General features: G+C 39.4%; 1 protein-coding gene across 15 annotated transcripts; it reads left to right on the forward strand.

The window, feature by feature from the left end:
* The first annotated feature begins 720 nt into the window (after positions 1-720).
* On the forward strand, positions 721-120,569 carry LOC116970921 (transducin-like enhancer protein 4). 15 transcript variants are annotated; one of them, XM_033017602.1, is made up of 22 exons: positions 721-1,252; positions 1,513-1,610; positions 2,949-3,012; positions 3,160-3,204; positions 47,807-47,869; positions 57,185-57,224; positions 62,391-62,416; positions 64,813-64,848; positions 75,889-76,072; positions 78,156-78,172; positions 90,126-90,245; positions 91,449-91,502; positions 98,140-98,292; positions 98,851-98,983; positions 99,312-99,496; positions 99,774-99,847; positions 100,595-100,844; positions 110,455-110,702; positions 111,017-111,164; positions 111,675-111,825; positions 117,508-117,584; positions 119,610-120,569. In XM_033017602.1, the coding sequence occupies exons 1-22, from the start codon at positions 1,229-1,231 to the stop codon at positions 119,715-119,717; spliced, it is 2,298 nt and encodes a 765-aa protein (XP_032873493.1). In that variant the 5' UTR covers positions 721-1,228; the 3' UTR covers positions 119,718-120,569. The 15 variants fall into 15 exon arrangements, with proteins under 15 accessions (XP_032873493.1, XP_032873494.1, XP_032873486.1 ...); XM_033017603.1 differs by having other exon boundaries at positions 75,892-76,072; XM_033017595.1 differs by lacking the exons at positions 57,185-57,224; positions 62,391-62,416 and adding an exon at positions 49,154-49,258.
* Positions 120,570-144,179: the final 23,610 nt, after the last annotated feature.

Here is a 144,179-nt window from a genome sequence, read left to right on the forward strand (position 1 = left end):
ACCCGACCCCCACCCTCAACTCTTTGCTCAGAGGTCGGCGTTTATAGAGTCGTACGGGTCCCCGATCTTTTTTTAAATACACTGTAATGACAGATTGCTGGAGTATTTTGCAAAGAGACATCCGACCCTAATTAGCCGACATTGCACACAGCGCTTGGGTGGAGTGGAGGGCAGGAGGAAAAACATTCTCGTTTCACCAAACGCCGGCAAGAGACCCACGTTACTTTGATTGACAAGTGAACAAATGTTTCTTCTCCCTTTATTCCCAACTTTTCACTTGCGTCGGGGAGTGGGAGGGTGGGAGGGAGAGAGGGATGAAACCGCCCAGACAGACACCCAGCGAACGGCTGCGAACCTTGCGCTGGCGGGCGGGAGGCAGCGCCGCACCTTCCACCCTCGCTCATTGGTCGCTCCTCCAGCCCCGCGTCAACGCCCCACGTGGGGGCAGCGGCCACGCTCGCTCGCCATTGGCGGAGTGGACAATGGGGGCCGTCACCCAGCCGAGACCCCTCCTCCGCCCCGCGGCGATTGGTGGACGGGTCGCGACTGGAGCTGCAGCCCCCTGATTGGTTGGACGCCGATGCTAATTACCATTGTCAATGGCATTGTGGGAGTTGTAGTCCGGGTGACAGGTTGCTCTGAGCGGCTTGGCGCCAAACTAATTGGAATGGACTACAACATCCGAAGTGCCGCTCGCTTATTGCCCTCCCACCGATTGGGGCTGGGGAATAGGCGAAGTATCGCATCCCTCCACCTCTAGTATCCCTCGCTGGTGAAGTTGACCGGGCTGTGAATATGTAAGAATGTTAATGACACCGTGCTTCTAAATTTGGTAAACACAAGTCATTACTTTCGCATGTTATCGGATGAAGGGCAGGGGGAAAAGCTGCCGCCTCCGCACTCCTGATTGCAAGGTTGGCCGCGCTGCTCTCGCTCTCTTTAATGCTGGAGTAGTGATGGTGTAAGGTCGCAGCGAGCTGCTGCCCGCCGGAGCGGAGCCCAGCCCAGCCCAGCCCAGGCGCATCTCGGATCGGCGGGCTGGCACTTCTGCAACCCTCAGCCGAATGCTCCACTTTGTTTAATCGTTCGCATCGCGGAAGGTCGGAGCTTGCTACTTTCGACCGGATCTCGTACAACTTGGCGACTTTTGAATTAAGCAACTTGAATGAGACAACTCTGCTGAAAAATTAAGACGTCTTTCGGGGAAAGATAACAGAATCTTAGCGCGATGTATCCTCAAGCCAGACACCCAGTAAGTTTTTGTGTTGTGTGTATGTTTATTTATATTTTTGCTTCCACCCGAAACACCAGGCATGGGCAGTGGCATGCGGGGTCTAGCTTTTTCCACAACATTCACTTAATTATAATCTTTCAATTAATATTTGCAGATGTGCAAAGTACAATGTTTGCGTTTGCTTTCTCATGATTATTAATAAATGGAGATCTCCTGAGATTGAAGGTCGATTGCCAGTTTGACTCGGTACTGATGTTCCTTCGTGTTTATCTTTGCAGACGCCTCACCAGCCCGCACAGCCCTTTAAATTCACCATCTCCGAATCGTGCGATCGTATCAAAGAAGAATTTCAGTTTTTGCAGGCGCAATATCACAGGTAGGGAGATTGGCCATCTATATACACATATGCAAATCTAACAACGTTAATGAGCCTGAAAGTACAGGGGAAAATCTGAATGATTGTTTAATTATAAATCTCCGACTGGCTGCTTAGCTGGCTGCATGGGCTCGGTTATGCTCCGTACTATTCACGCTTCTTGTGCTGTCGGCTTTCTTTTCCCGGTCATCTCCCCTTTTTCTGGTTGTCTGCTGTAAAACGATCTCTCCGATACTCCTCCAGTTTGATTGAAGATGGTGTCCGAGTGCAAATCGCACTCTTTGTACTAGTGTCGGCGATGTAGGACAGACGGGCTTTTGCATCGGTTATCGATGTAATGGCGCCGTGGAAGGCATTTTTTAAAATAGTTGTTAATGTTGCTGAATCCTGTGTTTCATTTCTTGAAAGATGCATATTCGAACTGGTCGAAGAGTGATTTATCTCATTTGGGCAAATGCATGCATTCCCTGATTAGTAATAGTACTGTAACGCTCAGCGCCTTAGTGTTTCGATGTTATTTTCGATCTTGGTTTTCCGCGGTTGCTCTTTGGCTCGCTTTCACATTTCTGCTTCATGTGAAGTGATGATGAGTGAGTAATGTCCTCCCCATTAGGTTCTGCTCATTCGCCTAACACGCCGAGGCTTTGGTGTCAAACAGTCGCATCTTTCATTATCGTAAATCCCCCAAATCTGGATTAAAATTGCACTGGTATGTCCGGTTTGGCAGATCACCATCTGCGATGATTTTTCTATAATACTGAAGCGCTTAATATCGCCTGCACAGATATGTGTAGTGGACATATTTGCTTTTCGATCTTTTTTTGAGACACTGATTGTTGTCTCTCTTGGATATTTGAAGAGTACGATCCTATTGCTTATTTTCAGATAAAATAAACTTTTTAATCTAAATACGTTGGCGTTACTAATCTTGGACAGCACTAAACCTCTTAAGAATCATGCATATTTCCCCTGGATTTGCATCAAGCAGTTTTAATTACTAAGTAATGGTTTCGTTTTCTTATAATTAATGCAGCATATTATTGAAAGAAATAATGTTGGCTATTTGACATGTTCGCATGTGTCAGCGTTGGTATTCTACTTATTAAAATCAATCTTTGAATGCAAACTGTCATGTTTTGGCATGTACGGAGTTGGCATCATAAATCATTTCCAGAAGAGTAAAATGCACTACAGCACTAATTAAGTGCACCCTGCCTTCGTAAGGCAACCTTTCTAATGATCAGGGTAAGATCATTTATACAGAGAAACTATTGCCTGCAGCACAGTCTATAAAATACCCATGTTGTATCATTGAACAATCTTTCTTTCCATAAACAGTTTGAAATTGGAATGTGAAAAACTAGCCAGTGAAAAGACTGAAATGCAACGCCACTATGTAATGGTAAGTTTTAAAAACATCTTGGACTGTTTTGTGTTATCATGGTTGTTAATGTATCATTTTGTTCCATATTTATCAGTTTTTCTTATTGTGTGTGAGTGATACATTATGGATTAACCAGTACTATATTTGATTTCTTTATCTTCACAGTATTATGAAATGTCTTATGGTCTGAATATAGAAATGCACAAACAGGTATGTTTCTTACATTTTTAATGCCTATTTGTTATTTGGAATTATGTTAATATGTTCCTGAAATGGATTTTAATAAGTTTCATCATAACCTTTTGAACAATGAGAATTGAAAGATCTATGCTGACAGTGGCATAACTTTTAACAGGATTATTGAGCTCCTTAAAGATGATGCTGACGAGACAGAGCCAACTGTGTAACAGTGGATAAAACAAAATTCAGTTAGTTGAGTGGTCCTTTCAATGACAGTTTATTCTATATTGTGAGTTAGAAATAGCTGTTTGGGATTACTTTACACACTTCGCAATTCCAATATTAAAAAGTATCAACAAAGTAACATTTGCCTTCCTACCCATTGTTTAAATGCAAATTACTGCAGTGGAAATTATAGTATGTCAAGTTATTACAACTTTCCAGAAATACCTTTTCTGACACCATTGAGGATGTTTTCACTTTCAAGTGTTGTTATAGCAAAGAAACTTAAAGCTAAAACACCATGCCTTTTTTTTGTAACTTTGTTCCTAGTGGGGCTCACTTGATCTTCTATGATTTCCTAAATATCTCATTGATCATTTGCCCGTTTTACTTGCTGAATCTTTCTATCCTGTGGAAAAACAATGACAGTGCACTGATATATTTTACTTGTCAGCATGATTGATAATTTTACTCTGAGCCATAATACCAGGCATGTAAATCAAATAGAGTCTCCACTGTTATGCTTAGTAACTTAATTAAAGGTACTTTTGTACCACAATGAGAAATTCTGCTTGCGGATTGCAGATTTTGCCACTTGTTAAATGCTTATCACATTTCCCCATCATCTATGGGAGAGACGTTGCGGATTATTATTTAATGTTCCAAGCACAGTGCAGGTATGTTTTTTGTTATTATATTATTTAAAATGCAATTGGAAAACACTTTTTTTAATAACTGGAGTAATCCTAATAGGTGACATTACTTGTGTGATGTGTGAAGAATTTAGCAGAATCCTTTTTCCAGAACTGTTGCTTTTCCTGATGCATTTAGTGAGATTACATCTTGCACATGTATTACACACTTGATGGCCAAGGAATGTCTTAAGCACTTTATAGTCAATTAAGAACTTTTCCACAGTTTTAACTACAGTAATTTCAGAAAAATAAACACTTGTGGTTGCAGTAGTTCTATTTCTTTAAACTGTGAATTTTTAAATAATTGCACAGGCAAAACTGTTGAATTTTACGCAAATGAAGTAAATGTGAAATGTATTGTAGCATATTAATTTTATATTTAATTCATAGTATGTACAGTGAATTTTCAACCCAATAAGGTACATTTTTTATATTTGCTAAAATTATATAAAATACTGAACCTGAAGTGGAAAATATTAATCAACAAGGAAGTGGAATTTAATAGCTTTTCAGAATTAGTTGTCGACTAGAAAAGTCATTGTTACAATAACACCCCCTCTACTGGTCCCTTGACACCACTTGGATATGGTCTAATCAGGAATATTGTTTTTTTTAGTATGAATTTGCACAGCAAATGAGCCTTGATCGGGCACAGTAATGAGGATCAAATTGGTGATTCTTAGGTACCGGTCATTAGTTCAGATATATTTGGAAAAAAAACACCTTATGTGTTTGGGTGAAATCGAGCAGTTTGCTGCTTGTGAAATCCAGTGTGATGGGCTTTGATAAGCTCACCTCGTGTTCTCCGGGGTGCAATTTATGAAATGATAGCATCAAATGTGAATACCTAACGGTGTAGATGAATACCTAACGGTGCATTCAAAAAAATAAAATAACTAAAAAATTGCAATGGATTGTGAAGAATTTGTAAATTAAAAAAATTAACATTTTTAATTAAACACAGCATATCAATTTTCAGTTTAAATATATGTTTGAAACCACTTTTGTTGTTATAATAGAGTCCGAATTAGTACATATCGACTTTAGTTGTAATTATCAATCAATTTGAGAGAAAGCCGTGAAGTAAAATGGTGAAGGCATACATTTCAGTATCTGGTTGGCGAATGATTTGTAAAGTTGTGTGCTTTTAAAGATTGGAATATGCTGTTTAGCTGAAAAGTTATAATATTTAGGCGAAAGAATTGTGATTAACAAATATTTTAATTTTTGCATTAAACTCAAATTAAAATGAATAGTTCAGAAAGATGTTCAGTGTCTGCATTTGCTGCATAAGGGAATTAATTCCCCTTTTTTTCCATTATAGTATAGTGCAGCACAAGAAGAGGCCCTTCAGCCCACTATGTCTGTGCTGAACATGATACCAAGTTAAACTAATCTTGTCTGCCTGCATGTGATCCATATTCCTTCATTCCATTTCTATCCACGTGCCTATCTAAAAGCCTCATAAACATCACAATTGTATCTGCGCCACGACCTCCCCTGGCAGTGCATTCTAGGCACTCGTCAGTCTCTGTGTAAAATAAAACCTTTCCCCGCACATCTCCATTAAGCACCCAGAGGAAGACTTACCAGGATTTCAGGCTTTTAATTGCTAAAAATACGTTTTATACATGAGAATATTTTTCAGAAGTAGTAGAATCCGAAGGAACTGTAACAGAATCCTTTTAGTTATGCAGTTACAACATTGTTGAACACATCTATTTCCCTCAACACCATTTCTGGAGATTTTGCCAATGATCTGGATAACAATAATTTGGAAAATCCTAAACCAACACTTAATAGAACAGTTGAATGAGGATGATGTCACTGAGTTCATTTAGTACCATCCACTTAAATGATTTGGTGTGGGTTATGTGAACTAATTGACATGTAACAATAGTTGTGGCTTGACAGCAAGGAATATTTAGTATTTTAAAGCAGTTTGGTTTTAACTTGATATTTGGTTTCTCTGATTCTCAGTGTTCATGTAATTGTATCCAACACAGATATAAATTAAATATTTGATGCATCCAGAACTGTCCCTTTATTTATTAGGTTGCATTTCACTTCCTTATCGTACAATCGTCACTGATTTTTAAATTCTTTTTGTATAAATTAATTTTAGAAATGCATTTTTTGAGATTCCTGTTTCAATAATTTTTGAGTTTCTCTGATTTAGCACACTCAAAAAAATCCCGCTTTTTATATAATTTTATTTTTGTGTCCTGATGCAAACAAAAACATGTATGCCACCTATATCTTATGCTAACATGAATGTTATACACACTTATTTTATTTTATTCAAAATTATCTGGTTTCTGGATATTTTTTTATTGACGTCACTAGTACTAGTAAAAGTACACCAGTTTAAGTGTATTGCGATTATGCCCAGTTCCTGAAAACGGTCTAGGAATGAATTCACTCATTAGATTGTCTTGGTTAGTGCTTTAAGGAGTGATTTAAGAATCCGAGAGGTACATGGTAGTTGGTAACTCTGATATTTCAAATATTCAAATTATTATTTCCATCCATCCATCTTCTAAAAGTTAAAATCTACTTCGCTGCTTTTGAATTTGTTTGCAGATAATGGATACAATGGAATTTTGATTGAATTCTAATATTTAATATAATGGATAGGATGTGTAGGAAGGAACTGCAGATGCTGGTTTAAACCGAAGATAGATAAAAAATGCGGCAGTAACAGCAGGAAAGCAGCATCTCTGGAGAGAAGGAATGGGTGATGTTTCAGGTCGAGACCCTTCTATATAATGGCGCATTACACCTGTGGGAAAGGATACTTTTTAAAATCTATTTTATTATTCTTTCTACACCACTTTCAATAAAAACTATTGAAGTGAGATATTATAAGAACCTGCTGTTGGAGGGTTTACAAGGGTATGCTCTTTAGCAAATAATATGAGAATGTTGGTGCTCTAAACATTTAAGATGATTTTTACCCATACATTGCAACTCCTGGATGTAAATACAAAACATTTATTTTGTCTTTAAGGGTATTAAATGCATTGTACTATTTAAACGATTTCCACCAATGGCATCATTATGTTCAGATAAATTGATCGAAGGTATATTCTCAGCTTGTGGGGATACTTCTTCTTATCGAGTCCGCACACAAGATTAGAGGTTGTTCAGCCAGAGCTGAACACACTTCTCGGCATCTGCATACAATGGTGTCTATCTTGCGCTTCTTGTGCGTGGTGGTGGAAAGATTGGTGGAGACAGGGCTGCGACGTGAACGCTCTTTCCTTGACCCCTGTTGGGGTACTATACCGATTAAATTAATATTGAGGTAGTTATCCACTTTGAAGTATGTTAATTGATCAAATATTTGTTAATCTACAAAGCATAGCTCACCATTCAAGATGATGCATCATAAATAAAATAGTGATCATTTTGTTGTGATCATTCAAATAAATGGAGCTCTTATAATTAATTGTATTTAAAGTAAGAGAATTGTACTGCACTTTTTTGCTTTTAATGATCTAATTAAAATATTGTTTACTCTCTTCTAATTTAAAAAGGCCTACTGCAACTTGTTAAAGGAGTTCTGGAAATGTTGTTGCTATCATCATGAATTTAAAATTGATTGTAATTTCTTAGTAATGATGTATAACTTGTAGGCCAAAATCTGCCGCTACAGAATGTCCTATGCACAAAGAAAGCTATGAGCTATGTTAACTTTTGTATAACCAAGATTTTTATAATTACCTTTTTCCTATTTTATAATTATGTGATTAATGAGCTGTATTAACTTTATGGTCTCAGAATTAATATTAGGGTATTAGCTCTTGAGCTGAAAGCTCTAAATGAAATTTGTTCAAGGAACTATTTCACTGAAACTAGCTGCTGGTTTCATGGTAATTTTCTCCAATTGTGTTTGTACAGCAGGAGTTCAAATATGATTGCTTACCGAAACTTCTAGAATTCCTAATCCATTGATTCATTTTAATGATGTTCATTTTAATGTTGTTTTGTATTTTGTCCTTTAATTTATTTGATATTGTTATGTTTGACAAGGTATGTAGAATAAAACTGAAAATGAATATAATGTAATATGGGGATTTATATAACATCATCAGGAGCAAGAGTGCTGAATAAGTGCTTTGTAACAGTTACTTGAGCCACAATATTAAATTTCTATCTTGCAATTACTCTTTTCGTGCATCCAGATTTATGTCAAAAATGTTGATCGCTAGCAAATGTAACTGCTGATGCAATTGTATGCTTTGTTGATAATTATTTTAAGGACTCACAATAAATGTTGAGGTTTTTTAATATATGCTTCATTTATTGCAAGTATCTACATACAAAGTATTATTTTGAAAAATTGATATGTAGAGACACACAGGAAACATGCTGCATCAATGCAATCAGCTGCTTCCCTTTTTGGAATATTTTATTTTTTCACTTCATGTCAACAAGAAGCTTTCTAGGCAGAATAAGGCTCGTGTAAAAATGTGCTATAACTATGTGATTGTTGTTCAAAGCAATTAAATACAAATATAAGGGCTTGGCCCAGTGATTGAATTTCACAATCATAACAGCAGCAGTCGATTAGAAATTATGATAAATAGGATTAGAAGCCTTTTAGAAAAGCACAGAGAGTGCAAAGAGGAGAGCAGCATAGATTTGCATTATATCCGATACCCTCCAGTACCAAGTGGATTGTCAATACAGCTTGTTTAGCATTTTCTAAGGGCAATAGGATTATTGATTTCTAGCTTACAAGCAATGGCTCTATTTTTGCTACGGAGAAGTATTGCAGGTTGTTAAGAAGAAATTGACTTGAAGAGGTTTGACTGCTGTCCACCATGAAGCAAATCAAGCAAAACTGCTGAAGCATGGTGCAGCAGCAAGACGGGGCCCACAGCAATTTGTTGCTATTAATTTACCATGGACGACAGCAAATCAATTGGCATCTACTTCATCTGTTCGAGAATATGCTGTCCAAAACAGATAAAAGGCCTTGTGTGGCAATAGGAATAGACTATTTGCTAGATAGAGGATGACGCTAATGTGTAAGTAAGTAAATTTAAGGGTTCAGAGCACATATAACGGAGTAACTTTTTAATGGAATATATCTTTAAAACAGTCAATAAGGAATTTGTTATGCATGAAGAAACAAGTGAATTCTGTATTATCTTTGATTAATTTCTTATGGTATTAGATGAAAATTTAGATGGGTATTGAAATTGGCATCGGGTCACAATTGGTATAGATAATAATTAGTTTTAGATTGACTTGTTAAACATTTAATTGTTTTTTTGTGAAATTGTCCAAGCACATACCATTTTAAATGGTAATATTTGCTTTGTGTATTTTTTAATAGGCAAATCATTTATTGGATTCCAATTAAGTAGGGAAAAATCCAGCCCTAAAATTGGCCCATTGAATTGACAGGAATACAACCTAGAGGTTCTTTCAGGTCCTTTGCACTTTTCTATTCTGTTTGCTAATGGCTGTAATGAATGTTGAAGCCTTTTCTGTAGTCAAATAGAACCTCGCTGATTTAAAGCACTCGGCTGTGCCTAATACCTTAATCGACTCTCAATCCCTATTCCTGCATGTTCGCTGATAGAACGATTACATTGTCCATTGCTATTGCTATAGAATATTAGAGTTTTATGTGCAATAAGATTCTTACAGAGCTTGTTTCCAAAGATGGGATGGTAGGCTTCTTAAAGGTAGCAAAAATCATAGAATGGTACAAAATACGAGACCATTCAGCGCATTGCTTCAATGCAAGTCTTAGTTAAATCTACTAATTTGTCCTCCTTGCCCATTCCATTTTCCTCTTAAGTGTTTGCCCAATTGCATTTCTGTAATTACTAAATCTGCTTCAATTTTTAGGCACTTTCTTACAGATTATAAAACTCAAATACATTTTTCTCAAAGATCCTTAAGGGTCTCGACCCAAAACGTCACTAATTTCTTCTCTCCAGAGATGCTGCCTGTCCCGCATTTTGTGTCTACCGTCGATTTAAAATATTTTTTGTCCTCTATTGCATCTAATTAATTTGCTAATTATTTAAAAATGAACATCTGGGATATGTTATTCATGTAATTTTTCAAATCTTCTATCTGACAATTAGATAATGGCATACCGAGATTCTTCTTGATTCTTGGTGTGACACATTTCTTTCTTCCTTGAGCCATTGTAGGATATATTGGTAGGCTGTTTTATTATGAGGTGAGCTTTTGCATTACAAATTAATGACATTGTTGTGTATTCTCTTCAAGTGTCCTTGATACAGATAATGACAACTGTTTGTTTAAGCGCTTTGGGATGTCCCGAGATCTTGAACGGAATATAAATCCAATTCTTTTCTACTGGATACAGATTGGGTTGGGGGCTATTTTCACAAGACGACCCTTGGAACTTCATATCCGTAAAATAACTCTCCTCAAAAAAGACTAATTTGATTGAACACAATCATGAATAAAATATCGAGCCATTTTTTGGTACAAAAAGTGTATTCCTATGCACTGATTACAAGTATGACTGCAAATTTGATTTAGTTTGTATTAGCCTTTGGAGTTTAGTTTAGTTTAGAGATATGGCGTGGAAACAGGCTCTTTGGCTTACTGAGTCCATGCCGACCAGCGATTCCCCGTACACTAATGCTATGTCTTTGGAATGTGGGAGGAAAACGGAATCCCCTGGGAAAACCCACGTCGTCACGGGGAGAACATACAAACCCTGTACTGATAGCATCTGTAATCTGGATCGAACCCGGCTCTCTGGCGCTGTAAGACTGCAACTTTATCAGTGCACCACCATGCTACCCGTTTCTTGTCCCTAAAATAACTATATACACTTGCTATATAAAACGTGGCAATTATAAAACAAGCTATTTGCTGCTATTGAAAGACTTGAGATTATTGTCATGTAAGAAGTTCAGAATCCCACTCCCTTTAATGATTTATTTTAATGTTTCCCCCCCCTTGTCAAAATGTGCAATGTGCAATGAAACCTGTAATTTAAAGGTTGAAACATAAGCATTCTGAAACTAGGTTGCAGGGCACTTGGAGGGTGGGATGGTGGGCTGTGTAGGAGTGGTGATAGCAAGGGAAAATGCAGGAGATAGAATAGGGCTGAATTAGATTGTTAGATCTCTTGGTTACACACAGTACACAATTATATGATTAAAGCGCCGGTGCATTTGATATCCATAATGGTTTTAATTTTTGAATTGCAAATGTATTGCCTGATTTAATGTAACACTATCAATGCCAACTGACATTTATTGGTGTGATTTCTCCTCTTGTCCTTTTATAAAGTTTGTGAGCAGAGTGCATAGGATGTTGTTATTAAGTGCTTTCCATTGTTAAAGTGGGTGTGGAGAAGATAATGAAGTTGTTATGTTTAGTGGGGAGGTATGAAGGCCCAGTCTTATATTTGAGCGGACATTATACTGTAATAGAAGGAAATGAGTTGCACTTGAAAGGCATTAATAAGAAGTTAATTGTGATTTGATCTCCATGATAAATGTGAAAAGAACTAATGTTTAAATGTGCCTTTTACATTGTACCACTGAAGCCATTCCAACTCATGGATCTAATGTTGCTGGGGGTTGCAACAAGAAACGCATTTGAGATTTTTTAAGGATAATATTTGGTAACATCTGTTGATATTTTCCACCTGGGTCATTCTAGTACCCCTGTACTACATTTAATAAATCCAGTAAATTTCTGTTTTGTGTTATCTCACTGTGTGAGGTCTGATTAACTGGCAGTAACAGTAATGGATAGTACAAAAGAAAATTCAGACTCTATGCTTCCAATATAACCCTTATTTCCAGTTGTATAAAACAAAATAAAACTTTTATTGTTATTTTTTATTTTCCATTATCTGTGAATTCTAATTTTTATGTTTACTAAAGATTTGAAAATGCCTAAATTATTTATGCTTCTGTGAATCTATCAAAAGTAAGTTTTTCTGCAGAGAAATTGGCTGAAAAGTGGGCCAGGGAGGTGAATATTGGGGCAGAACTAAACAGATTTCTCCTTCAACAGTAAAGTCTGTAGTGGAATATCATGCCCATATTTTTCAACACTTCTATGGTGTTTGAGTTTAAAATTTGTGAATTGTTGGCATTGTTTCAATGGTTGATACAACTGTTCAATTGTAATTTATGGGCTCTTGTTGCCTTGGACCAATATTAAGGAGTAGTGTCAGCTAATTTAAAGAATCCTACGAACCACATCCTGACAGTGTCACTTTTATTTTTATAATGAAATAGTTGAGATATGGAAAATCTATTTAGAAGTAATCTGGATGCTACCTATACAATTATCAGTGATTCTTGAAGCTCATATCACCTCCTGTAAATTCCCTGAGGCAGTGTCAACAGTTTGAGGGACCATGGCCAGAAATGCCTAATAGGGAACATATACTTTGGTCAGTAATGTCTGATTTTGTAAACTGCACTTCAATATGCCTGCTCCTGAAATGCGACAAAAAACAACAATGCTAAACAGATCAGCTACATTTTGCTGACATTATTTTGCTACATAGTTACAAATCAGTGCAAATAAGTGTGCAAACTGATTTTCTCCTTCCATTTGTTTCTGTTTATTTTTAAATGTCCTGTATTTAGTATCTCCTCAACGTACGATGGGGTTTACGTTCCGATAAACCCATCGTAAATCGAAAATATTGTAGGTCGAAAAAGTATTTAATATACCTAACCTACCAAACATTCTCTCTCCTGCTGTGCTGTGTCTGTTTTTTTTATTGGGAAGCAGCATGATCTTGATGTTGGGCACTTCTGCTAACATTTCGTTTTGCAATATGTTTTTGAGGTGCTTTTCTATGCACACTGTATTCCTTTTCATCAGAACATCGTAGTGATCAAGTGGGCACAGCATTCTTGTCACTTTGAGAGCGCTACTCCAGCAGCAGCGAGAGAAGTTTACTTCTCATTTTCAGAGAAACATGTTAATGCGTCTTTGTTGACCCAGAGGCGAACTTCAGAGCCTGCAATGCCTCAGTTGCTACAGTGCATTGGGGTCGATTTAATTATGGAAAATATTATGGCAGTGACGCAACGAGTCAGGCTGCTAAAGAACCCAACATGAAGGGCTCTTTCCAGGTTTACTCCATCTCGTTCGCCTCCACCTCATAAAAATGGCTGGTGGCGCTCATTGCACCACTAGTTTCGGTCACTCCTGGTGAGAGATTGGAACCGAGAGAAAGAGGAAGAAAGAACGGGTTCCAAGCTACTCTGGCATGGTTGAGAACCAGAAGCCGGAATATCCCGGTTTTTAAGGGGTTGGACAGGCTAGATGCAGGAAGATTGCTCCCGATGTTGGGGAAGTCCAGGACAAGGGGTCACAGCTTAAGGATAAGGGGGAAATCCTTTAAAACCGAGATGAGAAGAACTTTTTTCACACAGAGAGTGGTGAATCTCTGGAACTCTCTGCCACAGAGGGTAGTCAGGGCCAGTTCATTGGCTATATTTAAGAGGGAGTTAGATGTGGCCCTTGTGGCTAAGGGGATCAGAGAGTATGGAGAGAAGGCAGGTACGGGATACTGAGTTGGATGATCAGCCATGATCATATTGAATGGCGGTGCAGGCTCGAAGGGCCGAATGGCCTACTCCTGCACCTAATTTCTATGTTTCTATGTTTCTATCTCGCCTGCCTCGCTATCGGTTGTTTACACTTGTGATCGAGTGTCTGACTGGGATCTGCGGCTCGCTGCCGTTGCCTTGCATCACGAGAGAGTATCATGCCGCATATCGCTAGCCCGGGAAAAGATCAAGATTCAAAATTCGAAGTACGGTTTCTACTGAATGTGTATTGCTTTTGCACCATCGTAAAGTCGAAATATCGTAAGTCGAAGCATCGAAAGTCGAGGAGCATCTGTATTCAGTTGACACTGGTTTTTGAATATCCTTAGCTTCTTAATATCAAAGGTAAATTTAACATTAAGATTTGTTGGTTCAACATTTTAACAGTTCCTAAAGTTTTTGACATTTACTCCACAAATCTGCATGTTCCGTTTTTTTTAAATGGCAGTTAGTAAGAGATTTATGTTGCCTGGGAACAGGGTGGGCTATCCGACAGGAGTTATTTTATAAATGTGAGACTCATTAATCATTGGTTCTGCAAGTCTGAGTGCTAATGACAGTTGTTTGCATGAGTGAGAACAATCTCACTTTATTAGCAGTGCAATATATTAATTACTTACTTTTGCAAAGTGTAAATTTAAAAATGCTGCCATCCAAGGCTTGTAAAATAATCAAGCATAATCACATAACTTGGGAAAATAAAGTGTGATACGTGTCAATCATTGCTGTATGGTAAGTATATGAAAAACACTTTATAAACCTCTATTTTAAAGTCTTGCTAGGACCAACAGGTATGTCAGGACCAGCACTCTTTCATTGCCATTGTTGTGTCTGGTAGGAGAGAAAGCCTTATTAAAGTATATTGAAAATTTGATTACTTTTCAAAGAATATGATAATCATGTTCAGAGATACAGCGCGGAAACAGGCTCTTTGGCCCATCGGGTCCGCGCTGACCAGTGATCCCCGCACATTAACAATATCCTACACTCACTGGGGATAATTTTACATTTTCTACCAAGCCAATTAATCTACAAACCTATACGTCTTTGGAGTGTGGGAGGAAACCGAATATCTCAGAGAAAACCCACGCAGGCCACGGGGAGAATGTACAAACTCCGTACAGACAGCACCCGGAGTTGGGATCGAACCCAGGTCTCCGGCGCTGCATTCGCTGTAAGGCTATTACTCTGCCACTGCACCACCGTGACCGCCCGCAAAAACCCACAAATGTTCAAAATCAGGATAAATACCTAACTGGGCTGAAAATACACGTCAGGCAACATCTATGAAGAGAAAAATTGAAAATTTTTTTTTTCTAGGTTGCCCACATACCAGAACTGAACAATTTTTGTTTAAACTTAGAGTGATTACCTAAATTGTTGAATTCAGTCTTTTGTGGTCAGTGAGGAAAAATCCACTCGGCCTGGTGAGTCCTTAAGAAATTTGTACATATCCTTGCTCACTCTGCCAAGACGATATTCTCCAGTCTCTTTTCATAAGGCAAAATTGTTGCCACTCGAACCAGTCTTGTGATTTTTCTTGTTCCATTTCCTCTATTACAGCTGAAAACAGTACAGAAAACACAGAGTGCAGTTTCAGCATGGTGTTCAGTTTGCATTATTCCAAGTCATGTCAAATTGAGTTCATGGCCATATGGACAAGTATGTTGAGGTACATGTGCAATGAAAATCTTGCTTGCAAGAGCATCACAGGTGCACAGACTGAAACAAATAAAAAGCAAATAAAAGTGCATAAATGACACTCTATATTTCTAAAAGACTACAGGAAAAAAAGACAATAGTGAAGACAATATTAGAAAATAAATGATATTTTCTAATATCAATATAGACATTCCATGGTCGTGCAAGAGTGGGCAGTGGTATTCCATCAATTAGATTTACGCAGGTTGGTTCAAGAACCTGATCATTGTGGGAAAGTAGTTGTTCCTGAACCTAGTGGTCTAGTACTTTCGGCTTTTATACCTCCTGACTGAGGTTTAGCAGTGAGAAGAGGGCACTGGTGGGGATCCTTGATGATAGATGCCTCCACCATAAGGCAGCGCATGGTGTAAATGCTTTTGATATGCTCGGTCCATGATGGACGGCTGAGTCCAACACTTCGCAGCCTCTTGTATTCTTGTGCATTAGAATTGCCATAGCAGGCCATGATCCTACCAATCATGATACTTTCTACAGTGCATTGGTAGAAGTTTGTTAAACTATTCAGTGCAATGCAGAATCTCTTTATACTTTTAAGAAAGTTGAGGCACTGGCTGCCTTCTTGTTAATACATCTACAGTAAGTGCTGTGCCCAGAACGGGTCATCTGAGATGTTAAGCTGAGATGCCCAGGAATTTGAACATATTGACCCACAAATGAAAACTTACACATGGTCTCTTGAATCCCCCTGTCTGAAGTTATTGATTATTCTTTGGTCTATTGACTTAGAATGAGTGGTTGTTGTGGCACTACTCAACCAGGAATTCTATCGATTTCCAGTACACTGACTCATTGACAGCTGTGATTCGACCAACTACAGTAATTTTAACAGTGAATTTATAGATGCTATTGGATCTGTGCTTAGCCACACAATGACGGATGTAAAGAGAGTAAAGCAATGGACTAAGATTATTCACACCTGGATTTACTTTCATAATTCCATGTTGATTCTGTTCAATTGATTGCTTTCAATGTGTGGAATTAACCCCATTCTTCTTCTTTACTTACCAAAGGTTATGGAGGTTAAGGGAGAAATCTAAGATGGAACTGTTACTTTGAAGAAAATTATTGATTAAGGCCGTCTTGGAGGCATGCCTGTGGCAATTGTTCAGAAAAGTTGAAGGTTAAAAAAAACAAAAACGTTTTTGACTGACATAAACTGGTGATTCTTTTCAAAAAGGGGTGTAAGTGTGAAACTAGGTTCAATTTAGTAGCTTCTAGGTGTGTTCATGTTCATCTCTTGCTGCTGAACTGTCTTGCCATCACAGTTATTAGGGATGAAGGTAGGGTTTGAGGTAATTGCATGGGACAACACATTCGCCTGGGGTAACATATAACATTACTCAATGCCACAGCTCCTTGCACTGTTGAATATTTCACTTTTTTGAATATGAAAATTCTGCCATGGATTTGATTTATTACAAAAGAATTATGTTCTTTTTGTTGCTTGAACATTGGCTTTGAGCTAGGAATACTAACATTAACAATTTCAAGTATAGGTCAAAGGAAAGTTTTTAATATAATGCTTGTTAACATACAGAATACTTTCCCAGCCTAAACACGCGAGTAAACAGAAGTAACAGTTTGCAATTATTTGTCTTCATCTAAAATTAGCTAGATTCATTTTATTTTTCTTGGAAAAAGCCAAAATGTAAGAGTAGTGTAAACTGCAGACTAACTTTTTTTTAAATTTGTATAGATAATGTAATCTTAATCTTGTTTGATGTTGAACCAGTTAGACACAACTAAGATCAAAAGAAGTGCATGGAGTCTCTTGGTTTACGGATGATCTGAATTGCCGAAATCCGATGATGCAAATTCTCCCATAGAGTGTAAAGCATTTTTAAGCTAGTATTAAGATTAATAAAATGTTTCATATTCATTAATAGTTAGATACAGTATATATTTCATTTGTTTATAATTATGTGCAGCAATGGGGTGATTTATTCATGAGATAATAGAATTATCACAAGCCTGTCGGATGAAGTCGGTTACTATTTAAAAAATGATATTTGTGACTCCAAAATCAGTTTATGGACACTTCTCAGGATTGGAATTCCTGCACATTGTAGATGCAGGAGGAGGCCATTCGGCCCCTTGTGTCTATTCCATCAATCAAAAAGATCATGACTGATCTTTTACCTCCGTTGCCCATCCATCTTTCTAATTTCCAAGCCTTTTCACTACTATTCGTGATTACATCCTGCATCAAGAATGTTTATTGAAGTGTTATAATGCAGATCAATATCTATCATTTAACCAATAGTTTGGAGGGTTTCTTGGGGCAACTGGAAGCTGAACGGAATCAAGTGCAATTGTGGGAAAAGGTAAATGTGCTTAGCACACTGCTCTCGTGCCATTAGACAAAGCGGTACTTAATGGCCTGTCCCAAGAGCATGCGACTCCATGCGGCAAGCGCGACCTAACGTGGTCGCTTGAGCCGTACGGCCTTGCAGAGCCGGTCCCACTTCGATCGCCGGAGCCGTATGGAGTTGTGCGGAGCTGGTCCCGACATCGCGCGGGGCTCCGAAAAACTGACCGTGTTCAGAAATTCCGCGCGGCAACGGCCTGCCGGCCCGCAGCCGCCTCGACGGCGTACGCACTGCCTCGACGGGCGTGCGCAGCGTCTCGACACTGTACGCAGAATCTTGACGCCGTACATCACGCGCAAACTTCCCGTGTACTTCGTTCGAACTTCACGTCACTCACTCGACCTCCGCGCGGCCCCCGCTTCCGGTTTGGTCGCGCTCGCCGCATGCAGTCTCATGCTGGTGGGACCGGCCCTGTACGGGGATCACTCTACCTCCGCGTGGCCCCCGCTTCCGGTTTGGTCGCGCTTGCCGCATGCAGGTCGCATGCTCGTGGGACAGGCCCTTTACTCTGCTTCTATTTGTTCCCATTACCATGACACCTGTCAAGCTTTAGGGAACCTTACACAATACAATACACAGTACAATTTATTTGTCACTTGAACCTCATAGAGGCTCAAATGAAATGTTGTTTCTGCAGTCATACACACATGAAAAAAAAGACCCAAGACACAACACAATTTACACAGACATCCATCACAGCGCATCTCCTCCTCGCTGTGATGGAAGGCAAAAAAACTTATCTCTCCCCTGCACTCCCCATTCCTCTCCCGATGTCAGAGTCAAAGCCCCCGGCGGGCGATGGCAATTGTCCCGCGGCCATTAAAGCCACGCCGGGCGATGCAAGGCCATGCTCTGGGTCTTGTTGTTGGAGCCCCGGCGGGCTCTAGCAAAGTCCCGCAGCCGTTGAAGCCGCGCCGGGCGGTGATGTAAGACTCCTGCTCCAGGTCATCCTCGACCCTGCGACTCGGGTGGGTGAAGTCGCCGTTGCAGAAGCCTCGAAAAGCGGTCTCCCACCAGGGACCCGTGGGCTCCCGATATTACTGTCTGCCAGACCTGCGGTAAGCCTCCGAATCTCCGGGGGTCGGATCACAGCAGCGCGCCACCACCGCTCCTAACGCTCCGGACTCGGCCAGCTACATGATGGTGAGTAGCTCCGCAGCTCCGTGACTGGAGCCCCAGGAGGCCGCCCCACGTTGCAGCCCCAACGACAACGGAGACCCGACAGGGAAAAGGTCGGGTTCTCCATGCAGGGGAAAGATTTTAAAAGTTTCCCCCCCCACACACACACACACACACACACACACACACACACACACACACACACACACACACACACACACACACACACACACACAAACCCCATCAAAAAAATAATAAAAACTACATTAAAACGGGACAAAAAATAACAAAAAGACAAACGGACTGCAGAGGCCGCTGCGACATGAGTCGCACCGCCCACCGGATCGGGGAACCTTTAGGGAACCACCCTCCAATCAAGGATCTGGAATGTTTACTTGTTTCATGGCCTGGTGGGAAATACTCCCCATTTGACTTAAGATCAAGTCTATCAATCGAGCTGTTCCATGGGTGGGATTCCTTTTTCTTTTGAAAAGGGAAAATTGCACGATGAGTTAAAAATCATGTTGGAACCATTTGGTTGCTATTATTGGTGTCTGTGAGATTTTGTTATGAGAAAATTGCCACATTTCTGTGCAGCGCTATGAATATTCAAAATAAGTAGTAATTTATTGACAGATATCCTTGGGTCATTGAAGATGTAATATAAATGCTCCACTGTGTTCTGGCTTGGTCTTTTTCTAGGGCTGTTTGCCAATTGTATGTAGATACATGTGAGATGTTCAATCCATTCATTTCAAGGATAAGAATTTCATTGCTTGCACCGTCCAGCTAATTAAGTATTTTGAAGTACAGCCAGTAAAGGTAGCAGCAAATGTATGGAGAGTGGAATATCAAACAGATGTGAATGACTGGCTCGGGAAATATTGACCAGAATACCAGGAGAGTATTTTTCAAATAATGGCATGACATCTTTTATCTTAATTTAAGCAGGCTGTAGAATCAGTTTACCTTCTGAAAGATGGTTTCGACAGTAATGTAGCATCTCCTCAAAATTACTTAGAAGTGTTAACCTTGTCTTTTTTTGTGAATGTAGCACTTAATGGCATGGATTCTACTGCTGAGCTGAACGTTCTTCTTAACCAAAATGAACTAAATCGCTTTGTTATTTTTTTCATCTATATACATAACTAAAACTCTGATCTTGTGCTCTTCTGGTTTGCGCGGTCTTTCTATTTGCGCAAAAACGGTATGCGATAGTGCTACGATTTTTCACCAGCTTACTCACCGTTCTCCTGTGCTGCGAGTGCACTGTTTCATTCCAGTTTGTCTATTGTAAACGTTAGCGAGGTTTAAAGATCTTAAAAACCGTGCGTGCGCAGATCGATCTCCTCTCCTGCCAGTCAGCGCCGCGTGGATTGGTCTTTTCTCCTGTCACTCCGCGAGATGGTCCACCCCTTCCTGCGCCATCGCGTCTTTACTGGAGCTGAGGGAGGCCGGCGGAGATCTCCAACCGGACACAATTTTCGGAGAGACCGGAAGAGGCGCGGCGCGGGAGATGTCGCCAAACGGAAAGCGGAGAATCTGATCCCGGTGGAGGAGAACGTTCAGTGCCCAGCGCCCACTGTGAGTCCCCATCGTACTGCCAGCTCCAGACCCTTCCCCTCTGGTCCCTCTCACTGGCTCCTGCCCCCCTCCCCCGTGATACCCCTGTCTTTTCTTTGAGTTCTCTCCCCCCCGCCCACACCCCCGCAACCCCTCCCCCACACACACCCCTCCCCCCCCCCCCCACCCACACACACCTCCTCTCTCCCCCCCCCCCCCCCCCCATCTCCGGCCCCACAATGCTCGCTGCCCCCCTCCCTTTGCCCCCCCAAACATAACCCGCCTGCATAGCCGCCCTCCCCTCCCACCCTTCCCTCTCCTCCCACACATGAAGAGGAGGGGGAGGGAGTGCTGGGGGATGAAGGGAAATGAGTCGCGCCTGCGCAGTTAGGGGCTATGGGTGAGTGGTGGAATATTGCGTTGGGGAACTGTTGAGTGGTGAAATATTGCGTTGGGGAATGGGTTGCGTTGGGGGACCAGGCCTCCTGTGTGACAGGGACCCAACGGGTCCCACTTAATCTAGTATTGCCTAAAGCTGGCATTAAAATTCTTTTTGGATAAATAAATCAGTTGACAGCCGTGACAGTATCCTTGCTGTTTACAGTTCTTGCACATCTAATGACAGTTGTGTGAATTAATGTGTCAGAGCAGTGGACCATTCCATTTTCAATATCGTTAAAGTTCTTGTTTTTATTTTCCTGGTTTAACATTAAGAATATTATGATCTTATGTTCTCAGCAAAGATTTGTATAAAGCTACTCGTTTGTTTGCATACACTTACCAAATTGCCCAAGACATGACCTATTATATTCCATACCAGGACATCCGAAATGTCCTAATTCTTTAGGGAACGGGGTTGCCATCTCCCATTCTAGATGAGGCCCTCACTCTTGTCTCCTCGGTGCTCCGCCTTTGCTCCCCCCTCCCCCTAGTCGCAACAGAGACGTAGTCCCCATAGTCCTTATCTTTCACCCCATCAACCATCGCATACAACACATAAACCTCCGAAAGTTCCGCCACCTCCAATGGGATCCCACCACTCGCCACATTTTCCCATCTCCACCCCTTTCCGCCTTCCGCAGAGACCTTTCCCCCCGCAACTCCTTGATTAACTCATGCCTTCCCCTACATACGCAGAGGATGCAATGCCTGTCCCCATACCTCCCCCTTCGAATCTGTCTAGGGATCCCGACAGTCCTTTCAGGTTAGGTAGAGGTTCACTTGGACCTCCTCCAACCTCACCTACTGTATCCGTTGTTCCAGATGTGGACTCGTACATTAGCGAGAACAAGCATAGACTGGGTGTTTAAGAAAGAACTGCAGATGCTGGAAAAATCGAAGGTAGACAAAAATGCTGGAGAAACTCAGCAGGTGAGGCAGCATCTATGGAGAGAAGGAATGATGCTGGAAAAATTGAAGGTCGACAAAAATGCTGGAGAAATTCAGCGGGTGAGGCATATTCCTTCTCTCCATAGATTCTGCCTCACCCGCTGAGTTTCTCCAGCATTTCTGTCTAGCATAGACTGGTTGATCGTTTCGCTGACCACCTTAGCTTAGTCCACCTGAACCTTCCTGATCTCTCGGTTGCTAAACACTTTAACTCTCCTTCCCATTCCCACACAGACCTTCCTGTCCTTGGTCTTCTCCACTGTCAGTGAGGCTAAACACAAATTGGAGGAGCAGCATCCCATATTTTGCATGGGCAGCTTACAGCCCAATGGCATGAATATTGATTTCTCTAACTTCAGGTAGCCCCTGCATTCTGTCTCTCTCTATACCTTTCCCTTCCAAGTCACACTAGCTTGTCATTTTCACCTAACAAACAGCTAACAATGGCCTGTTTCCTTTATCATCGTTATTCTTTTGCATATCTTTCATTCATTGCTCTTTATCTCTCTACACATCATCGCCTATATCTCGTGTTTCCTTTATTCCATACCAGTCTGAAGAAGGGTCTCGACCTGAACCATCACCCATTCCTTCTCTCCAGAGATGCTGCCTGCCCTGCTGAGTTATTTTACTTCATAAATTAACAGGTGTATTGAATATTACATTTATGAAGCAGCCGCTTGTATGAGAGTTTGGACTCCTAAATATAGAATATATTGTCTAGATGGAGCAGTGTGTTCATTCGTTGCTATGTGTGCATACACTTTATTGTATTTTCATAAAGTATTAGCAATATATCTTTTAATAAAAATTATACTATAGTGATTTTCTTTTCCAGTTTCTCAGCAAACTGAACGACTGAAGAACAGATATGTTGATGTGCGATTTTGTTTGGTTTAGAGAATATTATAAACTTTTGATGTGTTCTTAACTAGCAATTTTAATCTGTTGAAGCATTTGGAGGAGATGTGTCTTTAATCTAAGTAAAACATGTTTGTTGCAACTTCAGAATTCCATGACAGATCTGGTTTAATTTGCCAATTTAAAAAGGTTAATTTTTAAAGTATTGCTTAGAAACTGGTTTTACAATGAAGAAGCATCCACAATAGTAATTTGTTTTGGGAGGTTTCAAGTGCCTTTATTGCATTTATTAACATTTCTTTCTTAAGCTTTCTTGTTTACCCCATCCCCACCTGCTCTTGCCCACCCCTATCCAAAACCCACCCAAGACATTTACAAAATGACTGCTTTTCAAATGACCCAAGCTATCAATGAATGTAGTTGTTGTTCGGAGATGTGTGACCCACGTGACCTATAAATCTGATTGAAAGTTACAGCTTGGGCAACATGGTTGGATTCACTGATGAATGGAAGATTAAGGGCTGTGATTAACCATGTGATTTACAGGCTTGGAATCTGTTGCCAAAGCAACATTCATCAGATGCAGTCAGAATTTCAAGTGACCAAATGAAATTCAGGTAGTGCACCACTTTCTTTTGCTTTTCTATTTCTCCTATGTGGCCTACACTTCAAAGTATAGAATAAATCTTTGATGAATCTGCTTTCCACCCTAAAGCTGTCTGTTACTCATCAGATACCTAGTTGCAGTTCAGTGAACAGAAGAAAAGGTTTTAATAAAAACCATGCCAAAGGCTGTAATGCATCATTTTAGGCTTCTAATTACATTTCAATGACAAATATCAATGGTGACAATAGCAATAATCTATATCCTTTAATAGCAGGTTGGAAAGGATTTGGGATTCTTGCCATTATATTAGTCAGTCTCAAAAGGAGATTATTAGGAGTATGTATTGGTAGTATTATTGTCTGATAACCCAGGCTCTGTGAAAGGATCTGTAAATAAATGATGCCTCACTATCTGTCTTTCCCAGAGGACAAAGGAGGGCACCTTACACTGTGACCATAGAACTGTTGGTGTTGCTGTGGTAACCCTCTCTTTTAAATTGGGAATGTTGCTGAATTTTCTTAACCTTCTAGTTTTTATATTCAGAGAAGCAATGCTGCTGTGGAGGTTAAATTTCTGTCTTGCACAATTAAAATTGCGTGATAGTGATTTGAGGTAGTATCATGATGACAGAGCAGCACCTCTCCCACTGCATGTTTTTCACTCCCTCATCTGTTTCTTGAAGGTGGTCTTGGAATGTGGTTCTGTGAACAGGCAATCCATTGAAAACTGGTGCAAATGCAAATGAGACTTCAAACCTTCTGATTTATTGATGTGTGAAATATTACCGTTAAAAGGTGGGTGGTTCAGGGCATGTGTGAAATAAAATGTTTAAAAGTTCAGCCCAGATACCAGTCTGCTCACTTAAAGGGACAGTCATTGAACATGTTTATAGAATCTCCCCATGTTAATATTTTTATTTCATCACATTCTTATTTTTTTTCTGACACTGAATCTCAGCAGGTGAAGGGTGGATGGGATCCAAGATGAGGATTGGGATGAGTACGACAGAGGTTGTCATGAGAAAATTGCACAATCAGGAAGCCATTCTTTGTACAGAGGGCTTGATCTGCTGGAATATTGACTTCCTGGGGATTTAGATATCGTTTCAGTTACTGACATATATTTTCAGCCTTGGAGAAATCTATTGCCTGCTGGATCTGATGGGCTGGCTTGAGGTGGAAAATGAATGTCACTGGTGATTTGTTTTCCAAAGCCCTGGCAGAGATGCAAGTAAGATATTGGAGTCAACCACTCAGACAAGTGTCAGATATCTTATTTGCAAGGGTCAACAATTGCTACAACTTTGGCAGCAAAGAGGCCTGTGAGAATGTGTGCATGCTGTGTTTTCAGCTGTTGATGATGTTGCCGATTAATGAGATCAATTTCACTCATGACGGATATCTCCAAATGACACAGGAATGATATAAATGTAATTTGGAATCCCTCATCTTTAAAGTGTAGTAAGCAACTGCAGATGCTGGTTTAAATCGAAGGTAGACACAAAATGCTGGAGTAACTCAGTGGGACAAGCAGCATCTCTGGAGAGGTGAAACTGGTGACGTTTTGGGTCGAGATCCTTCAGTCTGAGGCATTACTTTGTTTCTGGTTTGCTATTTAGTCAAATGTTCAAAAGTATTAAGAATTACAGTGTAGGAAGGAACTGCAGATGCTGGTTTACACCGGAGATGCATACAAAAAGCTGGAGTAACTCAGTGGGTCAGGCAGCATTTCTGGAGAAAAGGAATAGGTGACGGTTTTGGGTCGAGATCTTTTATTCAGACTGAGAGTCGGGAAAGGTAAGCAAGAGATATTAAAGGTATATAGAACAAATGCATGAAAGAAATGCAAAAAGCAATGATGATCAAAGAAAGAGGGAGCCCACAATGGTCCATTGTTTGCTGCGGGGTAGGTGATAATGAGTTTAGTTTAGAGATACAGCGTGGAAACATGCCCTTCGGTCCACCGAGTCCGCGCCGACCAGCGATCCCCGCACATTAACACTATCCGGGGGTGGAAGATTGCAACCTTCACGTGGTCCGCCCTGTTTCGACAAATGCAATCAACCCGGCGTGCACAATCAAATAAGATCAAATAGAACAAGTTGTCCGACAACTTTAGGCTGTGCACGCTATACGCAAGAAGAAGAAGAAGAACACTATCCAACACCCACTAGGGACAATTATTACATTTACCAAGCCAATTAACCTACAAACCCATACGTCTTTGGAGTGTGGGAGGAAACCGAAGATCTCTGAGAAATTCCACGCAGATCATGGGGAGAACGTACAAACACCGTACAGACAGCACCCGTAGTCTGGATCGCACCATGTTCTCCGGCGCTGCATTCGCTGTAAGGCAGCAACTCTACCGCTGCGCCACCGTGACCGCCCACTTATACAGACAGTAAAACTCAACAGGATGGCAGTAAAACTAGTATGAAGACTATAGTGGGGGTTGGATGGAGAGAGAGAGGGGATGCAAGGGTTACTTGAAGTTGGAGAAATCAATATTTTTACTGCTGGGTTGTAAGTAAAAATGAAATTGTTGTTTGTTGCATAGACAAATCGTTTGCTGCCACAAAGTATACTAGGCTACCTGAAAAACCTTGGGTCATCTTACTGTAGGTTGTTTAAGATAGTGATGGTGTACTGGGGAGTATCAATCCATTTGATATAATGTTTTTAATATCTTCAGGACAAGTGCATTTTAAATGGAAAAATAAAAGTTCTTTCAGTTTCAAGAGTTGTCTATCATTTATTAGAATGGAAGCCAATATATTTTCTTTTTTCAAAAAATAAAGTCACTTGAAAGATCTGAACTATAAATGTGTGTCAAGATGCTGTGAAAATAGAAGTAGCGAAGTAGCATTGTGGGATTGAAATTAGTAACCATATATAAATATATCCATCTTCATGGGTCAGATTGATCTTGTGGTTCCACCTGCAGCTGTATTAATGCAATGTCCAGACCATTGTGCTAAACTGTACTTTTTCTCCACTTGTCAAGAGCAATTACTGTACAGATAGAAACTGGCAGAGTAAAATGTGACTCATTTTTGTAAAATGTAAACTTCTGCCAAGGAATTTGAAAATCATTTATTTCAAATGTGCTGGAGGCAAGAGGAAGAGAGAGCTTAAAAAGCATTGACCTGGATCATTTACTTGGGTGTAAGATTTGGGATTGGCCATTTGCAGGGTCGGTAGCTCTTAACCCTTGGGTGTGTTGCAATTGTCTATGGCTTACAACCCTTCCCAACTTCCTTTCCTGCTGGATTTACTGAGGTCTAGCAAACGGTCTGAAAATAATACTCATATGATGAGCGTTTGGAGGCTCTGGGCCTCTACTCGCTGGAGTTTAGAAGGATGAGAGGTACTTTATTGAAACTTACCAAATAGTGAAAGGCTTGGATTGAGTGGATTTGGAGAGAATATTTCCACTTGTGGGACAGTCTAGGACCAGAGATCAAACTTTCAGAATAAAAGGATGTTCCTTTAGGAAGATTAGGAGGAATTTATTTAGTCAGAGGGTGGTGAATCTGTGGAATTCATTGCCACAGAAAGCTGTGGATGCCAAGTCTGATATTTTTAAGGCAGAGATAGATTCTTGATTAGTACGGGTGTCAAGGGGTATGGGGAGAAGGCAGGAGAATGGGGTTGAGAGGGGGAGATAGATCAGCCATGATTCAATGGTGGACTAGATTTCAGATTCAGATTCAGATTATTTAATGACCACACAGTCAAGCTGGTGGAATTCATGTTCAGTACAGGATGTTACACAATACGCTGATTCCCGTCAAACATAACATAAAACACAACAACATACAGTATACAGTACATGCACGAGGTGGCTATGTGATGTTGTCATAGAGTGTTCAGAGTTCGAATTGCATGTGGGTAGAAACTGTCTTTAAATCGTGATGTTTTGGCGGGCAGTGAGCTGTAGCGCCTTCCTGATGGCAGCAGGTGGAAGATGTGGTGAGCTGGGTGGGAGGGATCAGAAATGATTTTCTTCACCCTTGACACGGACCGTTTGAGATTGAGTGATTCTATTGATGGGAGGGAAGTGCTGATGATTTTGGATGCTTTGTTGACAATGCGCTGTAGTTTATTACGGGAGTGAGTGTCTAAACTGCTGTACCAAACTGTTATTGATGAAGTGAGCATGCTTTGGATGATGGCTGTGTAAAATCGGATTAGGAGATGTTTCCTCACTCTAAACTTCTTGAGCTGACGGAGAAAGAAAAGTCTTTGTGTTCAAAAAGGAACTGCAGATGCTGGAATATCGAAGGTACACAAAATTGCTGGGGAAACTCAGCGGGTGCAGCAGCATCTATGGAGCGAAGGAAATAGGCGACATTTCGGGCCGAAACCCTTCTTCAGTCTTTGGTTGGCTTTTTTATAAATGTGATCTGAATTGATTTTCCATTTGAGGTTATTGCTTATGTGAGTGCCAAGAAATTTGAATGAGTCAGTGGTGGATATGGGTTCGCCTGAGATGAGTAGGGGGGTCTTGGGTTGTGCCTTACGTCTGAGATCAATGATAAGTTCATGTGTTTTTGATGTGTTGAGTAGGAGGTTATTATCTGTGCACCAAGTGACTGCTTTGTGTGTTTGAGTGCGGTATTCTGTTTCGTTGTTGTTAGAGATGAGACCTATGATGGTTGTATGAGACCTATGATGGTCTGCGTATTTATATATTTTAACTGAACTATACTGGGATGTGAGTTGATTTGTGTAGAGTGAGAATAACCAGGGTGACAAGACGCAGCCCTGAGGGGCTCCTGTACTGAGGTGCAGAGGGTGAGATATGGTGTTATGTATCTTCACCCTCTGTTGTCTGTTCCAAAGGAAGCTATAGATCCAATGACAGATGCAGGGGTCAATGTTCATGTCCATTAATTTATGGAAGCGTTTGACCGGGTTGATGGAGTTGAATGCCGAACTGAAGTCCACGAACAGGATGCGGGCGTAAGTGTTGGCAGTTTCCAGGTGTTGCAGAGTGTGATAGATGGCCAGGTTGACTGTCTTCTACTGACCTGTTGGCTCTATATGTGGGCCAAATGGTATAATTCTGCTCCTATCACTTAGGAACATTATAATGGAGCCACATAGCCTCTTATTTGACAAGCCTTTACCTGAGAATGGATTGGTTATCTACATTTGTAAAAAATAAAACAGACATGGGCCTAATGAGGTTGGGGTCTAACCACAACATTGTTAAGCTTGCATTTTCACCCTGCACTTCCCTGCTTAGATCTTTGGGGTGGAAACTGAACCACATTGCACCCACCCAATGGAAGTAAAAATCACACCATGACAAGGTTAGGAACATTCAGTGTCCCTTCCCCCACCTCTAACGGTGAAGAAAATGCTTGACCTGAAGCATCTCTGCATAACTAAGGCAGAGATAGATTCTTAGTTATGCAGAGATGCTACCAAGGTAAGTGTATGCCCTCTGTTTTAATCCAGGCCACATGTCAGTTTTAGGACTTGATGAAATGTGTGTTTCCTGAGCAGAGCAGGAGTTTTGCTTGCTGCACATAAATCTTCCTGGAATACAAATGGCAAACATAAAAAAAATGAGTATATTTGCATTTTGGTTTTCATTCATCCTGAGGAAGGAAGCACAAAAGTTTACTTCCATACGAGCACTTTTGACAGGTATAAGCAGAATTTAGTTTTGCCTGTTGTCCTTCACTAACGTCACTTGCCTCCATTTGCAGAGATTCTTTCTTCCTCCAAAGCCGCCATTCTTGTTGCTGGTTTGAAAAATATTATTAGTTTTGATACGTATGACACTTTTGTTCTTGTTAATGGCCGACTAGATTTGATGGGCAGAATCTGGGTGGCGCCGTCAGCCATGGCAGCCTCGCCAACAGTCTGTCTGGCTTTTCATCATTTTTGTTATTTTCACTGTGTTTTAAAAGTTTGTGTTAATGTTCTCTGGTTTGTTTTATGTGGACGGTGGGGGAGGGGGTTGGGGAAAACTTTTTTCTCAATCTCTTACCTTGCCGGAGATACGATTGTTTTCCGGATCGTATCTCCGGTTGCTCTGCGGCCTAACATCATGGAGCTGGCAGCCTTGCTTGAGACTGACTTTGAGCCCCACCATGGGGCCATGGACTTACCATCGGAGCCTGCGATCCCTTGCCTGGAATTGACGCTCCAACCGCAGCCTGCAGATTTCTCCATCGAGCAGCTCACTGTCGGGTCGAGACCGATGTCGGGAAGCTCCAAAGTTGCAGAAGGTTCGACTCGCCCTGACCCGGGGGCCGATCGCCTGGCGCGAGGAGCTGAGATTCCCCCGATGCAGGAGCTTGATCGCCCCGACGCGAGGGCCCGCCGCCGATTACGGGAGTCAAGATCGGCCTGTCAACGGAAGGCTCGAGGCCCCCGATTGCAGGATAACAAAGAAGGGAAGAGATTGAACTTTTTTCGCCTTCCATCACAGTGAGGAATGTGGGGAAGTCGCTGTGGTGGATGTTCATGATAAAAAATTATTTGGTTGTCTTGTTACTCTTTATTGGTATGACAATGGCAAATCAAATTCCTTGTATGTTGTAAAACATACTTGGCTAATAAATTATTATGATTATGATTAATAAGAGACCGATACAATTTCAGTTTGATCTCTGATCATTCCTTTGGTGTGCCATCACTAGTCAAAATGTTATGCCTTCTTACCCTGACATTAAAAAGGGTCCTGCAGTCCGAGTATCCCTGGTAAACCTTTACCCTCTCTCCTGCCCCATCCCAAGAAAATAATAAATGTATTTTAGTGGGATGATTTACTTGAAATGATTAAGCAAACATATTTGGTGCTTGTGAATATAAAAACATCTTGTGACTTTGTTTTTTGTGTGCATGTATTATCAAAATAATGCATGACTTTAGTTAAACTGTGACTTGTTATGTTCCAACTAAACTTGATCATGTATGAATAATAGCACCTATCTTGTTTGGACTACAATGTAAACATTCATCTTCTTACATTTGCAGCATTTAAAAAAAGTTTTGTTATATTGTTTTAATTATCTAAAATTGTGGTAAATTATGCTGTATATCATTTGATTAAGTATAATCATTCTAACCTTGTTACTACATGAAGAAACTATCACATGGTCAATGGCTCACTGAACTGAAACATTGATTTTGGATGCCTGTGTATGTAGACGTTTCTTTGTGCTCTGCAATCTATGCAAGTTTATTCAGCACTCCACAGTAAGCTCATGAGAACCTAATATGCAACACTGGTGACAAGGATGGTATGTAGCAATGTTACAAAATTTTGAGAATTTAAAAATCAAGTCTGCAATTTATCCCATCAGATAAAGCATAAAAATAAGTTTAATTTGACACCTAATTCACTTTCATATCTTCAGTATTAAATAAGTTATGGCCATTTTCATACTCGGAAATTAGCATCTTGTTCCCTATTGCTTTTCCATTGACAACACAAAAGCTGTGATCGAGGACAGTCAAAAGCCCATAACTTTCTTAAAAATTAAGAGAACTGAAAGAAATGTTCAGTTATTATAGATTGAAGCATTCTGAAACAAATATGAAACAATCTTACTTGGATGACCTGAAATTAAAGCATATAATCAGTTAGTTACCCAATTGTAGCTAATTACATAATTCAATTACTAGATCTAAACATCTATCCATTTCTTAAGAAAAGATCAACATTTTAAAATAGCCTAAGTGTCCAAATAACATACACACAAGAATTCACAACATAACATGATTTTAAAATCTCATTGTCATGGATGTATAGGCCAAATGGAAGAAATTTAGTGTTTAATACCTGCAAATTAATTGCCATTTAAATCATCTTGCGAGTGGGTTTTTCTGGAACGCGATCATTTGGAACGTTGTGATTGCGGTGAATTTAAACCCCATATCGGCAGGAAAAATACTGCCGGTTCGTATGGGGAAAAAATCACCGTTTCGCAACGTAAAATGTGAATTAAAGGCATCTTAAGGAGCACCTTTATACATAAAATAAACGTCTTTCCTTTACCTGTCCCGTACGTGAAATCTGTCCCCGTTGTCGGCGTTGACTGCTTTAGAAGCTGATTTTTAAATTACTCCAGCGCTGAACTTGTCGGGCGATTTAAAAAAAATAAAAAATTAAAAAAATTCACAGAACGCCCGTTGGAACAATTCTTCAGCAAAAGCTTGCACGCCGAGAAAATATAATCCAGGACAGTGGCAGAACTGCAGTGCCGCATACCTATGGTATGGATATTATGGGAGTCCATATTGTTAAAAGTGAGACTGGGTAAATTGTCAATTTATAAAGAAAGTGCAGCAACCAGCTTACATAGAAACATAGAAATTAGGTGCAGGAGTAGGCCATTCGGCCCTTCGAGCCTGCACCGCCATTCAATATGATCATGGCTGATCATCCAACTCAGTATCCCGTACCTGCCTTCTCTCCATACCCTCTGATCCCCTTAGCCACAAGGGCCACATCTAACTCCCTCTTAAATATAGCCAATGAACTGGCCTCAACTACCCTCTGTGGCAGAGAGTTCCAGAGATTCACCACTCTCTGTGTGAAAAAAGTTTTTCTCATCTCGGTTTTACAGGATTTCCCCCTTATCCTTAAGCTGTGACCCCTTGTCCTGGACTTCCCCAACATTGGGAACAATCTTCCTGCATCTAGCCTGTCCAACCCCTTAAGAATTTTGTAAGTTTCTATAAGATCCCCTCTCAATCTCCTAAATTCTAGAGAGTATAAACCAAGTCTATCCAGTCTTTCTTCATAAGACAGTCCTGACATCCCAGGAATCAGTCTGGTGAACCTTCTCTGCACCCCCTCTATGGCAATAATGTCCTTCCTCAGATTTGGAGACCAAAACTGTACGCAATACTCCAGGTGTGGTCTCACCAAGACCCTGTGCAACTGCAGTAGAACCTCCCTGCTCCTATACTCAAATCCTTTTGCTATGAAAGCTAACATACCATTCGCTTTCTTCACTGCCTGCTGCACCTGCATGCCTACTTTCAATGACTGGTGTACCATGACACCCAGGTCTCGCTGCATCTCCCCTTTTCCTAATCGGCCACCATTTAGATAATAGTCTGCTTTCCTGTTTTTGCCACCAAAATGGATAACCTCACATTTATCCACATTATACTGCATCTGCCAAACATTTGCCCACTCACCCAGCCTATCCAAGTCACCTTGCAGTCTCCTAGCATCCTCCTCACAGCTAACACTGCTTGATGGATCCTTTTGTACAATATTAGAAAAGAGCACTTACAATGAGTTTGAAGGATTGCAAACAACATAATGGAACGTTTTGTAAAACTTGGTAGCTGCAATAGTTCACGGGGGCATTTAGCAGGTACTTAGTAAAAATGAATAGATTAGTTGCAGCCAATAATATCACAAAAGTGACAGGAGAAAATGCTGAGGAACAGAACTCTATAATCGATATAGATGAGCGGATCAATGCATCCAAGCAATACTCTTAAAAGTCTTGGCTTCAAATAGGTGAGTTAGCTTGTTGTTGGAAGTAGCATTAGAAAACCATAAAGATGTTTCAGTTTGTTCGGGATACAGTGGCAGTAACAGCTGGGTCATCTTTAGCATGTGGTTATGTAAAATAAGTTATGTGATAAGAAATGGGCTTGGCACAAACTATAGGTTATTCACAGAGACCTTAGTAGTGATACCTGGGGGCAGTCATGTATGTCCATTGGGGTACAGAAAGAGTACTGGACCATTAATGCTGAGTTCCACTAGGGGAGCTGGGGAATTTAAATTCGACAAGTTAAATAAATCTGTAATATTGTTTTTAAAAGGAAAGCTAGTCTCCATTCAGTACTGATGAAACAAACATATTTTCATTAAAAACCCATTTGGTTTGAGGAAAGAAAATTGTCTTCCTTACTATTTTAGCCTATGTGCGTTTAGACCCACCAAATCATCAATGCAGTTAATTAGTAAGTGCCTCCTTGGTTTGGGTGGCATTTAATGATGTTTTACTTGTACTTGGCAATTGTACTTGTTGCCTATGACATTACAATGCATAAATGAAATATATTTTAAAAAATGCACAACTCTGCAAGTGAAATGAAGACCAGTTTGCATGTTGAGTGGTGGCATTAATGCAACAAACGAGGACATGTGAGTTTAAGACCACCATCAGGAAAAATGGTTGGAGTGTTGAGATGCACGTTGATACAACCACACATTTTTTGGTGATGGGACTAATGTCTACAGACGCAAGTTCACATTGACCTAAGATTGTGGGGATGCTTGGAAACTAAGGGAAGGTCCATGACAGGACTCTGTATGATCTTTCTTACCCTCATAACTGGGATTATTTGTTGCAAGTATCTGACTTGTATTTCTTGGAGAAATCCATATTGAGTTTATTTACGTAAGAAAAACAGGAATAAAAACAGTCGAAGCCTAACATACAGTTAATAGAAGGCATGGCTATTTATAACACCCTACTAAACAACGAGGTACCACCGACCGAACCATATAGATACAAATGGGAAAATGAAATAGGTCACCCTATCACGAAAGATATGTGGGACGAAAGTTTACAACAAATACATCAATGTTCATTAAATGCCAGACATACTTTAATACAATTCAAGGTCTTACATAGACTACACTACTCTAAAATAAAACTAAATAGAATCTTCCCACAAATCTCTCCTATTTGTGATAAATGTCTACATCTAGAGGCTAATTTAACACATACGTTTGCAAACTGTATAAAACTTAAACATTTCTGGACTGATATTTTTGAAATAACTTCAGAAGTTATTAATACAAAACTGGACCCAGACACAAAATTAATAATACTTGGAATATCAGAACAAAGCTTAACACTCACAACAAACCAAAGAAATTTCCTCAACTACAGTATAATAACCGGGAAAAAATTAATATTAAAATTTTGGAAAGGCCCTACAACCCCCACAATTAAAATGTGGATTACGGAAATGTCGGAGACCCTATACTTAGAAAGAATTAGACTTGTCTTAATGGACAAACAAGATCTTTTCCATAAAATTTGGGCTCCATTCATTAACTATCTGAAGGGATAGATTGGCACAGCACGAGGACCCAACTGAAACTTGAACTCAGGAACAGATGAAAAGCTATACTTTATAATCTACGAACCTATCTCCATTGACGTATTACAGGTAACCCATTCCACCTCCCTTGTTTTTCTGTTGTGTTTTTTTTTCTTTCTTTTTTCTTTGTAACTTTCTACCCTCTCTTTTTCCCTCTTTCTATAAAAAATAAAAACACTAGAAGCAGAAGTAATTGATAATGGAAAATTTTAATAATGTATGACTGATGTATATGAAAAGTTTTTTTACTATAATATGTAACTACATTTTATAATATGTCTACTTCTAATAAATAAAATTAAAAAATAATAAAAAAAAATAGAAGGCATGGCTGTAGTTATACAGCAAGTCCAAGACAATGCAAAACTTTAATATTAAGTATCTGGCACTAGACATACAGATTCACCGATCAAACAATTGTTTCTGAATTGGATATGTTTTGCGACCACTATGGATACTTCATCTGGACCAAATGAAGACTCTGGATGAAACTGAAGGTATACGTTGGCATATTATCTGTAGTTTCCACTCGATAAACTGTAGCTCATGCATTTCAAAACTGCAATGAAGCTTTTCAGCAGAGGCAAATGCCAAGAATTCATCAGAAAAAAAGTCCAATGCGAACGATACAGCAACACGAGATTCCAAAGTAAAGCATGGCATATATTTGCAGAGAGTACTGCAGTTGGAAGCTATTTTGAAAGAATCAGCATCGTCAACTGTACCACACATTTCAATTTCACAAAAGGAATCCATTGTCTTGATGGCTGATGGGGAGAGTGGAGGTTTAATGGTAGAGATGATTTCATGATTCCAGGAAGATCTAATGGATGATGCATTAGGCACACGATTCTTTACGATGCCAAACGAATAGTAAAATGGAAGTATATCCAAGCCTGTTCGTACAGTCATCTTTTTCTTACAAGGTTCATTTCATTTCTTATTTTTTGAATAAAAATCTTCTTGGTATATTATACCATCAATACAAATATACTAATTGCTTGGATATTCTCATTGCTGGAACTCTCAATGTTCGATGTTCTTCGAACTGCAGTGTTATATGCAGTAGCTTGCAAAATTGGTTGAAAGTTGGTTAGTACAATAAAGTTTATGAACATTTATTCAATACTTAACTGCATTGTCCACTGAAGACCTAATAACAGCAGATGTAAACACAAACAACCCAGCAAGAAAAATACTGTATTTTTGAAATAGTTCCCCAGAATAGAACTAAAATTTCCCTTCAAATCCATTTTCTTCTCTATTTTACATTAGATACTGAAAATAATTCATTAACTGAAATATAGTTTAGTCTTTCAGTGCAGTATGTTTTTGTTTTCTTTCCCATCATAATCAGCATCATTATTAGCCAAGTATGTTTTGCATCATACGAGGAATTTGATTTGCTGTTACAGTCATACCAATAAAAAGCAACAAAACACACAAAATACATTTTACAATAAACATCCACCACAGTGACTCCTCCACATTCCTCGCTGTGATGGAAGGCGAAAAAAGTTCAATCTCTTCCCTTCTTTGTTCTCCCGCAATCGGGGGCCTTGAGCCTTCCGTTGATGGGCCGATCTTGAGTCCCATAATCGGCGGCGGGCCCTCGTGTCAGGGCGATTAAGCTCCTGCATCGGGGGGGAATCTCAGCTCCCCCGCGTCGGATGATCTACCCCGGGTCCGGGCTGGTCGAAACCTTCTGTGACTGGAGCTTCATGATATCAATCTCTAACCGAGACTGTGAGCTCCTCGATGGTGAAATCCACAGGCCGCGGTTGGAGCGTCGATCCCAGGCAAGGGATCGCAGGCTCTGATGGTAAGTCCACGGCCCCGCGGTGGGGCTCAAAGTCAGTCTCGAGCAAGGCCACCAGCTCCATGATGTTAGGCCGCAGAGCGATCGGAGCTATGATCTGGAAAACAATCGCATCTCCGGCAAGGTAGAAGATTGAAAAAAAGTTTCCCCTCGTCCCCACTCACGTAAAACATTAACACATACTTTTTAAACACATTTAAAAAAAAAAAAAAAAGATGAAAAAACAGACAGACCGTCGGCGAGGCTGCCATCGCTGACGGTGCTGCCCATGGATCTTTCTGTCCACCTGCTGCTGCTTCCCCCTCACCTACAACCTTCCATCTCTTCATCACACTCTTTAATTTACAACATAATGCTTGGTTTTGAATTAGAATTGCTCAGCAATTGTATCACAGACCTATTCATGAATTTCACCACGGACCCTTGTGTGTTCTGCTTCATAAAACTCGTGTATATTAATAGTTTTTCCTGCTCCCGATACGAGTTCCCATTTTATTACATCTTGTGCCTTTTTATTCACTCAGGGATATGAGCGTTGTTGCCCACGGCAGAGTTCAATGCCAGTAGCCTCATTGTACTTCAATGAGTTGTACATGGGTGCTGTCTGCACATAGTTTGTATGTTCTCTCTGTGGCCACGTGGGCTCTTACATTCTAAAGACATGAAGGTTTGTAGATTATTTGGCTTCTATAGTGTATGGACCTAATGTATGGGTGATCGCTGGTTGGCGCTGGTTCGGTGTGCGGAAGGCCTGTTTCCACACTGTATCTCTAATTTAAACTAAACTACGCTCGTCTGGTCTTTCCTCCATCTCCCTGCTTCTGTCCAGCAAAAGGTACAGACGTTTGAAAGCACGCCATACCAGACTCTGGACCAGCTTCTGCATGGTAGCTGTGTGGAATGAGCTTCCAGTGAAGGTGGTGGAGGCAGGTTTGATTTTATCATTTAAAAATAAATTGGATAGTTATATGGACGGGAAAGGAATGGCGGGTTATGGTCTAAGTGCAGGTAGATGGGACTAGGGGAGAATACGTGTTCGGCACGGACTAGAAGGGCCGAGATGGCCTGTTTCCGTGCTGTAATTGTTATATGGTTATATGGTCCTTTCATAAGCTGGGACACTGCCCAATTTACCTCTGCCCCATTCTGGACATTGGACTTTGTCTTTGATGCGCTATGTTACAATACTGAGAACTGTATTTTGCATTCTGTATCTTCCACCTATTGTTCTTGAGTTTGACGATTGTATTTATGTCTCGCATATGTTCTGTTTGGATAGCATGAAAAACAAAGCTTTTCACTGCACCTCAATACACATGATAGTAATGAACCTATATGGACTTCGAACACTCCTACCTGTGTTTCATTCAATGCTCATTATTAGAATGAAAATTAGATTATTTAAAATATGCAATTGAAGTTTGTAAATTCAAGTCTGTGGAAATTATTGGTTTACCTATTATAAAATAAGCTCTGACATCTAGTGAGGTTGACATCAACCAGTCTTATATTGTAACTGTAAACATTAGGTCTGTTTGTTGAATACCATCTGTCTGCAGACTGGTTAATTAATCCACTAAATGGCCTGTCCCACTTAGACAATTTTTTTAGGTGACTACAGGCGACTCAGTTGTCGCCACATGGTCGCCGGGGTGTCGCCTGTATGGTCGTGAGTAGTCTCCTCATTCACCCAAAGAGTCGTAGCGTCTTTCTGGTTGCCGTTGGATTTTCAACATGTTCAGAATTTGTCGGCAGCAGTGGGCTTGACGCCAATGAGTGTAGCTTGACTTCTCCTGACGTCGGTGCTGTCATAGGTTGTCGCCAGCATGACGTAGGTTGTCGCCAGATGACGTAGGTTGTCGCCGGTGCTGACTTCGGTGAATTCCATTGGTGACTACCTACGTCAACCGGCGACTGAATTGTCTTCAGTTGTCCTCAATTGTCGCCGACAGGGCCGTAGCTTGTTGCGGTGGACATAGGTTGACTTCGGTTGTCGTAGGTTGTCGCCTGTGTGGTCGTACGTCATCGTAGGTGGACGTCCTAATGGGTCACCGGTTGTCGGTAGCTTGCCGTAGCTTGACGTCGACTAGGTGGTAGGTTGTTGTAGCTTGTCGTGGACATTGTCGTAGGGGGGTCCAGCCGCCAGTTTTTCGGCGACCTACTATGACAGTCACTGGCAGTCGCCTAAAAAAATGCCTGTGGGACAGGCCCTTTACAATGCTGTCGTCAATGATTTTTTCCTGGAAATCAGTTTTACAACTTTCTGCTTAATTCTCCTCCTTCAGTCATAACTTTTAACAGCAATGTATCTTCTTTTACTTAAGTCTGTAAATTTTATCTCAATTTTCTTTCCCCAAATAAAACTAGTTTAATGCACAGATTTATTTGGTGATAGTTACATCATGGTTGCATACCTCAAATTTCTCAAGGACATTACGGTTCTCTGTCTGATTAAATGAATAATAATGTTGCTAACATTTCCCGATACGAGCTACATATCAGTTAAATTATCTGGAATGCTATTCTGGGTACATTGTAACTTTATTTCTGATGTGCTTGTTGCAGGATTTGAGTATATATTTACGGAACAATTCTTTGTGAGTACTTTCTCATTAATATGTTAAAGGAGTGATCAGGTTTGTTTATCTGAGGAATTCTTTAACATCTCACCAAAATCTATGGATATGTGAGTAAATGAATTTTACCAGATTAGGCAACCTTGAAACAAGTGCAGGTTTCGGTGGAATGTTGATACGATTTTCTTCATATTTGGTAAGTAAATATGCAATTGTTTACTGTAAATGCAAAGATGTTAACAAGAGGCGAAGGAGAATATGTATCCATCAAATATTTTGCACTGTGATTTTAGAATATTTGTCTAATCCCCAGGCCCCAATTTGTCACTTCAGCCTTTTATAGCCATAATAATAACTAAACGTTTCTTATTATAAATTAACAGCATAGAAATATCTTAATCTAGTTCAATTATTGTCCATTAAAATTTGGTAGCTATAGATTGGGTATTGGCAAGGAAGCATTTAAATTCCAACAAGTGTGATATAAATATGCAATTAAATCCTGGACTCTAAGCTTGAGAGTGATGAGAATGCAGCAAATAGGTGGGTATGAGGAGGAATTGTTGACTGGCGGAGGGTGAGTGCCTAGAGTGAGGGAGAAGTGGGAAGGAAATGCAGTGAAAGGGATTTGGGTCGAGCAGGTGGAGGAAGCAAGATGGGGGTGGGGGATTGATGCTTGCTTTCCTTGAGATCCTGTTGAACCTAATGGCAGGATCAGGTGAACAGTTTTTTAATTGCCATTTTCTGGCACATCCAAGGCGTGTTGTCTGCCAGTCTGTCAGTTGGGCCTTGCCTTTAACATTTGGTTGAAGCTGGGGAAAGATGGGATGTGGGAAAGGAGGATCAAATGGGTTGGAGTCAAAGTAGAATATAAGTATATACGAACATAGGAGCAGGCGCAGGCTATTTGGCCCTTCAAGCCCATTCCACCATTACGACTGATCTTCAACCTCAGCGCCACTTTATAGCACCATCCTTGTATCTCATGATTCCATCAAAATACAGAAATTATGTAATTTATGGACATTCCATAAATCTCTGTTTTTAATTAATACAATGATTGAGCTTCATTTGGGATAGACATTTTCAATGGTTCATCACCTGCTGAGTGACGAAATATCTCCTTGTTTCAATCATGAATGGTTCACTCCCTATTCTCAATCTGTGCATCTAATCATAGACTTAATCAGAGAAAATATCCTCCCTTCAGCTCGTCTGTCAAGCCTCTGAAGTATTTTGTATGTTTCTATGCTCATTGATCAAATAGGCTGGGTCAAGTAAGCTGTCCAGTTCCTATAAGAATTATGAAAATCGTTTTTAATTTCTGAAGAAAGAACATTGTTTTGCTTTCCACAGATGTTGCCTTACCATCAGACCATAAGTTGTAGGAGCAGAATTAGGTCATTTGGGCTTTTGAGTCTGCTCCGCCATTTGATCATGAATGATCTAGTTTGCCTCTCAATCTCATTCTCCTGTCTTCCCATCATAACCTTTGACAACCTTTCTAATCAAGAACCTATCAATCTCCGCTTTAAAAATACCCAATGACTTGGCCTCCGCTGCCACCTGTAGAAATGAATTCTACAGATTCACCATCCTCTGGCTAAAGATATTCCTCCTAATCTCCATTCTAAATGTACATCCTTTTATTTTGAGGTTGTGCCCCCTGGTCCTTGACTCCCACCACTGGAAATATCTTCTCCACGCCCACTCTATATACGCCTGGGTTTTTCCAGTGTTTTCTGTTTTATTTCAATAAATCCTATATTGACATTTGTAATGGGTTTTACTTCTGTAAAGTGAAGTCTCTGCAGTCTTTGCAACAGAAATCTACATTGCTGGAATTTTAGGTAGATAACTGAAAAGTTTTAAACCCAGAATAATGGTTGCAGCTAAAATGTGTAATGTCCATAAATTACATAATTACAACAACACAATTAACTGTGTGTCCTTTGTTTGTTCATTCGTTGACTGTAGAGTTTTGTTTGAAGGCATAAGCGTGTCTCAAAAATCTAGTATAGACTAATTATTTTACTACACATCTAACCCAGAGAGCCAAAACTATGTTCTGCAGCCTGAGTGTTTAGGGTTACTAATTTATTAGGATGTATCAGTCCTATTCCGTTTAATGTGTTTCTTTAGCTTTTTAGTACATTCTGCTCACTGGTTATTCTTTAAAATATTTTTTGAAAAATAAAGACACTGGTACCTGCATAGCACAATTTGATTATGCTGCAGCATTCTTGTCCTTAAGTCCAGATTTAAATTCTGGTTGCATACTGCTGTGCTAGGAATCTCTGCTATCACTGCTCCTCCAGCGATGGTGGTGGTAGACAGACTGGGATGCTCCACATAGCGACATTGACCCTGGTAAACATGGTGAGTACCGACACTGCTGTTAACAGTGGTGGCAGCTTCAGATGTCGGCAGTCAGTCCGGATCCTATGGTCTTGCTCATTGTCTCATTTGGATGTGATGAAGCAACTGCATCCCTGAATGCACAAATTCCCACCAGTCTTGAGTAATTTGCCATTGTAAAAACTCCATTGGAAATGTTGACTGGGGATAGCATTTGTACCTGGTTTCCAGCACAGCAACAATGTTAAGAATGCCTGTGCAATGCTATAATAATTCCTTTTCAGTATTGATCCCACTTGCACTTTCATTCCTGAAGTGGCATCAATTTAGGTAAATTTTAAATACTTTGTTTAAATATAAAACTGTGATTGTGAAACAAATTGCACAACGATTATCAATCTACTTCAGCATTTTGTAGAGAGTGCATTATGTTGTGCATTTGAAGGATCAATTTATTTTTCAATTCATGTTAGTTCAAGCAAGTAAAGGCTCTTTAGATAAAGCAAGTAAAACCTTTGAGCGAAATGGGTAGAAAGTAGCTGTGAAACTTGTCACAATGAGGACAGCTTTGATCTCTACTTTTTTTTCTCTCGTTTATCATATTGTTTAAAGAAAATGGGGGTGATGGGTCGCTCCCTCCAACAAGCAATCAAGTAATTATCAAATTCTGCAGAAAAAAAGCAGCAATTGGCTTTGGATCAAAAGGAGAGATAACAATTTGGTTGCAAGATGAAGACAGGAGGGTATGGAATTGAGGGGGGTGTAAATGGGACCCCAGGTATCACCGTTGAGCCCTCTGGATATGTGGGCTTATCAATGAAATGTCAAAGAAGGAGGGTGCCCATCTGATTACCCCGATGACGTACCTACCCTACCTTTCACCACTCCAATCCCACTGCAAATAGCAAGAGTGCCAACTTACTCCAGGGATTGAAACATCAAGTCCTATTAGCTCTACAGTGTACTATGTTTACATATTCTGTTGTGCTGCAGCAAGTAAGAATTTCATTGTTCTATCTGGGACATATGACAATAAAACACTCGTGACTTGACTAGGGAATGAATGGATGATTTAAAGTGGCAATAGAGCTTAGAGGCATCTAGGGAGAAAGGATTCAGGAACAACTAGCTAACTAGATACAGAGTTAACTTCATGGAAGGAAATGGAGGGTGATGGTGGAAAGTTGTTTTTTGGACTGGAGGCTCGTAACTAGTGGTGTGCCCAAGGGTTGGTGCTGGGCCCTTTGTTGTTGGCCCTCTATAACAACGATTTGCATGAAAATATACAAGGCGTGGTTAGTAATTTTGCAAGTCAGTATCATAAGACGGTGAATAAAATGTAAATGTGCCACGGTATGGCAAATGGAGATTCATTCAGATCAGTACAGGGTGTTGCATTTTCTCAAAACTAACCAGGGTAGGTATTTCGCAGTGAACTGTGGAGTGTTATAGAACAAAGAAACGGAGTACAAGTAAATAATTTCCTAAAAGTGGCGACACGGATTGGCAAGGTGGTGAAGAAGGCATTTTGAATTCATGCTTTCATCATCAAGGACACCAAATACAGAAATTGGGATGTTATTTTGCACTTGTACAAGACATTGGTGAGGCTGCACCTGCATATTGTGTTCTGTTTTGGTCACCCTGTTATGTGAAAGATGCCGGTAAGCAGGAAAGAGTGCAGAAAAGATTTCAGAGGATGATGCCAGGACTCAAGGACCTGATATAGGAAGAAGTTGGTAAGGCTAGGGCTTGACTCCTTGGAATGCACTGACTGAGGGATGATCTTGCAGACGTGTGTAAAATCATTAGCATAGATTGGGTGAATGCACTTTGCTTTTTCCTAAGGTTTGTGGAATAAAGAACTAGAATTAAACCTCAGAATTGACAGCGTGGTTTATAAAAAAATATTGTACCGGGAACAGCATGCAAAAGAAAAAATGATATTGGATTTGGAGAAAAAATGCACCAAAGAGTTACCAGGGGTCGTTAGCTTGGGATCCAAGGACAGAGGTTCAATGTCTGTTATATACTACATAATGTAATAACACATTTTTTGTTCTCTTTGTCTTAGATTTGGTTCTTTTGAACTATGCTTAATTCAATCACGTATTTCGATATTTTGTCTCCATAATCTCGTGTTAAGCATAACTGGAGATCAACTAGTTTATACATCCAACACATCTTTCTTGGACATTGTTGTCAGCTTCAAAACAATTCCACCACCAGTCACATTTTCCCCTCCCCACCTCTTTCTGGTTTCTTAGTGACTCCCTAATCCACTCGCCTCTCCCCATACATTCATGGTATTTCCCAGTAACAGTCCCATGCAACTGTGGTCGGTGCAACACCTGTCCCTAATCTCCTCCTTCACCATAATTCAGGGATACAAAACAGCCCTTCCAGGTGAGACCTGCACCTTCTCCAACTACTTGCTCTCGATGTCGCCTTCACTACATCGGTGAGACAAAGCGTAGACTAGTCGAACTCTTGCACTGTGTGCCAAGGCCTGCAGGATATCATGATCCCTTGAGACTGAAAATATCTCTTCCTAAACTAATCTGTCTGCTCTTGGTCTCCTCCATTGCCAGAGTGAGGGTGCACACAAACTAGAAGAATAACACCTCGTATTCTGCTTGGATAGCCTATAACCCAGTATCATGAATAATGAATTCTCCATTTTCATGTTACTTTTACCCTTTCCGTCTCTTCTAACCAACTCTTGCGCACATCTTTCATTCCACTATTCCAGCCCCATCAGCCAGGTCCCTACCTCGCCATCACCTCCTCTTTCTGCTTATCACCCACTTTCTCTACCCGAATACTCAATTATTTATTCCACCCACAATCTCTCCCTCTGTCTCCTCATTCCCCATCTTCCTTTCTTATTAGATTCTACAATTTGCTCCACACCACCTCCAGCCTTGTGTACCATTTTCACCCATCTCTTCCCCCAATCAACCCCTCCACCTAGATCCATCTACCACTTGGTAGCTCTTGCCCTATCTCTTTCCTTCACATCTTTCTGTGAGCTATCTTCCTTATTTTCCATCAGTCTGACAAAGGGTGCTGACTCAAAACAACATCTGCCCGTTTCCCTTCACAGATGCTGTTTGAACCGCTGAGTACCTCCACAGTTTTTATTTGCTTAAAAGGCCAGCATCTGCAGTCCCTTTTGTTTCCATTAGAAGATGTACTGTTCGCGAGGGGGAATGTGACTACAGGGAATAGAACATCAGAGACGTGGGATTTGAGTTTCCCCATAACCTCCACGTTTTTTTCCCCAAGCTGGAAATTACAGTTGAGTTAAGAAGATCATGGGGCATATGTAAGCAATATATAATGAAAGTATGAAATAGACAATCTTTATTTTTTGATACACAAGTCCCGAGGGAGAAAAAGTGTAATACATGACGGGGAGGTAATGCAGGATGGGTTGATGAACTTGTGAGAAAGGGTCCTGACCCAACATGTCATCTGTTCATTCCCCATTTTTGGCATAAATATATGCACGGGGTGGTATGTGGTGTTGAGATGGTAATCTGGTCTTTTATGCAAATGTAAAAATGTCAAAATGCAAAAGCTAAAAAAAAAACATGGTGAGAGGAAAAGAGCAGTGTTTAGTGTTGAGGCACAAAGGGACGAGCAGTACACAAGGTGGGCCGAGCAACAGAGGAGGACAATGTGATAGTGATGTACTGAGAGATAGGGAATTTTTTCAAGGAGACCAATTAATAACTGGAGGATCAGAAGGTGAAACACAAAACCAGAGTTTACCGTTGACATTTTTCCCATTGATGAATATATTCATACTTGAGACATCAAGTATATGCACCAGAGAACAAATTACTGTTGCCATACTCTTAATTGCTGTCTGTAGTACCGCACCAGTTCGAAAAATAATCTTTGAGGCCAGGAACTAAGTCAATAAAGTCATTGTGCACTTTTCCCTTCATATTGGAAGTTATGTTGCATTGATAATAAACATTGATAGATCAAAGTTAATTGATTAGTTCAGGTTCTGAGCACTCCTTTATAGGAAATAAATAAGATCAATAAACATTGTACTATGCACATTTATTGGAATGATGATCTCAATATGGAAAGATTAATTAGGAGAAGGTTAATTTAGAACTTCGAGCTGTTTTAATGGAACAGAGAGATTAAGAAGCATGTAATGGGTTTTCAAGATATGGTTTTAAGATCAAAGAATAATCACGGCAAAACTTAATGTTACTCTTAATTCGAGAATAGAAACCTTTTATAGGAATATATTTTAATGCAGCAGGTTGATGGATACCTTAACCAGAAATAGGAGAGTTGAACATGATGAAAACATTTAAAAGGAAATTGATTAATTAATTGCAAAGGTTGGAGAGAATGGCTGGAAAAGTGGGATAAACATTGATAGCTCCAGATAAAGATTCAATATGGATGTAAATTACCAACTGGTAGTGTTCTTTACAGTAATTTCTAGGATTCAATAAATACAAAGCTGTTACTTCATCAAGGTTCTGAAGATGACCTAACAATGGGAGCAAAGATCAAAGGATAACATCATTCCAAAATTCTGATATTGATTACAGACAAAATGGCATCAGGGTATATTCCTCTTTCATGACGTGCAGTAAATCTTTGCTAAATAAATTTGTGACATCTCAATCTGAATGTTTAATTTGGTAATTTAAGAATAGCAGTCAGCTGGGCATTTAAGGAATATTGTTGTATTTGCCTTTAATAATTATCAATTTTCTAAATTGGAGTATTCCGATTGAAGCACTAATGATTCTGTTGAAAAGGTTTCTTCATCAATCTTAAGGGGGAAGAGTTTCTACTGTATAAATATGTCCATTACTGCTCCCATTTTTGTGATTTTGATTTTTCACTCTGCTTATTTGTTACATACTGAATGGCATTGGGGGAAAAAAAATTAAAAACTTTTTTTTTTTTAACAAAACAACTAAATCAAGCTTCAATCTTCCAATGGATTAAAGGAACAGAAAATTGGTTTATTACTAAAATATTTTTAATCAAGTGTATTCAACCATTTTAGTTAGCTGAAAATAAGGGAAAAAAATTCTGGAAAAACAATGCACATCAGTCAATTTCTTAGTAAATTTATGGAAAATAGCAAAGAAAAAAAAATTGCAATGTATCTTTAATTCGTTAATATCTTTGATGTGTTTGCACCTTAGAAAGGCTGCCTTAACTTTTAGTGCCTCCCCAAATGGATTAAAACAATTGGAGTGTGTAGAAGTACTCCACATTAACTGATTTACCTGAGTGTTGTGGTGTTTTATTATTTGGAGAGCCTTGGAGTTATAGATTAATGCAAACAATTACAGAAACCAGTGTTGCTTTGTACATAATTTGCACTAAAACGTTGATATTTTGCTGTGTTTGTACTGAATAAAACATTGTAAGCTAGTGGAAACAGCAGACCCCAATGTATATAAGGACACCATGAGGCAGAAAACAGGATTTATGATCTTGTGAATTTTAATTCTTGTATGTGTCAGTGTTTCTCTTGTATTAAGTAAGCCATTTCAGTCCACTCCATTCTAACCGTCGTATGATGATGCCATTGTTGGGATTCTAAGTACCTTGGTGGCTTTCAACAAATGGTCTCACGTTCCCAAGTTGCAGATTAAAATGAAGACTGCAGATGCTGGAATTATGAGAGAAAAAAATAAACTGTTAGGGGAATTCAGTAGGATAGACAATCTTGTCTATTTCCCTCCACAGATACTCTCTGACCTACTGAGTTCCTCTGGCAGATTTTAATTGTTGCAGATTAAAATCTTTGTCTACGTTGCAAAGTAAGATCTGCATATCATTTCGACTGCTCACCTTCAATGCTGAAAGCACTGCTCGACTGCTCACCTTCACTGCTAACCATATAATTATTTTTAAAAGTTAGTTGTCAAAGCTACGTTCAACATTTTCAGATTTTTGCTGATGTAATGTTCTCACTTATTTATATTTCAATACATGTGCATAATTATTTAATTATTAGTGCATTAAGATTTTACGTTGGAGTCAAAATACTTCAGTTTTAATGGAACTCTTCAGCAAAAATACTAAATGCTGGAGGAACTCATCAATGCAGCATCTGGGGAGGAAATGGACAGAAGACATTTTGGATTGGGCCCCTTCTCCAGAATGAGGAAAGGTTCCGACTTTAAAAAAAATTGTCTTCCATTTCTCTCCACACTGCTGCCTGGCCAATTGATTTCCTGCAGCACAGTTTTTGCTCAAGATTTTATTCCGGTCATTTATACAAGTATAGATTCAGTCTGAAATTAGACATTAAACAAAAATATTTTTGCTGATTTGACTGTTTATCAGTGTTTACTTCATATTAATTGCACAATTAGAAAAGTTTGCAGTCCATTCTATTTTCAGCTCTAAATGAGATTAAAACAGAACATGTTGGCTGAACTTAGCGGGTCAAGCAGAATCTGGGGAGGAAATGGATAGATTGTGTTTTGGGTCAGAGCATCGCCTATCCATTCTCTCCACAGATACTGACCTGTTGAGTTACTCCAGCACTTTTTGTTTTTCCCATTATATATTTTTTCAACTGTACTGCACTATTGACCAAATATCTACTTATTCTTTTGTCTTTCAGGCTGAAATTGTCAAGAGACTCAATGCCATTTGTGCCCAGGTCATTCCTTTCCTGTCTCAGGAGGTAAGTTCCAGCTTATCTTGTTATTTTATTTTGATGCTGATCGTGTGGACAGTACTTGGCTTAATTCAGGGGAGTTTTTTATTTTTTGAGCCAATTTCCTTATTTTAACTCAGACCCGCAAAGGAGTACCTAAGAATAGACCTCAAAATGGACATTAGTTCCTTTCACTTGCTTTAAAACCTTAAAACTTGCCTAATTGGCTTAAATTCATATATAAACCGTGGTGTACAGTGAACAAATCGTATAATATTATTGTTGACCCCAGTCTTTATTTAATGACTAATTGTAATACATTTTGAAATATTGACCTTAGATAGAGCTCTTAAAGATAGCGGAGTCAGGGGATATGGTGAGAAGGCAGGAACGGGATACTGAATATGGATGATCAGCCATGATCACAGTGAATGGCGGTGCTGGCTCGAAGGGCCAAATGGCCTACTCCTGCACCTATTGTCTATTGTCTATAATTGAATTATGAATTTAAAGATATAATGTTATAACATCGTGTACTTTTCATTCTGAGTTTCTTATACCTCACTGTATCTTGCTGCTTAAAGAGCATACTAAGAATGAGGGTACTTGGACTTGCATTTATGCTTCAGCAGATTATTCTAAGTGCCACAGAGCATGTGATTTAAGTTGAAAGTCTGTATTGCATGTGGTACACTTTCAGTACCTGACTTAATTTAATTGTATAGATTAGTAAATGTCTAGTTAGAATGGTACACAGGATCTTTCTGTAAGCCTTTGTGAATTTACAGAAAGTACATTACTGAGAAGGTACAATATAAGATCTGTCTATTTGATACTGCAAAAAACAAAGGCAATTTATTCAACAATCTCTGGCTGTGAAATACATTAAAATTTGAGGCATTTTTCATGATGTTTCACAAATTTACTTGTACCGTGGTTTTCATAACATAATATAGTGTTGCTTGTTGTGGGTCACTATTGTGAGTCTTGGTTATTTGTAGATTAAGTTCGGCTTTTTCTTAATAGATTTTTTTTTTACCCAAGAAAATTAACACATTGCAGATTTCGTTGATTTACAGCTAATTTGTATTTTTTCCTTTCAGTTATGGTTTGTCCTTTAAGTTTGAATTGAAGAGATTCATTTATCATAGTAACCACTTAAAAGAGATTGGATTGAGCAGTTAAATATGTTCTGTGAATATTACATATGGCATTGACCAGTTAGCTTTTCACTCTTATGTTTAAGGAGGATTTAATTCGACAGAATGCAAATGAAACTGACATTATTTGCTTTCTGAAATTCACTTTCAGCACCAACAGCAAGTGGTGCAGGCAGTGGAACGGGCCAAGCAAGTGACCATGGCTGAGCTAAACGCCATCATCGGGGTACGTGGTCTTCAAAGTCTGCCCTTTACAGTGTGTATACCCATTTTATTACTCTCCTCACCACTGCTGGAGCCAGTTTAACATTGAAAATGAGGGAGATCAGGTGTAAAGGGATCCATTAATTTTTAATTCCGGTTTTAATTTAAAAATACAGGCATGAATTATTGCTCAATTCAATCTAGCTACTGCAGTTGAATGTTGTGCGTTGATGAAATCAAGTCCTACTAGTACACATTAAGGATAGAAATATCTATAAAAGTGAATGATTAGGGTTGCACCTATTTAAAAAAATGTTGTCATTCACATGAACATCTAACATTACATTTATCTGTGGCTAATACTTTGTTCTTCAGGAACATTTTGATAGTCTTTGGTAGTGCAATTAAAAGCCTCTAAACTGTTTTGTTTCCCCTGAAAAGTGGAATCATAGTTCAGATTATTATATTCCCGTCACTATCTCTGTACTTGGCATGCTAAGAAGAGACTGAGTTCTGGAGTTCTTATCCAAAGGGCAGCCTTTCCTGGCATTATATATGCAAGTCTGGTTGGATTTTATGATTTTATACACATATCATGTGTATTTATTATGTGATTAGATTTTTTTTTAGAGTCACGAAAAACATTAGCAGTATAAAATAAAATTTGAATTAATGCGATAAAGGCATTTTTTTTCACTTTGCCCAAGTTGTCAACTTGTTCCCTTTGGCGAAGCGTACAGCTTACCATTCATTATTATTTGCTTTGTTGAAGATATCTCATTTGCATCTCTATCATTGCTATAAATGTTTGTGAATGATCAGTTGAAACATTACAGTAAATTTTAGTGATAGTTCTCATTGTATCAGACTTGCATATCTTATGGTGATATTATAAAGTTTTGATCTCTGCAGGAGCCTAAAAGATTGAGGGTAATTGCAATTTCTGGAGGTGATTAATATGAATGTGCTAGAATTTGCAGCATCTGCTGAAAGAGTTCCTAGTCACTAATTGGGGGAAAAAAATTTGTTCCATAAAATAATTGCAAGAAATCGTTATCATCCAGCATCAATGTTTGATGAACTCTTAAAATCTGAGTATTGTTTTAGAAATCAGAAATATTAACTCATGGATTTTTATTGGATATTTTTAAGCGCATTTCACCATTGGGGACATCTTTGAGCTAAATGGCTGCCTCCTACCATTTCTACATCTTATGGTCAATTATATCAGGGACTTTGGTCTGCAATCCTCACGATTTCCCAAGAGCTGCATGTCGTTGTTTTCTGTTGTTGGAATAACTTAACGCACAGTGATTAAGATCCAAAGGCTTGTATTAGCATTACAGCATAGGTAGTTTCATCTTAACTCAAGATTGAGGAAGAAATGGAAGAGGCTACAAAGTATCTCATAACATGAGTGATACTGATCTACACTGCGTGATATTAGTGAGGGAACAAAGTTACTGTTGGACTGATGAAACCACCAAGCAAACATTTGCGCCATTTCATTGAGAATTCAATTATTTTCCCAACTGCAAGATGAGAGGCCAATGGGAAAAAAGAGTTTTAAAAATTTGTATATGGTGGTTGTAGAGTAAATTCCTAGTAAAGTGATTCAAAATAGGATTAAGATTTGTATCCATTGGCTACTTTCTTATGCAGTAATCATTAAAAAATAATTTTAAAGGGGTTATCTTTGATTCTAAAGGATAAATTCTTTCTCTCCAGTACCGCTAATTAATATGGCTTTAACTGCAGCACAACTGTTCTGTAAATACCTATGTCCATAAGTTTGATAGTGGATATTTGGTCATTCCAAAGGGTGCTGTATTCTCTGTTAAAGTTAAAAGTGAGAAACAACTTTATCACATCAGAATCTCCTTCATTTGTAACTGTGCAGCTGGTTTTGGCAATTACAATTTAAAATTTTCTTATTTTAGTTGACTTGCATGTACCATCTTTTTAGGGTCTTTTGTGCATGAAGTCTTATTGTTTTGTTCATTGTATCAAAATACTTTGAAATGCTAATTATTCCATTTGCTTTGATTAAAATTCAAATTGCTAAGTGAAGATGTAGATAATGGTTCACTGAATAATCAATCTGAAGTGTTGATAGTGCTTCATTTTGCTCCTCTTTTTATATAAAAGAGGAAATTGAAACCCACTGATTGCTGCTGATAGTAGCATTCGACATGGCTTGATTGTTAGTTGTTTTTTAATGGGCTACTTTAAGCACTGTTTGGAGTTTGGGTGACCACATGGAAGATATTGGCAGTTAATTAGATGAAATGGAATGGAAGAGTGACCTTCATTTCCTGCTAATGACCTTTCACAAAGTAGGACGAATCTAAACCAGTCCTGAAAAATTGTGAATTATGTTTGTTCTGTGCCTTTCACGCTTCATTTCTTCATATGGTAGATGAATATACTGTGCAGTTACATTTTATGATCCCTCAGGAATGGAGCATTTTGCATGTCAAACACTACATATCGACACTGTGGACTTGTGTAGGCAAGTCTAATAGCTGCAGACTAATAATGAGAATTTGTATTTCAGCTGTTTATGATACCATGGCAACCTTTTTAAATGAAGAAAACATTAGCCAGAGCTAAAATCTAACCACTGGGAATATAATGCTTGTTCCTAGACACAAGACCGTGATTATGAAAACTCACATGCTGACCTAAGGCTGCATCCCATGATGCAGATCACATGCTCCTGTTATGTGCCATTGAATATATCAACTGGCAGAACAAAATCCAATGACAACTATGAAGACCAAGTGGCTGTGTGCAAAAATTATGGAATGGAATAATTTGCTGATCTAATAGTGTCTAATATCATTCAGGAAAGGCAACAGCCATTTAAAAATCTTCTCAGTATTTTAGGAAAGCACAATGCTTGGATTAAATTCGTACTATGTAGGACATTTAAGAGAAACTGCATGATTCCATCAATTCCTCAAGCAGCCAAAAACTTGGCTGATTGGGTTGAGTCAATTTAGGGATTAAACCTTTTTGCAAATTTCCCAATTATGTGGACCCAGTGCTGTTGATACCCGTCCTAAACTGGAAAAAATGAGTATCACACAACTGGGTTAATGCTGAAAGTCTTATCAAAAGTGAATACCAAAGAATGCTGACTGTGCAGCTAGATATAATAAAGGATATTAAAATATGGAATAGGCTGAAGTTTAGTTTAGTATATTATTGTCACATGTTCCGAGATACAGTGAAAAGCTTTTGTTTAGTTTAGTTAAGTTTAGTTTAGAGATACAGCGCGGAAACAGGTCCTTTGGCCCACCGGGTCCGCGCTGACCAGCAATCCCTGCACATTAACATTATCCTACACCCACTAGGGACAATCTTTACATTTACCAAGCCAATTAACCTACAAACCTGCACTTCTTTGGAGTGTGGGAGGAAACCGAAGATCTCGTAGAAAACCCACGCAGGTCACGGGAAACCCTCTGGCTTTCAGAACTAAGCCCTAGTGAATTGACCGTGTGTCGGGTTTGATTTACACTGGATAAGAATAGATTCAGGTCCCCACACTTGTGAAGCGTTCAGATTGGCTGCGGTCAATTTGGACTTTTTTTACATGAGCAGAACAGTTTATCACCTTAGACCATTTAAACTATCAAACTTGCACCATATTTATTTCAGGTATTCAATGATTAAATCGCTGTTGAGAGATATGGTTAATATTTTCATTGGATTTGTACCAATTAATTATTGTTTCAAAGGATCTGAAATAATTGTTCATACCATGACCGTTAGAACTCTTGTGCTGAGCACCCATTGTGGTGATTTGCTTCCAATTTGACGTGCGCATTTTTGATGCGACTCGCACTGACTTCCATTTTGAGATGGAACCAGCATGCGTGACACTTGCATGCTGGAATTCTGCACTGTATGTAGCCAATCGAGGAAAACTCATTTGATGCCTTTGCTGACTTTTAGACCTCAACTTTAGGGGTTGTTTCTTGTTCAACTTGCGTGGGGTTTACCTTGATTGGTAGGTAAAATGGCCATTCAATCGCCTCTACTGTAGCCCTATTTAACCTTCCTGCCTCCAGGAGTATTCAAATAAATTGCATGTGTTGTGGCAGATTGATGTGGCAGATGATTCTGCTTTAGCAATCATATTCTGTCCAAAATGTGCCATATTATTGAATTATTACTGCAGAGCAGGACCAGTTTTATTGTCATTATCACCATTAAAATTTATGGCTCTGGATTATTTCTGCAACATACATTGTGTTTTCATGCAGGTACTGTGAGAGGTAGCAAATGTTGTTTCAGCAGAGCACAATTCATTTTCATTTGGTGGGCTGCTTAGGAATGTGGCCATGCCGGAGTTTTGAACTCCACTATGGTGCACTGTGCCCTGAATTGTACTGTTATGTGGTTCTCACTGTTACATTTTTAAGATGTACCATGACTGGAAAAGTCTCCATTCACTAAAGTGGCACATTTCAAAAGGAAGAATAATGAGAATAAGAATGGAGAGGTTGGGTGGTGGGGGAGGTAAATGGTGAAAGAGTGCCACAACCACTTCTTCAAAATGTACTGAAGAGATTTACTGGAATGATTTCAGGGAAGACTGACTGTACTGTATGAGTAACCTACCCCTTGAAGCTGGGATTGTATTAATTGAAAGACAGGAAATTTGCCAGATCTTGGAGAAATATTTAAAATCAAAAAGGGCCTGGAGAGAGTAGAAACTATTCCCTATGGGAAATGGTCAAGAACCAAGAGATCTAGAATGAAGGAGATTGGCAATATAATCAAAAGTACTAAGGAAAATATTTTTTTTGCATGTAGGGAGTTATTAGAATCTGTGATACACCACCTGGAGGGTTACTCAAGGCAGATTCGGTCACAGTGCTCAACAGGAACGAGGATAATTATTTAAAGGAAGCAAACTATTACAGGGCTGTGGGGCAAGAGATTAGCCCCAAAGACTTGCAGTGAGGCAAGTGGCCTTCAATAATTCTATGGTATGTGACTACTCAGAACATGCTTTCTTCTGCCTGTGGTATCCAAGGGGTAATCATAATAGATAGTCTGAAGATAGACACAAAAAGCTAGAGTAACTAAGCAGGTCAGACAGCATCTCTGGAGAAAAGGAATAGGTAACTTTTCAGGTCGATACCCTTCTTCAGACTCCGTCTGGAAGACTGGAAGACAGACGGAGTCTGAAGAAGGGTCTCGACCCGAAACATCACCTATTCCTTTTCTCCAGAGATGCTGTCTGACCCGCAGCTTTTACCCAGTTACCCCAGCTTTTTGTGTCTATCTTCTGTTTAAACCAGCATCTGCGGTTCCTTCCTACAGGCTCGAAGGGCCAAATGGCCGCCTCCTGCACCTATTTTCTATGTTTTATACATGATAGATAGTCCTATGTATTTTCTATATTTGAGTGGTCACTCCTCCTGTTGAGGTGTAATTTATACTTCCTGATCCCCTGGAGATACAGTGTGTTTCTCTTCATCATCCCCTCCGCAACTAAAGCCTCAGTTGCATTGGAAAAACAGAATAGAAACATAGAAACATAGAAAATAGGTGTAGGAGTAGGCCATTCGGCCCTTCGAGCCTGCACCGCCATTCAATATGATCATGGCTGATCATCCAACTCAGTATCCTGTACCTGCTTTCTCTCCATACCCCCTGATCCCTTTAGCCACAAGGGCCACATCTAACTCCCTCTTAAATATAGCCAATAAACTGACATCAACTACATTATGTGGCAGAGAATTCCACAGATTCACCACTCTCTGTGTAAAAAATGTTTTTCTCATCTCAGTCCTAAAAGACTTCCCCTTTATCCTTAAACTGTGACCCCTTGTTCTGGACTTCCCCAATGCTTTCTCTTGAACATGTTCTGTCATCTCTTCTCCATCAGCAGTGACATTTGGAATGTCTTCATCATCTGCTGTAGTCACAATGCACTTTTTGACTTTGAAGCATCCATTTCTGCCTTGAATTGTTTGCTGCTCATTGGCCCCAATGGAGAGGTGTTAAGGCAATCAACAGCTTTAATGAATTTCTGTGGCTGCTGATGTAATTGTAAATTGACATTAAATATTTTGATTATAAACGTTACATTGCAATTAGATATCTCCCAGTTTCTTTGTAATTTATTTACACTAATAAAAGTATAAAATATAAACCAATACATATACTTATATATCTTGATAGAGCAGGTCAAGGCTTGAAAATCATGTGACTAATAGATTGATACAGTTGCATCTACACACTCCCAAAGTGCCTCCTTACCTTTGAAATGTACCTGTTGAAATGTTACAGGCACACAGCAGGTTATTCACACATAGCAGTCTCCTATAAACAGCAATGAAACTGTGACCAGAAAATCTAGGGGGGGTTTTGCATGCTATTAGTCATTTATTGGTGGAATAACTCCAGTCATCTTTTCGATACAACACTAAAACTTCAACTACTTTCAGATGGAAGAATTTCTTTAAAATTAATTTTTCAAAGAATGATTGCCTAAAAACAGTAACCTTTTTCGAGTAATAACTATGAACTAGATTGCGTTGAGATTGAGGATGTCCAATTTGACATCTTGATCTGCATTAGTAAAAGCAAAGGAAGGACTTGATTAACATGGTAATGCTTTGATGATGCTGAAGGAGCAGTTCAGTTGGACCATGTCTATCCTGCAAGTTAAGTAAGATACGGAATTAAACCTCAATGGCTTTGATCCTCCCTCTCTATTGATTCGAGGTAGAGTGCAGTGAAGAGATTTAATTCTGTAAACATCATTGGGTGTAATGAACTGTTAGCCTCTCTAGAATTCACAAAATCTTTTGCATTGTGAATATTATAAAGCAAATGAATTAAGGTGAATTTTACTTTTCAAAACATATTACAGTAAACCCTCATTTTAACAGACCCCTTTATAACTGATTTTGGTGAAAGTGGATGGAGCTGCCGACACCATCCCTATGGTCTGTTATAATTAGGGTTTACTGTATTTCACATTATATGTTGGAAGTTCTGTTGAGGCTATGCTTTAATCTTGGGTGCCTAAAGATTATATAAAGATTGCATAAAGATTTTAATATGGAAGTCATTTTATATTATATGAATTAATCATATTCATTGGATAAGTCTTAAAACTTATTTTGTGCTAGTTCATTATTTGTGTGCACCTCACAGACTTGTTTGATTAAATACATTAAAAAAAATTATGAGATTTTACATATAAGTTGGGAAGAATATCTAATGAAGAATCTGAGAGAACGCCCTACCTGTGCTTTCGGATGAAAAACACGTCATATATCAAAGCCCACCGTAATTCTGTTTTCCAGTTTACTGGCAAGAATTTGAGTCTCAAATTAAATATTCTCCCAACCTTGGACTTTGAGTTCAATTGTAATACTCTTCGCCGTCCAATGATGAGTTAGGCTCTTCCTGGGATGTGTAACTTAATTCCAAATGATTTGATGCTATCAACAGACAAGGGTTTAGGGAGGCTTGAGTTTCTAACTAGAGTTTAAATGTATTATTCTTCCAATGCGTAATTTCAATAAGATTCTGCGAGAAATCATCAACCTTAATATCTGGTTTCAAGATTTCAATATCCGGCACAGCAATAGTAACTACTTTTGTGATCAGAGCTGCATTTCCCTGAGCCTGCAATAGATAACCTCTGCTGCTCAAGGTGATTGCCTTGACCTGTTGGTCTCCAGAGACGCATACTCGTCAGGTTTGTGTTTGACATCCGATCAATATTCATTTCACTTAGCTGTTGCTGGATGACTTGGTCATATGTTGAAGCGCTTATCTTGGATATCAATAGTAGCAAGATAAATGATTAGAACGTAGAAATGTGGTTCTTGCTCCATTATTTTGTTTTGCATCGGACAGTATAACTACCCTTTCATAATGAAAATGCAGAACATGTGCCATCTTTTAAAAGTTGGGATTGTAATCTTGTCAATTTTTGTAGGTGCTTCCTGTTATGGCCCAACCACATGAAGACTTGAAAGGTGGGGATGCCTTTTTTGTTCCAGAGACTGAGAATGCTGGATATAACATTTTCCATAAATACAAAGTTGATGGTGTATTACTAGATAATCAGATTGCAAGGATGGCATGAATGTGTCCCACTTGCTTTCCCTATGCAGTGATTTCCAAAAGAGTTTGTGCTTTACCCACCCACAACTTAGAGTTGAGATGTGCAAGGGCCATGTTGTGACTGAGGGAGCTGACTCTGTACTGCAAGTTTGTAATAGAGGAACTGCTAAAGGTTTTTCTGTGGTCATCGGTAAGTGTAGGCAGCTCTTCATTGACTACAAGTACTGTGCCAAATGTTACTCTGGCTTCATTTGATGTGGGATGGAAACTGGATCCTCAACTCAAGACTGTATAGTAACCCAAGGATCAAATCAGTAATTACTTTTCTGCATAAACATTAGGTTTGTGACATCCCATCAAAAATAGGGCAAAATAAAATCCTGTGTCTGGTCATAATTCATAATTATGATTAGCTTTAATGATACCAACTTATTAGCATAATATTTTTAAATATTTAAGCTTAATTCAGCTTATTTATAATACAGCAAAACACACTCTGCATTTTTCTACTTTTACTGCGTCATAGCTCTTGGATTCTTTAGTATTTAGCCAAGCAACAAAACCAGCGGCCGAGTCCTTTATTTGCAGTTGGTAAACTAAGAAACCTAAAAAAACCCAGATGCTAACCAAATGGATTTACTTAGATCATACCTGGTGCTCAATTGAATAGGACTTTGCTAATGCTGAATATAGATTGGTCACAGGAAGAGCTAAAGGTATTAACACCTTAATATGCATTATTTGTTCTCATCACCCAGCATTTCTTTTTGCTTGTCTGTCAACCATTTTTTAAAGTTCTTGAAAGATTCATAGCCTCCCAAATTTCCACCATCTTATATTGTTATTTGAATAATTCAAATAATTTATCCGTGCCACGGTGTTGAAACCACATCAGCAAATGTCTTGTCATTCCACGTCGTTGTCTCTTAGAGTTGTAGAGTTGTGCAGCACAGAAACAGCCCATACGGCCAAACTCGCCGTGCTGAACAAGATGGCCCATGTAAGCTAGCCCCATTTGCCTTGTTTGGTCAATTTCCTATGTAAGTACCTTTCCAACCATCTTTTAAGTGTTGTTGTGTCTGCATCGACTACTTCATCTAGCAACTCGTTCCATATTGTCACCACTCTCTGTGTGGACAATGTTTTCCCTCTGGTTCCTGTTAAATATTTTACCCTTCTCACCTTAAATCCTAAGGATGTAAAATAAACCTTTATTTCCCTACTTAGAGTGAATGCACAGTGTCTTTTTTTTACCCAATCTATTATCCTTATGGTTTTATAGAGCTCTATAAGATCAACCCTATCTCCTGCACTCCAAGATGTAAAATCCTTGCCTGTGCAACCTCTTCCTATAGTTCTTGAATCCTGGCAAAAGCTTTGTTAATCTTCTTTGCACTCTTTTCAACTTAATAGCATCTTAACAATAGCAGGGTGACCAAATCCGAACATAACACTCCAAGTGCAACCTTACCAACATCTTGTACAGCCATTGCATAATATCTCAATTTCTTACAATCAATTCCTACACTGATGAAGGCCAGCATGCCAAAAGCTTTCTTTGTCACCCTTTCCACTTGTGATGCCACTTTCAGGGGCTATGTATTTGTACTCATGGATCCCTCTGCTCTGCAACACTCTTCAGGGCTTTACTTTTCACTGTGACATTTCTGCCCTGGTTTGACCTCCCATTTCACACTTATCTGAATGAAATTCCATTAGTCAATCCTTGTGCCCACTTACCGATCTGATTAAGATCACATTGCAATTCTTGATAACTGTCTTCATGGTCTGCAATACCACCTATTGTGAACTTACTAATCATGCCTTGTACATTCTATCCAAAACCTTGCAATATTTGACAAACAGCAATAAAAACATAGAAACATAGAAAAATAGGGGCAGGAGTAGGCCATTTGGCCCTTCGAGCCAGTACCGCCATTCCAATACCCCGTTCCTGCTTTTTTTTTACCATATCCCTTGATTCCTTTAGCCCTAAGAGCTAAATCTAGCTCTCTCTTGAAAACATCCAGTGAATTGGCCTCCACTGCCTTCTGTGGCAGAGAATTCTACAGATTCACATCTCTCTGGGTGATTTTTTTCCCCTCATCTCAGTCCTAAATGACCCACCCCTTATTCTTAAACTCTTTTTCACACAGAGAGTTGTGAGTGTGGAATTCTCTGCCTCAGAGGGCGGTGGAGGCTGGTTCTCTGGATACTTTCAAGAGAGAGCTAGATAAGGTTCCTAAAGATAGCGGAGTCAGGGGATATGGGGAGAAGGCAGGAATGGGGTACTGATTGAGGATGATCAGCCATGATCACATTGAATGGTGGTACTGACTCGAAGGGCCGAATGGCCTACTCCTGCACCTATTGTCTATTGTGACCCCTGGTTCTGGACTCCCCCAACATCGGGAAAATTTTTCCTGCATCTAGCCTGTCCAATTCCTTAAGAATGTAATATGTTTCTCTAAGATACCCATCATCCTTCTAAATTCCAGTGAAGACAAACACAGTCGACTGATTCTTTCATCATATGTCAGTCCTGCCATCCCAGGAATTAACCTGGTGAACCTATGCTGCAATCCCTCAATAGCAAATAATATCCTTCCTCAAAGAGGAGACCAAAGTTGCACACAATACTCCAGGTGCAGTCTCACCGGGGCCCTGTACACTGCAGTAGGACCTCCTTGCTTCTTAACTCATATCTTCTCGCAATGAAGACATTAGCTTTCTTCACAGCCTGCTGTACCAGCATGCTTACTTTCAGTGACTAATGTACAAACACACTCAGGTCTCATTGCACCACCCCTTTTCCTAATCTGACACCATTCAGATTGTCCTCATTCTTTAGGGAACGGGGGTTCCCCTCTTTGACTATAGATTATGCTCTCACCAGGGTCTCCTCTATATCCCATAGCTCCGCTCTCACTCCCCATCCCCCCCACTCGTAACAAGGACAGAGTCCCCCTTCCACCTAACCAGCCGTCACAGACAACAGATAATCCTCTGACATTTTCGCCACCTCCAACAGGATCTCACCCCTGGCCACATATTCCCATCTCCTCCCCTTTCGGCTTTTTGCAGAGACCGCTCCCTCCGTAACTCCTTGGTCAATTTGTCCCTTCCCACCGAAACCTCCCCTGGTACTTTTCCTTGCAACCGCAGGAAATGCTACACTTGTCGCTTTACTTCCCCCCTCGATTCCATTCAAGGACCCAAGCAGTCATTCCAGGTGAGGCAGAGGTTCGCCTGCACCTCCTCCAATCTCATCTATTGCATCCGCTGCTCTAGGTGTCAACTACATCGGTGAGACCACAAGCGCAGGCTTGGCGATCGCTTCGCCCAACACCTCCGCAGAGTTCGCATTAACCAACCTGATCTCCCGGTGGCTCAGCACTTCAACTCCCCATTCCGAATCCGACCTTTCTGTCCTGGGCCTCCTCCATGGCCAGAGTGAGTCCCACTGCAAATTGGAAGAGCAGCACCTCATATTTCGCTAGGGTAGTTTACACCCCAGCGGCATGAACATTGACTTCTCCAATTTCAGGTAGTCCTTGCTTTCTCCCTCCCTCCCCTTCCCAGCTCTCCCACAGCCTACTGTCTCTGCCTCTTCCTTTCTTCTTCCTGCCCCCCACCCCAACATCAGTCTGAAGAAGGGTCTTGACCCGAAACGTTACCTATTCCTTCGCCTCGCCCCTGCTGAGTTTCTCCAGCATTTTTGTCTACCTTCGATTTTTCCAGCATCTGCAGTTCTTTCTTAACCATTCAGATAATTATCTGCCTTCCTGTCCTTGCCACCAAAATGGGTAACCTCATATTTATCCACATTATACTACATCTGCCCATTCACCCAACCTGTCCAAGTCACCCTGCAGCCTCATAGCATCCTCATCGCAGCCCACACTGCCACCCAGCTTTGTGTCATCCACTTGGAGATGTCACATTTAATTCCCTTGTCTAAATCGTTACTATATATGTTGTAATATATTATGGGCCCAGCAGATCCCTGAGGCAGACCATCAATCTCAGGCCTCCTATCTAGGTGGTGCATTACAGATTTTAATTACTTCCATTTGGGGAACATTAAAATCCATTAATTAAATGATTTGGGAGTATCAAAAAATTAGATTTTAAAATGGTGACTGTGATCTGAAAGCCCTTCTGATTTACTGATGTTCTCTTGGGAAGTGAATTCCCAGTCAGATTGGAAAAAAACAGCTTCTCTTTTAAGGGAACTAGTCACTGAAAGTAAACATGCAGGTACAGCAGGCAGTGAAGAAAGCTAATGGCATGTTGGCATTCATAAAGCGAGGATTTGAGTATACGAGCAAATTCTGCAGTTGTACTGGGCCCCGGTGAGACCATATCTGGAGTATTGTCTGCAGTTTTGGTCTCCTAATTTGAGGAAGGACATCCTTGCTATTAAGGGAGTGTAACATAGGTTCACGAGGTTAATCCCCGGGATGACGGAACTGTCATATGAGGAAAGATTGGAAAGACTGGGCTTATATTCACTCGAATTTAGAAAGATGAGAGCAGATCTTATAAACATAAAATTATAAAAGGACTAGATGCAGGAAAAATGTTCCCAACGTTGGGGGAATCCAGAACCAGGGGCCACAGTCTACGAATAAAGGGGAGGCCATTTAAAAATGAGATGAGACCTTTTCATCCAGAGAGTTGTGAATTTGTGGAATTCTCTGCACAGTGGGGGCCAATTCACGATAAATTTAAAAGAGAGTTAGATAGAGCTCTTGGGCAGAATCGAGGGGTATGGGGAGAAGGCAGGCACGGTTTACTGATTGTGGATGATCAGCCATGATCACAATGAGTGGCGCTGCTGGCTCGAAGGACCGAATGGCCTCCTCCTGCACCTAGTTTCTATGAATTGTCACGTACTGACGTACTTGGTGTAAGAATAAAATGTTAGCCCTTGGAATCAAACCAGCTGTTGGAAAGTGTGGAATCCCAGTTTATGTAAATGGTATTAAACTGACAGTTTCACAAGTTTGAAATATTTCAAATTCATCAGTGTGCAGGAATGGTTATGACTCAACTTTCCTTTTCTACTTTTTTAGCTTCGAATTTTACAAATAGTATAAATGTAAGTATGTAAAAAGTCAAAGGCTTTCTTTCAGCATTATTACACTCAACAATAAAATTCTCCATTGTAAGTTTCTCCCAAAAGTATACTTTTGGATGCTTGACTTCCTTCTTGTACTGGGATTGATGTTTTAGACCAGATGGTTAGTAAACAGAGGTCACAAGTTTCAGACACGGTCTAGAGTAGCAAAGAACAGTTAAGAATTTCTATATATTAAATTAGAATATCATGATCTGGATTGCACATCTGGAAAGGGAGCACATACTATATTAATTTCTAAAAGAGTTTTGGGTAAATATTATTTTTTGTTTTGTTTGCAGAGTGATAGGGAGAGAGCAGTCTGTCAGGTCTAATAGGGAATCTCTTTCAAAAGTTGAACAGCCCAGAAAGACCATGAGACCTTGATTAGATTGGGTATCGGCATCTTTCTATCTGCAAAAAAATAAATAGCATATGTATAAAAAGGTGCCAGTACCTAATCTAATCACGATTGACAAGCCTAATAGGTAATTTCTTTCAAAATCTAAACAAGCACAATAGTCTAGTCTTTGCTATAATATCATAAGAATTGAAGAATTTAGTGCAAACGCACAATTGCTCTGGTCTACTTCCTTTGGTAATATATTGCATTTACCAGTTTACCGCCGACTGAAGCCCTCTTGGGAAATCTTCAAGTCCTGCAGGAATAAGGAATACTGTATCATGGTGCATAGGCCATAGAAATACTTGCATGTTGGGAAGGAGTGAAGGAGGAATCGCTCCATGAATTACTCTGGATTAATTTTGCATAAAGTGGAACAGTCCAGAAAAACCACGAGGCCTTGCTTAGATTTTTAATATTTTAAAAGAGCATATGTTGGTTTGGTCATTGTAGTTGACATTTATCTCTTTTAGATAGTGTAAGGAAATAAAGTAATTATTCCATTTTGCAGTCATGATCTGTGCTAGAAAGAGTGCATGTATAACTACTGTCTGAGAGCAAGGCCAGCTTGCGATCCATTGAATCTTCAAAACGTTTGCTTGTACTCAGTATCACAAGTTATGCTAGATTTCAAAAACGTGCATTGTTTTTAAAAGTGTACCATTTCATAACCTTGTAATTTAAACATTATTTTTCCATTGTGGAGGATGCAGCCTGGACTGCAGAGCTAAATTTTCTCCACAAAAGTGTTGAGAGGCCTGGCACCCAGCTCATCATCAACCCATCCCTGCGCCCACAGACCAGTATCCCACAAAATGTCAGGCCTGTTCCCTGGCCCAGAGAATCACTACTCGGTATCCCTTTATGCCCAGGTGTACTCAGCAGCATAAGGTTTTTGTGATAGGGAAAGCAGAGGAAAATACATTAAAGATTTTGATCTAGTGGTCACCTGTCTAAATGCCCATGACTCTTTCTTCTAGTCTATTTGCCCGACTCTAGTTCCTGGTGCCATTTCCTTGCTATAATGAGCATTTACTTCCTCCTCATTCTAAATGCATTACTTTTAAATTGAACTATCCTAATGCTTTCTTAACTGACCTTTCCCCTGCTGTCTTCATAAACCTAATATGATACTAACTATTCTGTCTGTACTCTGATCTGCACCTAATTCCATTCACCCATAACATTTGTGCTCTATTTTCTATGTTGACTCTCAGTTCAACACAAATCTGCTTTTCAAAATCCTCTTCCTTTTGTTCCAGTTTATTATATTGAACGGTGGTGTTGGCTCAAAGGGCTGAATGACCTACTCCTGCACCTATTTTCTATGTTTCTTCCTCACACTTCCTCATCTCTGAATTAACTTCCAGCCCAATAAGCTTCCAAAAATGTTCTAATTCTCCAATAAACTTTTCTTCCACTCTGTCATTAGTAGGTGAACAATCTAACAACCAGACCCTAACCTCTGGAACTCCATGAAGGCAGTGCTTTATTCTGGCAAATAAAAAGGTGCAAGTATGCACATCAAATTAGAAATCAAGCTATATTTATCAACATTTTTTCCATAAATATACCCCCTCTTCTGTTTTGACCAATCAACATAATTTAATAAACTAAGGACTAAAAAAATATAAAATCAAATTCATGTTCTCTATTTGAAAATCTCATTTTTAACTTCTTAGAGGTGCTGATATGTCACACTGGTGCACACCATCACAAAAAAGTACTGCATAGATGTATCTAATGAAGACTATCTATGCAGCTTGGTGTCAATTGTTGGTCAGATGATGTCCTTTGGTAGAGGCAAAAAATACAAGCTTTCACTGAAACTAACTCAAAAGGCAACTATGTGGAGGTTTGGGGGGAAATTATGTTGATCTTAGGCAAAATATTTAAATAGCTTACAAGAATTTGCAAGACAAGTATGTAGAAAACTTAATTTTACATTGCATTAATTTTTTAATCTTTGCCATAGCACACAGAGAAGAGAAGGTTTCAATGCTGGCTATTGGTGAGTCTGAGAAATGTTGAAATAAAGATCTAATAAGAGAGACCTAGTGTAGTAGGTCTCTCTTATTACACCTGGTATCATTATACTCGCTGCAAGGGAAAATGGCTATAAGAAGCATTGCTTTCAGTTTCATTGCTTTTCTTTTTCATCCTTGTCCATTTTTGTCCATTCATTTATCCTATGTTCTCTTTCATGCTTTTTATTCTGTCAAGAAATCTGAAGATTTTACTTTCAGAATTAATGATTGAGGTACAAATTATAGATGGGCATTTGCTAACAACTTTGCATCTTTTGTTACAACAGTTTTATTTGAATTGCATCCTAGATGCTGTTTTTATTTTATCAGATGGAATAATGGCAGTGGCATGTGTGCAGCTTCTGGTAAATTCCTGTCATCTCACCAATGACGTTTAGATTGATTTTATGAATTAATAATAAAGATAAGGTAAATGGGAGTTGAAAGTTGTGTGTATATGCTATTGGAAAAGGCTAGTGGATTGGAACTAATTGGGTGACTCTTTCAAGAAGCTGATGCATCTGAATGGCTTCCTTATATGATGTATGATTCTCTTAATTTTCTTTTTACTTAATTTTTTTCCTTGCTTTCTTTTGTTAACCCAAAATGGATCTCCTCATTGTGCTTTGATTTCTGAATCTAATCCTTCAGTATATCTTCTGTGCACTGTGAATTCCTCACATACTCCATTGCTGTTGTGGTTAAATTCTATAACTTTATCTTCATAACAAGCAACGTTATGTAGTAATATAAGTTGGTGATGAGTACTGATCAACAAATACCAGGTTGTGAGTATAGCAATAGAATCTCTAACAGTGGTTGAAAAACCAGACATGTTTGCACTTGGAAGAAACTGAGCAATTAATTGCTTCAGATTGTTTGTGGCAGTTTTTGGAATTGAGAAAATGTAAATTTGCGAACTTCCTGTCGAACTGAGTTCATAGTTTTTGTAGAGAGGGTAAATAATGGATCTTGAATAAGAAATTGGAGTATATGCTGAGACAGGTCAAGCGAATGTGTTGAATTTGAAGGAAATTCTGTAAACTAGGCTTTTGGGTGCTCTGAGACATTGCAGGTGAGTCCAGGGCGTGGGATTTAGCCTCTGAGGAGGGAGTTTGGAGTCCTTCAAGTTTCAAGTTGGAGTTTACAGATTCACAATGCACCACTGAAACCCTCCCAGAACCTTACTGGATTCCAAATGGCTATAAACACTATCCAATGACTTTAAACTAAGTGCAATATCTTAATATATGGAGTAGACCATTTAGAACCAAATAAATATTTATTATATGTTTTAAATTGAGAAACTTTAAAGCCACTTCCCCAGAAAACTGTAGATTTCAATCACAGACTATTTTCAAGATCTGAGATAGAAATTGACATGTCTGACATGTTGGCAGTATGGGTGGACCGTCAGGAGTAGGACAAAGCGCAGCCAAGGAGCTGAAGCAATGAAGCACAGTATACATAAATAGGTTTTCCCAGATCATGCACAGAAACGTTATGCAGTAGAAGTGAATCTCTATGATTTAATAAAAAAGGAATCATGAGTTGTTTGTCTTTGGGCAAGACACAGGATAAATTAGGGCTTGGCAGCTTTATAGTTATTGAACAATTATTTTCTGCAATATTAATTCTTCAGTACAGATATTTAATTTTATGGGTATTCATTTTTCATAGTTTTTTGTGGATTTTTTCTTAGCATGAGAATGTTACTCTCTTTGGTAGCTCAGGAATGGTGGTGATGAAGCACCCAATCTTTGATTCATGATCCTGAGAATAATACTTTCGCAGTTTGGGAAATAAAATATTTTTGGAGCATGGAAATATGGAGACATACTTGTCACTCCATGATATGCCTTTCTGTGCACATCCATCTGGAGCAGTTTTCGTCCCATCAGGTGAGGTTGCGCTGAGTTAAAGGCGCTAGAGAAGTCCACAAAAACCAGTCTAATGAATGATTTATATATGATTATTATATGCCACTTTAGCAGTTTGAAACTTTTTATTTCCAGATTCAAAATAAAAATGAATTCAAAAGTTGGCATCGCCTGAGAAAATACGTTATAAGACAGATTATAAGACATGATACAGGATAAACATTTAAAAAAAAACATAGATTCCTAGATAAATATAGATTCCAGGTCTGCAGTTCCTTGTGTCTCCATAAAAAAACATCTGGTTGATTGAGATGCTTGGAAGAGATCACTTTCCATTTTTGCCTATCTGTTCTCTGTGACTTCTGCAGAACATAAATGTGATTTGTGATTTTTAACTGCCCTCATGTGGCTTAGTAATCCATCTAGTCATGTTAACTTGTACTTCGATCCTCTTGGGGATACTAGAGGTGGGCAATAAATGCCAAGTATACAACATCCCAAAATACAGGCTGGCTACAGAATTGATTGCCTAGAAATTAGATCATAAAATACCACACCATATTTTTCTGTAGTAAGTGATCCAATTTCTTTAAAAACTAACACCTGAATGGAAATCATAGACTGGGTGTGGATTGCAACATTCAAGTGCATAATTCTAGGTCGCTTTGTCTGCCTTCTTGCATAACACATTGAGGATCCTGCACACCTAATGTGGTATGCAATGCATATTTAGAACCTCTTCTGTGAGTGAGTATGCACACACAATACTGTACATCTGCAATTATTTATAGGTTGCATTTCATTACCAGATATTTAAATCTTTTGTTGAAATAGTTTGTGTCAACTACTTCAATAAGTTACTATCAGGTAAATTTATACAATACTACCCAACAGAAATTTAGTTTCTTAACAGTATAGTACATTTTTATTTTAAATGGTCTGTTTTGCTATCAATTGAAGGTATGGGCGCGTATGCATAAATGCTACATTACAGCTGATTAGTACTGTTCCTTTGCTGTATTTTTGTAGCTGTGTATCTGTGAACCCGCAACTCTGCCTTTAGATCGAGTGACAGGGCCCAATACAGCAGGGCAAGAGCAGAATTGAGGAGAGGCATCAAAGCTGCAAAGGAAAAAGTGGAGGACCATCTCACATATAATAACCCACGGCAGGTGTGGCAAGGATTACAGCAAATCACCAATTACAAAGGCAACTGACGGGGCTAACGCCTCGTTGGTAGAGGAACTAAACCATTTCTTTGCTCGCTTTGAGGCAAAGGGGCCTCATGCAGTCACGCTGCTCCCACCGACCTCCAGATCCCATTCGCTCACTTTCCAGGAACACTAAGTGAGGCGCGCGCTCAAGTCGGTGAACACAAGGAAAGCCGCTGGACCTGATTGTTTACTTGGCAAAGTACTCAAAGCTTGTGCAGACCAGCTATCAGGGGTCTTTACCAAGATAGAAACATAGAAACATAGATCTTCAATCTTTCCCTGACACGCCATTATACCACCTTGTCTGGTCAGCTACCATCATCCCTGTCCCTAAGAAGCCAGTCATAAACAGTCTCAATGACTACAGACCAATTGCATTAACATCAGTAGTCATGAAATACTTTGAAAGATTAATTTCACAGCACATCAAAGCCAGCTTCCCTCCAAACCTTGACCCTCATCAGTTTGCTTATAGGGCAAACAGATCTACGTAGGACGTAATCGCCACTGCCCTCCACACTGCACTGGGCCATCTGGAACACCCGGGGAACTATGTAAGGATCCTTTTTATTGACTATAGTTCAGCTTTCAATACAATCATCCCTGACATACTAGTCAACAAGCTGTCGGACTTAGACTTCCCCCCTCTCACCTGCGCCTGGATAAAGGACTTCCTCAATAACCGCCCACAAACAGTCAAAATGGGGCCCCCACTGCTCCTCCACCTTCACTCTCAGCACAGGTTCTCCACAGGGCGTGTGCTGAGTCCACTCCTCTATGCTCTGTACACTTACGACTGCACTCCCATCCACTCCACAAACTCCATTATTAAATTTGCGGATGACACCACAATGATCGGACTCGCATCAGGAGGAGACGAGGCAGCGTACAGAGATGAGGCTCTGAAGCTGTCAGAGTGGTGTTCCGCAAACTACCTGGCACTTAATATCAGCAAAACAAAGGAAATGGTCATCGACTACAGAAGGCACAGAGCGGACCCTGCCCCGCTCTACATCAACGGGGACTGTGTCGAGAGGGTTTCCACCTTCAAATTCCTGGGAACGCACATCGCGGAGGACCTCTCCTGGGCAGCCAACACTTCTGCGGTGGTAAAAAAGACCCAGTAGCGGTTGCACTTCCTGAGAGTGCTAAGGAAGAACAGTTTAGAGGAGAAGCTACTAGTGACCTTCTACCACTCCACCATCGAGAGTGTGCTGGCATATTGTATCACGGTGTGGTATGCAGGCTGCTCAGCAGCAGAAAGGAGAGCACTGCAGAGAGTGATCAAAACTGCCCAGAAAATCATCGGCTGCCCTCTGCCTTCCCTGGAAGACATCTCCAGCTCTCAGCTCCTCCGAAGAGCCAGGAAAATAATCAAAGACCCCTTCCATCCTATACAGTCACTGTTCAACCTCCTGCCCTCTGGTAGGCGGTACAGGTGCATCAAAAGCCGGACAAACAGACTCAAGAACAGTTTCTTTTCCCTGGGCCAATAGAACTCTAAGTTCCTCAACTATCCACACGACATGAGAATGCTGTCATCAATTCCACTATAAAACGGACCACTCAGTTAATATTTACTCTTTTTAAAAATCCTTTAAAGTATTTACTAAATTTAAAGTGTAATATTTTCCCCGTGCAAAATAACGTATTGAATGCATTGGATGTGACTTTGTCTTGTTTTGGTTGCACTGATCAGGAGTAACACTCCTAATTTCATCGTATTTCTAAGTACAATGACAATAAAGGCTTATTATTATTATTATTACCTACAAGTGCTCCTTAAAACCTGAATGTTTCTTTTTCCAGGACTGTACATATATATCAAAGGGGAAAATATTCCACTCGGGTACCAATACTTCAATTGTGCTTGTCTGTGTTTTTACATGGATGTCCTGTAAACCAGGGATGGTGTGGGCTTGAGCCTGTGATGGCATCTTTTGTGTTGCTGCTGCAAGGCCTGCAGTGCACCATTGGATTCATCATGGAATCCAATGGGGCAGTTCTCAGGCTAGAACATCTGCTCACTGCGCTGGTGCCTGCATGTACAAAAGGCCCATTGAAATCAGTCAGAAAAAAGAGCTATGGGGTAATGGGAGCGTTATTCAGTAAGCCTTGTTCCTTGAATTAATTATCTTTTCTAAATGCATTTAATTGGTGTTCAGTGTGCTGAGTTATTTTCAGTTTTAATATTTAAAAAAAAATGTTGTTTGGTGTTTTTGAATGTTTGTGACATCATTGATTTCATTGACAGCCTGTGAGATCCAAATCGTTGCGTACACAATTTGTGGAGCTGATCACTTGCTTAAGAAATGTGGTGTCAGGGGTTATGAGGAGAACACAGGAGAAAGGGGTTGAGAGGGAAAGATAGATCAGCCATGATTGAAAGGCAGAGTAGTGGTGGTACGGTGGCGCAGCGGTAGAGCTTGCAGCGCCGGAAACCCAGGTTCGATCCCGACTAAGTGTGCTGTCTGTATGGAGTTTGTACATTCACCCCGTGACTACATGGGTTTACTCCGAGATCTTCGGTTTCCTCCCACACGCCAAAGACGTACAGGTTTGTAGGTTTACTGGCTTGGTATAATTGTAAATTGTCCCTAGTGTGTGTAGGATAGTGTTAATGTGCGGGGATCGCTGTTTGATGCGGACTCGGTGGGCCGAAGGACATGTTTCGACGCTGTATCTCTAAACTAAACTAGACTAGACTAGACTTGATAAGCCGAATGGTCTATTTCTGCTCCTGTGACTTGTTGTAATGTATGGCTGCAGAAACGGCATTTCGTTTGGACCTCACGGGGTCCAAATGACAATAAATTGAATTGTATTGTATTGTATAATTGTATTGTATACTTCCGAACTGATATGTTACACTGCACTAGGCTGGGTCACACTGATATGATGGGAGGTTGCCTCCTGGCAAAAGACCTTTGTGTGAGATCATCTCACACAAAGGTCTCACACAAAGGTCTTTTGCCAGGAGGCCATCTCCCATCATGTTAGTGTGACATGAGATTACTCAAGACACTGTAAGAGTCGTTTGAAGCATTTGCTGATGGGAATGAATAGGTAGTGTTTTATCCATCTATTATTTGGCTAAAACTAGGAGAATGAATGTAAAGTAGTCTTTTGGCCATCATTTATATTGCACATGAGCTGAAGTCTCTATAGGGGAAACTAACTGAAAAAATTCCAGTTGTTTCAGAAAGGTAATCAAATATTCAGTGTGGAGGAAGGAACTGCAGATGCTGGTTTAAACCAAAGATAGACACAACAATGCTGGAGAAACTCAGCAGGACAGGGTGGTGGAATGGAGTACCGAGTTGTCATATTCAGAGAGGCAGTTTTAACACATTTCATGCTGACTATTGGACCTAAATATCATTTGCTTTAAAATGTTTCATGTAACTCTTTGTACGAACCATAACGGAAAAAGGAACTTGATTTCTGCTGCTTCAAAATGCAATTATTTCTCAACTCAAAAATCCATTATTGGTTAGCTTCATAGAAAGTTAGATTGTTCTGTTAGGACTTGAATGCTGAACCTCAGAAGATTCATGTAAAGCATTCACATTAATGCAGCTCTCGCATTTGAACTTCCTGCGGTCTGATATCTGTTTTGCTGGTGCTTGTTTATCTTTCCCCCCAACTGCCTGCAAATAAAATCATATTCCTTCAGCTTAGTTTTGAATACTTTACAACGTATTCATGTACTTTATTAGATAATTAATCACAGCAATTTGTTGTCATGAAATAAATAGTTGTATATTCAATTACAGTAAATAGTTACAGATCATTGAAAACTAATATTGAAAATCGATTTTTAATTGGATCTAATTAAAGTAAAATATTATTTTAAATGAATTTTGTTTTATGGGAAGGATGTAGAAGAGAAATGGAGGACATTTAAAGGGGAAATTTTAAGAGTACAGAATCTTTATGTTCCTGTTCGGTTGAAAGGAAATAGTAAAAATTGGAAAGAGCCCTGGTTTTCAAGGGAAATTGGACACTTGGTTCGGAAAAAGAGAGAGATCTACAATAATTATAGGCAGCATGGAGTAAATGAGGTGCTTGAGGAGTATAAGGAATGTAAAAAGAATCTTAAGAAAGAAATTAGAAAAGCTAATAGAAGATATGAGGTTGCTTTGGCAAGTAAGGTGAAAGTAAATCCAAAGGGTTTCTACAGCTATATTAATAGCAAAAGGATAACGAGGGATAAAATTGGTCCATTAGAGAGACAGAGTGGACAGCTATCTGCAGAGCCAAAAGAGATGGGGGAGATATTGAACAATTTCTTTTCTTCGGTATTCACCAAGGAGAAGGATATTGAATTATGTGAGGTAAGGGAAACGAGTAGAGTAGCTATGGATACTATGAGATTCAAAGAAAAAGAGGTACTGACACTTTTGAAAAATATAAAAGTGGATAAGTCTCCAGGTCCTGACAGGATATTCCCTAGGACATTCAGGGGAAGTTAGTGTAGAAATAGCAGGGGCTATGACAGAAATATTTCAAATGTCATTAGAAACAGGAATAGTGCCCGAGGATTGGCGTACTGCGCATGTTGTTCCATTGTTTAAAAAGGGTTCTAAGAGTAAACTTAGCAATTATAGACCTGTTAATTTGACTTCAGTAGTGGGCAAATTAATGGAAAAGATACTTAGAGATAATATATATAAGCATCTGGATAAATAGGGTCTGATTAGGAACAGTCAATATGGATTTGTGTCTGGAAGGTCATGTTTGACTAATCTTCTGGAATTTTTTTGAAGGGGTTACTAGGGAAATTGATGAGGGTAAAGCAGTGGATGTTGTCTACATGGACTTTAGTAAGGCCTTTGACAAGGTTCCTCATGGAAGGTTGGTTAAGAAGGTTCAATTGTTGGGTATAAATGCAGGAGTAGCAAGATGGATTCAACAGTGGCTGAATGGGAGACACCAGAGAGTAATGGTGGATGGCTGTTTGTCAGGTTGGAGGCAGGTGACTAGTGGGGTGCCTCAGGGATCTGTGTTGGGTCCACTGTTGTTTGTCATGTACATCAATGATCTGGATGAAGGTGTGGTAAATTGGATTAGTAAGTATGCAGATGATACTAAGATAGGTGGTGTTGTGGATAATGAAGTAGATTTCCAAAGTCTACAGAGAGATTTAGGCCATTTGGAAGAATGGGCTGAAAGATGGCAGATGGAGTTTAATGCTGATAAGTGTGAGGTGCTACATCTTGGCAGGACAAATCAAAATAGGACGTACATGGTAAATGGTAGCGAATTGAGGAATGCAGTTGAACAGAGGGATCTAGGAATAACTGTGCATAGTTCCCTGAAGGTGGAATCTCATATAGATGGGGTGGTAAAGAAAGCTTTTGGTATGCTAGCCATTTTTATAAATCAGAGCATTGAGTATAGAAGTTGGGTTGGAATGTTAAAATTGTACAAGGCATTGGTGAGACCAATTCTGGAGTATGGTGTACAATTTTGGTCGCCCAGTTATAGGAAGGATGTCAACAAAATAGAGAGAGTACAGAGGAGATTTACTAGAATGTTGCCTGGGTTTCAGCAACTAAGTTACAGAGAAAGGTTGAATAAGTTAGGTCTTTATTCTCTGGAGCGCAGAAGGTTAAGGGGGGACTTGATAGAGGTCTTTAAAATGTTGAGAGGGATAGACAGAGTTGACGTGGACAAGCTTTTCCCATTGAGAGTAGGGAAGATTCAAACAAGAGGACATGACTTCAGAATGAAGGGACAGAAGTTTAGGGGTAACATGAGGGGGAACTTCTTTACTCAGAGAGTGGTAGCTGTGTGGAATGAGCTTCCAGTGGAAGTGGTGGAGGCAGGTTCGATTTTATAATTTAAAAATAAATTGGATAGGTATATGGATGAGAAAGGAATGGAGGGTTATGGTCTGAGTGCAGGCAGATGGGACGAGGGGAAAATAATTGTTCGGCACGGACTTGTAGGGCCGAGATGGCCTGTTTCCGTGCTGTAATTGTTATATGGTTATATGGTAATTGAGAGAATTCTAATCTTTTTGATACTTTGTGTTTATTTTTGAGAATGGTATATTCCACAATGCACAGACTAAATTGCATTATTCTCCTTGCTCCTTCCACCTGTCAACAGTAGCAAACCATCTACCCAGCAATGGTTAGTACAGCACAAAGCTTCATGCAGCTCTAGCTGAGGTCAAACACTCACATTCTAACCTCTTGAGGGCTTTTCTATGTGTTCCAGTGTACTGGTAAAACAGACTTAAACTCTTGTCAGTGGAGCTGCTGGTGCATGCATCATAGTCCCATTCAAATAAACCTGTCACAACATAAACTTGCAGACTTGCAAAGAGGACAAGGGCAGGCCTCTAGCTTTTTATTCGAGCATCACCAAACGTGCACAGAGTATACAATTACTTCAATATCATTGAGCAAGCCTAAGGAGCTGAATCTCTGCTACATCAGATTATTTTAGTAATTTGTTGAAGTACTGCTAAGGACACTCTGAGGGCTGAGGTGGTGTTTTCTCATTGTCAATTCTTTTCAGCTGATTTGCTATTTGTGGAGGGGCAGAAGGCCTATTTTTGTAAGCATCTTAATGTAGTTGCTTACAGTAAAATGCTGTTTCATTTGGAGTAGCTTACATTTCTTAGCATTTAAGTACTATTCAGTGTGCCATTGAAGTAGTTACATTGTTCCTGGTTAATGTGTTGTATTATGCTCTAATTGTTTCTGGATTTTTTATTATGTTACATTGTTAATTTTCTATCATATTTTCTTTGCACTTTTTAAGCTAAAGTATTATTCAAAACTAGTTTCCTGAATTACAAATCCAAATAGATACACCAGCAAGCTGTGTGATTTAGCTCAAGATGCGAAATAATTCAACATTTGCGTTGAAAAAAATTGAAAATGGAGTGCTGGGAAAGTGAATATCCAGGCTTCTTTTAAACAATTGCAAATGTAGTTTTCATTTCTATACCAAATTAACACTCGGTTTCCTTTAGCTTCAATTGTACTTTAAAAAATAATGATGAACTATTTAAAATGGCAGATGAATTGTGAAACTCTCTTTTATTGCTATAAACAACATGCAGCAGTCATATAAATACTTGCGTATCCACTTGGGCCTTGATGTTAATGATTGGAGAGGTTATTTGCTATGTAGGTTAGTCTTTTAAAGGGGTAAGACACTAACATAGTCAAATCAATAGATTCACTGTATAATCGGGGGGCAATTAAATAAAGTTGGTATTTAGGTCTCCTAGAACACACAATTTGGTGTACTGCTGGCTCAGGAAGTGACTTTTATAGTGCATCTGGTGGACTTGAGATACACAATTTCTTGAGATACATAAGTGCTCTGCCCCATGTTTTCTTTGATTTGACCAACTAATTGCTGATTTCCTTACTATCACAATCTCTATCCCGTTTCCTCTTCTTTGATTGCCCTACCTTTCCACCTCCCCATCACACCCTATCTCACTGCGATGGTAACCATGAACCAATTTCTTGCTTATAATCAAATGAATCCTGCTTTTTTCCTTTACACCTCTTACTCCCACCAATCCCAGATCTCTGCATTCTACCACAGTGGTTGCAGAGAATAGTGACCTCGTCATAGCACTAAGCTTCTGGTGCAAACCATCCTGTTAACTGGACTAAATGCTGAGAGGAACATGGCTAAAAAAGAACAATTTCAATAATGTTATTTTCTTAAATTTAGTAAGACTTCCTAATTTCTCTGCCATCACCTTCTTCATCTTTTCCTGAATATCAGAGCCTAGATTTTTAATAAATTATTAAATTGGGGGAGGGAAAACGTGAAAGATAATTGTGCTTTTTATTTTTGCAATACTGTATTTCTCAATGTGTTCTCGTGATTTTATGTACATTTTCTAATTTTGTTTCACACATTATGTTCATACAAGTTAATTTTTCCACAGCAGCAGCAGCAACTACAAGCCCAACACTTATCCCACGGCCATGCACTTCCAGTACCCCTCACTCCGCACCCATTAGGACTCCAGCTTCCAGGAATCCCATCTGTTGGAAGCAGTGCAGGACTATTGGCATTATCGAATGCTATGAAAAATGAGAAAAAGCACCATGAAACAGACCATCAAAGAGGTAAACAATGTTTGAAATCTGAGATGTAGACAGTAATTATAAAATGGGAACCTGGTGTTAATCAAAAATCAAATTGGTGGAGGAATTCAGTGGGTCAGGCAGCATCAGTGGAGGGAATGGACAATTGACGTTTTGGGTCAGGACCCTTCTTCAACCTGGTGTTAGTAACTGTTTTTAATAACGGTAATAGGAATATGCTATAAATTTTCACGTCCCTTTCATTATTCAATTGAATTAATGCTAATCTGTATCTTCACTGATAAGTTGCGTTAGTTTTGTATCTGATAATACTCATAATTGAAAAACCATCAATATTAGTTTTGAAATTCCTAATTGCAATAGTGATTCTTTACCTTCCTACTTTCCCATTTCTCCTGTGTAATTTGTGATATTAAAACTAGTACGTTTAAGTTATTCTTAAATTTTGCATCATGTTGAAAATAAACATTTGATGAAGTAGGAAATTTATGTTATTTTTTGTGTGGGAGAGGCTGGATAATATATTTCCACCAATGCAGTTTGAACAGCAACTCCCAAACTATCCCAACTTGAGAGCCATTCAACGTAATACTTTATTACCAACCTTACCTTGCTAAGTCTGAATTCTTAAAAGCACAAGAAGACAAATAGATATCAATTCACCCACTTTGAATTATCAAACAATAAAACATTTCAAATCGTTTAGCTTAGACAATCTGTATCCTGGATAAAATGAGAAGCAGTGTTATAAATGAAGTCAGACATCATTGTCTTTCCTAAAACATATTTGGAAATGATAGAAAATAGATAACTGAACGATTCCTTTACTTTGTAACCTTGTTTTACAAATGTAGGAAATAAACTGCAATCTTATAACCAGCAACTTTATATTTCCTATCCAACCATTGACCAATTTACATTATTTTTTTGCTTCTGGTTTGAAGTGAATGATTATAAATATAGCAGTAATGTAAAGAACCACATTACTGGTAAAGCATCAACTTTCTGATTGAAAGTGGATTTTTTAGGACTTTGATGGTGAGGGTTGTCAGTGGTGAAGCTAATTGGGTCCCTAAAGTGACACTTGAATCTAGTCTGCCATTAGTGAACTGACCCTCCTTCACTTATCCCTGCTCTTTGTTCTGTGATTATATGCTCCTTGAAAGATGAGTATGTTCATTCTTACTGACACCTCGCAATCAATATAAAGAGCGATGATTTTCCATCAAGGAAAAATATTATTTTGCAGACTGCTTGATCAACTACAACATAAAGTTATGAATCGAGTCAAGTGCTTTCTTCATTAATCCGCAGGTTGGGGAAATTATCTGTTATAAATTATCACAAAAAGTAAGAAAGAAAATTATAAAATAGTTATAAAATATCAAGTGAAAGGTATAATATTTTGCAGACCAAATTATTCTGTTGATTCATTGAATTGATTAGTCAATCTTTCTACATAGTCCGATACTAAATTCAGATGACTTCATTAAGAGGATTAGTGAAAAGGAAATGATCATACTTATCACTACATGGAACATTCTACTCTTTATCAGTGAAATAATTTCCTACTTCATACTTGAAAGTGGGATCCCGATGGATCAATTAACAAAGTAGTTAATTTGTTCTTCAACTTTGAACATTACAAATTTAATGTGTCATCCAGTTCGAGGTTTTACCCTTACTTAAGTTTCGAGAGATTTGGTTAAACCAAGAACTGATGGAGAATATACAATTGTGCAAAAATACAACTACCCTTGACTCGACAACTGTATCTCCCTATCTGCCCCATCAGAATAATATATATTTTTCTCCAACTAAAAGTAATATCTTGGGGTTAGACCTGGGAGACAGGGTAGGACAGAATGCAGATGTCACCCGATGTAAATTCAGAATATAAATCCTCTGCTGTAGATGTGTTAATATAGGATGTGAAAATGTACTTTACTAGGAAACGACACATCTGGTGATTGGATAACCTGACAATCATGATAACAGGTGCTTGTTTTTCCCTCCTACCCCTTTCCCCATTTCCCATTTTTCCTTGCTCTATTGATTGCAACCTCGTTCATTTATTTAATGATGTGGCTTCCCACGAGAACAGACAGAGACTCAGTAAAGGTAGGTTTCAACAATTTTTTTTACAAGGGAATACAAATTGGATCTTTTGTCAATTTTCTTGTTTTTTGTCATTTTGATTTTCATTTATAGTCCCATGTATCTTCTGATATTGCTGTGGTACAGAAATGCCTTTGTTGTCACATTGCCACCGATAACTTTAGATCTGTGTCTAAACATGGTTTTGTTTTAGAGCTGAGGATCCAATGGGAAATTGATGGGAAACCCATTATCTCGGAATACTTGACTTTTCATTTTTAGCCTACCAGCATACTGCTAGCCCATGTTAGCGGGTTAATGAAAAATAAATACATATTTTTGATGACTGACCTTGGAAATCAGGAAAACCCGTCAGTCTGGAAGTTGAATGCTTGTGCTTTGATCTATTGGTGGGGTCAATACTCAATAGCTGCTGTATACCTGATAAAAAAAAATTTTGGTGTGTGTGTTAACCTGCAAAAAACTTTTTATAAAATCATTGTTTTTCGAACTAATTTACATTTTGTAAAGGGCCGTAGAGACACAGCACAGTTTGTCCCATCAGCACTGACAATCAATCACCTATTAACACTAATTCTGCATTAATCCAATTTCTCCTATTCTCCCACATTCTCATCAACTCTCTTTGGATTCTACCACTCAATTACACACTGGGGGCAATTTAACAGTCTGCAATTAAACTACCAATGAACAAGTCAGAGATTTGGGAGGAAACTGGAACACCTGAAGGAAACCCACATGATCACTTAATGTTCATATTCCACCCAGACAGCACCCAAGGTCAGGTTTCAGTTGCTATTCTATTACCTCCAGCACTGTGCCACCCTTGTTTGGGTATTTGACCCCAGAAGTAGTTGAACATGAGATTTGACATTTGAATGTGCCAGTGTCACAAAAGAAATAAGATGCTCACAATTACAGATCACCTTTTATACTTTCTTCAGAAAATCACAGTGCATTGAATCATTTCATTTTGTGATGAAGGAACTATTATTATATAAGTAAATGTAATAGTTAGCTCGTACAAAGTAATGTTTCATGAACTGCAGCTGAGTGAAATAACTAGTTAGCCTACTTTATTGGATCTGATGGGTGAAGGGAAAATATTGTAATGCATTGGAAAACTCCATGCCCAGCTGCAAGATATGGTCATGTTTTACATTCACTTTGACAGGTGGACAGGCCAACGTTTAATAATGCAGCCAAAATATGTTGTGTTTGTTCTGCTAGTGGCACTTTTGTCATCACTTCTGAATCACACAGTGTGGTAACTGCAGAAATATATATCCGTCCTTGCTTGCAATTACTGGTTACTTTGGCGCTAAAAATGTGACTAAGTCTTTGGTAGAAAGTGGGCAATTCCTTGTGAGACAACTAACATTGAGGTGATATTGGCTGCTCCAGATGGAATAAAGCTATTCCAATTGATGTGTTGTCGATTTACACATTAAAGTTTTGAATTTCAAGACTTTTGGCATTGTGTGACCTGGATCAGCCTAGGTTACGAATGCACTTGCATCATGTCGGCGTGCTATCTGTGGATTGCTTCCCATGTACAAAGTGGAAAAATATCTGATGGGTCATGCCATGCATCAATAATTTACAGAGGTTGGGAATTTTCTTGCTTCCACTGATATAATTTCTCACTGCAGTTAAAAAATAAGGTCGGCTGGGAGATTGGGCTACACCCTTAGCTTATGAGATGTCTGTTCAGTAGTTTGATGACAATGGGGAAGAATCTGTTTTTGAATCTGGTGGTTTGCATCTTCTGCTGACAGGAGAGGGGAGAAGAGGGAATGACCTCGATCAAATGGTCCTTGATTACATTAGCTGGCTTTCCGATGCATCGTGAAGTGTAGATCGAGCCCGAGTGGGGGGAGGCTGGTTTGTGTTGTGGACTGGCCTACATCCACAAGTCTATGCGATTTCTTGCTGTCTGTTAAGAGCCCAGACCATTGCCAAACCAAGTTGTGATGCATCCCGACAATCTGCTTTCAACGGTGCTTTATAGAAATTGGTAAGTCTTTGATGATATGCCAAAGTTCCTTAAAGTGCTATGAGAGGCTGGTTATGGAACACATTACATCCTTGACTCACTGCAGTTGACCTACCGCCACAACAGGTCCATGGCTGATGCCATCTTATTGGCCCTACACTCATCCCTGGAACACCTGGATAAAAGAGACACCTACGTCAGACTTCTATTCATAGACCACAGCTCAGCTTTCAAAACCATTATCCCATCCAATCTCATGGAACTTTGAGTCAGCTCTCACCTCTGCAACTGAATCCTCGACCTCTTGACCAACAGACCCTAATTAGTGAGGATAGTTGACTAAAAAGTCCTCTACAATAATCCTCAACACTGGTGCCCATGCAAGGGCATTCTCAGCCCCCTTCTTTACTCCTGAAATGACACCACTGTAGTGGGCCAGATATCAAATAATGATGAGACAGAATACAAGAAGTAGTTTGAGTACCTTGTCATCTGATGCCAAGCCAATGACTTTTCCCTCAATGTCAGTGAGACAAAGGAGATTGTTATTTAATTTAGGAAGCGAAGCAGTTCACATGTTGGTGCTGAAGTAGGTGCTGAAGTAGAGATGGATGTATGCTTCATGTTCCTATGAGTAAATATCACCAGCAACTTGTCCTGGACCAGCAATATTGCAGCAATGGGCAAGAAAGCACACCAATGCTTCTACTTTCTTAGAAGTATTAGGGACTGCGGCCTGTCCCACCAATTCTCACCAACTTCTACAGATATGCCGTAGAAAGCATATTATCTGAATGCATCATGCATGGTTTGGGAACAGCTCCATCCAAGATGGCAAGAAATTGCAGAAAATTGTGAACGCAGCCCAGATCAGTACACAAACCAACCTCCCTTCCATTGACTCCATCTACACTTCATGATGTTTCTGCAAGGCCACCAGCATAATCAAAGACCAGTCTCACCCTGGTCTCTCCGAAGGGCCTATTACCACACTGTATCTCTAATCTAAACTAATACCCCAACTATAGCTCTTTAGTGATTTTAATTTAAAAGCAATGAAGCACTTGGTCTGTTCTTGGTTTGGATTAATTTCGTACTTTTCTACAAGACTTTGTGTGAGTGACAGTCCAAACAGCAAGGTGTGCTGCACAATTACATTTTCCAGGCTTTCTATACATGAACATATAGAAGTCCTATGTTGGGCTGAGAAGTGTAACATTTGTTGTATGACTCCATACCCATCTACTGATTTAATGATGAAGCCATTTTGGGTAGCTCCTTATCTAGACTGACCAATAGACAATGAGACAATGGACCATCAGAAATTAGCATACTGGACAAGCAGCCTTGTCTTCAGGACTATCTCTGCTAGAGCTGGATGATGGGCAATATCAGTCATCTGTGAACATTGCAAGCACCATCTCACTGCCGGACGTTGATAATGGCATGGTATGGGAGGACCCTCTAACTAACCTGCAGCAGGTCTTCACCAGCTATGATTGAGGTACATTCAGCTAGTGGCATGCAACCACTCAAGCACTGATGTTAGTTATGTGTTGCAGGCTCAGTAACATCAACGTTCTATGTCCAGTGCCTTTGCTTAAATGTGCCATGATTTTGCATGAGGACCTTGCCACAAATGCCAAAGCATGCTGTTTTTAAGGAAATAAGTCAATTGGTTAAATAATATTTGAGCATACTCTGGTTAACAAATGGGTTGCAGTGGGTGGGAAACAAACTAGGATAATTTTTGCTGTGATAGGGAACAAAATTGTGTTGTGGCCAAAAAGAAAATATTTTTAGTATCAAAGGTTTAAAGACATGTCACAATGATTTATTTTTGGATGAAAAACTTGCTGCCAGCATTTCAAGATACACTAGCTTGCTAATTTCCTAAATGTTTTCAGCAATACACAAAGTAACATTTAGTCGCCTATTTTATTGATTGATCATATCTTAACCTATTCTGTGAAGGAGAGATATTTTATGATTTTTGCATCATGTGACTAATGCTGATGTCTAACTACCAGAATGTGACAATTCCCAACAGCTGTACGCTGTGTCCTTGTATAATATAATTTATTCATGCAGAATAATGCTCTTTAACAGGTAATGAGCATGACATAAATTGCCTTTTGCATTTTTCCCCCTTTTCTCCTCTACTAACGTGCAAACAGGCATTACTAGTGTTCTAAATAATAAGCAATTTTTGGCTGGCTGTCAAAGAAAATTCCAGTGCAAATCTAAATTAATGATGCCTGAAATTTTTATGGCTCGCTTGAAAGTCATTAATGTGTAAAGGAGATGTTGGTAACAATTAGTGTAGGATATATTATGAACATGTATATTTTTGTGTACTACAGATCATTTGATTAATTTTATTTAAAACAAAGACTTTTTTTCTAACCCATTCCAGGACAATATTTTCTTATGCAGGATAGACGAATTATAGAGGAAATGTTATTCAGTTATTAAGCTCTATTTTACTTGTGGCTTTTGGGCAGGATTACAGTGAGCCATTCTTGATTTTACATTCCATGTAATTGCATTCGTTCTTTTCACAGGACAGAATAATGAGAGACCATGGCTATTTTTTTTGTTTGCTTTTGTGATGATTTATGTATTGTACCTACACAAAACATCTTGCCATAGAGGGAGTACAGAGAAGGTTCACCAGACTGATTCCTGGGATGTCAGGACTTTCATATGAAGAAAGACTGGATAGACTCGGCTTATACTCGCTAGAATTTAGAAGATTGAGGGGGGATCTTATAGAAACTTACAAAATTCTTAAGGGGTTGGACAGGCTAGATGCAGGAAGATTGTTCCCGATGTAGGGGAAGTCCAGAACAAGGGGTCACAGTTTAAGGATAAGGGGGAAATCTTTTAGGACCGAGATGAGGAAAACATTTTTCACACAGAGAGTGGTGAATCTCTGGAATTCTCTGCCACAGAAGGTAGTTGAGGCCAGTTCATTGGCTATATTTAAGAGGGAGTTGGATGTGGCCCTTGTGGCTAAAGGGATCAGGGGGTATGGAGAGAAGGCAGGTACAGGATACTGAGTTGGATGATCAGCCATGATCATATTGAATGTCGGTGCAGGCTCGAAGGGCCGAATGGCCTACTCCTGCACCTATTGTCTATGTTTTCCAGTCTTGTTTTTTTTATTGTCCATTCAAGAAAGATGAGCTTAGCAGGTTGAGCTAACATTTAATTATGCATCCTCAATTGGCCTTGAGATGGTGATGATGAGCTGTCCTTGAGGACAATTGCCATTGCCCGCCGGGGGCTTTGACTTTGACTCTGACATCGGGAGGGGAATGGGAAGTGCAGGGGAGAGATAAGTCTTTGCCTTCCATCACAGCGAGGAGGAGATGCGCTGTGATGGATGTTTGTGTAAATTGTGTTGTGTCTTGGTTCTTTCTTGTGTGTATGACTGCAGAAACAACATTTCGTTTGAACCTCAATGGGGTTCAAATGACAAATAAATTGTATTGTATTGTGTTGAGCCACTGCAGTCCTTTGGGTGTGGTTTACCCACAATGCGGTTTGGGATGGAGTTCCAGGATTTTGACCCAGTGATGGTGAAGGAACAGTAATAGTTACAAGTAAGGATGGTATGTGGCTTGGATGTCAACTTCTAGGCAGTGGTTTTCCCATGCTTTTGCTGCCCTTGTCCTTCTAGCTGGTAGAGGTGGTTGGTTTGAAAAGTGCTGCTTAAGGTGAACTGCTGCAATGCATCTTGTAGATGGTATATTTGCTGGTACTGTACATCATTGTTGGAACATGTGAATGGTTATAGATGGGGTGCCGATCAAGCAGATGGCTTAGATAGATTCAGATTCATGTTAGTTTATTGTTATATACACGAGGGTTCCTTGTTCACAAGGATCTCAAGGGTATGTGTAATGATAGGAACAACAATAATAAATACAACCATTAATCCGAAACAACAGAATGATGCAGAGGTTGAAGTGCAATTTGAAATAGTGTAAAATAAAATTCCTAAACAGGAATACTGGAATAACCATATAAAGTGGAGTATGTAACCACACTTCCAGGAAGCTGGTGTGAAAGGGTGATTGATTCAGGAGTCTGATTGCTATTGAGAAGTTGTTCTTAAGTCTGGATATACAGACTTTCAAACTCCTGTATCTTCTCCCAAAAGAGAGAAAGAGGAACGGCGATATTGGCAGGTACCCTTGATGATATTTCCAGCTGCCTTGATGCAGTGCACTATGAAGATAAACTATATGCCGTTGAGTTTCTTGAGTGTTGTTGAAGCTGCGCTCATCCAGGCAAGTGGAGACTATTTTACCACACCCCTGACATGAACCTCGTGGATAGTGAGCAGGCTTTGGGGAGTTAGGAGTTGAGTTACTTGCCACAAAATTGCTGGATTCATAGTCTTTGACGTTCTTGTAGCCACATTAAGTATGTGGCTACTCTTGTTCAGTTTCTGTTCACTGGTAACCCCCAGGGTATTTGTGGTGGAGGGTTCATGATGGTAATGCCATTGAATATTAGAAGGTATTAGCTATATTGTGGTGCATTTTTATGAGTGAAGTGGGTTGGAGGGTTATGAAGTGGTGTTGAATAATGAACATGTTTAGAGAGGACTGGAGGATCTAATATTTTAAAGATACTAATGCAAGATCTGTTCTCAATCACGTCAGTGACTCTGAACATGCCATCATTTACCAGACATACCATGGAGACACATTTCTGGAGGCAGCAAAAAATTGAGGTTATGGACGGCTATCAGGAATGTTATTTCCAAAATAAATAGCAATAGTTATGCTTACTACATAAAATCAGCAACTACATTTAATTCATGCAAAGGATAGAGTTGAGCAATGCAACAATAGACAAGTTTTGGTTGTAATGATGTCAATAACACAGTCAAAACCTTTGTAGCTATCTTAAATGGCGCTATTCTCACGACATTTTAATTGAAGTGGTGTCGGGAGTTACACTTGCAGTGGTTACTATTTACCATCGCCTTGGAGAAATCAAATGGATTGTGATGGTGGCTGAGATACCCAAAACATTAACGCTATATGATACTGTTAAATTAAAGTGTAGCATTTTAGTGTTGATAGTACTTGAAAAGATATGTCGGATGCTTGAAATTCATTATTAACATCATTTTCAGCAACCACAACAAATGAAACTGTCTTCATTTTTTTTAATAGCTTGCTTTTCCCTGGATCAAATACAGTCTCTTCTACAGCAAAAACCTTTTAATACTATAATCTGAAGTTTTGTGAATGTTCACTACTTGATTGATGATAAATGATAGACACCTGGCATTTAACATCATGGGGCAATCGTAACAGTGGGAAGCTATTCATCATTTTTTGCATTTGTTGCAGCCTTTGATTTATGCTGTTAATGGCTTTAGGTTACTTCTTCCCCTTGATTACTGAAATATTCTTAGTAAAAATAATTATTTGTGGATGGCCAATTATTGGATACTTGATAGTTCCTTTATATAATGCAAATGTATTTAATAGTGTACTAAGGTATTGACTTTGTTTTAAACTATATCCTAATGGCATTTACATTATAGCCATAAACATTTAGCTATGCCTGTGTGGGTGCATTAATTGTTTGGAACAACTGAATGTCTTGTAACTGAGTTGTCAGTAGAATAAGTGAATATATTAGTGACTTGTGTCAAGCTACAGACTACAGTGATGTATTTGTCTAATTTAATAATGTCACTTGAAACATGGCAATGATAATTAAACAGTGTTCTGTTCCGTATGTTAGATCTTAGAGAGAAAATGAAACTGATCAGCAGTTCTACGGATAGTAATTTTTTCTCTTCAATCCAAGAGTGAATATGTTGTACTTTACCGTGCATTAAAGGGCAGAATGAAAATCCATGTTACCATGGCAACAAAACTGCTTTCTAGATTGCTTCCTAAGATATATCTGCACGACAAGCAGATGTCTGAATCAAGTAGCGCTCTCTGAATATAAACAAATAACTTTTAGCAGGTGTTGGAAATCATATGGAAATCCTATTAAGAAGCCTTGGGTTCCTTTCTGTCAGGAAGCTGTTGCTCACAAAAGGGTTGGTTGGCTGAATGAAATGGACAGAATTAATTCTCATTAGGTTTTAGCTTTCCCAGGAAATTATTGTCTCAGCATGTTCTCTTTCTCCTGTGAATTTGAATGGAGTCTGTTCTCCTATTGATCTATTCTGCCTGCCCTCTGTAAATCAACACTTGAACTACTGTAGTCCTCTGAGATTTGTGATGTTTCCCCTGACTGGTCTGAGGCTGCCAGATTCTACATGGATTACAGGAGAAAGCCGAGGTTGTAAGTGCAGGAAAGGTGAAGCTGTTATATCTGCCCAGATGATTAAAGGTTTATTGATATTGTTGAGGATATGTGTTTTGTGTTCTGTACTGCAGCCAGCTTTCCTAATGCAATATTCCACTTGGCAGTACACACCAGTAGAACTGGGATAATTTATTTTTGCTTCTGGGTTAACCATTGTGTGTACACATTATACAAAGCAAATGGTATTTGCTATTCAGGCCGCAATTAATAGAATGTAGTCTGCATTTTAAAAGGGACGCTCTTTTCCATAGAAGAGTTGTAATGGAGAACTAAAATGTGATTCTTATGGGAAGTTAATTATTAGTCAGCATTTTTTGTAAGTGAATGTGTATATTAAATGTCATTATATTGATGAAGAAACAAGTTCAGCAAAAGCTGCACCATTATATCCTTTCCCCCACCATGTGCTGCATTTTATAAAAACAATACAATTCACATTGGTGGTCTCTTGTTGCCTAGTAACAGGCCACAGGGTATGCTCCATGTGAAATGCGTGAGCATCTGTCTTTTAATCTTTTTAGTTTATCCTTCTCTGGGCACTGATTGGACCAATCAAACTTGTGGTTCTGACATTGCATGAGGAGGGATGAACTCCAGGATTCCCTTGGGCCATGCCCTAAGTGTTTGGCAGAATCGAAAAGTGGTGAGGTTTAGCCAGGCAGCGTTTTTTGTGTTTGTGGGAGTTAGCCAACTCTGCTCTCAGATGGACTTTAGTAACTACATTTCTACCAGCCAGGGAATAACATTGAAATTTACTTGTGAATCTAGGTATTAGTAAGAGTCATCTGTCTGTGTGAACAACACAAGGAGAGTAAAATAGCTTCTATGAACCCATTTTTGATTTATTTTGACCACCCGTCGTAATATTGAAAATGACTATCCAAGGCAATAGATAGGTTAAAATAAATTATTTTCTGTATATGGTTTAAAAAATAAGAAAGGAATTTTTATTTAAGCTATTTTTGCTGTGAAACTTAATAAAAATGTGAATTGAGTTTGAATGCAGAATGAAATTAGCAGTGTGATCCTTGAACAAATGACCAAGTAATTCCATGTGCATTATGAAGAAAAAAGTTAATTTGTAATCAAATATAGCTATCATCTAAAGGTAAATTATCACCCTCAAATTTATTTGACAGTCTATACTTTGATTAAAAACAAAGATTTTATAGCATATTTGTTTTTAATAGCTGAACATGTTTCCCTCTTCCTTTCCCCTTTCCACTATCCCTCCCCATTTTCTCTTTCTTACTGCCTGTGAATGTCTAGTTGATTAGCTGCTCTGCCGTAATTGTTTCATGGTTACTGAATGCCAGCCATCCATCCAGAAGTAACATCCTACAATATTCAGTGAAATCCATGGCACAAAGATCACAATCACTATGGGCAGTGTTCTTCAGGTTCACAAACAAAGGAAAATTCTGTCACTTTAACATTCACTACATTAGTGTTCAGATTTAGAGTTCTGACCTTGCGATGTATTTTTTTCGTGTCAATTTTAATAATATTTGCTTCAGTTTGCATATTGAGTCGTGATTGGATATGCTAGTAGTACAAATGCATAAGTTGCTTGTGCAGTTTTTTGTGAATTATATTTGGTCAATTTTAAATATGGAAGGTTATTATACAAAAATAGACTTTGAATTAATTTCAAGTGATGAATGCATTATTCATTATTTCGATGCTAACCATTAAAGCACATTTTTTTCTTCTGACCCTGACCTGTTTTTGTGCTCTCTACATTTGTAGCAAGAAACCACCATTGTGTTGCCTATTGCTATTCAGTGCAGGCAGCCAGCCCACAGAAAAAATTCAGGAAGCTATTAATTCATGGTTCACAGAATGCAAACCACTAAACAAGCACTCTGTATGACTAAATGATCCTCTATGTTTATTGAAGCAGAGGGCATAGAATGCAACAGTTCCTGTGGGGAAGGGTTTATACAAACTGTTTTGACCTATCCAGTTGTGGCTTTTACTGTTCTCAACAAGTACAGTATAAACATGCATTGAATAATTAGATAATTGCATAATTCAGCATTGCAGATTAGCCAGGGTGCAAATAGGATGAAAACAAAAGGTTAAGATAACAGTCAAAGTTCTTGACTAGAGATTTATTTATTGAAACATCGAGCTTGCATAATCTTATAATTGTCACATTTAAAAAAATATTGAAGATGTAACTTGCATGATTTCATTTGGGATAGGATTAGGGGGTGAAAGAAGATTGGAGCCAGGAATTCGCTTGAAAAGTAAAGGGTCGATTGAGAGACAGACAAGATTTAGAGAGAGTGATGGGGAGAAATGGTAGGGTGGAATGATATAGTCATAGGGTCATACAGCACGGAAGCAGGTCCTTTGGCCCAACTTGTCCATTCTACCCAAGAAGCCCCATCTAATCAAGTTTACACATCCCATTTTCCTGTGTTTGGTCCCTATCCCTCAACTTTTCCTATCCATGTACATCCAAATGACTTTTAAATGGTTTTACTGGTCCTGTTTCAACTATTACCACTGACGACTCATTCTGTTTACCCAACTGTGTGGAAAAGGTTGTTCCCCAGGAACCCATTAACAAATAAAACCTATTAAAATATGATATTTTCTGTGGCCTAAATATGACAGTAGGTGGACCTCAGAACATTTTGACTCAATTTCATGGGCAATGCTATATTAACGTGACGGTAATGGAATTGCATCATTCTGTGTTTCTCTCATGCAAAACATGTATTTTTTGTATAAATTTGATTTGCAGCTAGAAGTGCTGGGTTGAATTTCCAGTGGTGCACTTGAATCCTGGAACTATCTAATTAAGAAATAATTAATTTTGATGTACATCTACATCAACATTATGCTTGCACCGCGCAGTACCACCTGTTTGAATTCTATGCTCTGGGTAAAGAGCAATTTTTGAAGAAAATATCGGAGCCTTGTATGAAGGGACAAGTCTAAAAGAAATTCTGATGGGGTTCCAATTGAAATCCAGAGCTTGAATCAGTTTGTGTAAAAGACCTGCCCACAGTGTGCGATAGATCCAAACTAAGCCAATGGGTTTGAAAGGGTTGCAGGGCTAATAGAGATTGTGGGGGAAAAAGGGTGTGAAAATACTTGGAATTTAAACTTTTTTAATTCAATATATTGAGAGACTGGGAGCCAATACAGAGCTGTGAAGATAGCAGTATTGGATGAGGAGAACCTAACAGAAAAAAGCTGTGGATGACATTATGAAAGTTAACATGGTTACACTTAATGCATCATTACACTCTCAGTGGTGAAAATGTTATCATTTATTGCGAGATTGTACTCTTTCCATTAATGCACATCAGTAATATAAATGACTATTTTGATATGTTTGTGGGCAACATGAAAAGCTACAAATGCAGGTTTTTTATCAGTTGTACTATCCCATCAAATTGGCAGAAATGCTGCTGTAGATGTGTTTATAGTAGTTAGTGGATAGGATATTGCAATAAAATGTAACTAAAGTACTAATACAGCTTAGATAAAATAGAAAAAAGGTAAATAAAGCACATTCTTTTTTTTATTGATATGAATGACTATTATTGAAAAATATTAAAATAAATAATATGATGTTTGCCTTTTCAGAGTTCCTCAGTGTCTCCATCAGCTAGTTTCAGAGCTGCTGAGAAGCACAGAGGTTCAAATGACTACTCCTCAGATAGTAAGAAGCAGAAGACAGATGATAAGGATTTAGCAAAACGTTACGTGAGTAATGATTGAAATGATAGAAATGCCCTCATAAAATGTTGGTTTTATTGTAATTAAGCAAATTATTCTGTAATTTATTCTTTCTCCCCTTGTATGTGACTATGGACTCCTTGATTACCTTAAAGATACTTTTAAAAGGATTGCCATTAACTTTTGAAAAAGTGATGCTTTTTGTGAAATTCTACATCGTTGACCTAATGGGGCTGATCTTCCATTCTTGTACCAGCTTGTAGGCAAAATCTTTCCTTTGTTTCTTTGTGGAGGTTCTGCTATCCAATGCAGGCAATGACGTGTCAGCAACAGCATCTTCTGCCTTACCAGCTGTACTGCCGTCTGCCTCAGCACCCCGTCATTCAATGGGGCACACAACTCTCTCCAGACTTCCCTTCTCTCAGGCTGGGAAATCTGATTGCTGAGATTGCAAAAGGTTAGACCTGGCACAAGTACAGGAGACCTTGCCAAATGAAAGGAAATAATCAGTTGCCAGGAGAATAGCAATTAGGGCTTTTTTCCAATTTAATTAATTTAGCTGAAAAAACCCTTAATTATTTTAAGAATATTGTTTTAGTATTAAAACCAGAATCTTTGTATAATGGTGACAGTTTTGATTGAAGCTTTACCAGTTGTCAAAACTAAAAGACGAGTAGATCAGGCTGCTTGTGCTGACTCAGCATTGTGCTGCATTCCACGAAGCTAATATGCTGGGAGCTGGGCTCCTAATTAAACCCTATTAGACCGTGGTCCAAAGATAGATGATCATTAATCTTGATTATCTGAAAATGTGTCCTTTTATTGTTGGAATAAACATTAGTATCAACATTTAAGTAAGAAAATATAGATGTGTTTTGTGAACGTGTTATTTCCTTCTCCACCACTATTCCAGATTTTTGAAATCAGTAATTGTATAAACTTTCAGATGCATACTTTGTTTTGTGTATGCAAATTGCCATGATCATAGCTCAGTGGAAAGGAGAAGATGGATGCGACAAAGTAAAGCAAGGAATATGGCTGTACCTGGTGTTGAGAAATATCACTTTCTGGCCATTTTATACCAGTTACTTACACTTGTCAAAGCTTGGTCCAGTTTTTCCCTTAGTTAGCTTTCTATAATTAACAATTTGGCTGTTACAGACTCTAGCATTGCTATTATTTAATCAAATATAAAAATAAAATAAAACATTATTTCTATATATTTTCTAGGATAGCGATGGGGAGAAGAGTGATGACAACCTGGTGGTTGATGTTTCCAATGAGGTTTGTAGATCTTGGAATATTGACTTCAATTACTTAATCGGTGCTGGAATTTAACAGACTTTGTTGCCGTAGTATTATACTGCAGATTTTCAAATTATTGTTAAACTTCCGTTTAAAAGATTTACAAGCATCAAATTAATCTTCAAAAAATTAAAGATTTGTAATTAACTGGACATTAATCATCGAGTCAGTCATATAGCACAGAAACAGGCCCCTCGATCAACTTATCCATGCCAACCAAGATGCTCCATCTACACCAGCCCCATTTGCCCACGTTTGGCCCATATCCCTCTAACGTTTCCTATTCATGTATCTGTCCAAATGTCTATTAAATGTTTTTATAGCACCTGCCTCAACTACCACCTCAATATACCCACAAAATGGAAGCTTGACACAAGGAAGCCTCTCAATATAACTGAAGATATGGCCATCACAACTATTAAAGGAAATTTAAAAGGAAAATGTGCTGGAAATACTTGGCAAGTAAGCTATCATCAATAGAAAGAAACAAAGTTACCTCCTTCTTCAGATGACCTGATTTTCTGAATATATAGAGCATTTAGTTTTTATTTCAGATTTCCCGTATCTGCAATATATTGGTGTAGGAGAGAATTTATCATGGGAAAGACTAATCATAATTAGTGGAGAATAGGAAATTAGCATTTCACATACCTGATCATTTACCTACCCAGTTTATTAATAACTGCACTTCATCAGCTTGTCTGCTAAAGCTCTTGGTGTTAATGCTGGAGGACGATTTAGCTTGATCTTGCCTAAAGCTCTGTTGCCCAAACCTGAACCTAGTCATCTTGAGCCATCACTCTATGCTTGCTGACTCTGTTAGCTCCAGGTGTGGCATTGGCTGATTTTTTTTATGCCTTGTTTTCAAATCACCATGTTTGTTTTTGCTTCTCCATTGCTGCAGTCTCTGTCAGTCTGCAAATAATGAAAGTGCCTGCTCTTTTAATTAGTGTCTGTGCTTTTAGTTGCCTAGTTTGCTCCAGCTTCCCTGCCTTTAAATCTCTCTACCTCTCTTTTTTCCATCTGCAACAAAGTTTTTGACAATTTCTTAATTCCTTATGTGGTTCTGTTTTTCTTTTATGGACACTTGCACAATTTAACGTGGCTAGACATTTCATCTATTAAAACATTAGGCGCCAACTGGACAAAGTTACAACAGTGGAATATAGGCAAACTGCATAGCTAAAGCAGTACGTATTACACAGACCTAAGCAATCCAATGACTAATGGATGATACCAAAGATTTTGCAGTCCTCCTATGCCCATTTGTGTATAGAAATGGATAACTAAGGAGGAGGAAGCTTTAATACAGTCCTATTCTCAATGATGGTAGAGACAAGCACAAGACAGCCAAGGAAAATACACAGATTTCTAACCATTTACAGTCAGAATGGACAATCAATCTTGGCTTTCTGCTGTGGACATAGAAACCAGTCTTAAACTAATTAGATTCACTCTTCATGAAAACAATAAATGGCTGAGAGCGTGGAAAATATAAAAGTTTTGCACTCAGCGCTAGTCATATCTCGAACTGAAATGTTCCAGTAAGTTTACAATAGTGATACGGAATCAATAATATAAAAAATAGCCCAGGTCCATCACGTCCATGAACTGCAGGACGAATCTAATCCAGTCAATCGTAGCTCCATTAGTCAACATTAAATGGATAGCATTGTCAATGACTTGCTCCATCAAGCAGTACTAAATCACCGGTGACCAGCTCATCTATACTGAGTTTGGATTTTGCTGAGACTATTTATCTCCTGAGCCTATTATAGCTTTGTCCAAAGAGGACAAAATCTGATATCCAGTCGTGAGGTGAAAGTGATTTCCTTGGATGAGAGGGTGGCACTTGATATTGGAACATGGAATTTCAGATAAACTCTGTGGAAATGGAAGATGTTGGGAGTCGGCGGCCACAGCGCTGGGATACCAGCGGGGAGCGGGCAATGCCTTACCGGGTAGTTGGGGTTGGGCGGTAATGCTCCGGAGGCTTGGGGGTGGTGCCGACCCCAACATCGCGGATCCGGGGGCTGTGGCAGAAGATTTGTACGCTGCTGTTCGATCTGTTGCCCCACGCGGATTTGGATTTGCGTTTTCCGCGCAAGCCTTGGTGTGGTATGCGTTGGTGCCGGGCCTAGAGTCTTCCCAACCATCGCTGTGCCCTTGGTCCTGGCCGAGTTACGCCCCGCAGCCCCAGCTCCGCGATGTTGGGAGTCGGCGGCCACAGCGCTCAGGAGCTTACTGCACGGCGACCCGGTAAGGCATTGCCCGCTCCCCGCCTCTCCGACCAGGTAGGGGACCAAGAATTAAAGTTTCCCCCTTCACCCCCCCCCCCCCCCTTCACATAAAAGCCCTCCAAACTAACTGACTAACATTTAAGCAATGATTTACAGATGTTTAAGTGTCTCCCCATCTCCGGGAAGGAGGCAGCCGTTACAGTAGTACAGACCTGGGTTGACCGTGGGTCGTTTCGGGTCAAGTTTGGCGCCAAATGCGAGCTTTGGTGTGCAGACGATATCCTGGAAAAAATGTCCGGTTTTCGGAGCTTTTCGGTTTCCGGAACTCCGGATAAAAGGTTGTGCACCTGTACTAAGTATTAAGAGAGACGATACCTCCCTCCACAATCCCCTCAGTTATTTTTTCAAAATCTCAGCCATTGTTTCAGGTGAAAAAAAATGTTCAAATGCCTTTAAATACCCTCACCCTTCCCTTAAACCTATGCCATCCCTCCCTGCCCCCCTCCCCAGTTGTAGAGACCCCAGCTAAGGGTAAATGTTTCATACTCTACTCTAACTTTATCCTTCTGAATCAGATTCTCCAATGAATGATTAATGGAGATCAAATATGAGACCTTCTGAATTTAAAAAAAAAAAGCTGCAGTCGTGTATTCTTTCTCCCACTTCATTTCTATCAAAGATCTTTTTGCTTTAATTTACATCTCTCTAATAATGAAATACTTTTTCGAATATTTCAAAGAGATTTAATTAATAACTTTATTTAAAATAGTTTCAACCACTCGCAATTAATTAACATCAATGTAACAAAAATAAGATACCACATAACCAAACTTACTTCTGTCATCATGACTTACTCCTGATCGGATTGATATGAATGGAGATGCTGACCCTGGTGCAAAGTTGAGGTACACTGGCCAGGTACTCTTAGTGTCAGTGTGAAGTCTATTGGCTGAGCGGCAATTTGAAATACCATGAATCACCACCTAATTTTCGATTGTTGTATTGAAGAGCCACTCATTCTGGAGCCATTGGTGTAATAGAATTTTATTACATTACAAACAGACACACGAGAAGCCAGGTGGAAAAATCTCTAACTCAAATGCACTGAGCAAGATAGTCAACAGGAACCTTTCTGTAATGCTACGTGCAAGTATGAGATGCAGGACATTTACATATATTTTTAATATGCTGCCAAGTTACTTTCGGGAGGGGAGGGGGAGGGGGTGGGGAGGGGGGGGGGCGCAATACTGGACCTTGTATTAGGAATTGAGAAATTAGCCTGGCCAGTGATTGTGTTTCAGTGGGAGAGCAGTTTGGAAAAAGCCATCACAACTCCTTCAGTTTTAAGATAGTTATGGATCAGAATAAGACTGGACCTCAGGGATCTGGGAGTGGTGGGAGGGCATGGAATTGCTAAATTGTAATGAAAGGCAAATTGTAATCAGTACCTTTTTCTCAGGTTGGAAATGTCAAAGATTAGCGGGCATAGCTTTAAGGTGAGAGAGGCAAGGTTAACAGAAGGTGAGTGGGGCTCCTTTTATACTGAGCTTGGTAGATGCCTGGAACACACTGTCATAGACAGATATGATAGTGGTATTTAAGAGGATTTTAATGTGAACATGGTTATGCAGGGAATGGATTATGTGCAGGCAGTTGAGTGTTTTATCTAGGTATCATATTTGGCACAGACATTATAGGCCCGAGGGTCTGTTTCTGCCCTGTACTTTAGTATGTCCTATTTCTAGCCACAGCCAAGGCTCTGAAGGACTGAAGAGTAGCCAATGTTGTTCCTGTGTTTAAGGTGGCATCATGATTGTCCAGTGTGGATTATCCAAGAAATTATAGTTCATTGAGCCTTGCGTCAGTGGCAGGATGGATTCTAGCTTGTTAACCATATAACCATATAACAATTACAGCACGGAAACAGGCCATCTCGGCCCTACAATTCCGCGCCGAACAATTTTTTTCCCTTAGTCCCACCTGCCTGCACTCATACCATAACCCTCCATTCCCTTCTCATCCATATGCCTATCCAATTTATTCTTAAATGATACCAACGAACCTGCCGCCACCACTTCCACTGGAAGCTCATTCCCCACCGCTACCACTCTCCGAGTAAAGAAGTTCCCCCTCATGTTACCCCTAAACTTCTGTCCCTTAATTCTGAAGTCATGTCCTCTTGTTTGAATCTTCCCTATTCTCAAAGGGAAAAGCTTGATCACATCAACTCTGTCTATCCCTCTCATCAATTTAAAGACCTCTATCAAGTCCCCCCTTAACCTTCTGCGCTCCAGAGAATAAAGACCTAACTTATTCAACCTATCTCTGTAACTTAGTTGTTGAAACCCAGGCAACATTCTAGTAAATCTCCTCTGTACTCTCTCTATTTTGTTGACATCCTTCCTATAATTGGGAGACCAAAATTGTACACCATACTCCAGATTTGGTCTCACCAATGCCTTGTACAATTTTAACATTACATCCCAGCTTCTATACTCAATGCTCTGATTTATAAAGGCTAGCATACCAAAAGCTTTCTTTACCACCCTATCTATATGAGATTCCACCTTCAAGGAACTATGCACGGTTATTCCCAGATCCCTCTGTTCAACTGTATTCTTCAATTCCCTACCATTTATCATGTACGTCCTATTTTGATTTGTACTGCCAAGGTGTAACACCTCACATTTATCAGCATTAAACTCCATCTGCCATCTTTCAGCCCATTTTTCCAAATGGCCTAAATCACTCTGTAGACTTTGGAAATCCTCTTCATTATCCACAACACCCCCTATCTTGGTATCATCTGCATACTTACTAATCCAATTTACCACCCCTTCATCCAGATCATTGATGTACATGACAAACAACAAAGGACCCAACACAGATCCCTGAGGCACCCCACTAGTCACCTGCCTCCAACCCGACAAACAGCCATCCACCATTACCCTCTGGCTTCTCCCATTCAGCCACTGCTGAATCCATCTTGCTATTCCTGCATTTATACCCAACAGTTTAACCTTCTTAACCAACCTTCCATGAGGAACCTTGTCAAAGGCCTTACTAAAGTCCATATAGACAACATCCACTGCTTTACCCTCGTCAATTTCCCTAAGTAACCTCTTCAAAAAATTCAAGAAGATTAGTCAAACATGACCTTCCAGGCACAAATCCATGTTGACTGTTCCTAATCAGACCCTGTTTATCCAGATGCTTATATATATTATCTCTAAGTATCTTTTCCATTAATTTGCCCACCACTGAAGTCAAACTAACAGGTCTATAATTGCTAGCTTTACTCTTAAAGTAAACCTTACTTTACTCTTAAAGGGCTCTTAAAGATAGGAGCTAGATAGGGCTCTTAAAGATAGCGGAGTCAGGGGATATGGGGAGAAGGCAGGAACGAGGTACTGATTGTGGATGATCAGCCTTGATCACATTGAATGGTGGTGCTGGCTCGAAGAGCCAAATGGCCTACTCCTGCACCTATTGTCTATTGGATAGGATTTACTTGCATATGGAAAAATATAGGCGTATTAGGAATAGTTGGCATGACTTTGTGCAGGGCGAACTTGATTTCAGTTTCTTTTTTGAGGAGATGACAAAAAGGATTGATGAGTATAGAGTAGTGGATGTTATCTACATGGACTATGGGAAGGCATTTGACAAGGTAGTTGTTCCATAAGATTGGAGTTTAATCTGGACAAATGTGACATATGCAATTTGGAAGATCAAATGTAAGGTGAAGGAACACAGTAAATGACAGGACCCTTCAGAGCATTGTTGTACGGAGGTATCTTGGGGTGCAAATCCATAGATCCTTGAAAATGGCAGCACAGTTTTCACCTGCATACAAAATATTGATTTGATCAGTTATTCACAGTTGCTCCTTGTTTCTGTGTTTATATCCGAGAATACTGAAGAAGAGCTATGAATGCAAGGATGATTGTTAAAGGAAGTATTGCACTGTAAATGCCATCTTTCCCAAGTTGGCTACATCACAAGATGATTAATTTCTACTTCCTCCAAGTTGTACACTGACTTTGTGTTATTTTTTCTCAAAATATATGGTGGCCAATTCAGTGTTTCTCAATAGTATTTACATGAAGTTTAATGAATTTTGTGCAATCACTGTATATCTATTGAACATTAAACTGCATCTTATTACAATGTAAGGTACACAAAATTGCTGGGGAAACTCAGCGGGTGCAGCAGCATCTATGGAGCGAAGGAAATAGGCGACGTTTCGGGCCGAAACCCTTCTTCAGGGTTTCTTATTACAATGTGTTGCTGCCGTCTTATATATAGTTTCCTACAGCTCTGTCTTTTTATTTTTGTTTTAAAATTTGCCCACTGAACATATATTTTTTGTTTAGGACCCAACTTCACCAAGAGGTAGTCCACCTCATTCACCACGGGAAAATGGTTTAGATAAATCTCGCCTCTTAAAAAAGGATGCACCCATAAGCCCAGCTTCCATTGCTTCTTCTAGTAGTACTCCTTCTACAAAATCCAAAGAAATGAGTCTTGTGAGTATTGTGTCCATACTTCTCCCTAAATTGCAGCTGAATAGTTGCAATAGATGCACATTCCAATTTAGTAGAATTCTGCTTTTCATTAAGTCAGCACAACCCTATGACAGGATATAACTTATCAACCATAATTTTCTGCAAAAGTAGTGAATTTCAGTCGGAAGTCAAATATATAATCTTTGGAAAGTAGCAAAACTACAAATCCAAGTCTGAAAGTGAAATTAATGAAAGTACATAGTAAGTTGATTAGTATCTGTGAAAAATAAGCTGTTGGCTCTATTGCAGATCCTGCATCAGAGAGCCCCCAACTAATTCAAAATCAATCATATTACTTTAAAGTGTGGGGTGCAAGCTTGTAATTCATGCATCTTGCAAAGATCTTGACAAAGTTATTAACAAATTTAGGATTGAACTCGGGCAAATGCATTGTTGGCATTACTAAAATATCGGTTGATGGTAGTTTCCACTGCTATTACAATACTAATATCTAGTGAATGATTAATGTATTATTTTGTAGTTACAGCATTGACAAAACACTTTCTTGCTTTTGTACAGAATGAAAAATCAACTACTCCTGTGCCAAAGTCCAATACTCCAACTCCACGATCAGATGCGTCAACTCCAGGAAGTACTTCCACTCCAGGATTGAGGCCTATCTCTGGCAAACCACTAGGACTTGATCCAATAGGTAGCAACGGGTTTATTAAAAACTCTTGACTTTTTAGACCTGACAATGTTATATTTACTATTGGCATGGTTTTGCATTTTAATGGAACAGAATCAATTGCTTTCACATAGATTTAGAATTACAAAAACAATTATAATACAATTTATATCTGCAAAATGTTGTTACAGGAAGCAAATTGCAGACAGCAGCACTACATAGATCATTTTTCCATAGCACTACATAGACCATAATTTATTTGATTGCTCTGATAATGTTCAGCTGCAAACATTCAGCTGTTGCAGATACTTTGAGCTTCCATTCACTGATTTCAGAATTTGGTGATTTACAGGCTTGAGGACTCCTATGGCAGTTCCATGTCCTTATCCTGCTCCTTTTGGAATTGTGCCCCATACTGGTATGAATGGAGATCTAACGAGTCCAGGGACATATGCAGGTTTACATAATATCTCCCCTCAGATGAGTGCAGCAGCAGCTGCTGCAGCCGCGGCAGCTGCTTACAGCCGATCTCCAGTGGTGAGTCAATTAAGTGGATTTTTAATCCTAATTTGTCCCAACTATTTTATTTTTATCTTTGAGATGACTGCTTATTTGAATGATTTTTGAATTAAGGAATAAAGTTTATTTTGTGCCCCTAAACTGGTGTTAAAGTGGAAATTGATAACAATGAAAGCTTTTTGAATAAATGTTTAAGAGGAGGTAATTTTTTTTATTTTTTTTTAAAGCCTGGTTTATTATTTGCTCTTCATGTAAATGTGGCAAATTAACTATAATTTATTTCTGTCAAAAAAAGGTTGGATTTGATCCACATCACATACGTGTACCTGGCATTCCTCCAAACTTAAGTGGCATCCCTGGAGGAAAACCGTGAGTGTATAATAATAATTCTGCTAATCTAAAAATTGCATGAGGAAAATGCCTTGTAATTGACTTTCAGTGGAATTGTACCACTCGTCCTGTTGCTGGTGAATCACTCTGGGTACCAGGTCTCAACAAACAGGAATAGAAACATGTCGTTCTCAGCCTGGTAATGATTATTCTCAAGGAGTGGATGAGAGGGCTATCAGTGAGATTGAGATAGTTCCAAAGCGAAGCATCAATATTTGAATGAGATAGTGACATAGTCCACATAGAGCACTAGTTAGAACTGATCACACTGACTATTGCTTGCCACACTAATGCAAAGTAGATATTTATGCTGCCAATGGAAGTTGTTGGTGGTAATAGGCTTGATGGATAAGCAGGTTTCTTCTCTTTTAGCTCTGGATAAGTTCATAATTGAAAGCAATAAATATGTTCAGTTCTAACAGTGCACCATCACACTTGGTCTTTCAACCATGATTTCACTGACTTTCACCTTTGCCCTCTGGACTTGCACATGTAAGATATATTCCGAAAGGGATTCTGTTGGGCAACTGGAACCATACTGGAATGTAGACGTCTTGAGCACCTGTTAGACAAATCGGGGACCTAGACAAATGAAAAACCACAAGCATTTCAAGTTCTGACTTTAGCATTCAGGAAATACTATGGATTAGTTTTATTTAAAATGTTGTAATGTTGCAGAAATAATGTGCAGTGATTTGCTAATCAGTGATTTAATTCTTTGTTCAGTGCTTATTCATTTCATGTAAGCGCTGACGGACAGATGCAACCTGTGCCTTTCCCTCCTGATGCTCTCATCGGACCGGGAATTCCAAGACATGCTCGGCAAATGAATTCTCTGAGCCACGGTGACGTTGTCTGTGCAGTGACCATCAGCAATCCTACGAGACACGTGTACACTGGTGGAAAGGGATGTGTGAAGGTCTGGGACATTAGTCACCCTGGGAACAAAAGCCCGGTCTCTCAGCTGGATTGCCTGGTAAGAGGAATGGTGGGAGGATAACATGTTATGTGGAGGAGTAATTGGGAAATGGTTACTCTACTTGCACACAGACATGTATTGGTCAGGAAAAGGAAGTTTTTATTTGCAGTAAAATGATCTTTCCTCCTAAGGGCGGAGCAGTGTCACAGCTGGTAGAGTTACTGCTTCACAGTGCAAGGGACCCGAGTTTATTCCTGGCCTTGTGTACAGTGTGTGTGGAGTTTGCACATTCTCCCAGTGACTGCCTGTATGACTCTGCGTTTCCTCCATGTTCTCTGATTTCCTCCCAAATCCCAGGTTTGTAGGTTATTTGGCCGCTGTAAATTACCCCAGGTGTGTAGGGAAGACATGTGAAAATGGGGTAACATAGAACCAATGTGAACAGGTGATTGGAGGTCAGTGTGTTCATGGTCACCTGAAGGGCTTGTTTCTACACAGTATCTTTCAATCAATCATCAAGTTGCATAACACTGAAATTCACTGATTCATATTTGCTGTTGCTATAGTATTATTTCCAGGAGTAAAACTCTAATAATCTGCTATCCAGTAATTCGGAAATCCCAATGGCTCACTAGGTATTTCCCCAGCTGTGATAAACTCACCCATATCCCAGTGTGCCTTATAAACTCAAGATAGAAACAAAAAACTGGAGTAACTCAGTGGGACAGGCAGCATCTCTGGAGAGAAGGAATTGGTGATGTTTCGGATCGAGACCCTTCTTCAGAATGGTTCAGACTTCTTCAAACTCAACTGGATGACTAAAAAGAACTATTACTGTGTAATACGTTAAACTGAATCAAAAGTGTGTCATTGTATTGATAGGAATATTATCTGGAAAATCTGCTAATCCAGCACCAAGATCCCGAGGGTTCTAGATTATCAAAATTACACTGCATTGGGTAGATAATTGGATTTATTTTAGTCTTAGAGATACAGCGTGGGAATAGGCCCTACAGCCCACCAAGTCCACGCCGCCCAGCGATCACCCGTACACTAGTTCTATCCTACACACTAGGGACAATTTACAGAAGCCAATTTACAAACCTGCACGTCTTTGGAATGTGGGAGGAAACCAGAGAAAACGCATGTCACAGTAAGAATGTACGAACTCCATACAGACAGCATGCTTTGTAAGGATTGAAGCCACATCCCTAGCACTGTATGGCAGCAACTCTACTGCTGCACCACTGTTAATATTGTATCTAGTAATAAGAAAAGTAATATTCAGAATGGCACGTACTGAAATATTTTCTGCTTTTATTGTTAAAGATCATAAGGAATAATATGCAAATTAATGTGAACTGTAAAATACAGCAAACACAAATGAAAATTGGGCTTACAATGATTAGCGAAATTTGAATTTTGGATAGACAGCATTAGCTCTTTATGATGCACATTTTGATAATGAAGAGAAAAGTGGAAATTCACTGATTCATATTTGCTGTTGCTATAGTATTATTTCCAGGAGTAAACTTGATCCACATCACATACGTGTACCTGGCATTCCAGGATATCTTTCTGTAATTCTTTCATGGGATTCACCATGCACAGATAAAATGATCTGTCATGACAAAACATCTCTGAGAATTTCCAGAGATTCCTTCATGTGATGTGATTTGCAGATTTTTTTTTACCATGAACAGTCCCACATGAACAGTCCCAGATGCACTCAAGATAAGCTTCAATCATGTATCCGCTACAAATTACTTTTCTGCAACTTTGCATCTGTTGTGGACATTAATGGAACCTACATGGAATAATCCTCAACCTATTAGTGATCATTTGTATTTTTATCTATAATTGGGCAATATCAATTTGCACAAACTTTAAAGCTTCAAACACAGTCAAATTACAGGCATTCCCCCACTTACATAATAGGCAAGTTATGTAAACTTTTGCAACAGGAGGATGGCGGAGGCTTCCCGTCCACTTCATAGAGATAAAAGCATAGCCCGTGCTCTTGGCTCTTCTAGTTTCGGACACGGTTGGTGTGACTCTGGGAAGGCGAGTGAGAACGAGGGAGGCGGTGGAGAGCCTTGTTCCACAAGGTGCCACAAGGTCTTTCACAAGATGCACCAACAAGCCCTTCTTCAGCAGCTGTCACACTGACCAGTTGGCGCAGCAGTTGTGGCGACTAAAGTTGTATCCCCTGGCCGATAGTGCTTACTTCAGGCTGCCGCCAATGACAGGACACCCTCTGTCAATGTGGAGCTTCCTCCCCTTTTACTAGATGCTGTTTCTTCCTGTCTTTTTGTCCACTCTGTCGCACTCCCACTCCATTGCTGCCTCCATCTCCTTCTGCCCCCAAAATCCAAAATGGGAGATGTTGGCAGCTGCAGGGGAGGAGGAGGACGAGGACGAGGAGGAGGCTGCGATGGAGGGGAGAGCGGACAAAGCAACAGTCAACAGGAAGAAACAGCAGCTGATATGAGGGGAGGTGATTGAGTGCATCCTGTCGGTGGCAGCGGCCGAATGAAAGCGCTGTCGGCCAGAGGCTACACTGTGAGCCGCAACATCAGCCACGTCAACCGACGGTGCGGCAGCTAGTGAATATGGGCTCGCTGGTGCAGACCAATGCCATCAGCTCATAGTTTTACGATGAAATGACACAAAGTGCTGGAATAACTGAACAGACTGAATCAGTCTAAAGAAGGGTCCTGACCTACTGAGTCAGTCCAGCACTTTGGGTCCTTTCGTGTATTAACAAATTCTTTGTTTCTACCAAGTTTTAAGATGAAATCGAAGCCAAAAACTGATTAGCGTAAGGGCGTGGTGTGTCTATAAGCAGTTTCCTAAACTTGTCAACACTGCCTCACGAATCATGAAGCCTATCATTACTGATCTGCTTCCTTGGAAAGCAGTTTATCAATTAAACTAACTCGAATGTATTCCTTGGAGTTTCATAATTCTACTTCTGAGCAATTTTATTTTGTTGTTTTAACTTGGAAATGCTGAAATTTCACTTCCGAGTGGAGATTTTGGGACATGGACCGGGGATTTAAGCATGTGATCTAGATTGAAATGTTGGTGCAATTCACTGTGATACAAGTAGTATATATTCAGATGAGATGTTTAACCAAGGGACCCTTGTTTGTTCATTGATGTCAATTGGAAAACTCCCATGCCAATCTTTGAAGAGTTAGTTAATTTCCCTAGTGTCCTGTCTTCCTGCATTCCACCCACCCATAATAAATAATGTGAACAAAAATACAATTTACCCATATTACCTATTATTTTGTAATTGTTTGAGACGCCTTATGAGCAAATTAATTATTTTATTGCTCTATGTTACAATACATGGGATTGTATTTCAAAGTAATTACGTCTGTGGTGAAATGTTTTGACCCTATATGAAAGGTGCCAAATATTTTTCCTTCCTTGTAATCAATTGCCAAGTGACTTAATTATATCTGGTTTTGATAGGCTGCCTTCCAGCCAATCTTCCAGTGTAATGGAGACAAAAGGGACTGCAGTCGCGAGAATCTTGAGCAAAAAAAAGTGCTGGAGGAACTCAGCATCTGTGGATCGAAATGGACAGATGATGTTTTGGGTCAGGACCTTCTTTAAGCCTGACTGAAAAACAGCCTGTCCATTTGTCCATTTTCCTTCACAGATGCCACCTGACTCACTGAGTTCCTACAGCAATTTGGTTTTTGCTCAGTCTACTAAGCTGGTTACCTGGCAGGTGTTCAAATGAGAAACTAAGCTTATGCGGGTGCAAGTCTATATCCGCATACTGGCTAGTTCAAAGTTCCTTGTCACTGTGCCCTTTGCCTCATTTAACAGTGGGTTACGGAGTTTTGATAGTGCTTTTGTTTTCGTCCTTTATGTTAGCAGTCATTGTGCGCTCTTGCCAAAGTGTTTTTTTGGCACGCTTTTGAAAATATTTTCGGTACTTGTTTTAACCAAAAATGTTTAAAATGATGATTTCCACCATTTGAAAATGCTGATTTTCTTATCATAGGATATTTAAAAGTCTTAATTGCTAAATAGCATACTGTTTTCAAGTCCCATATTCTCACTGCACAGTTCCATTTCAAAATATTTAAATGTGCAGATTGTAAAATTTCTAGTTTCTGCTAGTTCCTTCTGGGTAATCTTTCTCACTTTCTAGGATGCTCTATTATAAAAGCCTGGTATTATATTTCAAGCCATGAACAATATTTTTTGTTCTTATAGCATTGCAATGCACTTCTATATCCTTTTAGTCTTGCTAAAGGGCCTGTCCCACTTACGCGACCTTTTCGGCGATTGCCGGCACCCGTCATAGGTTGCCGAAAATTTTCAACATATTGAAAATTCAGCAGTGACCAGAAATATGCTACGACTCTTTGGGTGACCAGGATACCTCTCACGACCATACAGGCGACCTCTGGTGACGTCTCACGACCATACAGGCAACCCCTTGGCGACATGCCCCCTGGTGACACCCCGCGACATGTCGCCAGGGGTCGCCTGTATGGTCGTGAGAGGTCTCCTAGTCACCCAAAGAGTCGAAGCGTCTTTCTAGTCGCCGTTGAATTTTCAACATGTTGAAAATGTTCGGTGACATATGACGGGTGCCGGCAATCGCCGAAAAGGTCGCGTAAGTGGGACAGGCCCTTTATGCTTTGTAAGAACAAACAGACTTGGCACTGTAGAATTCCTATAGTGAAGCAATTGGTAGTTTAAGAAATTCCAAAATAATGTTAGCTTCTATGTCTCAAATTTAATGCTTGCATATTTATCCAGAAGATTATTAAACAATGTAATTCAATATTAAGTAATTACTTAGGAGAAAATTATTCCGATCAAATACCCAAAACGCAAGTTGAATGCATTCACATTACTACATATAGACTCCATATAGACTGGTAGCCTGCTCATGGATATTAGCTAATGGGTATTTATTAAATTATTGTAGTTCACAGCACTATAATGGCAACAATATTACTTATGAGCTCTAGTTGTTTAAATGAAATCGTCAGGAGGAATATTCGGCAAATAATGTTGAAAAGAAGAAAACGTTCTACATTTGAATAATCTCAAATTCTAATCATATTTAATTAAAGTAAACTTGCATGGCCAGTGCACAATTGGTTGAAAAGAAAATCTCTCTACATCTTATAAAAGTCTTAAATGGAATAAGGTCATGAGGAATAGTAGTAGAATTAGGTCATTCGGCCCATCAAGCTACTTCGACATTCAATCATTCCAGATCTATCTCTCCCTCCTAACCCCATTCCCCTGCCTTCTCCCCATAACCTGACACCTGTACTAATCAATAATCTATCTGTCTCTGCCTTAAATATATCTATTGACTTGGCCTCCACAGCCATCTGTGGCAAAGAATTCCACAGATTCACCATCCTCTGACTAAAGACATTTCTCCTCATCTTCTTCCTAAAAGAACATCCTTTAATTCTGAGGCTATGACTCTAGTCCTGGACTCTTCCACTAATGGAAACATCCTCTCCACATTCACTCTATCCAAGCCTTTCACTGATTTTCTGGCACCCTTGGTTCCAGAGCTTTGCTGGATTATCTGTTTTGCCAGACCAACAGAGGTCACAGCTTCAGAGGGGAGTCAAATGGAATGGTCCACCTAGGTCGCTACTATGTTTTCTTGTCTGGATTAAAAGAGGTTCCAGTTGCCGGAAAATCAGTGGTGGACCTGTAGTTAAAATCGATCAAATATATATTTTTAATATATATTTGATCAGGAGACCAGGATGGTGGTCTACCTCCCTGGTGCCAAGGTCTCGGACGTGTCTCAACGCGTCCAAGATATCCTGAAATCAGAGGGAGAGGAGCCTGAGGTTGTGGTACATATAGGTACCAATGACATAGGTTAAAAAAAGGGAAGAGGTCCTGAAGGGAGGATTTAGGGAGTTGGGAGGAGAGTTAAGGAAAAGGACCAAAAAGGTAACAATCTCAGGATTACTGCCTGTGCCACGCGACAGTGAGAGTAGGAATGGAGCGAGGTGGAGGATAAATGCTTGGCTGAAAGACTGGTGCAGAGGGCAGGGATTCAAGTTTCTGGATCATTGGGACTTCTTTTGGGGAAGGTGGGACCTGTACAGAAAGGATGGGTTGCACTTGAACCCGAGGGGGACCAATATCCTGGCGGGGAAATTTGCAAAGGCTACTGGGGAGACTTTAAACTAGAATGGTTGGGGTGAGGGACTCAAATAGAGAAAGCTAGTAGACAGAATGGGAGGCAGGAAGCAGAAAAGGGAAGCACTCGGACACAAGAGGAGAAAGAAGAAAAAGGAAATAAACAGAGAATAAGAGGCGGGGGGTTTCTTAAATGTGCATATTTTAATGCTAGGAGCATTGTAAGAAAGGTGGATGAGCTTAGAGCCTGGATTGACACCTGGAAGTATGATGTTGTGCCGATCAGTGAAACATGGTTGCAGGAGGGCTGTGATTGGAAACTAAATATTCCAGGATTTCGTTGCTTCAGGTGTGATAGAATTGGAGGGGCAAGAGGTGGAGGTGTTGCATTGCTTGTCAGGGAAGATATTACAGCAGTGCTTTGGCAGGATAGATTAGAGGGCTCGTCTAGGGAGGCTATTTGGGTGGAACTGAGAAGTGGGAAAGGTGTAGCAACACTTATAGGGGTGTATTATAGACCGCCAAATGGGGATCGAGAATTGGAAGAGCAAATATGTAAGGAGATAGCAGATATTAGTAGTAAGCACAAGGTAGTGATTGTGGGAGATTTCAACTTTCCACACATAGACTGGGAAACACATTCTGTAAATGGGCTGGATGGTTTGGAGTTTGTAAAATGTGTGCAGGATGTTTTTTTGCAGCAATACATAGAGGTATCTACTGGAGGAGGGGCAGTGCTGGACCTCCTGTTAGGAAATGAGACGGGACAGGTGGCGGAGGTTTGCGTTGGGGAGCACTTCGGGTCCAGTGATCACAATACCATTAGTTTCAATATAATTATGGAGAGGGTCAGAACTGGACCTAGGGTTGAGATTTTTGATTGGAGAAAGGCTAACTTTGATGAGATGCGAAATGATTTGAAAGGAGTGAACTGGGACATTTTGTTTTATGGGAAGGATGTAGAAGAGAAATGGAGGACATTTAAGGGGGCAATTTTAAGAGTACAGAATCTTTATGTTCCTGTTCGGTTGAAAGGAAACAGTAAAAATTGGAAAGAGCCCTGGTTTTCAAGGGAAATTGGACGTCTTGTTCGGAAAAAGAGGGAGATCTACAATAATTGTAGGCAGCATGAAGTAAATGAGGTGCTTGAGGAGTATAAGGAATGTAAAAAGAATCTTAAGAAAGAAATTAGAAAAGCTAAAAGAAGATATGAGGTTGCTTTGGGGCAAGTAAGGTGAAAGTAAATCCAAAGGGTTTCTACAGCTATATTAGGGATATAGCGAGGGATAAAATTGGTCCATTGGAGAGACAGAGTGGACAGCTATCTGCAGAGCCAAAAGAGATGGGGGAGATATTGAACAATTTCTTTTCTTCGGTATTCACCAAGGAGAAGGATATTGAATTATGTGAGGTAAGGGAAACTAGTAGAGTAGCTATGGATACTATGAGTTTCAAAGTAAAAGAAGTACTGACACTTTAAAAAAATATAAAAGTGGATAAGTCTCCGTTCCTCACAGGATATTCCCTAGGACATTGAGGGAAGTTAGTGTAGAAATAGCCGGGGCTATGACAGAAATATTTCAAATGTCATTAGAAACGGGAAAAGTCCCCGAGGATTGGCGTACTGCGCATGTTGTTCCATTGTTTAAAAAGGGTTCTAAGAGTAAACCTAGCAATTATAGACCTGTTAGTTTGACTTCAGTGGTGGGCAAATTAATGGAAAAGATACTTAGAGATAATATATATAAGCATCTGGATAAACAGGGTCTGATTAGGAACAGTCAACATGGATTTGTGCCTGGAAGGTCATGTTTGACTAATCTTCTTGAATTTTTTGAAGAGGTTACTAGGGAAATTGACGAGGGTAAATCAGTGGATGTTGTCTATATGGACTTTAGTAAGGCCTTTGACAAGGTTCCTCATGGAAGGTTGGTTAAGAAGGTTCAACTGTTGGTTATAAATGCAGGAGTGGCAAGATGGATTCAACAGTGGCTGAATGGGAGATGCCAGAAGGTAATGGCGGATGGCTGTTTGTCGGGTTGGAGGCAGGTGACTAGTGGGGTGCCTCAGGGATCTGTGTTGGGTCCTTTGTTGTTTGTCATGTACATCAATGATCTGGACGAAGGTGTGGTAAATTGGATTAGTAAGTATGCAGATGATACCAAGATAGGGGGTGTTGTGGATAATGAAGAGGATTTCAAAGTCTACAGAGTGATTTAGGCCATTTGGAAGAATGGGCTGAAAGATGGCAGATGGAGTTTAATGCTGATAAATGTGAGGTGCTACACCTTGGCAGGACAAATCAAAATAGGACGTACATGGTAAATGGTAGGGAATTGAAGAATACAGTTGAACAGAGGGATTTGGGAATAACCGTGCATAGTTCCTTGAAGGTGGAATCTCATATAGATAGGGTGGTAAAGAAAGCTTTTGGTATGCTAGCCTTTATAAATCAGAGCATTGAGTATAGAAGCTGGGATGTAATGCTAAAATTGTACAAGGCATTGGTGAGACCAAATCTGGAGTATGGTGTACAATTTTGGCCGCCCAATTATAGGAAGGATGTCAACAAAATAGAGAGAGTACAGAGGAGATTTACTAGAATGTTGCCTGGGTTTCAACAACTAAGTTACAGAGAAAGGTTGAATAAGTTAGGTCTTTATTCTCTGGAGCGCATAAGGTTAAGGGGGTCTTGATAGAGGTCTTTAAAATGATGAGAGGGATAGACAGAGTTGATGTGGACAAGCTTTTCCCTTTGAGAATAGGGAAGATTCAAACAAGAGGACATGACTTCAGAATTAAGGGACAGAAGTTTAGGGGTAACATGAGGGGGAACTTCTTTACTCAGAGAGTGGTAGCGGTGTGGAATGAGCTTCCAGTGGAAGTGGTGGAGGCAGGTTCGATGGTATCATTTAAAAATAAAATGGATAGGCATATGGATGAGAAGGGAATGGAGAGTTATGGTATGAGTGCAGGCAGGTGGGACTAAGGGAAAATAATTGTTCGGCACGGACTTGTAGGGCCGAGATGGCCTGTTTCCGTGCTGTAATTGTTATATGGTTATATATATATATATATATATATATATATATATTTATATTTATATATATATGTGTGTATGTATGTATATATGTGTGTATATATATACTGTTTTTCCAGCATCTGGTGGTCTGGAACCTCTTTTAATCCACACATATATGTATATATCTATATATATACATATATATGTGTGTGTGTGTGTGTGTGTGTATATATATATATATATATATTCGGTGGAGGACATATATATATATACTATAATATATATATATATATATATACTATAATATATATATATATACATATATATACACACACACACACACTATATACACACACACACACATTATATATATATATATTCGGTGGAGGACATATATATATATAATATATTTATATATATAAAACACTGTATATCATTTTATTTGGCCTTAATACATGATCAAATGTTTAATGGATTCTATCTCAACAGAACAGAGACAATTACATCCGATCATGCAAGTTGCTTCCTGATGGACGTACTCTGATTGTGGGTGGTGAAGCCAGCACGTTATCCATTTGGGATTTGGCAGCTCCAACCCCGCGTATAAAGGCAGAGTTGACGTCTTCAGCTCCTGCCTGCTATGCTTTAGCGATCAGTCCTGACTCCAAGGTCTGTTTCTCCTGCTGTAGTGATGGTAATATCGCTGTCTGGGATCTCCACAACCAGACGTTGGTCAGGTAAGAACTTGTTCTCATCCATTATACTTGCACTAATTCTTATAATGTGTGTTTGAAATGTTTAGTGCCGGAACCATACTTTATAAGCCAAAATTAAGAAACCTCAATTGCACAACATAACTTTAACTTGTTTGGAAGTAAACGTGAAAGGCTCGGTGCATCTCATTTGGTACCAGTGTTGCCCCTCGTCTGAAAATTAGAAATTCAGCTCCATTGCGACCTATAATTTGGTTGGCATCTCAATTCAGCACTTCCAGATGTGTTATTTTGTGGTGAAATGAGCTGAAATTTATTGTTTTTTAAATTTTAATCAGGCAATTCCAAGGTCACACAGATGGAGCCAGCTGTATTGACATTTCAAATGATGGCACCAAACTTTGGACGGGAGGTTTAGATAACACTGTAAGGTCCTGGGACCTCAGAGAAGGAAGGCAACTGCAGCAACATGACTTCACATCCCAGGTATACATAAATAGGGAATCATTTGAGAAATTAACGTATGTTAAATAATCAATGTCTTTAGCTAGCAAAACCAAGAAACTAAATTTGAATTAATTTATGAATGCTGAATAAACAAACTGGCAGGATCTTTTGCAGATTTTAGCAGCTATGTAATTTTGTGTTTGTAGAGATATTTGTGGCTTTATGTCCAAAGATGGCTTCTGAAATGTTCCAATTTTAGTGCGTAAGAATATATATGCTTTGAACTTACATTTTACTAGTATATGTAGCATTCTGAAATTTAAGAATATCATTGAACAACAATGTAGCATTCTGAAATTTAAGAATATCATTGAACAACAAATTAAAATGTCTTCAGGTCAGCATACATGACTCCATGGCAGGTCCACTAAAGAATATTTATGCTACAAAGTTGACTGAGGCACACACCGTTGTTCATTTATCCATCATTTACAAAATAATATACTTCAAAGGGGAGAGTTTCTGCAGTTTATTTTCTGTCTGCTCTAGATCTTTTCTTTGGGATATTGTCCTGCCGGAGAATGGCTTGCAGTTGGAATGGAAAACAGCAATGTAGAGGTTCTGCATGTGACAAAACCAGACAAATATCAATTGCACCTCCATGAGAGCTGTGTGCTGTCCCTTAAGTTCGCTCATTGTGGTAAGCACTGTTTTTTGATACTGCTCGTGTTAACAATTGAGCTGAGATTGTTGCATGTTTAACTATTCATAAAGGATGCAGGGGATAGGATAATAGATTTTTTTTTTAACAAAGGATTGCCCTTCATTTTAAATAGCGGTTGAGGTGACAAAAATCAATTTCAATAGTAACTTGATTGGGCGGAGATGTGAACACGTTGTCAAGGATTGGAATAGTTGACAACCTCCAGACCTTTGCACGCTTCACGGACATGAGCAACAAGGGGCATAATAGCAATCAAAGTAGGATGTTTGTAGGGGAGATTCAAACTCCTCTTGCTTGTCTTGTAAATACGCTCTTCTAAAGCTTACCCCCCCCTAGTCTAGTTCAGTAAAAAACACTGAGTCAAGCACTGGAACAACTAAACTTTATTTTTAGATTGAACAGCAAATTCCCCTATACAATACCTAAAACACCGCGGGTTCAATCCTTGTCTCTGCCTGGCCAAGCCCTTCAGCCTCGTGCAAGCAAACACACTCCATAAGGTCACACAGTCCCAAGCGTTTCTCCAGAAGATCGACATCGATCTAAGATGGAGCCAACTTTTATAGGTCCACGTACCTTGAGGAGCTGAACTACATAGGGGTGGTCTCTTTACAGTCCAATCAAGCATATTAATTATTTAAATACAGTATTGACAGTTCCCCAAATCAATTACAGAGTCTTCCATACATTGTTTCTTGGAGAAGCTTCTGGAAGGAAGATAACTTAACTGAATAATGCAACATTTACCCTGGAACTCAAAACAATCCTGCCAAGGCTTAACACTTTGGCCAATCAACAAACAGCAGGGTAACTGTCTTGCAACATTATTTACATTATTTACAATTCTTTTGCAGCAATCCGATCAACTTCATGCATTTACAATACTTTGGAGGTCCTCTGCAAGAATCTCATTCATACTGACAATGGAAAAGATACTCATACATTTCTTATCTGCAACTTTGATCTGGAACCTAGACTTCCTGGCACCATTCAGCAGCTTGTCTTTTTATATACAGAAACACAGACTTGACCAAAATGGCCTTGCAATGCATGAATCATCTGTTAAATTTTGGTTCTATTCCTGCTCCGTTTTGGCCAGGATTTACATTCCTCCCTTTTATCATATGATAACCATCATCTATGGTAACTAGTTGTACACTGGTGACTGTTACATTCTATCAAACATAGTAACAACAAGATGCTGCTGTATTTTCCCAGAATCTCATCAAGCTTCCCGAGTTTTAGTGGGCGTAGCTTCATGATTCCCGTCTGATGAGTCTTCACCTCCCGAGTTTTCATGGGTGCAAATCCCCTCCATCCATGTTGCTGATTCATCTGTGCTTGATCCATAGTAGAGTATAGAGTTCCTAGAAGATCCTGGGATAAAGTAAGTTAGCAGTCTATACTTCCACTGATACTCTTACAGTGGTGGAGATATACCCATGCATTCCTTTCATCCACTTTCAACAGCCTCTCTCTGTACACTGCTCCTATTCTATAATACAATCCTTCTCACACTATGATCAACGCTAGAATATGGTGTTATACCCGCAGTCGCATGGTGAAAAATGCTTTATTTCCAATGTACTCTTAATGAAGGTTTCTCATATGAATTTCAGCTGGGTTCAGTCCAGGTTTCCCGACAGGCATGACTCTTACTTAAAATACCATGGGGAATGTATCAATCCAGCCAAATTCAGTCTCAGCCTTTAATTGAACTAATTTGAGTTTCAGGGTCTGTCTTACCCCTTTTCAATCCACAGCTTGTGGTCGATAAGCACAATTCAATTCAATTGCTATGGAATTCCCAGCTGTTTATATAATTTTTATTAATTAATTTAAATATGTTGTGAACCATTATTTAAATCAAGCCAAATAAGAATGCCGAATCTAGGGACAATTTTCTTTACTCCTTGATAATAGTAGCCGCTTTATTATCAAGGGTTGGATAAATGTCGATCCACCGGTCAAATACATTGACTCTGACAACAAGTACCCACTCCCCTGGTACTTCTAACTCAATGCAACTCCTCTTTCTTGGTGGCTAGCATTGACTTTTTGAAGGGGAGATTTGTTATTTGCACTTTCTCATTCCTTATTATTCTTATGCTATATCTCACATTTCCCTGGATATTCGTTCGTTCTACAATACGGACATCTGCCAAGTTCAGTCCTTCCCTTGTTGACCGCTAAACAATCCTGTCCCATCTCTGGCTGTTTGTCTGGGGGTGAGACAATTAAAGATACCAGGTTAATTATCAAATTCCAAATACTTTTAAGCCATCTCCCATAAGCCATTTTCAAATATTAAATTTTTAAAGTCCTACCAATACATTACTATACAGTTTGAGGGATCCAATTGAGGGGTCAATTTATTCCTAGTAGCTAGAATTTAGACATAAAGTAGGTGTCCCTGAACCACAGAGGAGTGTTCATTCCCAGGGTTCCATATTTAGTTTGTTTAAGTTGGAGCTTGCCTCAATGGTCTCTAGAAGCTGTCTATATTTCTTCAAGTTCCTGAGATGTTGTTCTTCCTTTTCACTGGTGTCAAGTAGTATGTTCCTATGTTGGTAAGGTTGGCACTAGGGTATGTGTAAGGTATATAGATCTTCTTTTTCCTCTTGATGTTACATTTGCAGGAGTAGGAATACCACTATGAGGAGCAACCTTTCTTGTCTGTTGGCCTTTCCCAGATTGTGAACGTTAAAGGAACAGGACAGTATTACTTCTTTCACTCTCTCTCTGTCTTTCTCTCTGTCTCTGGGGAGCTACTTGGATGGAAATGATGGTTACACATCCTACCTGATCTGTGTCTTCCGCCCGTTCTTGAGGGTCCACATGCTCTTTTACCTCACTCCCCAGATAATGGTGTATTATAGGCAACACTGTCCTGAATGCACAACAACTCAACAACAGGTTATTAACAAAGTTTACAATTAGCTCCTGTTCCTCACTCCTGCACCTCCTGCACAATAGATTCATTTTCTTCCTTCCCTTGTGCCAATCTGAGTTCCTTTGAGTTCCTTTTCTTTTGACACCAGCGACTTTGTCTCTTTTCTTAGTTTCTTTATTATTTATTATGCTCCTTTCTATCGGTGGGCTTTTCTTGATCCCAATCTGATACAATTAAGGCAGTTTCTTGGAATTGCTCTCTTCTTTATAACTTCCTTCCAGGTATTTGTAAGGGCTTTTTTTTGTTCTTGTTTTTATTCTTTCCCCTGGACCATCTCAGTGTTATGAGGAGGATATGCTATATTCCCTCAGATTTTCTTTATGGGTTCTGAGGCAGGGGTCAGGTTACTCCACCCACACTCTGGACTGGCTGGCAGATCAGGACTACCAAAATGGATTTGATTGCTAGAAAGGTGTTTGGTTTCTCGCCCCCTGATCCTCTGGCCAGGGTCCTCTGGGCCTCCTTTGATCTTCCGGGTCCCAAGTATCCCTATAGCCCCGAGGGATCCACAGGCTTCTTGGACCTCGTGACCGTCTCTTTCGACCCCTTCCTCCTCTTCGTTCTCTCATGGGCTAAGCTTTGCTCTAATGACCCGTCTCTCCACAGACATAACACTGATCTGGTCTAACCGTTCTGTAACTTCTCCAGTGGAACTGAGGGGAAACAGGCTCCCGAACAGGCATGTCCGTAAGATAATCTGGTGGGATCCAAGCCTCAAACTCTTCCTCTTCTTTCGAGTTAATTTCTAAAATTTGAATTTTAATCAATTCAACTGGTCTCTGGAAGGTCTAAAGCTTACCCCGATAGTCTAGTTCAGTAAAAGACACTGAGTCAAGCACTGGAACAACTAAACTTTATTTTTAGATTGAACAGCAAATTCCCCTATACGACACCTAAACCACCGCGTGTTCAATCCTTGTCTCTGCCTGGCCAAGCCCTTCAGCCTCGTGCAAGCAAACGCACACCAAAAGGTCATGCAGTCCCAAGCGTTCATCCAGAAGATCGACATCGATCTAAGATGGAGCCACCTTTTATAGGTTCACGAACCTTGAGGGGTCGAACTACATGAGGGTGGTCTCTTTACAGTCCAATCAAGCATATTAATTACATCAATACATTGACAGTTCTCCAAACCAATTACAGAGTCTCCCATACATTGTTTCTTGGAGAAGCTTCTAGAAGGAAGCTAACTTAACTGAATAATGCAACATTTACCTTGGAACTCAAAACAATCCTGCCAGGGCTTAACACTTTGGCCAATCAATAAACAGCAGGATAGCTGTTTTGCAACATTATTTACATTATTTACAATTCTTTTGCAGCAATCCAATCAACTTCATGCATTTACAATACTCTCTGCAAGAATCTCATTCAGAATGATGATGGAAGAGATACTCATAGATTTCTTATCTGCAACATTGATCTGGGACCTAGACTTCCTGGCACCATTCAGCAGTTTGCCTTTTTATACACAGAAACACAGACTTAACCAAAATGGCCTTGCAATGCATGAATCCTCTGCTAAATTTTGGTTCTATTCCTGCTCCATTTTGGCCAGGATTACACTTATCCTCAGAAGAAAAGTCAGTAATAGTAAATAGATATGTTTTTTTCAGACTTGACCCACCTTGAATGCTTGTGACAACACTTGATTGCTTGGACCCAGATATAAGAGTAGATAACCACTACTAATGCCTTATCTGCCAGCTTCATGAAGGATTTAATAAAGGCCTTTACAGAGTTCCTTGACTGCTTTAATCTGTCTCACAATAGAACAATGACAACTTTCCCTCTCTGGCGAGCCAATGAATGTTCAGTTTTAAACAAAATCTGAGTTGTTGGTTTTGCCATATTTATTACATTTTACAAAATGAGGCAACTGTTTGGTCCAATGAGCCTGTGTTAATTTTTTAAGCATTTCCATCATCCTCTTCCCCCACATTATCCCTTTAACCTATTCTTCTCTACACACCCATCAATTCCTCTCTATTATTCCTGGAGTATTCTCTGGATACTTTCAAGAAAGAGCTAGATTGGGCTCTTGAAGATAGCGGAGTCAGGGGATATGGGGAGAAGGCAGGAACGGGGTACTGATTGTGGATGATCAGCCATGATCACATTGAATGGTGGTGCTGGCTTGAAAGGCCGAATTGCCTACTCCTGCACCTATTGTTTATTCCGTCACCCACCTACATACGGGGGAATTTATTCTACAATTGATCTGTTAGTTTGTCTCTGGGATGGGGAGGAGTCAGGAGCATCCTGGGGAAACCCACACAATCATAGAGAGAATATGTAAACTCCGTGCACACACACGCAATTCCCAAGGACAGGATCAAACTCGGGTTGCTGCAGGTGTGTGGCAGCACCACTGACTGCTGTGTCACTGGACATTTCAGGACATATCTCTGATCTCAATAAAGAATAATCCTACTGCAGCTAAGGAAACTTTGCAAAAATTAATTGACTATTACAGTTGTGGGAATGGAAGTAAATTAATTTATTTGTTCACGGTTCACTTCAGCTCTATAAAATTTCTGGACAATATTGAATGAAATTGGGTTTGGGTTTTAGAAAATTTAGTCCAGAGACATGGATTCTAAGAGATGTGACTGACTATTTCTTTATTAATGTTTCATTTATTTTCCACAATAAGTTCAATTTGTCCAAACAAAATGTTGAACGTGTTGCACATTAATTTTCAGGTAAGTGGTTTGTAAGCACTGGGAAGGATAATCTACTGAATGCCTGGAGAACACCTTATGGAGCAAGTATATTTCAGGTAAGTCTGGAATGTTGATATATTCTCAATATAACCTGATAGAATTTCTAATGATATACTTCAAATTTAACTGTAATTCTTTTGCCTGTCAACCTCGAGGGAATTGTTTTCTCGCATCAACCACCAGAAGGTATATTATTTGCCCTTAATTACTACAGTAGTAATTGTAATAGTCAATTATTCAGTTTACTATCTTCACATTAAGGAAAAAATAATGCACATAAGGTAACTATGCATCTAAGTAAATGGATTTGTTCTAACATTAATCAATAACTAGTCTTGAGAATCACAGTTCAATGATTAGTCTCAAACTAATTTGATCAATTTATTTCCTATATAATTTCCTGATCTCCAATGTCCACAAAAATATTCTACATCTTAGCAAAATGTTTTTTTTGGGATGGAGGAAAGAGAAAAATATGAAGCGCTCAATCAAATAATAAGTGACATAGAAATTACTTATAGCTTGGTGCAAGGGTCAAAAATAGTTTGGAAGTTAAATTATTTTTAGCATTTTAAATCCTAAGTCATGGATGGATTGATTTCACTATAAAGCTCTGATATTAACGAAGGGAATGAAAATTGCTCAAAAAATACAGAGTAGATTTTATACATTGGTAATCCTACATTTGATTGCTTGAACGTAGAAGATCGTGAAAAATGATGCTGTTTGGATACCACGTCTATAAAGTAGTTAGCACATTTGTAATGAATTTTAACAGAGCAGATAATAATGAGTGGGCTTCCACTGCCTAAACTCTCTTTTGAGTACTCGGTCCTTTCTTCTTGCCTTTGCTGAATGTGGTCCCCAGGCAATCCGATGCACCACATTCAGGGTCAGAATAACATTCCCCTTAACGGGATTTTTATCTTGGATATATCTGTGTGATTCCAGAAATAAAAGTTTTCACTGGTGTATGTGAAATTGTCAACTTATGTTGTGCAAGATTTTACAGAAGCAAAGCTTGTGCATTCCCTCGAGCATCTGCTGCTGTGGAAATTAGAAACAAATGATTTGCTCTAAGGTTTAGATCCTTGATTTGTCTGCCTGTATTACATGCAGCACTGGTTTGCATGGATGAGACAACGAACAAAAAACAGGCAAAAAGGAAGGTTTATGTAGCAAAAGGACTGCTACTGCCTTAGGAAGTAGAGGAATGACAAAAATACAATTTTGCCATTGAAACATAGAAACATAGAAAATAGGTGCAGGAGTAGGCCATTCGGCCCTTCGAGCCTGCACCGCCATTCAATATGATCATGGCTGATCATCCAACTCAGTATCCTGTACCTGCCTTCTCTCCATACCCCCTGATCCCTTTAGCCACAAGGGCTGCATCTAACTCCCTCTTAAATATAGCCAATGAACTGGCCTCAACTATATTCTGTGGCAGAGAATTCCAGAGATTCACCACTCTCTGTGTGAAAAATGTTTTTCTCATCTCAGTCCTAAAAGATTTCCCCTTTATCCTTAAATTGTGACCCCTTGTTCTGGACTTACCCAACATCGGGAACAATCTTCCTGCATCTATCTTGTCCAACCCCTTAAGAATTTTGTATGTTTCTATAAGATCCCCCCTCAATCTTCTAAATTCTAGCGAGTACAAGCGGAGTCTATCCAGTCTTTCTTCATAGGAAAATCCTGACATCCCAGGAATCAGTCTGGTGAACCTTCTCTGTATGGCAAGAATGTCCTTCCTCAGATTAGGAGACCAAAACTGTATGCAATACTCCAGGTGTGGTCTCACCAAGACCCTGTACAACTGCAGTAGAACCTCCCTGCTCCTATACTCAAATCCTTTTGCTATGAATGCTAACTGAACAATGCACCGCTGTATGCTACTAGTTCCACCAGCAATAGATTAAGTTGCATTAAGTTAAATGTAAGATACTGTTAAATCCTATATTGATACAATGTTTGCTCTCTCACAAAATGTTCATTAGTTCTAAGTGCTTTATAATGATATGTACCAACTCATTTTCTCTTCCTGTCATTTGTTTAAAAAAAAAAAAAAAAATTCACAGTCTAAGGAGTCCTCATCGGTGCTGAGCTGCGACATCTCAGTGGATGATAAATACATTATCACTGGCTCTGGAGACAAGAAGGCTACAGTCTATGAAGTTATTTATTAGGAATGGAGCCTGAACACAAAGATACTCACTATAGCACTTTTGTTAGATTTGCTCTTTATGGCTGACTTTGCAAAACAAAGACTTCAACGTTCTTGTCATTGTTTCTCAGCTCTGTGCTGTATTTGATCGTAATTTCTGGACACTTCCGTCTGATATATTAAAAAGCCTCAAAACCCAACTATGCGGAGCAGAGTGACAAGCTTCTTTAGCCATTAAGTGAATGAAGGACCAGAAGGATTCAACTATTTATTTTTGTTTTCCAAGACTTTTTATAACCTTTGTTGAAATTGATTAATTTCATACAAGCTTTGGTATTAACATTCATTCTGTTTGGAAGGTGTTAGTTCATTTTCACATTGATTAAGTGTGTGTTATTATTTCTTCATTTTATTACAGAATTATGAAGATTTTTATAGAAGTATTAAGTTGCAGAGCAATGTTCTGGAGTATTTGTCCAAATTGAAGCTAGTTGATATGCCAACAAAAGAAAATACAGGATTGGCTAGATAGTGAAATGATTTGCTGTCAGTATTGTTTTGGCAGGAGGCCATTAATTTTAATAAAACAATACCGGTTCAAATCACTTTCTTGGTAATGTAATAAACGAGGCAGAAGGTGCCCATAGAAATTGGAAAAATCTACAAGCTGAGAAAAATGCTGATTTGCTCAGGTGTTTTGCGTAATGGAAAAACAACCATTCAGAAGTGACCAAATGGCAATTATTTCATATTCACTGAAAACAGATTACCACAAAACTGACCAGTCAAATTCCTGTTCTTTTCCAACAAATCCTCTTGAGCAATTAAGTTAGTTTCCCAGCTCACTCCACTAACGATTCCTGAATTTTACTTTTTTTTTTAAAAAGTGGATGGTATAATAAAATGCAACTAATCTAAATATAAGTAAAAAATCATCCATTCTATGTGGCATCAGACCCTCACACGAGCATTCCCTTTGTGTAAGGACACTTTCTTTTTTTCTGTCCATTTTTCATTACTTGGATACCTTGATTATTCTTTAGCTCTCTGCATGTTCCTCATTGCTCCTAACTTTCCCACTCTCAAGATGCAAAATATTTTCTTGCTCCTTTGCCAATTAACCTGCCTGTAGCTCCATCCCTGGTCTCAGCTGTTTTGTCCTAATCTGACCCTAGATTTTTTGTGCCCTTCCAATCCTTCTCCTTTAAGTGCTCTTGAAATGTTACCATCTCTGCATGGCAACATTTCAAGAACACTCCTTCACCAATGAAAATTTATGTTTTTTGAGCCTTCCCCCAACCTGAAGATTTTGAGTGATATTTTTTACTGGAACCCTCTCATTCTGATTTCATTGTTCCCATTTCCACTTCACACCTGATCTTCTTCTTCTTCTTCTTCTTCTTCTTTTCGTGTCTTTGAAGCTGGTTGGTTATATGACAGTTTCCCATTCCTTTACACAGTCCTTTGCGTTTTTATTGAACACTGCAAGATCCTTTGGGCTGCACTGGTTGGGTAGTAGGGGGCAGACAAGGCAGTGCTGCATTGTATGGTCCTCTTCTCCACATTCACAGGTGGTTTGGCCAGTTTCATAGCCCCATCTGGCCATGGCAGCTTTTGATCGCCCTGTTCCTGTTCTCAGGCGGTTGAGCGTCTTCCACTGGACCCATGGATCATCTTTCACACCTGATCATCTTTACTGAGAGCAAAGTCATGGAAGGTCAACTCGTGATTTACAAAGAATAGCTTTTATTTGCTCATTTAAAAGTCTCATAACATTATTGTAGAATTGGGGTAGCAAGAAAGGATAAAGGAGGAGGACTGTAACTCATTGACTAATAAGTATAATGAAGATTGTATATTGTGGTAGGTGGAGGCTCTGTATTTCGATTTGTAACTGATGTTCGTGATGGGAGCCATATTTAGATACGAAAGTCAACTGGATTTACATCTAATGCACCAACACTAATATAGTGTGTTATCTGTACTTGCACAATAAAGGAAGAATAAAGTGAGTTACAATCAAGGGGTGTCATAAACTGTCCGAGCTTTGCCAGAGATTTATGTACTAATTCCAACTGATGTGTTTCTAAGATAGACACAAAAAGCTGGAGCAACTCAGCGGTTCAGACAGCATCTCTGGGGAAAAGGAATAGGTGATGTTTCTGGTTGAGACCCTTCTTCAGACCTCTTCACTCCTTGGATAAACCATCAACATTGCATGTTGTACAGAGTTAATGGATCCCTGACCATCAAATTTCGCAATATTTCCTTTTATTTTCAAAAATGCTTTATTAATGAAGTGACAACTTTCAATTAAAAAAAACATTAGCTTCAAAAAGCCTTTAACTCACCAGTCATTGCGAAATAATAAAATGGTTATTGGAGAAACCCTAGAAAATTGCTGTACAAAAAACTGCCAAAGCAAGCTCTAGTAAATTGGAAGTGCAAGACCAAGTGGAAGAAACATCTGAATCCCAGGCCAATGTCACACCTATGAACCCAACAGGAGACAAACACATTTCCCAGAATTGTAACATAATAAAAGGACTAAAATGACTACCTGCAGAGGCCAGCTAACATCTGCAGCCTGGTAATCACCACTGCTTCTTATAAGTACTCGTACAATCTGTGACAGCTTAATTTCTTAACCTGCAGTCCTGAATATGCTCCTGTGTAGACTGGATCATGTAATTTATCATAGTTGAATTAGTCAGTTTGATCATAATTATGTGGTATTATTGGTCTTAAATCAACAAGATTATGGTGGAGACTGGCATCTGGATTGATCATTGATATGAACCCAGATTTAGGACAGATGATCGCTGCATTCTCTCATCCATTCCCTCACTGACATTCAATCTCTCCTTTTTCCTTATCTATTACACATGTTAAGACTTTTTTCATTGTTTCCTAGCCGACTCTCATACTTGGATATGCCTTTCCAGTGATTAACATTAACATTGCCATCCATTGATAATCATCACTAATCCTTCAACACATCTATTTTAATGCATTCCCAGAGCAAAAAGCACACCTTGGCTCCAGCCCCCTTTGGAGAATTCTTAGTCTGATGAACAAAATTTAAAAAAACTTCGATAATAACCCTGTTTGGAAACCTTATCCCAGCAAATCAGACCCACTGTTAATGTGTATATCAATCCAGGTTATTCCCTCTTTATAAACCATAAGGAAAAAATATTCCTTATAGCAAATCACAGGAGCTTCTGCAGAAATCTGCCCACATTTGGAAAAAAATGGCTGATGACCAAAATAGATTGTTTCATAGAAGGAACTTCTTTGATTTGTCATTACGTCTCGAAGTGTAATTTCTTTGTTGTTAACTTTTTTTTATTACATCCATGCTACATAAGAACTGATAACAATCCTGGTTGCTTTGCCAAAACCAATTAGTAGCATAAAAAGGAAGTAAAGCAGAATGCAAGACACAATGAATTAGCATATCTTAAACTTCACTAGCTTCCAACTTCACTTCATTACTTTCTCCACCTCAGCTGTTGCAACCCCTACTCTTCTACCCAGCGTCTCACCTTTATAATCTCAGTACTTCTACAGCTCTGTATGGAATCCAATGCAAGCAATAGTGGCTTTGCACAGCACACTTTGGTGCCCCCAAATTGATTAAACATTCTCAATGTTTAAAATTTCCCTCAGCCTTGCCACATTCCCCCTTCCTAGCCTCTAGTTGAACTGCAAAGAAATCTACATTCTTCCATCTCCTTGTCTTGCAAATCTCTCCCTCTGCTCATCGGCTACTTTATCATAGGTTAGGCCCTATGGTTTTGAAATTACAATGCTCAGTCAAGGGCGTGGTTGTTTCAATTGCAGGTGCACTAATGCAAATGCCTCAAGCTTCACTAAACAGATGGCGTGGGAAGTATGGAGAGTCATAGGCCTGGGCCAACAGTTGAAATCAGGTAATTAACCCCTCGTTAAACCCACCTTTCAACTCCAACTATCTAACACCACCTACAATTTGGTGCCAGTTTACCTGATGACACTGATGAGACTTTTTTGACCTACATGCTATTTTTTATTGTCTTTCATACCTTGTATGCAATAATGTAGAAACTGATTTGTTAAGTAAATTACTAGTATTTTTGTGAAGAGTTTAAAGGCCAAATATGATTTCTCAGAGAGAAGTTTATTTTGGCTTGCTGATTAAAATGGTTCTTTAACCGGGCCGTTATGGAAACCTTTATAAACTGAAGCCAATTCAATTAATTATAGTCACCCAGAGCCATATTTCTGCTTTACCAATCCAAAAGGTCAAAAGCAAGAACAGGTCATTCTCAACTTCCCATAAATGTAAATATCCCTACAAATGCAGAGTTAGAAAGTAACAAGCTATGAAATCAGGTGGGCATTCAAATTACAACACAAGCAAACATATTTAACCCCATGTATACATTCATTTTTCATGTGTGAATTGACTGAATAACTTGCGTGCCAAAAAGAATTGAATGTGTATCATTGCACAATCACTAATTTTCAACAACGAATCCATAACTACATACTTACAACTAGTTTGGCATCTCCCTTTATGTATACTCTATCCTTGGAACTGATGGAACTTTTACCCAGAAATGAAAAAAAAACTTTCCAAAATGTGTGAACGTTGAAAATTTTCAAATAATTTATCGACTTCATGCTCACATCCATTTTAATTTCTGACCTTCGTCCAAGCCCTGTTTCTATCATCAATGGTAATCTTTAGCCACTGAACCCTCCATATCTCTACCCCTCCAAAAACATAGAAAGCCCAATTAGAGGTAATTTTGGATATTTCCTTATTTTTTGTGCTCATTACCATTCCTTCTGCATTTACATGGACTGTATACAAGATATGGTACAGGTTCCTGAAGGAGAGGAAGGAACAGAGAAGTGTTTGCACTTCAGTGATTACCTGCTTATTGAAGAATTTTCAAATGCAAATAATTAAATAAGATTTTGGTCCAAATTTGCCTTATAGAACCTGGTTATTTACAGTTAGTATTTAAGCCTTCAATTTCATTAAATGCATGAAATTCCAGAAATAATTGGAAATAGGTTAGAAGGGCAGTATTAATTTTTTTAAATTACATAACACCTCAGTACACATGACAATAATAAACCTAAACCTGAACCATAGGCATGATGTTTGCTTTAAGGCTTTTTCTAAAGATGGACCAAAAAAACATCACCACTGGGCTGACCAGAGGAAAATCAGACCAGGCAGAATGTATAAATGTCAAGTAAGAGCTCGTCAAGTAGAATTCACATTCTATGATTGATGTGGATAAAAAACACTGAACATATGTATTATTTTCATATGTGGCCCTTGTCCATTCTTTATTTCTTTATTCCCGACTAGAAAAGACAATTCCACCCTGATTTTGTCAACATTTCCATTCAACTTCTATTATATGTATAGCATATCTATGTCAACAACAGGGTAACAAGTAATATTTAGAACAGCATCTGAAAAATGCCAATAAGCCATCAATTTTTATTTCCTTTTTATGAGAGTTGAAGACAGTGCATTAGGAACTTCATTTTACCTCTTTAGGGATGTTTGTGTACAGGGATGCACGTAATTCCGTATCAAAGTGGAATACTTGTTCTTGTGAAAATGTAAGCTTTTCAGTAGGTTACTGTGAGACTTGTATGTCAACCTCGGTTTTTGATGAAGACCTGTGCATTGAATGATTTTGGAAAACATTCCACATTACACCTAACCCCCCCCCCCACCCCTCCATGTTATAAAACATAAAACTGACATGGCAACATACACACATGATGCTTATATGATTGCTAGCCTACCATAATTGACAGTGAGTCACATAATGCTTGGACTAAAGGTAGAAATCTTAATCCTGCATCTTCATAGATGGAAAGAAATTGCAAAATATTAGTTTCAAGAAGATATTCCAGAACATACTGGCTTTGATATAAAAAAATCAATCAATGAAGTGCTTCTTGTCAAAGATGCTCTAATGATAACACTGGGGAATTGCAAAGATTTCAAAGCATTATAGGAGATCATAAAGGTATGAGGAGAGCAATCAAGGTTGTGTTTGAAAACAAGTATGAGAATTTTTTAAATTCTGGCACATTTTAACCAGGAAGCAATGTAGGACAATGAACGCATGGAAAAAACAATTGTGGGAAGTGGTCCAGGAGTCTATTGAAGCGGTCAAATCTTCTGATGGCAAAGATATGGATGAGGGTTTCAGCAGCAGATGACCTGCGGCAGATGCAAAATTAGTTGTTGTTAAAGACAAAAACATTGATTAGATTGTATTGGTAATTGCATTTAGGTGCAGTTGCAAGCTCACTCAGGCATTCAATGATCACAACAAATTTGTGGACCATCTGGCTGCATCATACATCAACCATTTAAGTTCGCCAGTGGCAATAGCTGGCAAATGGAGTTTGTGGCAAGGACTAAAATTGATGCCTTAGATACTCTCAGTATTTAGTTAGTGAAAATTTCTGCTTGTCCAGTACTGGATGTTAGATTACCAGTCCTAACCTTCAGTGAAAGTGGTGGGGCCAAATAAAAACATGATGCTAATGCAAAACGGATCTTGCCACAAATGGTATGGTGATTGTTGCTGTGTTTTGTGGGAAAGTCAACAAGAGACAACATGATAATACGAAAATAGGACAGGGCCATGGAATAATTCTTGAAGAAACATCATAGATAATTGTGGAGTTTGGAAGAAAAACCATTGCAATGGTTTTGTGTTGTGGTCTCTGAACAAAACATTAAAAAATACATAACTGGCGCTGTATATATTTATGGAGCAAAGGCACTGTATTCATCGATGGTTTTGTGTTAAAGTACACATTTAGATCAAAGATTTTAGATCAAAGACTGCTTGGCTTGAGACCAGCAGTCAAATACCGGCATACTGCAAGCTGAAATGTTCTCCTGGTAAGGAATGTACTAAATGATTATCAAACTTGTTAATGTGCAGTGGAAGTGATGATGCTTGTTCTCTTCAAAACATTTTTTGCAAGACTAGAGTTTGGCATTGTAATGAGGTTTTTTATTTGAAAAGGGAAGCACAGGAGCACACAGTCTGTGTATGAGTTGATGCAATGCTAAGCGGCATTCTGGGAAAGTGTTGCTTTCCAATCTAAATGTTTGGCCTGCTGTCAACCTCTCCACACCCCCAATTGCCCCCCCCCCCCCCCCTCCCCCCACCTAACGTTCAATGTAACGGTATAAGAACTATTCTATGATGTAACTGCTATGTTTTATGCATACGTTAAACCATCCCATGTAGATACTGAGCTTAGTTCTACAAGATAAAAATGCTAGCATTGAAAGGGGACATGTAGGTCTAGAAGCAATTTAAAACTATTGTGCTTTCAAATGCCCGTGTGTTGGCTACATTTCTCTTTTACCCTATTTTCCTCATTCCACGTTGAACTACTTTAGACCTTTTACCAAAAGGAAACTAATCATATTTCTCAGTAAGATGTATAAAATATTGGGTATTTTGGCTATCTAAGGCTCCTTTGCCTTTTTTGTGAATCAATTGACTTCCAGGAAGTTAACCATCACATTGACAATTAAACTTATAGCTTGTGGCTAAGACTTGCTTTGCTTCGAATAATCACGAACATTATATTAACTCCTTTCTGCATAAAGTCTTAGATTATCAAACTTAGTAGAACGCTTCTAAGGTCACAATCAATTTTCACTTAATTTTTAATGATATTACTAACATTTGTAAAGCCATCAACCATTGCTGTTATAACCTACAGATGAACATAAAGGAAAAAGTAAATGGCTGTTGAGGTCTTTCTTTGTACACATGCATTATATACCACTAAAAGTGCCCTGTGGTCAACGTTAGCTTTTTAATCCCCTTTTCTTTGTTAGATATATTGTTATATTTAAAAGTTTCTTAAATTAAATCAGTAGGAATGTTTTATATCTAATTGATGGCAAAATATACGTTTCTGATCCTGTATGTTCATTGGATCTTTAAAAAGGAATTAGTCACATGTGACTATAGGTCTTTCAAAATGTGACAATGGGAGGACAGAAATGCAAAAATGCTGCAGAATTGCACTGGATATTCATTTATGGGAAGAAAATAATCACCTTTGTTTTAATTAAAGCAAAGATCCAAAACACTGGAAATGTAACCTCAACAAGTCTGTCTCTTGTAGTCTCTGTACTGTAAAATAATTCTTTTAATATAACACACTGTTTCACTGTTTTGGTCTGTGGTTATTTTTGCATTGTTATTCACATTTTATCATCAGTAACTGGCCATTTCTAGATACAAATTGCTAGGCGATTAGCATTAAATATTTTGTAGTGTTTATATAATGATATTAAAATATAAACACCAAGTTGTATGTCCAAACTTGGGAGAAGAGCCTACAAAGATTTCCATTTTCGAGTAAATGCAGAAACTGTTGGTGTTATAACATAAATATTTGACAGTTATGTCATGACAGTATGAATAAACCAGAGTTGGCTAGACCTGGCATTCCGGGGCTGCACAGGTCAAGAAATATTTACACTTTCACGCCTTGAGTGCATTACAACGCTGATAAATGGGGGCTTTGTTATGTTTCCAAAATCTCAAAACTGAATGAATCATGCACAGCCAAAGAAACACACTTGCTATGTTGAAGATGTCTTCCACTTCCCCTCCCCCCCCCCCCCCCACATTCCTCAACATCAGTTACTTTCATGTGCAAATTAATAAGGATTTTCAACAGCCAGCATATCAACCACTCTTTTATTCTGATTGGCATTATCGTAAATCAAATTATTTGTAAATCAAATAACATTTACATTTATTCGTGCCCTGATGCCTTCAAGTTATAGCAAAATGAAAGATGGCAAAATATGTCCAAGCCTCCAGAGTTGATTAATTTGGCAGTTGCCAACATGGTACAGGAAAACTATTTGCTATCTGCACTGCACGCTCATTTTAAAATCCTGTGCAGATTATAATCTTCAAAATACCTCTATTTATTAGCTTAACTTCTAGAAAGAAAATCTTTCATTGACATGGTATTTCAAACATACAAATAAGAAGTACCAGATATATTGAGCAGGAGAGGAGAGAAAAATTCAGGTCATAAATCACAAATTGCTGGAGTAACTCAGTGAGTCAGGACAGGTGCCATTTTGGGTTGGGACTCTTCTACAGTCCAATTGTATTGGGGGGAAAGAAAGCTGGAAAAGAGGTGGAACAAAGACTTCCAAGTAATATGTGGATACAGGTGAAGGAGCCTTCAGTGGTTCACCAGATTTAGGGAAGTGCAACATTGGGCACTCTGATAGCAAAAATATGCCAGAGACACGGAGTGTTAGGTTATGATTGTAGGGCAGTGGTTGTTGAGTAACTGTTGTCCAGGTAACCTTTGCAGGGCCAGGGGGAACACCTGCTGGCTCCAAAGGTCTAACTGAAAGCTTGGGCAGCTTTAGTAAAACTAGTTAATAGTGTGTATTCCAAAAAAAAATTCCTTAGTGGTAATCTATGTAGATTCGAGAATAAAAATGTACATATTAAATAAGATCAGTCTAAATGAAGCACAAGCTTAGGTTGCCTTGTGGCGCCTCTGTCTAAAGGGCAATAAGCATCCTATTTTGAGGACATTGTCCCATATGAACACATTAAGAGTCACAACAAATTGATAAATATAATTGTGTCGGAAGGAACTGCAGATGCTGGTTGCAAGCGGAGATAGACAGAAAAAGTTGGAGTAACTCAGCGCGTCAGACAGCATCTCTGGAGTAAAGGAATAGGTAACGATTTGGGATGACCAGAAATGTCACCTATTCTTTTTCTCCAGAGATGTTGTCTGGCCCGCTGAGTTACTCTAACTTTTTGTGTATATCTTTGATAAATATAATTATTGTATTGAATATAAAAAGACAACATGCAAATTTATTTTTTGATTTTAAATGGGTCACCACTGATGTATGTACATGGCAAAAATGTTTCCATGTCAGATTTCCAAAAGTGATGACACCCTAACCCCCCACCCCCGAAGTGCAGCTGCTGAAAATGACTGGACAGTATTCCAGTTTTTGAAATTGGCTTGCGTTACTCCTTGGAGTGGGGTTTAATTGTACTACAACTAGAGCTACTGGAATATAAAGCTCCTGTTTTTATGAAGAGCAAAAAGAGACAATATGAGTAGGTGCTTGCAGTTCATGGGTGTATGAGGTACATACTGTATAGTTGTTATAAACCAGGAATTGATGGGAGATACATAATTCCAGACATTGGGCTGTATGGAGCACGATATGTACCATTGCCTGCACATAGCCTTTACAGTCCCGCAGGTTCTATTGTCGTCAAAGCCTCTGCTGCTGCCATCTCACAGCACATTGTGCCCAGTAAGCAGTAGCAGAGCACAAGTGGCAGATTCTGAAGATCACCCTGTGCTGCCCTAATGTCCTTTAAGAAAGCTTCATGCTCGGAGACATTTAAACATCTGTTCAAGGGGATGCACGCATTTAAAAACTTAATACACAACTACTTAAATATACCTCTCATTGTTAGGTATTTAAAAGGTGAAATTAATAAATTTCCAATTTAGTTGCTTTTCAAATACTGCAGACCTAAAAGTCAACAGGGCATCCAGTCCTTCAACTGGGGACATTTGTGTGGCATTTAGGTTTTTAATTTCTATAAGTTCCAGCCTATTGAAGTTGGCCCATTTGATGGATGAAAGCTTCAATGCTCAGTAACGAACGGCACATCTGAAATCAGCACACTGTCCAAAAGTACATCATCCATGTTTTGGTTGAATTTTCATTTTCAAACACATACACAGAGCACACACATTCATAGATCCTGTATCATGTATTATTACATTGTTCTTTGATTGTATAACATTTAAACTGGAATGGAGGCGCAGAGGGAAGAAAAGAAAAAAACATTTTAAATAATTATTTTGTAGCACATAGAAACATATCTGGGCTTTTCATGATGACATCAATTTGTAATAGACCAATGCGAGGTGGAAAAATAATTTGGAAAATACAAATAGTACTGTTGTATACATGCTTATAGTGAGTTTGGAGAGAAAAATGCAAATACTATTGCATCCTGTTTAAAATAAAAGTGCTGGAAAGGGATGATGATAATATTCAATTTCAGGATGAACATTTTCTAAATCTGACTGCTGAGCTGCTCTCTCTGCATGGACAGACATATATTTTCAAGGGTTTGCAACACCAGCTGACATATTCATGACCATGAATGGCTGAAAAAGATTGCACGTTTAGTTATCAATTGTTTCCCAAAATCATCCATGCTGGTGCATTCTGTGCATCGTATTATTGCTCAAAAAATAGGTCAAACATGTCAGACTTCCCCTAGTTCTAGTCTGAAATTAGTATCTTTCTCGTTCTCATCACTGCTCCATCTTACACTTTGCCATTTTCATCCACAGGATGTGCCATCTGTTCCTTTGATCCAATTCCGATCTATCTGACATCTGACCTACCAATTTAACCGACCTTACCTTCTCGTCTTGGGACTCTTTTAAAACTCATATCATCCCACTAAAAACAAACTGACATCCATCCCTGGGAAATATTAGATTTATTATCATGCTTACTTCCCCACTGCATCCGTCCAAATAGATTTATTTGTCATTGCTTAGAATTGGTTTAATTTCATTAAAGATGTTCTGTGACTGAAATTCAGGTTAAGCGTTTCTCATGTTCTCAGAAAATACCAGCCTTGGGCTTAGTTGGCCACGCCATCCCCTTCCAATCCCTCTCCATCATTACCCAGCAAGTGTGATGCACATGCCAAATTGTTCTCATCTATCATTAATAAGAGAATTGCTTATCATGGTATCTATTCCTGTTCCGGTGTTTAAAAAATCCATCCTTCATCTCCTTGATGTTCAGTCGAATCTATGCTGATAAGATGCATCTCAGGCTGGTATGGCAATCGCTCAGTTCTTGACCGCCTGAAACCGCAGAGTGTGGTGCACACCGTCCATTCCATCGCAAGCTCATCACATCTTTCTATCATCTCCATCTGCATGATGCGTTTTATCATGAACATTTGAAGTATCGTCATGAGTTATAAACCTTGTGTAAACCCAGACAACCAAATATAAGAATATCTTCCCCACTTCAATCAATCTCCTGAACTGATCTCCTTTTGCCTGGAGCTGTGGCACATACTCTTATTCTACCTCATTCTGTAATTGCACAATAGTATTTTATTTTGCACAACTTCAGACTGCATTGCAATTGTTGCATCATGCTGGTGCTTTGCATTCATCATTGTGTGTACTCTGTGGGCTTCATGCAGACAAGGAATTTTATTACACCTTTTTTTTAAATCAAAACATTTATTCAATTATTAAAAAATAATAATTACACTACAATAAAACAAGCCAGAACCCACCACCAGAATACAATACAAACATATATCCATAATAACCTACTATACAACTATGATACAATCCTTATTGAGGATACATTCAACACCCTTCGGAGCCCAGTGGTCCCAGAACTCCCTCTGGGTGCCCATGGACAGGGCGTATTCCCTTTCTAACCGCACCTGGGCATGGACATATCTCCGGAAAAGGGGCAGGCAGCCGGCTCGGGTAGAGCCCTCCACCGCCTGGCGCCTTGACTCGCGGATGGCCAGCTTGGCCAGGCCCAGGAGCAACTTTTATTACTCCTTGACGTATGACATAAACATCTGAATCTATTCTGAATCTGAGGCGAGATTCCCCGCAAGTCACATGAGCAAGCTTGCGACAAACTGTATAGGTAACACATAGACACTCAAACTTCCTACTCGTACCCAGATGTGTATTGTCTGGCGTTATGCACCACAGTGCATAAAACATGGCAGATGCACAAAATGAACAAAAGTTTCACAATTCACACGGCAAGACCCTGATTTTTCGAGAATGCTTCAATTTTTAAATAGTAATTGGATTGTAAAATGCACAAAAAGATATCCTTTACAAATCGCCTACACTTCACAAGCACCACAGATGCGATTGTGAGATTGCCCTATAAATGATTTATCAAACAGCTGCAATAAACATAACTATTTTACTGGTTTTCTGCAATGATTCGTAAACTCTTCACAGTTACAAGCAGTGAATTTAATTTCCTAGATGTGAAATATTTTAACCATTTTGGGTTTCATGATCTTCAATCGTTTCTATTTTTGCCACTGCCACCTAGTCATCAATATGTTTAAACCACTAAAATATTCAGGAAGTTTGTTTAAGAAGGAACTGCAGATGCTGGAAAATTCAGGAACATTGTGTAAACTGTAAAGCAGTGCCAAAGCACATATCTTATTTAATAGAAATATCAGAATATTCCAGATATGCTTTAGATCAGATCTATTTACACTTAAGCAACATCACATGGGTAAAACTGTATCTATGCTTAGGGAAAAAGAAATCCTGTTGTTTTAATCTGGGCAAATTGGATAAGGTGGGAGTCTTTATTTAAATTGCGGTGGTGAGTTACAAATAAAGTTATTTTTGAACTTCGCACTTTCTTCTCCCCCCACCATAATCAGTCTGAAGACCTATCCATGTTCTCCAGAGATGCTGCCTGACTTACCCCACCACTTTGTGTCCGTTTGTGTATTACCCAGCACCTGAAGTTTCTAGTTGATTATTGTGTGCAATAATCTCATTAGAGCAAATGGGAAATTGGAATTAAGAGTTTTATGCAGATAAATATTTGAATGACCTTAAGTAGAAACTGAAGTTAGTCAGCAAACTTTAAGAAATGTCATTACCTGATGATGCCACCAAACTAACAAATGAAGATGCAGAGAACAGCAGATGCTGGAATCTCAAGCAAAACACAAAGTTCTGTAATGCAGCAGATCAGGCAACATCTATTAAAGAAATAGACAGATCGGGGTTCTTCTTCAGACTAATTATAATGGGGTGAGAAACCTGGAGAAGCGAGTCTGTCCAGGGTCTCTCTGTAGCTAATAACCTCTAATCTAGGCAGCGTTCTAGTAAACCTCCTCTCCACATTTTCCAAAGCCTCCACATTCTTTCTGTAATGGGACAACCAGAATTACAGATAAAACTCAAAATGTGGTCTAACCAAAGTCCCACAAACCTGCATCATGACTTCCTGACAATAATCTCTAACCATATCTATAACTGACAAGTCTGCCTGTGGGGTTATCACAATGATAAGTTCATAAAATGGCTTTTGGTCAGGCCATAGTTTACCCACAAAATGTGTATACTGCAGATACTTGCCATGCAATGTCTCCTCCACAATGATTGCTCCCAGACAATGCGGAATTGGTTCCATGGAAAACTGGTAACAAGAGTCTGAAGGGAATATTCTACCGGAAGAATTACTCAGAATTTTATATCTTCCAAAAGGTAAAAAAGAGAGGAAAACCCAAAACTTTGACAAGCAGGAGGACAGAGAGCTGGTTGGATTGTTTTTTTTCTTTAACAAAGTAGAAGCACATAAGGCAAATGGTCTCACTTGATGCTGTAAAGTTGTATCACGCAGCCCAATTAAGAAAACCGTACATTTGGCTCGTTCGCTCTGTTCACTCTGTTCCTCAATACTCCCTAATGCCCCTGTCCCACTTAGGAAACCTCTGGAGACTTTGCGCCCCACTCAAGGTTTCCTTGTGGTTCCCGGAGGTTTTTGTCAGTCTCCCTAATGGTCGAAAGTGGTTTCCTTCCACTACCTGCAACCTCCGGCAACCACCTTCAACTAGCATCACAACCGGCTTCGACTAAAAAATTACCGATTTAAAAAAGGCAATCTATTTTTAGTTGTGGCCGGTTTTGAATTTTTTGAAATAATGGCCGGAACATAGAAGAACCGGAAACCACTTTCGACCATTAAGGAGACTGACAAAAACCTCCGGGAACTGCATGGAAACCTTGGGTGGGGTGCAAAGTCTCCAGAGATTTCCGTTCAGGTTTCCTAAGTGGGACAGGGGCATAAGACCCTACCTTTTGTGTGTGCACGGCCTACTTAATAATCCTCCCAAAGTACATCATCCAGTTCCTAACAAGATTAAATTCCATTTTCATTATGCAGCCTTCCATTATTCTCACTATCAACAATACCAGTTTTCATGTCGCCTGTAAACATACGAATCACACCTCCTTCATTCATATCCAGATTGTTAATGTATATAACACACAATTAAGTTTCTGGACCTGTGATACACACTGGTCACAGACTTCCAATCACAAAAAACAACCCTCCACCATCATCCTTTGGCTCCAATTACCAAGCCAATTTTGGATCAATAGACAATAGGTGCAGGAGTAGGCCATTCGGCCCTTCAAGCCAGCACCGCCATTCAATGGGATCATGGCTGATTACTCCCAATCAGTACCCCGTTTCTGCCTTCTCCCTATATCCCCTGACTCCGCTATTTTTAAGAGCCCTATCTAGCTCTCTCTTGAAAGTATCCAGAGAACCTGCCACCACCGCCCTCTGAGGCAGAGAATTCCGCAGACTCGCAACTCTCTGTGAGAAAAAGTGTTTCCTCGTCTCTGTTCTAAATGGCTTACCCCTTATTCTTAAACTGTGGCCTCTGGTTCTGGACTCCCCCAACATCGGGAACATGTTTCCTGCCTCTAGTGTGTCCAAACCCTTAACAATCTTATATGTTTCAATAAGATTCCCTCTCATCCTTCCAAACTCCAGAGTATACAAGCCCAGCCACTCCATTCTCTCAGCATATGACACTCCTGCTATCCCGGGAATTAACCTTGTAAACCTACATTGCACTCCCTCAATAGCAAGAATGTCCTTCCTCAAATTAGGGGACCAAAACTGCACACAATACTCCAGGTGTGGTCACACTAGGGCCCTATACAACTGCAGAAGGACCTCTTTGCTCCTATACTTAACTCCTCTTGCTATAAAGACCAACATGCCATTCGCTTTCTTCACTGGCTGCTGTACCTGCATGCTTACTTTCATTGACTGATGAATAAGGACCCCCCAGATCCCGTTGTACTTCTCCTTTTCCCAACTTGACACCATTTAGATAATAATCTGCCTTCCTGTTTTTGCTACCAAAGTGGATGACCTCACATTTATCCACATTAAACTGCATCTGCCCACTCCCCCAACCTGTCCAACCCTGCATTCTCATAGCATCCTCCTCACAGTTCACACTGCCACCCAGCTTTGTGTCATCTGCAAATTTGCAAATGTAACTTTGAATCCCTTCATCCAAACCATTGATGTATATTGTAAATAGCTGCGGTCCCAGCACCGAGCCTTGCGGTACCCCACTAGTCACTGCCTGCCATTCTGAAAGGGACCCGTTAATCCCTACTCTTTGTTTCCTGTCTGCCAACCAATTTTCTCTCCATGTCACCACTCTACCCCCAATACCATGTGCCCTAATTTTGCCCACCAATCTCCTATGTGGGACCTTATCAAATGCTTTCTGAAAGTTCAGGTACACTACATCCACTGGCTCTCCCTTGTCCATTTTCCTAGTTACATCCTCAAAAAACTCCAGAAGATTAGTCAAGCATGATTTCCCCTTCGTAAATCCATGCTGACTTGGACTGATCCTGTTACTGCTATCCAAATGTGCCGCTATTTTATCTTTTATAATTGACTCCAGCAGGGATTTTGCAGGTTGATGTATAAAATAGCTGGAGGTTGGATGGAATGAAAAGTTAGGATTCGCAAGTCATAGTAGTTTGTAGGTTATCAAAATGAGGTTGCATGGGTTTCTTACAGCCCTTCAGAAAGCAATGATACATTTCAAGAGACAGGTAGGCTCTCTGCCACTCAGGTTTGTATCATCAGCGAACATGAATATATTACACTTGATCTCCTTGCAAATTCAATGTTATAGATTATAAAATCATGTGATAGGGGCAGAAGTAGGGCATTTAGCCCATCAAGTCTACTCCGCCATTCAATCATGGCTGATTTATCTCTCCCTCTTAACATCTTCTAATAATGAACAGCTGGAGCCTTACAGGACCCTACCAGTCACAACCTCCCGACTAGAAAATTATCCACTTGTTTCTGCTCTCTTTCCTGTCCAGTAACCAATCCTCAACACTTGCTGGTGCATGCTCCATGATTTCAAAATACTCCATTTTGTTCAGTATCCTTAATGAAGGCTTTCTGAAGGTCCAAATGCATTGATTCTCCGTTATTTATTTTACTCGTAAAACCCCCATGCAAACAAATTGATTATTCCCACATAATTTCTCTTTCGTAAATCCATGTTAAGTCTGCCCAATTCCTATCTTAATTTTCATGGTAATAGTGGAGTTATTTGCTCTGCATAACTCCTGCAGATTTCCAGGATCCCTGGCTGGGAATCTGCTCTAGCATGTGTCTGGTTAAATATGGACCATGCACTACGGGCCAGTTGGATTAATGGGAGCAGTCAGCTGCAGAGAGAAGCACGGGTGCTTTTTATTTAATTTTAATTAAGTTAATTGACATTTTTTAATGTTTTGGCGCAGGTTAAAATCTAAGTTATAAAAAATGGGTCCAAATTGATTTCAGACATTTGTATAAAATCATGGGAGAAATAGATCAGGTAGACGCACAGAGTCTCTTCCCCAGAGTAGGGGAATCAAGGACCAGATGGCATAGGTTTAAGGGGAAAAGATTTAATAGGAATCTGAGGGGTAACTTTTTCTCACAAAGGGTGGCGGGTGTATGGAATGAGCTGCCAGAAGAGGTGGTTGAGGTGGGGACTATTGCAACATTTAAGAAACAATTAGACAGGTACATGGATAGGACAGGTTTAGAGGGTTATTGGCCAAATGCAGGCAGGTGGGATTAGTGTAGCTGGGACATGTTGACCTGTGCAGGCAAGTTGGGTCGAAGGGCCTGTTTCCACACCGTAAGACTCTATGACCTATAAGTAGCAGTGATGGCATTGAGTTGGGGTACTAGTTGTCAGTGCCATTCCATCAGGTTACAAGCAGCTAGATAGTCTTGTTGAGAGATGCTGGAGCTGGGCTCCCAGAGAAGGGCTGTGTCCAGGCCATGTTGAAAGAAATGGCATGGCCAGGTGGCAGTCTCCAGCAATCTCATTGCAAGGGAGTAGATCTGCCTAATTGCCGTAGGCAATCCATGGTACCTATTCTGTCAATCCATTAGATCATAACTGATGTCCAGTTAGCTGCCATTGCATTACATTTAACATCTTTATTAACTCAAGTTTCACCTATTTGGATAGTTTAATGCCACCCAATTAAAGTCCTGCCAATTCCTTTTAATATATTGTACACCCCACACCCCCTCCAATGTCTCCATACCATCCCTACCGCTAACTTCAATTGTTTTAGATATTTCTCTTGGAATGTTGAATTAACCAGGCAAAACAGCAGTAGCTAGCTGGAAAGTATTCAGACATTCCAGGAACACTTGCTTTACCAGCACCATGTGTGTGGAACATATGCGGAAGGAGTGCCAAATGTAGAGAAATGCTGGTTGTGGCAGTGGATAGCTGTGTGACTTCACTCCAGGATTTTCCAACAATTTCTGTAATAATATCTGCCAATAATTATGTTGGGCAATTCCTCCTCCAAACCAACCTGGCTCAGTCTTGCACTCTTACCTCAGAGGACTGCAAATTCAAGTCCCACCCAGGGAATTGATACGTAGATACATCAGTGCAGCACCATGACAGAAATGGAAGTGTGATCTCTTTCAAATGAGGCATTAAGCTGAAGCTCTGCATGAAAATAATAGATTGAAATAGAGCATGGAGTTATCTTTATTAAAGGCATTAAAACAGATTACTAATCCTGTATACCATTCCAGCGTGTAGGACCAGAGTTTGCATACATTGGTTGCCATGCCTATTTACTTAATAAGGTTTATTTCCTATTAAATCATCTACTCATCCTGTCTTTACTTTCAATTCTATTCTCGTTACTTATTTCCAATGTTCTGCTTTTTAAATGCCATTGCTATTGTTTTAAATTCTCTTAATCAAGGAAAATCTATATTAATTCAAATCATTTTTGTTTCATGGAAATAAAAGTAATTCTAAGCAGAGATCACAATCACATTACCCCAAAGTGCTTCAGAGCCAACTAATTACTTGTAACTGTGGCCATTGTAGTAACATGGGCTACATTTGTAAGTAACAAGGTCTTTTGCTATCGGGAGCTATCCAAATCAGCACTTGAGTCGTTAAATAGGGAATTCCCCAGCCTAATATTAGGCTACAGAACACGGGTCAGTGATTATAAATTATAAAGAAAACTGGGGAGTTGAATATCCTTGTTAATTCTCCCTGTCCTCTCCTGTAATGTGGGGGATCAATGGCTCCTTTAGAGAAAAGGCAAATTATACAACTTGTACTTTTTGTAATATTGAATAAATGAATAAGAATGAATAAGTTTAGTTTATTGGCCAAGTAATCACATACAAGGAATTTGCCTTTCTGCTCCACCCGCGTGACAACACGACATACAGTGACAGTTAGGAATTACACATAAAACATTAAACATTAATAATAAAACATTATTGATGAAACATGTGAATTAAATAATATACCAGAGCAAAAGGAGGCTACAGATTTCTGGTTATTGAGTAGCTACTACTCGTGGAAAAAAGCTGTTTTTCCAGCTTTTCCAAGAATATATTTTTTCTGGGTGAGAGCGGAAGGTGTCTACCAACCTCCCACTGAAATTAAAATGAAGATTCAGAAGAAAAACTGCAGAAATGGTATTTGACTGTTTCTAAAGGGATGGAACAGCTTGGGCCATAATGCAGTTTACAAGTTACATGGCAATTAGAACCTTAGAAAATCCTTGGGTTAAGGATATATATAAATTAGAGACCAGGATTATATACAAAGTAGGTGTTAGAAATTAGCAAAACCTGATACAAATAATCAATTATTCAAGCCCAAACCATATTGGTGAGGGAAATTCCAAGACTATTAAAAGCAGACAGCTGCGATTCACTTATTGTGAGGTGGCAATGTACAGTGTCATCAGTCAGTCAGCTATCACTGCTGGTCCTCAGCTATGTAACTGAAGGGTGGATTACTTCTCTGCCATTTCCTCCACTGGTGGCTATTTTCCATTTGTTTAATACTTTAATGGAACATACATTGACAAGTACAGTCTCGCAGGTGGTGAGCAAAAAGAATCAGATTCTTGTGAGTCAAACATTTAATGACAAAGAGGTCACAATGCTAGGTTTCTTAGCATTTCCAAGGCTCCCGTTATCATGGCACAGTGGCGCAGTGGCAGAGTTGCTGCCTTACAGCGCTTGCAGTGCCAGAGACCCAGCTTCGATCCCAACCGGGTGCTGTCTGTAGAGAGTTTGTACATTCTCCCTGTGACCGCGTGGGTTATCTCTGAGATCTTCGGATTCCTCCTACACTCCAAAGACGTACAGGTTTGTACGTTAATTGACTTGGTATAAGTGTTAATGTGTGTAGGATGTGCCAGGATCGCTGGTCGTTGTGGACTCTGTGGGCCTTGAAGGTAGTTGAGGCCAGTTCATTGGCTATATTTAAGAGGGAGTTAGATGTGGCCCTTGTGACTAAAGGGATCAGGGGGTATGGAGAGAAGGCAGGTACAGGAAACTGAGTTGGATGATCAGCCATGATCATATTGAATGGCGGTGCAGGCTCGAAGGGCCGAATGGCCTACTCCTGCACCTAATTTCTATGTTTCTATGTAAACTAAACTAAACTAAACTAAATCTCACTGGTCCCAATCTCTGGTCACATCCAGTATTGAAATCGGGCTGTGAGAGATCCAAATTCAAATTTCTGGACTATTCTGGTGAAAGTTATTGAAATAATTGACCTGCAGCCTTGCAGCCTTGTGCAAGTTGCAGCATGCAAGGCAAGGGGCAGGCGGTTCAACCAGTAGCAACATTCCATGTCATCACAGTATTCATTGCGAGTCTTTTACTTAATGCTTTAATTTTGTTTTCAATTATTTAATCTGATTTTTATTTCATACTTTAATTTCATGATTAATAAGCCACAAAGCCAAAATAAAATGTTTTGAAAACTTGAATAATTTTTATAGAACTATTAATTCATTTATCACACTATCTTAAAATATGGCCCATAAGTCCAAATCTTTTATCAATTTGCAGCTGCGATTGGAAAAGGTCAGGAGCTAATGTGTTATATGATCATGTTGTTGCTTCAAGGTTTTCTTGTACAGTATTGTTCTATTCAATTCACACTCTTTTTTTTGTTGCATTTTACCTGAATTAATTGATGTGCCCTTAATCTGATTCTGGGTATTGGTTACTCACATGAAAGAGCTGTGAACAAGGTAAATCTGTACAGAAATCAATAATTAAAACATTAGTAGATGCCACAGAGTACAAACTGTGAGAACAAAGTGGCAATACAGGTAGTTCTATAATAATGCAATAGTTGCCTTGCAAAGAGATCTCATGTTATAGAAAATCGCTTTCTCAAAATCATTGTATCATACAGTCAAGCCAGGTATTGCCTGGGTTTTTGATCGGGACATTGACAGACCCATATGATAATCACATAGGATGCCAGTTTCCTGTTTAATCTTCTTGGCCTCGGCACTTGACCTACAATGAAAGGAACCTCAGCCAGACATGAATTTCATGACTTGGTACACGATGTGTCTTGGAGTCTGATCAAGGAACAATGGTCAAAATTTTGCAGTTAACAACTGGTCCTGATAGCTCACCACCTCCTTTTGAATTAGTTGAAATCTGCTTTGAAATCCTCGCAATAGGTATTTTAGGGAATTGTCAGAATCTTTCCCAGTGAGGCCAAACGTGCACCAAGGGAGTAATAATCTAGAGAATCATGACCACCATACATCCGCAGTCTGAAATCAGCAAATGGTTATGACAGGATATGAAACTAGTAAATTAATTATTCCTTCTGGAAGATGGCATGATTAGAGTACTGATAAGACCATGAAACATCTAAAGATTACAAATGATTGATGATCAATATAAAAATCTAAGAAATAGGAAAAAATGAACCAATAAAAGTTCTGAAATCTGAAATTTTGCTTTAGCATGAGAAATTTGAAAATGTTTATTAAAATGAAAATTCCAAAGTGTCACTAATGATGTGAACTTAATACCACTTCCAAAAATATTCCACACTTGTATTAAATTACATAACCACAAAACATGCAATATATAATATTTGTACCTGCAAGCAATTTCAAATACAGTATCCATCAGATATATTCCTTATATTTCAGATCAAAATAATGTTGATGTAAAGCATTGATATTATACTTCATTTCACAGTACCATTTTTTAAAATCACAAGGTACAATATTATTTTAAGATCTAAGTACCAATTATTAAACAAGTAAATGGTTCAGTTTATGACTAACTCATCAGAGGTGGCCTTTGAAGATGCAGTTTTGTGGATCTTGGGAAGCATGTGATCTTATGACATTTTAGTTCCATTAAAATTCAGGTTCTGTTAAAGAATGTAAATGTTAACATCTCGTCTGCAGACACATGTTATTATTTCTTTCATTGTCAGAAGTAGAGCTTGCATGAACACCTACATGACATTGTTCACAGTTATGCCAGAGCAGTGTAGGAACTGAAGCCATTATTGTTATGATGTGATTTGAGGTTCTTTTATATCTAGCTGGATTTGCACAAGGATTTAGAATACCAAACAAAAGTTTCACAGGAACTATAATGTAAACATTTATCGCAAATCTCGATTACTGGCTGTCTCATTCACTTGCTCCCCAATCCCATTTATACTGCTTGTCAAAATGGCTTCCGTTTGCATTCGGAAAATTGATGTCTGTTTATTTAAGTGCTTCAAACACTCTACAGTAACAGAGTGCAGTTCCAGGTTGAAGTATGGTTTAGCATATACAGAACACTTTCAGATCCATCCACATGTTATGATGTGCATCTATTTGAATGGTGAGAGATTTTCAAGATGGTTAAGAGCAGACCTAACTGATCTTGAATTTATATTCAATATGTTACAAAAAGAAAAACAAAAAAAGTTATAAATAGTTATAAATTGCCTCTTAAAACCTTTCTGCATCTCCACGATTTCCATTGCCTATACTCAGCTTCTATTCCATGATCAGCCAATTTAATTTATCTTTTCATCCGCATCTTCCAAATGTCAATTCCAAATGTTATGCTTGGCGTCAGATTTCCCCCTCTCTTTGTTTTGTAAACTACTGGAGGAACTCAGCAGATCAAGCAGCATCTGCAGAGGCAAAGGGATAGTCGACGGTCCAGGTCAAGACCCTACATCAGGACTCAGAGTATAGAGGGAAGATAGCAATTATAAAGTGGTGAGAGGGAGGGATGAGACTGGGGCTGATAGGTGATACTGTAGGTAGGAATAACTGAGGGTGAATTGAACAGATGATCGAAAACAAATGTTTTCATGCTCCATAGTATTGACAACTTCAGCAATTTAATGCATGATATGAATTACTAGCGTTCCTGTGAACATGTTGGCGAACTATATATTTTTCATTCTTGATATGAAATAAACCCAAATCAATTTTTCACTATGATCAATACCCGGCATAATTTTTTAATGTTGTCAACTACAAAATTGCACTAGCACGTTTCATTAATAGTGTCAAAGAGTAATCTTACTGAATATTTCCACAAACTCTGACACTATTTCCATAAATAAAAGTACCGGTAACAAAAGTAACCCTCTGTGGAGGGTATGGACAATCCAGCCTGACCTTGTGTTGTACTTCCGGTGGCGCTGGTGCCAGCAGCCTCCACCTACAGCCCGGTATCTTTTTGTTTTTTTGTTTATTTAGTTATGTAAAAGTGTGTTTTTTTGTGGTTTTTTTTGTGTTTTGATGTGGGGGAAGAGGGTACGGTGCGGGGGATACCGTCCTTCAGCCGCTTCCTGGTGAAGACGCGACTATTATTCGAGTCGCGTCCTCGCCCCCCCCCCCCCCCAGCGGCCTACCTAATGGATTGGCGTGGCCTTTCCTGCCGGGATCGACCAGAGCTCCAGCAGCGGTGGGACAGCGCTGATACATCGCGGGGCTGGCGATGCCTTACCGGGGATCGCCGTCTGGAGACCGGAGTGCTGGACCTGTGGCACCAACATCATGGAGCTGCGGTTTGCGGAGCTCCCAACGCGGGTGGCGCTGATGGACAGCGCGGGGTCCTGCGACTCTGCCCGGCTCGGCCGCAGCGAACTCGGGAGCTGCGGACTCGGGAGCTGCGGACTCGGGAGCTGCGGACTCCGGCTGTGGGAGGCGGCTGATCAGGAGGTCCGAGCCGCTGAGGAGGAGGATGTTCACCGTCGGGGTTCGGCGTTCCACCAGCCCGGCGTGAGGGCCTGAACATCGGGCCACCCGGGGCGGCGACTGCGGGTGCTAGGAAGGCCTCGACCACGAGTGAACATCTGGGAAGAACGGAGGGGAGGCTGGCTGGACTATGGTGCCTTCCTCACCTTGGTGCCACTGTGTTATGTTGTGTCGTGGACTTTCAGTGTTTGTG

The sequence above is a fragment of the Amblyraja radiata genome, chromosome 3 (assembly GCF_010909765.2).
Source record: "Amblyraja radiata isolate CabotCenter1 chromosome 3, sAmbRad1.1.pri, whole genome shotgun sequence".
Taxonomy (NCBI): Eukaryota; Metazoa; Chordata; class Chondrichthyes; order Rajiformes; family Rajidae; genus Amblyraja; species Amblyraja radiata.

Bases quoted from the DNA above. Each gene is read 5' to 3' on its own strand.
- LOC116970921 (XM_033017595.1), top strand. From the start codon at position 1,229: ATGTATCCTCAAGCCAGACACCCA. The intron at 98,293-98,850 runs GTGAGTATTGTG...GCTTTTGTACAG, and splicing joins AATCCAAAGAAATGAGTCTT to AATGAAAAATCAACTACTCC. The intron at 111,165-111,674 runs GTATACATAAAT...TGTCTGCTCTAG, and splicing joins AACATGACTTCACATCCCAG to ATCTTTTCTTTGGGATATTG.